Genomic DNA, 144179 nt, shown 5'->3' with positions numbered 1-144179 from the left:
CACCTGGATGGGGGTAAAGCATTTTCTCTGCAACTGCATTACTATTTATTCATATAGACAGGTACTTTAGAAGTATGCAACGGTGATATAGACAACAATGATAATTTCTCCAGAGATATTGTAAGGAAACATTGGATATTCTATCAATGTTTCTCCAAGTTAGCACGTTTTTAGAATTAATAATGATTATGCATTTGGTTCACTGAACCCTTGCTGTGAAAAGGACACTGACATTATTTTATTTCTTGTAGTATGTGGATGTACATGTATAAGATAAAATAAGGAACTGTGGTCACTAAAAAAATGGCATATAAAAATAGGTTCTACAGAGTTTTAACGCTTTCAAGCGGTATATCCTGTTACCAAAGTGATTAAAAATGTCATCATGAAAAAAGTAATAAATGCAAAAAAACCCTCACTGGCGGATGAGACTTGAGGGGTTAAAGAATACATATTTCTTATCAAGCATCATCTGTCATTTATCACCCTCCCATTTATAATGATTCAGATGCTTTCACAGCAGCTGTCAATGTGAATAATTCAACATGCCTTTTCATAATAAGCTCAATCAGAGGCCAGATGTATCTTTACTTTCAGAATATAAAACTAAGAGCCTTAATTGATCTGAGCCTGTGGTAGCCTTGAGTCAAAACATATCAGGAAGGTATTTATAACCACTGTAAGAACCTGGCCCATTGGTAACTATGGATGCTATATAATTACAATTATAAAGCATGAAACATTTAATCCAGCTTTTGATTCATTACATTTTAAAAGCAATAACTCTTAAATAAATTAAAACATACTGATTCTCTCCCAGGGTTTCTCAATATGTTTTTGTTGCAGCGCACACTTCAGTGATTTTGAATAAAAGTAATGCATCCATGTATTTGAGCTTTTCAATAAAGTCCAAAGGACAGGGAAGTGAGTACCGAGAATTCTCTGCAGCCAGCGACATGCCCTTAATCATCATGATAGTAGCAGAGATAGGGATGATACGTAAGTGTAGGAGACAGCCGTCTGACAATGATCACAGTTGTCCTCATGCGGAGGTAACCCGGAGCCTTTCTTGTGCTGGTGTCTGATTCCATTTCCCCTCTGAAAAGTAGACCAGTTACATCATCCGTATCGATTTTATAACAGCTGAAAGGAAACCTTCCACTCCAGAGCACAGAGCTCTTCAGAATTTGAAACCAAAACCATACAACCTCTTTAAAAAAAAAAACAAAGTGTCACTAACATTTTGATGTATGGTCCACATCAAGGAACAAGTACTTTATAAATACTATTCTCACAGTGCCTTGGTCATTGCAGGGCTGCACAATGTGCGTAATGCTACAGCTATGAAGTCTTTCTGAAACTGGCCATTGCTGAACATAATAGTGCTCTGCTCGGTTCTGACACAAGATCAGTCATGGGGGTCCAGGGAAGGAGCATGCGATCCCTGTCCCATTCTAATTGCAATCAATTAGGAATCTGCAGAAGCATGAAATATGAGCCCTGTTGTGGGACAGCCACTGTAGATATAGACATGGGGTTTGATTAAAATCAATACCAAACTCAGGACTATGAAGGTTGCAACCAGAGTTGACCTTGCGGAGGAAATATTACCCAGGGAGAATAATCAGAAAACAGTCAGAGAGGACCTGCACCTCTGAAGTATATTTTGACAGACTCATGGTTTTCCTTTTACAGTGTGATCCAGACCCTCTCCTCCAACCTTTTTGTTCATGATAGCAACATCTTACTGCTTAAAACATTCTACCAGTGAGGCATGCACCTTTTTTAAACTGGTTAATTCTCACACCATTTTTTGTTTACATACTATGAAGCAATTTATTGTTTACATTTTTCATTTATATTTCTGCCTTCTTCCATTTTTTAGTTAGTCCATAGTTAGAATACGGGCCATTATAACAGGCTGAAATATACTCGATATGCATATGAAGACTTCAGGCACAAAAGCCACTAAACGTCACTTCCATGAAAAATGAGATAAATATCATGTGAAAGATAATCAAATACTTTTGCTTGCAAAACCGCTAAATCCCACACTTAAGCTATTCCAAAACACGGTTTGTTGGCATAAACCGCTAAAGGGCGGTTGTGCTCTTTGGCAAAAAGCCGCCATGTTCACGGCGTCAATCAGAAGACCTGCCAGTTCCATGCCAAATTAACATTAAATAAGATGGAAAACTTTGATGAAATGGACGAACCTGTGGTGGTTTCACCGTCAGGCAAGCGGAAACGCTGTCAGCCAAGTAATTCTGCCCGTTCTAAGGAATTTCCAACCCTACAAGCTGGAGTGCAGAGCCAAAAGAACAAAAACTGTACCACTGTCCGGAAACCTAGGGACTGTACTGCATATATAGAGAATATGCAGCATACAGTCAGCTCCAGAATTATTGACACCCTTGATGAACATGAAGGAAAAAGGTGGCATATAATAAACAACACTGATTATAATCCATATTTTATTGTTCAATAAAAGAGACAAGGAGCTGAACTGTTTTTGTATTTTTACCAATGCACCATCTATAGAATGAGCCACAGCAAATGGGAACCGTTGCATTGTTTGTTTCCATGGTACTGTGTAATTTAAAACGGCAAAGTAGGCTACTTAATAATTGCCTACAAGCGAGTTTTAAAATGAACACAAATGAGAGAGCAGTGTGTGCATATATGCCTGCATTGTCAACAAACTACAGGGTAATACCTAACTTAACCCATCGTATTCTGCTGCAAATGATAAGATACTTTTTTTTAAGCCAGAACCTGATGTGATACTCTTACCTGTCAATGTTGTCTACTGGATGGAGCAAAGTAAGTTTTCAACATAATTTGGGCACATAAGGGTTAAAACGTCACAGTTTTGGACACTTTTGGGGGCCAGGGATCATAGACAGCCATCTGTAAAACTTTGGTATATTCATGGAATGCTTTCATCGTTTATAATGTTTCCAGTTTGATCCTTGGTGATTTTGCAACAGTTTCCGCTGCCTTGTCCAAACAGGTGGACTTAGAGATTGCTGCAAAAAAAAGCACAGATGGACATAGCGGGTTTTGTATATGCAATTTCAATTTAGAATGATTTAATTTAGCATTTTATTCAGATGGAATTTTCTGTTTAGATATTGTGGCTGCAGCATATTTAAAACTGAGTTGCCCAGCACTAGATAAGGACATCTCAAAAATTTCATAATAATCATAACAAATGGTGGTGGAAGAGTGTTATAATATTTCTTGTGACACCTGGTCTGCATCCCTGATATCCACTGTATTATTGCCAGGCTGACATTCTCAGCATAGAGATTAGTCACATTTTACCACAGATTCTAATGTAGCTGTCGGTTATGTAAACAAGTTTGCAGAATATTAACAGAATATTAAAAATGCTGAACCGCCAAATGCTGTGTGTGACAGGATGTCAACAACTCAAAGAATCTGTAGAGATACTGTTCAATCTGAACTTTTGAATGTCATTATTATCCATGTAGATTTTCCATTATATACAGAGACAGAACTGAAATAATGCTTTTGGAAATGCTTGGTAGTTGCTAAGTAAATAGATTACAATTTTCTTCCCAAAATTCACAGCTCATACCCTTCTGCATGTTATTAAAGCAGATGCAGATGTAGAGAAAAACAAGCAAAATTAAATAACTTGCCAAGTGGTTTTCTGTATCACAAAGTTCACTCATTTTAAATTGGGGTACATCACTATGGTAACATATGCTGCATAGTTAACCTGGGGCCTGCATTGCAAAGCAGGCCAAGAGGTTCTGGTATCAATAATTTGTTTGTTAATAATTTGTCTGCCAATATTTTGCATTGAAACTATTCACACCTGCTGCAATGCGAAACAATTTGAAACAGTTTGTGTTCCATTTCAAGGGTAGTTAAACAGTCCATCCATAACAGAATAGGCCACATTATCTCAGCAAACAATTTAAAAGCCTAGCCTATCAGGGATCACAAAATCTACACAATAAGAAACTTTTTTGGGGAACCATATACTTTTCATTGGCAAAGCATGTGCAGACAACTAAAACATCCTATTCAATTCCCTGCTCTTCTCTTTCCATTTTCTTTCCTCCATGGTGGCTGCCTCTGGTTAGCAGTAATCTACTGTGGGCCCCGTTTTGTCTTCATTCTTTTATCGCCTGTCAGGCACAGGGACAGAGGAACCAATCGCAACCCAGTTCTCGGCAGAGAAGGTTTTTGTACTGAAAAGTTTAGGGTCGATACAGGCAATGGTCGAACACCAGCAAACAGAATCAATGCAGATAGTCAAGTTTGTAGTCAAAGAGGCAGGCAGTGGATCATACATATGTAGGCAATCAGCATAAACAACAAAACACAGTCCAAAATCCGTAATCCAAGAAGTCAAGCGAGGTCCAATAACAGGTAATCCAAACAGGCATGAAAGGGCAGATACGCAAAGCGAAGTCAGGGTACACAAACCAGGTCAGAACAAGAAACAGGCAGGCAGAAAAATGCTGCAAAGTATGGTCGGGACACATGACAATCTGGCAAAGAACTGAACAAACAGGCAGGCTTAAATACACAGACAATTATCCACAACAAAAAACAGGTGTGAGTGATCAGAGATTGATAACGCGGTGAGTAACTGATTATGGAGACTGAACAGAGACGACACTCAAGAACAAAGGTCATACAAAAGGAAATGCTAGGAGACAGGGCCACGGTACGTGACAGTCGCCTACAGATGACAGTAACATACGCAGCTATCCCTGGTCTAAAATTACTTGGGCAAATACACAATCTATCAGGTAGAGCTGTACACCAGCTTGTTAATGCAAATATTTAATCAGCCAATCATGTGGCAGCAACTAAATGCATAAAAGCATTCAGATGTGGTCTAGAGGTTGAGCTGTTGCTCAGACCAAATGTTAGAATGGGGAAGAATTGTTATTTAGGTTCTGAGTTTGCAGAGAATGGTGTGAAAAACTAAAAACATCCAGCTGTTCTGCGGCCAAAAACACGCTATTAATGAGAGAGGTCAGAGGAGAAGGGCCAGACTGATCAAAGCTGGCAGGAAGGTGACAGTAACACAAATAACCACACATTACAACAGTAGCATACAGATGAGCATCTCTGAACTCAATGTGTCAAACCCCTAAGTGGATAGGCAACAACAAGTAGAAGTAAAAAAATATAGGTCTAATAAATACCTAATAAAGTGCTCACTGAGTGTGTATTGTTTGTGAGGTAACTGGCTATGGAGTTGACAATAACCCATGGGATCTTGTATGATAGCAAGGTGAGCATATTGCAGACATTTATAAACCATCCATCCCCATAGTGTATTTGTTCTGCTATGCTTTCCCCCTTTATAGAAATTGTCCTTCCAGTCATATGCATTTTATAAAAGAGTAGGCATCATTATATCGCGACGCAATAACCATCAGAACTGGTCCACCTGGATGTTGTGTAGCATGGCAGTGTGGTGACGTCTGTCAAGAAGACATTATGATTGGACCAATAAGTCATATTGCAAACAAAATCTAGCAAAAAATGAACCTGCGCTGAATAAAATTAAGGTCACATTTTTTAAAATGAAGAGGAGTTTGTATTTATTTTTCAAAGTGTGATTTTTTTCGTGTGACAGAATTGTGGTCAATGTGCAAAGGTGAGAAATCGCTGTAGTTCAATCCATGCCATGCTGCTATTAAAGACACTTTTGTAGACACTGCCACAATGTCCATTTTCACTTAGTAAGTTGATAATCACCTTTGTGATGTGAAGTTTCCCAAAGAAACCCTGGGTATGTTAAGCTTTCAGATTGGCAGGGCGGCAAGTGGCTTTGATGACAGGAATCAACACAAATGAAAGGAAAGAAGTGGAAAGGAGGTAATTGGAGCTTTATGCATTTAAATAAAACATTTAAATAGAAATTCTACCATTTGAAGAAGAAACAGAGTCATCTGGGGTGTTCTTTGTGTGGACCTCTCCTGCTAAAGCTCACTGTATCATTGAACGCTCTCATGGAGTAAAGCATAACAGCAAAACCTTGTGATGAATATGTGCAATCACTCACACCGACTTTGAGTTAAAATCTTCTTTTGGATCATTTATTAATTTCTAGTCTGAGTGTTGTACTTGTGATTTACCATGTGAATGCCTACTCTGATTCAGTGGCTATTACACTGTCCGTATAACGGAAACAGATAAACACATGGGATTACTCTCGGATGCCTCCTGTCCATAAGAAGAGAGAATATCTAGAAAGGTCAGAAAACTTGACTACAGAAGCAATTGGTCATGCCAAGCAGACCGCAGCTGGCTCTCGGCAACAGGGGAGGACTTTCAAAATGCAACTTTTTGTTTTTCATGTCTAAATTGGAGTAAAAAAGCATTCAGTAGAAGTGTGAAATGCTTTGCAGGAAAGTGCTGAGATGTGTGGCAGGAATGCGGGCTGCCGTGACAACACTGCCTTGCCCCTAGCAGTGCTGCACATAAACATTTCAGGATGAATTTTGTGCAAGTAAGACAAGAATCACCTCAAAGACATTAGCCACAAATAAAACAAGCATGTTAATCCCTTCAGGGCCAAAGTTGCACTTTTAGAAGCCTAGCTGTCAGTGTTGGTGGTAATCTATTTTTACTGCTTCGAATGTGAGCCTTTTGTTCTCATGTGGACCAGTCCAATTACACTGCAGTTCATCATGGGGAATTAAGAGAATTTATCACTGATCTTAGATCAATCCATTACACATAATGGCACATGGAATTACATAAAGACTACTTTAGTAAATGCTGTAGTTTGGATATCTATTATAAAATGTTAAAGTATTGTGACTTATACTCACCGAGCACTTTATTTACTTTATTACACCAACTTATTCATGCAATTTATTCAGCCAATTGTATGGCAGCAGTGCAATGCATACAATCTTGTAGATACAGGTCAGGAGCTTCAGTTAATATTCACATCAAAAAGTGACTTTGACCATGGAATGATTGTTGGTGGCAGACAGGGTGGTTTGAGTATCTCGGAAATGACTGATCTTCTGGGATTTTCTTGCACACTAGTCTCTATAGTTTACAAAGAATGGTGCAAAAAAAAAAAGATCCAGTGAGCAGCAGTTCTGCAGACAGGTTAATGCCTGGTTAATGAGAGACTGGCCAGACTGGTCAAAGCTGACAGGAAGGTGTCAGTAAAGCAAATAACCACATATTACAATAGTGGTATGCAGAACATAAATATATAATTAGTATATTGTTTGTACCCATTAACAAACTTGTGATGGTCAGTAACCATCTATGTCTTCTGAATTGACGGGGGATTGGAGGGATTTTGCACGTTTGTTACCTCATTTTAAACTCTAGTGAAACAGGAAGTGATGGAATGATACAATATAGTTCCTTTAGACTGAGATTAATTAAATTAAACCGAAACTAAATAGCAAATGTAATTTTGTTTGATTTTCTTTATAATAATTGTTAGGGGTGCCAATAATTTGGTTTATATATATATAAATATATATATATATTAAAAATACAATACAAATAACACTCTTTTTTCCAAGATGAATTAAATTGGCCTCATACAAGGCCCTGTAATGTTAATTATCACAAGCATAAATGGTACCATTTTGATGTTTGCAACAGAAATTTTGAGTTTAAAAACTACCTCACAACAACCTTTTTTTGGCATCATGCTGTGAGCAGATCAACGCTTGGCACAGGGTAATTGCCACGCTGATGAACTTAATCAGAGACCCAATCAATTTCACACATCCATATGTCAAACATCTCCCCAACATATTCATCAAGCTAATGCCAAGGCTCAGCAGGCAGCATGCTAAAAATTCATAATCACGTCCAAGCGTCATTCTTACATCATGCCGTAACAATTCCATCATATTATGTAGAGGAAAGTGCAGAGGAACTAGCAGTATACAGGTCCTTTCTTGTACATATTACTAGATTTAAAGCATTTTGACATATATTATTAGTGAGTCAGATTGTAATCCGATGGCTAGATAGCTCTACGAGCTCAATGCACGACCACGTTAAACTAACTAACTAAAATGGTAACATAAACTCACCATGTTCCAAACCCCAAGTTAGCACGCGATATTCTGAACAGTGCAATTTTCATGAGGAATAAATACAAAACTACTACCACATCAGCATTGCTTTTTATGTGTGTGTAAAGTCTAATTCCATTTGACCATACAGTGACATGGTGATGGTGCTCTACTGTGACATTGTGGTGGAGAAGCGGTTGCTAACGAAAGATTACGGGCAGGCTTATATGGCTCAGCCAAAAGTGTTCCTTGTAAAATTGTTCTCGCACCTACACACATTATTTTATATAGATGGTGTCAGTTTTTAATTAATGTTAAGATCAACCAGATAAATATTGAATAAAGATTTGCCTGTAAAACAGAGTGCAAAACTGTCGTAGTTGTGGTTCAGTTGCTGTTCGGGGTTTTTGAACATCGTGGGCAAACGCGGTCTTCTGAACACAGGGAAGTTGTGTAGTAATTTGTCCATACAATTATTGCTCCAATTCACATCAATCAAAGTGTTTTAGTGTCTGAGAGAGTCAATAAGCAACTATAATCATGAACCACATTCGGGAGTTCGGGTCTGGCACATGGGACACAAACATTCATACTCACCAATTTAATTTATTTATAGTTAAATTGTAAAAATAAACGGATGTGCTACAAAACTATGCAAAATGTGATACAAAACAATGTAGGCAAGAATTTCGTGAATCAGAGTGACCACAAGTGTACAAAATCTGAGGGTGATAAGCAGAACTAATAAAGCTCTATCAAGCAAAATGTAAGCAGTGTACCCTTAGTGTCTCCAATATATCCCGTTGTGCATTTCTGTATATCACATAGTCCACTACTAATCAACTGTATAACACATGAAACTCACTTCTGCAACAATTCCAAGTGGGAATTACATCAACATCAATTCATCAGCATTTGATCTTAAAATAGGGGTGCAAATACCTACCAAAAACCTGAAAATAAATCAAATGTGTTTTGTCCATTATGAAGCATATACAATTGCCCTTTATGGTGGGAATGTTTTGTTGCAAGGGGATTTCAACACTCAATTTTCATTGTGAATGGCATGAATTCTAACAAACCATGCTACTATAATCCCCCAATACAAACATACCTAGAATGAGCCATTGTCTATTATGCCCAATGCAGATATAACGATATCAAAAATACGACACAATGTAAGAAAACAAAAGTGTTACAAGCAGGAATATGTACCTCTTCATCCTGTTCATATCATAGACTTCATACTTCATTTTTCTCTGACTCATTCCTGAGACCCATTTTTCTCTCCATACAAATGAGTTGCCAACAGTAAAATATTTGAAGCCAGAGAAAACAACAATTACAACTAATGCCTGTATATTATGACTTAATGTTATGCTCCACGTTTAGAATTATGCATGCCATACACTTTTGGAAAGCTTCTACTGTCCTCTACTGGATAAAATGAGTTCCCAATCAAACCAGCGTAAAACTACAGTGCAAAAAATTGGGCACCCCTGGTTTAAATGTCTGTTACAAAGAATCTGTATGTGATCGAAAGCAAATCTGAACCCTAAAGGGTACCGAGTTAAATATGATTTCCGCAAATTCTAAAGCTATATCTGCTATTTCCACTGTCAGAAACATAATTAGAAAATGTACGATAAATGGAACAGTTGAAGTCAAGGCCAGGTCTGAATGGCCCGAGACCTGGTTAGAAATGTTCAGAAGAACCCACACATCACTGCAAAAGAGTAGCAAACACAGGTCTAGCTGTTCACAGTTTGACTTGGAAGCATGCGGGAAGAACAGATTTTTAATCACGGACTGGGGGGTTCTGCTATTGGGAAAATATCTCAACATGGAAATCCATATTCTCGGTTTTGTAATCACTCGCTTATATTGAGTTTTAGGTGTGCATTGTAATAGGAGCGAGCCAGAATGCAAGTCCGCATTGGTCACTCTTAGCTTTCACAGATTGGTTAGTGGTTCTTTTATGCAGATATGCTTTACTCACAAGCACACACAGTAAAATCAGTATACGTTGCATCCCTTCTCATAACATGTTGTGCTTTAAAAAAACAAAACATTTTCAACTCAAATGGGTGGCCTACTGAAATTTTAAATGGTTATCTTCAATTCAATATGGGTACAGAGGTGTAAAATGGTTATCTTCAACTCAGTATGGTTTGTATGGTAGCATTTAGTAAGTAAAGGGACTATTCCAGGGTTGAGGAATAGTACGCGACCATTTTATTTTGGGTATGTCATTTTCAAGTGTGTGTTAAGGAAAGGTGACAATACTTAAGGAAAAAGGTCGAATCTAGGTCAATGTTAGCTACAGTCAAAAAGCTGTTTACATCATGGTTTGAGAAAGCAGCATTTTTAATAAATTGTTTCTAACTAATGGTTTAAATCTGCTTTTACCAACAGGATACTTAAATGACAGGTTTGTTTGATTTTAATGAAGGAAACATTGGCTAGGCACTGGGAGTATCAGCCAAGACCCACCCCTTTCCAGCCACACAGTACAAGAAAGTCAGCCAGACATTTCAGTCACATGCTATAAATTAAAGGCAGGCTGGTCACTGGGCCTGTACAAAAATCTCAATGAGTAAATACAAGAACTGTAACAATACAATCAAGGAACATGCATCTCATTTGAAAAGTCCCTTGGTGATATCAAATGAAATACAACCATTTTGTGTAGATTATGTTAAACAGTCAATTTTATAAAATTGACTTACAGTGGACTTAAATATGTCTGGACATGGTAAATGTCCCCAGCTGGTTTCATTTACAATCATATCGATCCTCTTCTTTTTTTCCCCATCTTTCACACACACATTTATTTCCTTTTCATACTTCTCTTTACCCCTCGACATCCGGCATGTTTGAAGTAGTGTCAAGGGAGTAGAATACCATCTGGAAAAATGCACCTTCATATATATTGACTCCGTATATTGAATGCATTTCTTAATCTCTATAAGTTCAGCTAGCAACAGTTGTATTCAAGAGGGAGGTGCCCACTCCTCAACGTGACCTTCAACGGGTTTCAAATTTCAGTGACAGTGGATAGAATAATGTATTCTGTACTCAACATCAAAAAAGGAAAAACTAAAAATCTCTTAGCTAAAAAACTCTTTATTCTTAGCACTATTATTAATGTGCTATGTCCTGCCTATGCAGATATACTTTTTTTTCTCTGCTGTTTGTAGCTATGCCTTCAGTTTGCCCATGCCCGTGCCTTGCCCCATTTTGCTTAATCATATTGTTCTTCCAAATATGATAAATCTCTGTTAGACATTTTGTTTTCCAGTTACCTTCCTTGTATAAACAAGCCAGTTGGTATTGATGCTTTCAACTTGCATGGAAAAATATATAGATTTATTTAGGCCAGAAGTATGTCCAAAACATTTCATGTTAACATTTAGACAAATCTTTGTGCAATGATTTATTTATTGACTTTTTCCCTGAGGGTTGTATTTATGAGCACATTAGAAAACGACCATTTTCAAATTTGAATCAATAGAACAACCTTTTAAAGTGAATTGTCAAGTCTTCTGGAAAGAAAAATTGGAAAGAAAATGCACAGGCAGCAGGGAGAACCTATTCCCTTCAGAAAGCAGTCTGATCGTGGTATGTCCACCAGTATGAAAACAGCCTTTGTCCACCTGGAGGGGCTAAAACACTTGTGATAATGCTGCACAATGTTTTGCCGTTTCAAACAATTACAACTTTTTGGGAGTGTACTAAAGCAGGAAAAATGTTTCAGTTGATTGTAAAGGAATCTGCTTGCTGTTGTTGTACTTGGAGCTTGTAACCTTGGGGTCTTTGCTTCACAGCACGCCTTTATCAAAGCACTTCATTGGCCGTGTAGGTGAAGTTTTCATCTATCACCAGAGGGTTGTAAGGGCAATTTCCAGACATGTTTTCAAAAAACATTCCCAACACCATTCATAATCAATAATATAGCATGTTAATGTCAGATATTAAAATACATGACATCATTAGTGAGGTAAATGTGCTTAAATTCCAGCTGATGGAATGTTATCCCCATATTGACACTGTCAGGTTTGAACTTAGGTCAGCTTACATTTTTTTTTAAATGGTTATTATTGTTGTTATTATTAATATCATAATTTTTGTTATTGTTATTATTATTGCTGTTGTTTTGCCGTTGCTTACGAAACGTAAGCGAGCAATGCTTTCATTGCAGCAAAACTGGAGGGAAGGGAACCCGGCCTGTTCTCTGTTCAGTATCCAAATCACAAGTTTTGTTAGATTTCTGAGGCTGCAGAATGAGCCGTTTCAGGGGCTACAGGGACTGTGGAAGGCACATGCTAGCCTTTGGGGTGTTGTTCGGATTCCTTCTGGGTCCAGTTTTTTAAGTGCCTGCATGATTTGTATGTACTGCTGTGGCCCACACAACATAAAGTGCATTTGAAAATCCACACCATATGGCTATGTTAAGGCTTTCCTGCAAAACTCAAGAGTGCAACTAGACCACTCGAGCTGTTACGGGGCCTTCTGGCGTGTGAGCGCATTGTGTTGTCTTCACTTTACAGGTTCTTCAGTTCAGGGGCGCAGGTACAGGGATGCAAATGAAAGGAAAACAAACCTGAAACCCTTCTAAAATAACCAATGTCATAGCATACTGAGTGAGCAATAGGCAGCTTTTCCCATTGCCAAGATTGAAACTGATATTTTATACAGTTACATGCAATACAAATAGAAGATGGTATGCCATTTTAAAATCATTTAAAAATATTCATGTTGGCCTATCAAAGACTTTAAAAATCCCTTGTTTTTGGATTTTTTTAATATTATCATATATGCACTTTGTTTTTTTGTTTTTTATTTATTAGCTTTACAAAAACATTCTCAACTGCTTCTCAAATTCTTTCCTTTGTAATTTTGGAAATAAGCTGGGTGTTTTCTGAGGAGGGAATTTGTGTGTGTGTGTGAGTGTTGGGTGAGGAAGTCCCACTTAAAAAAAATTCCTGGTTGTGCCCTTGGGACCAATAGAATTCCTAGCATGAGCAACAAGACTTTTATTTTTTTCCTGGATGAGAAAGTATAGGTGGTAAACTCATAAGGATAGCCAGGAAAAATGTACATAAACTAATAGTTTCAGGATGGACACAGTCAGGATTTTACCAGCATCAGATAAATCCCCATTGGGACACATTTTAATGAAAAGAATGATACACCGTGCAGATATTATTGAAAAGGAGCGATTAAGCAGCAATTCCAGTTTTCCACCATCTGCTATAATTTATAAGTTATCATTGCTAACAACACGAGATGAGATTGGCCCCAATTCCAGCAAACCATGATGCCCTTTGTCCTTAGCTTTGAGCCAAGAATTTCAATCATTTACAGTCCCCACTATCTGGTGCCTCGAATATACCATAAAGAATTTATATAACTGTCAAACTAACTGTCGGAACTTATTATTGGAACAATAACAATAGACTGCTAAGCACCACAGCACAGTATAGCAGTCCTAAGTCCAAATCAACAATTATCTGTTGTAAATGAAGTGATTTAAGGTTATTATTTTTCAGGTAGGTGGGTTTTCTCCCTATCCAGAAGAAAGAATGATGAAGTTAGGGTTCCGTGAGTAGCAGGTTACCATTAAACACTTTGTAAATCACAACAAACTCTGAGTGCATGAGGCAGGGGTTTGTGCATCTTTATATTATTACAAGTTATTTGTATGTCAACATAAAAATATAGGCAGTGAGGTCCATAATATATTGGACATATGTTTTCATGATTTGGACCTGTACTCCATAATTCTAGATTTGTAATAAAGCAATGCACATGTGGTTAAAGCGCAGATCCTCAGCGTTTATTGCAGGGCACTATGTGCAGAATAGCTGCAGTGCTACACACGGCAGTGTACAGTAGGATGTTCACACCGCCCCTCCCCCACCCCCATTTCAGGGCAGCATCATTTTTGGGACAAAAATGGCTTCACACACCTTTTTTGTGTTAAGTATGTTCAACTGCCTCAGTGTGCACATCGTAGGCCAAGGAAGGCCTCTGCAGTAAATGACTGAACCACTGCCAGCTTAATGAAGAAAAAACCCCAAACACCTGTCTGACAGATCAGAAACACTCTTCAGGAGGTAAGCATGGATGTGTCAGTGTCTACTATCTTCAGAAGACTTAATAGAACTATAGAGGCTGCGCTGCAAAATGCAAACCACTAGTTAGCCACAAAGCAGGGTCGCCAGGTTATAGTTCACTAAGCAGTACCCAGAAGAGCCTGCAGTACTCTAGAAAAAGGTCTTGTGGACTGATGAGACCAAGATTAACTTTTGATTGATTATCATGGGGGAATGGTTGCAATGAATTAAGTGAGTGCTTGCATGCATGGCTGCTAAAGGCACTGGCTCATTTGCTTCATTGATGATGTTACTGCTGATGGCAGCAGCAGAATGAATACTGCAGTGTACGGAAGTCTCCTATCTGCTCAAGTTCAATCAAATGGCTGCAAACTCATTGTACCATCCTACAGCAAGACAATAATCCCAAACCTATTGCTGAAGAAACAAAGAACATTTTTCACCGGCCAGTTCAGTCACCTAATCCAGTCCAACTAATTTAAGGCAACTAAACTACAGGCCTGGCAGAGCATCATCAGTGATGTACTAACCATGACTACTTTCATTTACCATTTTTTAAATTCCCGATAATAAAGGCTAAGAATCAGCAGTTTAACCACGTGTGAAGTGTTTCATTACAAATTGTGGAGTAAAGAGCCAAATCTAAATATAATATGTATTTGTCCCAAACATTGTGGAGTTTACCGTATATAAATATATTCTGATATAGGAAATAGATCTAAATGATGTTTCATGCACTTTTATGAAAATGTTCCACCTTTCGCTACACTGCACTCATAAAGGACTCTGGTATACACAGCCTTTCTGGCCACACCATGCCCCCAGGTACGTATGATTCAAATTCATGTTTAAAATGATAAAGAAATGATTAAGCATGTAATACAAAACACATCACTGCACTGATCATGGCCTTATAAATACCCATGTCCTTCAGAAGTTATAGCTGAACATACTATAAGGCCGCAATAGTAGGGCAGAAAACCTGGTTTGGCAGCGATTAGCCCCCATTCAGCCTTCCATGTCCTTCACTCTGGGGTGTGACTGCCCCTGGATGGCCTCTCCAAGACCTCCAAACCTTAGATCATTCACGGCAGCATAACAGTAACCACTTTCACACTCATCTTTAAGTTTCAGCCATCGATACTAAACTGCCGTCAGACTATGCTGTTGCTGGCATCAAGCAGGAAATGAGCACAGTGTTTTTAATCTACTTACACCCATGCTTCATGTGTTACGTTTCAAGTACTTTTCCCCTGCTTTTGTAAAGCGGGGTCACTTACACCTGCTTGCACTTGGGTTGCACCAACGGAACTGAAGCTGATTCCAAAACACGGTTTGGTGCAACACTATAATCCCATACAGGGATTTTTGCCGGCTCAAATATAGCTCCGGTTTTGCGCCCATATATATATATACGTATTTAAACTATGTTTTGACAACTGGGCATTGCAGAAAATGCACCATAATTACAAATGACAACAGTGAGGCTTTAAAATTGATAAATGAAGTACCACACAACTGTTCAAAAACACAATTCTTTGTGGCAGTGAACTCAAGTATTTTGCATGAAGTACACATCTAGGGGTACATAAGGGAATTGTGATTGCCAAGAAAAACAAATTTGATATTAAAATATGAATTTGCCTCAGCAGGATGGCAAAGAATAGGCCGCCCTGTTGTTTAACAACAAATAAACTGATGTCCATTATAATTAACACAGAATAAAATGAAGCATTGTTATAAATACAAGTTTAGTATGTTGTGGTTGATTCTGGCGTGAGATAACATTTTAAAAATAATATGATTTTTTAAAGATATATTTTAAACCCTGTTTATAATTGGTCTTGGTATTGGTATTGCAAGACATTCTACAAAATGCATTTTCCTCAATATATGTTCTTTTGAAGGGCAAATAAATGAGTTTTTCTGTTGCTTTTCAGTGCTCTTTATTGTGATATGGAGGAATACTTGGAAAGGCTAGACTGCAAGGTAATGATGCCAGAACAATGTGATTCTGCCCAAGATAAAAATTAAATGTATTTCCCTACCCAACATATATTCTAGTTTGTTCTCGTACTTTGTCTTAAATATAAAAACAAACCATAAAAAATGACAGCAATGTTGCCAGTGAAGACGATTTTTTAAAAATGGTGGAAAAGTATAAATCCTGTCTTTTAACTATATACTGTAAATACTGTTATTTTATGGCTATGGCTAGCCATTAAATAATGAGTTGTTGCTATTATTCTACACAACTTTGCAAGTGTTCTGAAAAAAACATTATACCATATATTTTTGTAGTATCTAGCAAGAAATCTATTTTAAATATTTCCTAATGTCATCAGTTAGCTTTTACTCTTGTGACAAATTATATCATCTCACTCCTTCTCCATACAAAATCACTTTCTCTTTCTGCACAGGGTGCCTCACCTACTACATCTATAAACGGTGTTATATCTGTGTGCTGGTGTGTGCGACGGTGTGTGCGTGCGTCCGGGTGTGTATGTCCACAACAGACAGGATCAAAGAGATTCAAGTGCGCAGAACAAATAACAAACATAATTCCACTCTGGTGGAAATTGAACCGCTGTTCGTACGGTTTGCTTGTTTTGAACAGCGAAGCCTTCACGGGGGGACAGAAGCTCTCGAGATTCTCAGAGCACCAGCTTTCAATTTGTAGAGTTTGTGTAACTTAGGGCGGAGAACATCTGTCAACCTTCTCTTTCTGATCGGCTCAAATTGACATCTGTGTAGAGCTGTTTACCCAAAGGGTAAGTATGCTAAGGGAAATATTATGCTAGTTTCGTTTTACCTTTCTAATGTTTACATAAAAAACAGAGGAGGGAACGATTGAGGAACGGTCGGAGGACGTGCGAGGCTCATCCGCGCGGTGTCTGTTCAACCTTTCAAAAAGAAAAACGGAAAGCCCCCCCAATGAGCACTGTGACCAAGAGCTGTGGACACCAGCAGCAGAAGTATCGCCTGCGCTCTCCATCGCACAGAAAGATTCCCATGCCTTGTGTATCTGCTTGGCAGCGATGCGAGTGTACAAATTAGATAAAACCTTCGGAGGGCACAGAGAGGATGCCACAGTGGAATCTGGACTATCCCCATTTTCTCTTATTGACCAGGAGACTGACTTAGTATGTGTGATCCCTCGCCCTCCTAACCCTGGTTTGTCAGACCACAGTGTCCATATTAAGAAATATGAAAAGGAAGCAAATACTAAGATCACTGGACCAATCTTGTAAAGCAGCTAGTGACCAAAATGTAGTGTGGCATTTGTCATCGGTAGAAATCATGCTGGTGGGCTAAATTAAGAGAATTTTTTTTTTTTTTTTTACTCCAATTTCCAAGAAATTTCCATTACTAATGCATCTCCTTTAGCCTATCGAAGCTGCCCTTTTATTGCACTGTGTTGTACAGGCTCTGAGACAGTGGTTCTCCGCAGGAGAGAAGCAGCGCTGGGTGTTTTTTCCAAGTGTACTCCCTCACACTCCCACAAGCAGGAGACCAACAGGGGCTACTGTGGGACTTTGGAAACCAGCAGAGAGAGTGAAAGTGAGAGACAGAGAGAGAGAGAGACAAAGATGGAGAGAGTGAGAGAGACAGAGAGAAAAAAGACAAGAGGAAAAACCTCAATAGCTAAGAAAGAGGAGAGGGAGAAAAAAAAGGATTTCCGCTAAAACTAATCAATCAAAGATTGATAATGGCTTCCCCGCAGGAGCGTTGACATGGGGTCAGGTCGTCCCCTGACCCCCGGCTGCAGGGCAGAGCTTCCCAAAGACACAGAGATAATGGAATCCTAAGCTAATTGTCCAGCTTGTGTCAGTGCTTTCAATGCATTCCACTTTAAGTCTAATTCCTGTCTTATTCCTCCCCCTCTCCCCTGCCCCTCTCCCCTGCTCCTCTCCCCCTCTCCCCTGCTCCTCTTTGCCTGCTTTGTCGTGGCTGCTCCGTGGTGTCCTTCTCGGAGAGGCACGAATCGCACTTTCTGCCCCCGAGAGGTCCGTCAATGCTGCGCATCTCCCGCAATTTGTACCGGAATCGCTACCAAAGGCAGCGAGGAGAACTTGTCCCAAACAAACAGAATGACCACCCAAAAGGCGACGGGTGGGCTTTGTTGGGAATAAAAATGTGGAATAAAAAAAAAAACAACAATGGAAAAAAAAAACAATGAATGAATGAACTGAAACCGTAGCAAATGACACTCGTTAATTATCTCCCGGAGGCGAGGACAGCAACGCCGCAAAACTACAAAGGGAACACAGAGTCGCTCTGTGACATTAAGTGGCACAGAATCCACAGAGTCCTATAGAAAGCAGCATGAGCAGAAGACATAAAAGCAGTAAACACTGAGTACTCACTTAAATAAAGCGGTGACTCGCTGTTCTCTCTCCCGCCCGCTCTCGTCCTCCTCTGTGGGGGTATGTGCGCGTGTGTGTGTGTGTGGGGGGGAAAGCTCCGGCAGAGAAAGTTAGCGGTGCGATCTGTGACTGTATCTTGCTGCGGCTTGCGCTGCACTGACTGGGGGGGGGAACCGAAGCACTTTTAAACTCACACAAGTGCCCCATGTGACCAGCCGCGCCGTGCGAGAGCGCAGGAACCGGGCCTCGCTGCTCCCTCTAGCCACGGTCTGTGGAAGTGAACGCCGCAGGCACTCCAGGGCACACACAGGCACACCGCTATCAGGGACCAGTGGAAAAAAGCAGGGGTGATTCGCTGTGCTTTTTTTGTGAATGATTTGCACATATCAGCAGTCTTTCAGAATTCCGCCTCAGCTCTCGACCGTGAATTCTGCCATCCAAAGGATGTTTAATATCACTTCAGATTAATATAATATCAGATTGGCTTGTGTGTCGTCTCGTTTGGTTTCCGGTGCATTTTGTTACTTATGCATGCAAGACTTTGATATAGCTTATTGAATCTTTACATGCATATTGACTATTTAATATGCTAGGAACCAATAACTATAAATAGAAATCCAATATTGATAAATATAAATGGAATTAAAACTACTACTACATACATTATATGGACACTAAGGGAGGAATATTTGCAGTAATACCTCTTTTAAACTTCTTGCAAAGTAGGGCATTCTCTTTCTGAAGTGCCTGTTTGAGCTGTGAGACCATGCTAGGCAAGTCTGTCGTCAGGCTTCACAGAATTTGGTTATACTAATGTGGAATTATGTTAAAACAGCATGATGTCAGAGACTGCAATGCCCTGGAAGAAATGCAGAAGATGATGTGTCAGACCGCATTATCTGGTGTGGAGTGCTTGGAGTCCATGACGGTGTATTCTTGTTTGTTAAATAAATGAAAAAGAAAGGTATCCCTCCGGTGCAGTGTCACTGCGAGGTTTGGAGGCATGCTGATATCTCAAAGCTGCTCGTTGTGAAATGTTCATTTGCACAAGAATACTCATGCCAAGAACAATCTTACACCAGGCATCTTTAATAATGGACTTTTATTTTGAAACGCTTTTTGCATTTGTTTCGGGTGCAAGCATTATCCTCAGTCTTTTATTAATCCAGTTCAACAGAAATGCCCCCCCTCCCATTTTCTATACCTTCATCTTCAACTCCTTACGTTCCTGTGTTGTCACAGCAAAGACACTTGCACCGGGGCAGTGCCATCTCAGATCTTTCGGTTGCCTCTCTATTTGTACTTCCTTCCTCTAGTGACGGTGGTATGCAAAGGGGTTTTTCTTCGAAAACAAAGCAACAAGGCCAATGACTAAACGCACTCGGTGTACATTTACAAATCAATACTGAGATCTAGCAGGCTTGCATTAAACATGAGGCCTCTGAGGGTGCACTGACAGATCTCCTATCAGGCTCTCTCCCAAAGATGGGCTGTCTGCTTTTGAATTCAGCAATGCACACTCACAAGTGCATTCACAGAAAGTTTCCTTGTGTACTGTATGCTGAAATGATTATTGGCATTAAAAAGTTCATCATTATTTGGGTGAAAGCCATGGTAGTCATAACTTCACACTAAATCTGTCAATTACAGTATGTCCCTGATCAAGAAAACATATAAAATAGGTAGCAACATTAACTAAATTCTGCTAGAAGATCAATCCTGAAAAATACCATAACAATCATCCTCCTCCATCAGAATTGGGTTCCCTTTGTAATTATGTGAATGTATACTTACAAGTAGATTCAGAGAAATATAGTTCCCTTGTATTATTTTCAAGTACTTACTTAAAATCTGTAATAAAGTTGTTTATCATTATTTTGGTGAATGCCATGGAAAGCCTTAATTACACAGAAGTAAATCTCTATATTTCATATAAAATCTTTCCCATTACGTCTCTGATAAACAAAATCAGCAGCAAAATAATTAATTAAGCTCTTTTGGGAAAAATCCTGAAAATAAACGGATGACCATGGATCAAATGATTTCTTTCTCTCTGTTTTGTGTTTTTGCAGAATGCTCATTAAAGCGTACTATTTCCCTAATATTGTATTTATAAATAGAAAAATAAATGTATGTCTGACTTCATAAGTACGGTGTACTTGCCTTGACAGTGTGTGAGACAAACAAGTTTTTTCTGACATGGTATTTTACTGATACTACTGAAATGTATAGAGGTTTTTAATCAAATGATGCGAACAACATTCAGCAACCTCAGTCACTAGCAAAGTCAATTAGCTCAGTTGCCAAAAATACTATCAAAAGACTGCTACAACTAGCAGCAGATTTGGTGGACTTTTATGAGGCCTGGCAGATTTTGTGAGGGAAATGTGGTCACTTGCCTGCGCTCTTATTAGTTGTGTGACGTCAATATGCAAAGGGTATTTGCACATGTGGATTGAATTCAGGTGAAACCTCAAATACCACTCATAATTGCTGGCATTCCTACTTCTCCAAACTGATTCATTTCAACCGTTCCCTATGAGACACATCCCCACCACCACACCACCACACCCTTTCATGGACTCACTTTCCAACTGTGGTCATATCTCTAAACTGCCAGGATTTCTCAATGATCCAGTGAGTCTGATATACATTTTTTAATAAACATGAAGAGTCAATGTGGACTGAAAATAAAGGCCATGCATAGCAAGCAAATTCTCATTCAAATTACAGATATTCAATGTCTATTCATATACTTTAATTAGCCATGAAATATTTATACTACTATATATTACTAAAGGCTTTCATTTTCCTCCTTTCCTGGTTATAAGAGATTATAATTGCACTCAAAATCTAATATCGGTACTGTATTTATTTCTATATCCATATTTTGAATCATAATGTGGGCAATTCTTGAACAATCAACCTTTTCATAAAGGATGCATCTGTACAATCAGGCAGCGAAGTAAGCTATTTATACATTTGGCAGTTGAGAGATACAATTACATTTGCTGATGCCATTCCTCCCCATCCCAGAAAGCAATGTCTGGTTCTGTGAAAGGAAGCACATGCACACACAGACACACACACACACACACATACACACACACACACACACACACACACACACACACACACATACACACGCACACACACACACATTCATGCATAAAAACATACACACACAGCTTTAGGACTACATAGATTCAGAAAATTATTTTCATGAAAGCTGAATTTTGTACCTTGGAATTCTTCGTAGCACCAATAAAGCTCAGAGGCCTGTGTGAAGCCTATGATGAAATGAGTTATCCAGCAACAGAAATATCCTCTGTCAGTTACGCTCAGCACAGAGAGAGCACGGTTTAATAGAATTCCACATCCGCTCACCTCTGCTCTTTTCATTCATAAAGCAATTATAAAGCTATTACCTGCCTCTTTGTAAGTGAAGTTATCCTTTCAATTTACAATGTTGGGCATCAGCTTTAAGATTATGATTGCTTTTTAAAGTCGGATAATTCTATTCCTTCAACTACTTAATTTGCATAATAAAGACAACAAAATGTTCCATAATATTTTCCAACAGTTATGTATTGCCATTCATTTTGTAAGCATGATTAAGGAAGCAAGAAACAAAGTATTTTTGTTCAGAGAAGGTATTTAGATATTTTAGATGAGTATTTCCAAACTTATGAATAATACATTTGCCAATATTATTCTATTTAGTTACAGCAGTAATTGCATGAGCCATTAAAAACAATAATTATTTGGCACCCGATGCAAAAGAAACAAAATAATAATCATTTTAATAAGAATAAAGATAATTATTTATTTTGCTTTTAACATGCAAATAATAATTTTTATATAAGTATACTACATTATAACATTGCTAATTTCGAACATTTAAAAGCATATTAACATACAGTACATGGAAACAATACAGCATGATTGTGTATGAATTCTGTCTTGATAAATATATTTTTAACCCTTAACCCTTTTCAATACTCTTAAAGGAGCACTGAACGTGGGCTTGAATCTCCAGCATGTGTTACGCAGAAGGTAACGGGCACTCAAACTCTACCCTTGAACGTAGAGACTGGTTTATGGATGGCCACTCATCCAGGTGAATCCACACTCACAGGAAAATATGGTAATGTTAGCATACAAATATTAAGGAACCTAACTTGGTTAGCCTGAGCAATATGATGGACAGCTCTGACCTTGCCGAGTTAGGGGAAAAGCTTTTCAATGTGGACAAAGAAATACAACCTTACAGTTTTAAATAAAGCTGTTTTACTGTGTGGCAACACATAGCAGAGACATACAGTACTGTGCAAAAGTTTTAGGCAGGTGTGAAAAAATGCTGTAAAGTAAGAATGCTTTCAAAAATATAAATGTTAATAGTTTATTTGTATCAATTAACAAAATGCAAAGTGAGTGAACAGAAGAAAAATCTAAATCAAATCAATATTTGGTGTGACCACCCTTTGCCTTCAAACCAGTATCAATTCGTCTAGGTACACTTGCACAAAGGTGTGTGATTAACCAATTATACCAAACAGGAGCTAATGATGATCAATTTAATATGTAGGTTGAAACACAATCATTCACTGAAACAGAAACAGCTGTGTAGGAGGGTTAAAACTGGGTGAGGAACAGCCAAACTCTGCTTCCAAGGTGAGGTTGTGGAAGACAGTTTAATGTCAGAAGTCATACACCATGGCAAGACTGAGCACAGCAACAAGACACAAGGTAGTTATACTGCATCAGCAAGGTCTCTCCCATGCACAAATTTCAAGGCAGACAGGGGTTTCCAGATGTGCTGTCTTAGCTCTGTTGAAGAAGCACAAAGAAATGGGCAACATTGAGGACCGTAGACGCAGTGGTCGTCCAAGGAAACTTGATGAAAGACACATCATGCTTACTTCCCATCGCAATCAGAAGATGTCCAGCCGTGCCATCAGCTCAGAATTGGCAGAAACCAGTGGGATCCTGGTACACCCATATACTGTGTGGAAAAGTCTGGTCAGAAGTGGTCCTCATGGAAGAATTGCGGCCAAAAAGCTTCCGACATGGAAACAAGGCCAAGCGACTCAACTATGCACGAAAACACAGGAACTGGGGTGCAGAAAAATGGCACTGATGAGTCAAATATTTGGCTGTAGCAGAAGGCAGTTTGTTCACCGAAGGGCTGGGGAGCAGTACAACAATGAGTGTCTGCAGGCAACAGTGAAGCATGGTGGAGGTTCCTTGCAAGTTTTGGGCTGCATTTCTGCAAATGGAGTTGGGATTTGGTCAGAATTAATGGTCTCCTCAATGCTGAGAAGTACAGGCAGATACTTATCCATCATGCAGTACCATCAGGGAGGCATCTGATTGGCCCCAAATTTAATCTGCAGCAGGACAACGACCCTAAACATACAGCCAATGTCATTAGAAACTATCTTCAGCGTAAAGAAGAACAAGGAGTCCTGACAGTAATCGTATGGCCCCCACAGAGCCCTGATCTCAACATCATTGAGTCTGTCTGGGATTAGATGAAGAGATAGAAGCATTTGAGGGTGCCTAAATCCACAGAAGAACTGTGGCTAGTTCTCCACGATGTTTGGAACAACCTACCTACCGAGTACCTTCAAAAACTGTGCAAGTATGCCTTGAAGAATTGATGCTGTTTTGAAGGCAAAGGGTGGTCACACCAAATATTGATTTGATTTAGATTTTTCTTCTGTTCATTCATTTCTTCTGTTCATGCATTTTGTTAATCGGTAAAAATAAACTATTAACATTTCTATTTTTGAAAGCATTCTTATTTTACTTTTTTACTTATTTGAAGGGCACATGTGTACCATCGCGACTAAAGTATAAACACTTATGAAAGAAAGCATGGTTGGTATGTTTGGTAATCATACATTTACATGTTCTAATATCTATTGCACCAAATCTAAATCTACTCGGGACAAAATTATTGTATACATCTATATTGTATCCCCAACATGTTTTCCACCACTATAAACAAAATTGTGAACATATCTAAAAGCAGTGACATTCTGCAAGTGTTTTTCCATGATGAGGCACACGTGTACTTTTTGTATATTTTGGATGTTGTTGTGAACAAGTTCTCTACACCTCAAAACAAGGTTTCTTCATTCAAAATGGCTTTTGAACAGATAACAAAAGCAAATCAATTCTAATATGTTTCGTGGTTCTGGCTCAGGTGCGGCACAACCTTGGCTGAGAGCCATTTTGTTTGTCACAACATTATTTCACTCTGACAACGCAAGATCTTTTTACATGAATGAAGTAAAACTATGTCATTCATTATCCTAACCCGCTTATCCTGAACAGGGTCGCAGGGGGGCTGGAACCTATCCCAGCATACATTGGCCGAAAGGCAAGAATACACCCTGGACAGGTCGCCAGTCCATCACAGGGCACACACACCATTCACTCACACACTCATACCTACGGGCAATTTAGACTCTCCAATCAGCCTATCCTGCATGTCTTTGGACTGTGGGAGGAAACTGGAGGAACCAGAGGAAACCCACACTAACACGGGGAGAACGTGCAAACTCCACACAGAGAGGCCCCGGCCGACGGGGATTCGAACCCAGGACCTCCTTGCTGTGAGGCGGCAGTGCTACCCACTGCACCATCCATGCCGCCTAAATAAATCTTAAGACTACCATATAATTAGAAAACCAAAATCATAACTTATATTTCTGTGACTTTTCAGACAAATATTAAACAAATATTACTAACACTTCTATCACTTAGCTACCTAGAAATGATAGAAGTGCTAGCTAAAGGACAGAAGTGATATTACTATTTATTTGTCTGAAAAGTCACAGAAATATAAATTATGATTTTGGTATGCTTAGCTAGATATATAAACACTTAATAGTGACCTAGCTTGCTTACAGTATTCCTCTCAGGTTTATGTTAGCCACCGTTAGGCTACTAACATTAGCTAGCTTACTAAATGGAACGAATAACATTATAGTTAACTAGTTAGCCAACTAACATTATGGAACAGGATGGAAGCCAGACGACAACTGGGCCTTGGAACCGATGAGCGCACAGAAGAATTTCCAGAAGCAACCAGAGAACTGAGGGCCAAGGTCCGTGGTCACCCCCAGGGGCATGCCGTGCAGGTGGAAGACATGGAGGAACAGGAGCTCTGCTTCTATCAGTAATTCTATCCACAATGGTAAGAACCACAGACATACCCTGAGGTCAGACAGCTTCTGGTACAAACAGATGGTCAGAAGGCTGGACAACTCCTCAGGGCTTCTTCCACCATGTTGACAATGTCCAGTGGGTGGCGCCGACCAGGGTACCAGGAGGCAGGATGGTGGTTGGCTCTTCGTCTGCTTGGGGAGGTGAGTATAGCCGGGAAAGTGCGTCAGGCTTGGTGTTCTTGGAGCCGGGCCGGTAGGTCAGGTTAAAGTTGAACCTGTTAAAGAACAGGGACCAACGGGCTCGGCGGGGATTGAGACTTTTAGCCAACCTCAGGTACTCCAGGTTGCAGCGATCGGTCCACACAATGAACGGGACGGTATGGCTCCACTCTTCAAAGGCCAGTGTAACTGCGAGGGCCGCTGATGCTGTAGTTCCTCTCCGTGGGGGTGAGGTGGCGAGAGAAGAAGGTGCGATGGTGCGTCTTGTTATCCAGAGCTCTTTGGGAGAGTACCGCTCCAACACCAGTGTCGGAGGCGTCCACCTCTAGGGTGAACTGCTTCTCAAGATCAGGCGTGATCAGGACAGGAGCAGAGGAGAAGCGTTTCTTGAGCTCTTGGAAGGCTATTTTGGCTTCAGGGGTCCAGCGGAAGGTGATTATACTGGAAGTGAGGGTCATCAGAGGGGTGGCAACAGAGCCGTAGTTCCTGATGAAGCGTCTGTAGAAGTAGCAATTATCCTTGCAGCTTCTTGTGGTTGGTCGGAGAGGGACAACTGATGACAGCTTTGGTCTTCTCAGTTGATTCTCGAGCAGGCGCTACAGGACTTGATCGACGTGGCGGACATGTGCTTTGAGTGAGGTCGAGAAAATCAAGATGTCGTCCTTGTAGACAAAAAAAAACTTCGATATAATGTCTCTAAGCATGTCATTGATCAGGTTCTGGAAGACTGCTGGAGTGTTAGTGAGGCTGAAAGTTATGACCAGGTACTCATAGTGGGCGCTAGGGGCGTTGAAGACCATCTCCCACTCATTTCCATCACGTATGCATACCGGGTGATAGGCGTTGCATAGATCCAGCTTGGTGAAAAACATGCAATTCAGGAGGGAGGAGAAGGCAGAGGAGATCAGCGGGATAGGGAGCGACTTGTCCTTCTTCTCCACAAAGAAGAATTCCACCCCAGCAGGATGAATCAGACCAGCAGCAAGGGACTCACCAATGTCTCCATGGCTTGGGTCTCTGGGGTAGATAGCGAAAACAGACGTACCCTAGGGGGAGCCCGGTCGGGAAGGAAGACGATTGCAGCTCAAAAATGAGGGAGCGCCACCATTCAAATGATCTTGTCACATTATCGATGGCAGATAGTAGGCTACAAGTTTGAGATGCAAAAAACTCCTCTCTCCTGATGCCACGGTTGCCAGCACAGTTATAACAATAAGCGCAGGGCAATGCTAAGATTTGTGTACAAATCCAAAACATTTTCCCAGTAGATGTACCTAAGCATGTCAATGGGTGAATCGCACACATCACTGGGATAGCTCTTGACAGCTGTTTTTATCTCGAAGCTCAGATCATTTGTATCAATGTCCCCAATTTCCTTTGCAGGGAATGCAGTTGCACTTGCAGTCATGCAGTCTGTTGTCACTGATCACTGTTTGCATGTTCTTGGTGCTGAAGAGAAATCCAAACTATTTGTAAAAAATGTCCAGCTGCAAATATCTCTCGGGATGACTGACTAAAGCTGCATCAAGCAGGCGGAGAAAAACTTGTAGCTCTCTTCTGGTAGTATTGGTGGGCCATCATCGGAACTTTCCTGGGCAAACATTGCCCTTTTTTTCTACTCGCAAACACTATGGACTCATTCGTTGATTCAGTGCTATCTTCAGCTTCTGTGATCGCGGTTGCAGATCAATACTTTCATCGTTTTCGGCTTCGTCTTTCCATCCCTCTGCTCTTTATGTTCTGAAGCTGGGCTACTCACTGCTGCAGTAGAACTGCCCTAGAAGGTTAGCTTCTTAAGCAGTATCGTAACCTTTTGGGAATTTGTTTTTACATTGAAACAGTAGCGAACTCAAAGTATTTCCAACAGAAGTCTTTCATGGTAAACAGGCAGGTTAAACAGGCAAAGATCAGGATAATGCAAAAGACCACCTTTGTGATCATGCTCACACTTAACTGCTCCTCATAAGGTTGCTAGGGTGTAGAGCCAAGAAGTATGGCTATACAGATGACCTGGCTGTCAGGAGAATATAGTATATCATGTCTGCATATCTGAAGAAGTAGTGAATCAAGCGAAGTGTTGGTAGTTTGATGTTCAAACACCGGGAATAGTGTGAAGGCAAAGGCCTATGTTGCGCTGGTGCGCCGCTTAGCAGGTACAACATGGGGAGCTGCCACAAGGCACTCCACACCCAAGCCCTGCTGTGCTCCACCGCTGAGTACTGTGGCCCGGTCTGGTGTTGCAGTCCCCATACCAAAAAGCTGGACACAGCATGAAATGGCGCCCTGCAAACTTGCATCTCCGGCTGTTGAATTCACTGTAAATAGACTACACGATGGTAACAGAAAAAGACTGCAAAATGTAGCAGTTTTGTGTGTGGTCTCGGCTTGCACAAAAGCTCTGTATTTTTTCTGTGGAATTGATAAATCAGGCATTGGCTTCTTGATCTTCGTGAAATTAGGTTGCTGTGCGCATAGAAGTCATTTACATATTGTTGGCAGTTCTAGGCAGTAAAAAAACTTGGTTTTTCTAGTGTTAATGACCTAATAAAGTGGTCATTGTAGGGAGTGATTATCCCTCTGGTCAAGTAAGCCCCAGTGCAGCAATGGGGACGTCATCCTTTTGGATGCAAGTTAAACAGAGGAATGCATGTTTATTTAAGCTCATATGATTTGCTGACACCCACCCCATTGTTAAAAGTTTCCAAAGAAGTTCTGCTTTCATCCCTGCAACTGGCAATGCTGTTGTTATGGGGATTGTGTAGAACTGTTTTATCAGCATATGCACATCTTGTACTAGGATTTTGGCAACAGGAATTACATCCATTGCCACTGTTACTGACTTCAGTCACATCAATTCCAGATGTTTTGATCATGTCTGACAGCATATTAAACTGTTTATAAAGCGTCAAAGTTGAAATCCTTCCTGTGAAACCCCCCTCTTTGATTTCCTTTGATGCAAAAGTATTGGTTATTTTGCAGGTGTTTTTTTTATTTTATTTTGTGCAAGAATACGTGAGAGAAATTCAAATTGCTGTGTCATTTAATTAATTAATCAAGGGGAAGCAAAGCTCCACTGAGTGCAAATCTGTTTAAGCGCCACTATTTTATTCAACAGAACTGCTGCTCACTGAATGTTTTTTTGTTTTTCACACCATTCTCTGCAAACACTAGAGACCAGTGTGCATGAAAGCAGTTTCTGAGATACTCAAACCACTCTGTCTGCCAAGTTGACAATTATAATAGGCCAGAATGATTTTCACTGTTAATAAAAATTAAGAAAAACATCTCCCTATTATAAACAACACATTTGTGTTCAAACATACGGGAAAATTGTATAATTTCATTTCAATATATTTACTATCATGTCTCAATGTAAATAAAATCAAACAAAGTGATTATTATTATTATTATTATTATTATTATTATTATTATTATTATTATTATTATTATTATTGGCAATAAAATGTAACTTAACCCACTAAGTGTCTCCCCTCTTCTTGACACGAGTTTGAAAATGATATAATAAAATGACATATTACACGATATATACAGGCACATTTCTGGTCTCTTCTGAAAGGTGACCCTTTTAGGTTTGTTTTCCGAGAGTCTACATTTTAATACAGCAGCCCTAACATAGTGGAAGAGGAAGCCTTCATTCTCACTGAAAATTACTGTTGCCATCTTTATAAATGAGATATTTCACTTTTTGACTTGTAATAAATTTGCAAGAAAATTCTAAAAACATGTTGTCACTTTGTCATTATGGGCTGTTGAGTGTAAAAATGGCCAATTCTAGTGTATCAAAAACTGAAGGTGTCTGAAAACTTTCTGAACCACTGTACACTGTACACTATACACTTATAGCTGCAGCCAGGTTTTTGAACATGGGGGTGTCCAGTTGCTTTCAGTTGATTTGAAAGACGCAGTATATAGTATAAGTGAGACATCCTGAAATCGAAATGCATTGTTCTTGAAAAATATATACTTTTAAGCTCTTAACTTAATATTCACACACTCAACTGCCACATTGGGGACCTTATGAAGATTAGATATCCACAGCTGTAAAGCACGTTCAGTTTGTGGAGTGCTGTACGTCACAGGTTTCAAAATGTTAAATGTCTCAAAGACATGCCATTAAAATGTTGAATGAACCACTACATCATTACTCTCTCCACAAGCATATAGAATACTATTTTATAGAATTTAGCAAACATTTGTACTTGTTCAGGCAGTAAAATAAAGCTCAATATTAGCTTTAATGAAATATGTAATTACTTTGGTTAATTATTTTGGAGGTGACAGCTCTCCATTAGCGATGATTAAAAATCAGGCACGTGGCGCAGTGTCAGAAAATGGATGACTAATTAACAGCACTTTGAAAGGATCTGAATTATGGATGTGCTAGACAGCTCAGTGTATTACTGTTATTGTATTGAACTATTGCACAAGCCATGGGAGGTCAACCAATGAAAGCATTGCAGTCAAAGGACTGAGACCCATTTGGCTCTTTGATCCAAGGCCACATGGGGAAAGAATGGACTTGCACATTTTACCCAGACCAGCTAATGTACTTTAGATTCTCCACATGCCACTTTCTAGCCTTTCAAAACACTACACGTTGGAGATTAAAGATAAAATGTTGGCAATAATGAATACTAATTAGCTTGCTGTTTCCGGAATGATTGCATTATTTATTGAATGGTTCTTCATGTAACTTGGACATGTTTTCAACATCTAAAACATAACTGAACACAAAATGTATTCTCAAATTTAAATGATTACAGAAGACAGAAGATGCCAATACTGGAGAAAGACCAATAGTATAATAAAACAGCTCAAAGTACAGTAATAATATAAATGAATACATACATATATTAAAACATGCTTTGTATAGAAAAACAGTACCAGCCAAACCTTTTCTGCTTCTTGATTCATAACAGAGGAAATAAAACATCAATTCACATGTGGTCAAAGTGCAGATTCATAGCTTTTATTAAAGCATATTGTTATACATTTTGGTTTCACCTTTTAGTAATTGCAGCACTTTTTAATGTAGCCCCTCATTTCAATGTTTCATGTTCAATTTCAATGCTACTAGCCTATTTTCAGCACAGGGAGAGAGCTGTAGTCTTGACGAATACCTGTAGGCTAATTTTGAGACGTCAACATATCCTACGAAAATACTAAAACCGAAAATGTTTCTAAAAAATAAAAATGACTGGTGTTAGCTATCCTTTAAATTAGAAAACCCCTTTTTTTTTTTTTTTGGTTGTGTGTGCTTAGTGGTCAACTTAGTTTCAACTTTTAAAAAAATATATGGTTCAACAACCATCTGTCTCTTCTAAGTTGAAAGCTAAATGAATGAACTGAACATAAAAGTCAATTCCAACACTCTTCTTCTGTATTGTAATTTGAAAAATGAGACATATAATATTTGTTTATGCTTATCTTTTCTTGATCGCTATTTCCCTGGTTTAATAGCTTCCTATTAGAGCAGTGAAATAACCCAAAGTTGCTGTTTTCTCTTTTTTCCCCTTTTGTCCCAATTTGGGTGCCACTTGTACCGTATCCATAGCGATTACCCGTGTTATACACGCGGCCACGTCCCCCAGCAGCAGGAATGGATGTAACGATCCGGAGAGCGACACGCCTTCTCCCGGCCGCATCGTCTCCACCCACGACTGTGACTCCGAGGCGATGGGGGTTGTTGTAGGCGGCGAGCTTCCCCCTGCTGAGTCCTCCCCCCAATCAGCCCCTGGCAGGACCAGGAATCAAACCCTGGTCCTTGGTGTGCAACTGCAACTGCAACACTGCATTTTAGCCTGTTGTGCCACCCTCCAAAATTCATATTTCATCAAAATGCCGTGCCCACCCTGCCAGTGCTGGTCCCATCCCCCACCTCAGAAATCCCGATTTCACCACTGGCCACAGGGTAGTCTGCAACTCTGTATTAGTCATAGTACATATCAGCTCCACTGTACTCTTTAACTCTTTTAGGGTCACACTGACCACCAGCCAGTCTGAGCTCAACATGAAGGGGGGGAGGGGAGGGGGCGATATACTCCCCCATCACCCACCAATGAAACCATGTCACTGCCAAAATGCCTATACTAGTAAAACTTCTCATAAACATTGTAGTTTGTAATGGAGCTAACCCCCACATCATACGTGGACGACATCTTGTTCAGACCACAGAAGAGCAGCGGTCACCCTTCCTCCAGGTTTTCCAGTGTGAGATCCTTCAATGCAATCAGCCAGGTCGCCTTCCGATCCAGGCCACCAATACTTACGCGATAGTATGTCTTTCGAACGCCAAAATGATCAGCTGTTTCATTATGAGAAACTTGCTATACAGTTCCCTGAAATTTAACGGGAACGACAATTTGAATGACATGATTAAATGCAGCATTCTGAAATAACCATTTTTTGGCAAAGCAAATCTTCATGAAGAAAATAGCAAGACAAAAAGGACATCTCTATGCATAAAGCCAATAGTAAGATTTCATATGTATTCAATATTTAGTTGCAGATATTGATAGTAGAATGATCTGGTATGTTTACACAAAAATGTATGTACTTTATTTTGCTGTTCAGTGAGCAGCATTTTTCATCACTGTATCAGAAAACATTTCAGGCTTTTTGGTTCTTGTTGGTATGAAGGAATAAAACATTTTGGTGGTTACATATTGGCTTGTAGCCCTGTGTTCATGCTTCCATACATACTTCATTGTCCAGTGGGTCACTGTAGTTGCATATGAAACTGGGCTAGGGGGTGCTAGGTTGAACTAGGAGACAGCAGTGGCACTTAGGAAATCTGTATTTTTAACCCTTTCCCTGTGTAGCTTAGTAAGTCACGTCTGAGTCTAGCAGTCATGTGACGTGGGCTTCGTGGAACCAGGCGGCCTCTGTGAAGGGGTTAATTAAAGTTTCACAGGAAACATCGAATCTGGGAAAAGAGTCCACAGCAGACCCAATGGCATCTCTGACCAAGACAGCACTGCCTTCAGCTTGCTGCCAGTAACAACATTACTAGCCTCCACAAATGCCAGCCTCACCAGTAACAATGTCATTAACTTTAGTGGCAGTAACGGTGTCCTCCAAAACACATTTGTTCTTAGGGACTGAGTCCTTAGTGAGATTTCTGTGTCATTTAAGATATGTGGTTACGATTGTGTCACTAAGATCTCACAGTGGAATACATTCATTTTCAACAGGCTTTTGTTCAAACTGTTATTCAACTAGGGCCTCCTTGTACCTTGTTACATGATCTTGGTAAGCATCTGCATGACAGAAAGTTTTGTACAGAAAGTAGAGTCACTCCAGTTGTCTCTAAGAAGACACATAAACGAGTTGTGTACCAAGGAGCGGGGGTGAAAAAGGACACATCCCTCATTTTGATGAGGGCCAGTATATCTACAGCAGGGACTTACAGTGGGAAACGATATCAGTCACTGAAAGATTATCTAGGAGAGCTAGGCCAGAAGTTTTAATCATACGTAATAATTCTAGGGGATAATAACGTAATTAATACCTTGTGGTAAGGTGGCTCGGTTTGCAGGAAGTAGGCACATACCTGGACTACGTTGTGATTCAGTCCAGGCTTTTAAAATGTATGCTTTTTTCCACAGCAGGCGGCTGAGACCGGGAACACTTATGAGAGGAGAGAGAGAGTCGAGTCCCGAGAGAGTTGAGACACAAGAGAGCCGAAAAGCTAAGTGATTCTGGTTATTTTATTTTTTGCATTTGTTATTTTAATTATTATTTTTGCCCGGAACTCATGCGGGGGAAGGGCGAAGACTTTTGTTCGTTTGTTTGGTCGTGTGCTCTCCCTCCCTTTCTGTATCTCCCTGTGTCCGGCTCTTCTGTCCCCCAAGGGCTGTGTCATGGCCAGTGACATTCGGTGCCAAAACCTGGGACAGAAGAGACCTGCAAGGATGGAACCTTCTCCCCTAGAAGCAGCTTATGGTAAGCCATTTTAACATTTAATCATTTTTCTTGGGATCAAAATTTGTGAAACTTTTGTGAAATTTGATATCAAGTTTTGTCATTTTGATATCAGTTTTTATAATTTTGATATCCATCCATCCATTATCTTAACCCGCTTATCCTGAACAGGGTCGCAGGGGGGCTGGAGCCTATCCCAGCATACATTGGCCGAAAGGCAGGAATACACCCTGGACAGGTCGCCAGTCCATCACAGGGCACACACACCATTCACTCACACACTCATACCTACAGGCAATTTAGACTCTCCAATCAGCCTAACCTGCATGTCTTTGGACTGTGGGAGGAAACCGGAGTACCCGGAGGAAACCCACGCAAACACGGGGAGAACATGCAAACTCCGCACAGAGAGGACCCCAGGACCTCCTTGCTGTGAGGCGGCAGTGCTACCCACTGCACCATCCGTGCCATCATTTTCATCATTTTTATATCAGATTTCGGAACTTTGATATCAGCTTTTCGGAATTTTGATATCAAATTTCCCAAACTTGATTTAGCCAAAGGCTACTGGCAGATCGTCTCCAAGGAAAAATCATCTTTCTCCACTCCATTCAGTTTACACCAATGTATCACTCTCCCGTTGGGTTTGCATGAGGCCCTCGCTCCCTTCCAGTGTCTGATAAGGCTGCATGCTGTGTACACCGCTGCCTGTCTGGAGATGTATGCAGCACTTGTGAGCGGTCCTGAAGACGCCGCGAAGGGCAGGCTCACTGCAAGCCCAGGGAAGAGCGCAAGTGGAGCGGAGAGACATCTGGGATTCCTCTTGGGGGGACAGGTCAGGGACAGGTCAGTCTTCTAGTCGCTGGGGCAAGCAAACTACTGTCGGCAGTTTATCCCAGATTTTTCTAGTCTCACTAGTCCCTTGGCTGACCACACTCAAAAGGGAGCCTCAGGTCCAGTCCAGTGGACAGGTGGTGTTTATGAATATTAAAGTGTGCTTGTGTGGCGGTCCTCTCTTGATTAGCACTGACTTCTCAAAATCTTTTCTCCTACACGATGCCTTGGATAGGGGACTGGGGACGGTGTTGTCACAGGAGGTGGAGGGGGAGGAGAGGCCGGTCCTCTACACCAGTCTCAAGCTCAGCCCCAGGGAGAGTCCATAGAGTAGCATTGAGAAGGAATGTCTCGCCATGAAATGGACTGTACTGACTCTCTAACAGTAATGTTTACAAAAGTACTGTATGGTAAAACGTTATGTTTAACCATCTGTGTCTGACACCAAAAAGGTTTAAAACACATTTGGATTGCTAGACGCCTTGACAGGTTCATAAATGGTTACAGTGTTTAAGCATGTGATCAAATCAAAAGCGATTGGTTTCACAGTGTGGCAGAATAATATTAGTATTAGCCATTTAACACCTTTGTAAACCTATCCTTCATTTCAATTCATCATGCAACTCATAAGTCGAATGTACTATGTGAAGATACTTCTGGCAAATAACAGTACAAAAGGCATGTCACGCTACTTAAATGATGCAATCATTTTCAGGATTTTTAACTGAAGTAAGTGATTTCCATATCAATCTTAATGTATTTTTTTTATTGATTTAGTATACAGTATGCAAGACCAACCATAGAATACTGACATCCCAGCTAGCTGTAGCCCAGTTGAGAGGATATAATTGAATTTATACCCTCTCAACATTTGTTAAGTGATAGCCTATAGAGTATGGGAGTTTTGTGGAGTAACTTTTTTCATTGCAATAGAATAGCATGTTTTGAAACACATGTTTTGATTACAGTTATGTGTTACGTTTTCTTTCATTAGTAAGCTGTTGTATATGTGGGATAATGACTGAGGGATTGGGCGTGACACAGTTTGAATGGTAAATACACCTCCAGTAATTTCCATCAGCAACAGCCATTCAATTACTGTATACAACATCTGACCAACAAAAAGCATATTTGTAATAAAATATGTGTTTCAAAATATATTAGCTTTTTTATAGTCTTAGTAGTTGAAGAAATATTCTCTTTATATGTGTTTGTGGATTGTTTTAATTGTTTTATGCCCATTTTTTCGATAATCTCATTTTCCAAGTATCTTCACAAAGAAATATCTAGGAAGTCTGGGAAAAAAAAAATCTGGGAAGAAAGAATTCACATGTAAATTGTTATGAGGTTTTAAAATAATTATTGCAGAAACTGTAACAGGTTCACTTTGCCTCACCATGGCATTTTTCATTTTCATTTTTATTTGCCGAGCATTTAAATTACCCACATCTGTGCCTTTTAAAATATACCAAATGTCAGTGTCAGTGTCAGTGTCAGTGTCAGTGCTGAATATGCACAGTGCTGTCAGTCTGTTAAAACCTCCAGAGTTCAAATTGTTGTAGTAATAAAAACAAAAACATTGTTTAATTACAGAGCATATTCAACCTGCTGCCACAAAGTAAAACTTAACCTGTGCATCATTTCCTGCATACTTGCTGATGCCAACAATATTGAATAAATGCTGCTAAAATGCAGGATGCAAAGCTAAGCAAGCTGTTACTATTGTCTATGATCTAGAACATAACAAATTGCTAAAGTCTTAAAATGACCAATCAAACATAATCATTCATTCAATTCCATTAGTTTCAAGTATTTATTTTTCTCCAAGTACTGCATATAAGGTGCTGGAGTAGTCATTGGAACACTGCCCTGGGGATGTCCTGGCCTGATCTGAATGCAGACAGACCACCACGAGGGCTCAGGAGTCTGAAGCTGTGCTGGGGCTTGACATCAAAACACATCTATGAAAACTCATGCCTATGCATGTCTTGGGGACTGGCGAGACAATGATAATTGTCCTATAGACCCGTTCACTAAATTAATTTCACTTCATATCAAAGTACACAGCCTTCTAATAATCATAACACTTGTCACAGTCTGAGAGGTGACTGAGCTCACTGGAGTAACTGCTCACAGTCTGAGAGGCGACTGAGCTCACTGGAGTAACTGCTCCATTGTTTGTAACTGTTTCCATTGGTAAAAATGACAAATATTTCACAAGAATCTTTCCATGAGCAGATAATTCTGTCACAATAAAATAGTGCAAAATGCTGTGCATATCTTTGATACAGTCCTCTACCTTCTTTTAACTGCATGGAACAGTAATAGCTTTCAGTAATAGCTGCTTCATTGTGGACAAGAATGAAGAATTATGACATAGATAGTTAGTTCTCCTGATGGACAGTCATTCATTCTACATTCCTGGGATTGAAAAGCCATTTTTCCTAAATTTGCCAAAAGCATACAGATTGAGGCAAAATACCAATGTGGAGGAGACATAACCATATTTCTCTTTCCATAAAAGAAGAAGCTAGATAGCAGCTATGACATATTTTCTATGTCTTCCTTAGCAGACAGAAAACATCACCTTGGCAACCAGGATATGCAGTGTTCAGCAGTCATTGTGACCGCAATTACAAGTCATGATTTGAATGAAGACTTAATTTGTACTATAATCATCATGTCCACCCACTATCATATGCTAAAATTCACAAAAATAGTCCTACCATCGTCACTTGACAGGGCATTGCCATACATTCACTGTGTTGTATCTGCCATTCACACTAAGATGATATATCATTTATTTTCATTCGTAATGTTAATGCATTGCACTTAAGTCTTAACACAAAGACAACAATGATGAAAATACAAATCTCAGTGCAACTGTTTATTTATTTATTTATGTATTTATTTATTTATTTATTATGTATTTATTTTCCTGCGCCACTCAAAGAACCAATAATGTGCTGATCTAACTATCACTGTATGATTTGAGAATTACTTGGTCATTTTGTGTCCCTAACCCCCCTCTTAAAAAGATCCTGCCTTTGATAGCACGCTTGTATGTGAAATATTTAAATAAGACAACAAAAAAGCACAGTTACAGGACTGTGGATGTTCTTCTTTTTTTATTAATCACATGAAATACATATTTACATAGGAAATATGTTAAATATGCTATTTTCTTTCTAAAATAGAAGCAATTCCACATTTCACACACTCACAACAGGTGTGGCTATTCAAAGCTTTTATCAGGCTTTTGACCTCGTAGTTTTGCTTATGCTTGTTATGTTTCCCAGTGCAAGGCGAGGAACGGCCAACTTGACAGCAAGGGTGGTCCAGGCTGAAAAACTAATTATATCTGTAAAATCTAAAGTCCACTTTTTTATAGATAAACCTTGTTTTTATCCTGTAATTTCTTTCGAGCAGAAAAGAGCCTTTCAGAACCACCAAAACCATCTTTCCTCTCATGTAAGCACACAGACTGCTTTTACAAATATGCTGTTGACCAAATTCAGTTGCTTCTCATCGTATGACAAAAATCCTTCCTAAACCACACTTGCCATTTCTGTACTGAATGAGGAATACAAGGTCAATCCCAAAATTATGTGTTCCCGTCACCAGAAATGCAACTATGAAGTTTGTAGATTAACTGCAGGTTGGTCATTTTTCTTCATTTTTATTCTTATTCAAGTCTGAGTGTTTTGCCCCCCAGTTCTTTTTTCATTATGTCAAGATGAACCAAACTTCTCCACCAAAAAATTAAACATGACTGTAGGCCTACTAGTGTCATGATGTGCTTCAGTTAATTGAATCTTTTCTATGCTTATACACCTGTGGGGCATTTATTGGGCAGTGACTGAGAAGGTGTAATAGGAAGGGCAAGCTCATTCCACCAATGGGGAGTTAGGGCGGAGAGCCTCCATGGCCAGGACAATATTGATAACGTCCTGAGTTTGCCTGGCATGTTCTTAAGACATTAATGTACCAGTAACCTCTCATGCTGACGATTAAAGCACCATATTCTGTGACAAGCCAGTCCGTATTTTAGAGAGGAGCAGGTTGACTGTTCATTTAACATGATAATCTTGATTCGGTGACAGTCACACCCCTCTCACACAAAAGCGTGGCCCTGGGAATGTCCTGCCTTTGCTGTAGATGTGAAATGGTCAACCCAGGATATCCGTACCGGGACTGTGACCCTACTCACAACCAGGGAATTACCTGGGATGGCTTTGGTATGAAAGGGGGACCCATTAGTCAGACGTTGCTGAACATGCACAAAATATATTTTTTTCCCTTGAGTGTGCTGCTAATATTCATTTGTTGAGAAAGAGCATATTGTCAAAACACTTGAAAATGATTGCTTAGAAAGATGCTAGATTTAGGCAAGCGCATAATAATACCTATGGCCTGCAGTCTCTGTGTTTGACTGTGTACAATACTTTTATTTAAAAACACCCACACAATAATATGATATTTCACATCTGGGAATGCTCGATAGGTCTCTCTCCCTCAAAGGAACTGCATTTGGCTGGGGCAGGTTATGAGACATGGCTCAGGCAGTAAGAGCAGTCGTCTGGCAGTCGGAGGGTTTCCGGTTCGATCCCCCGCCCGGGCTGTGTCGAAGTGTCCCTGAGCATGACACCTAACCCTCAAATGCTCCTGACGAGCTGGTCGGTGCCTTGCATGGCAGCCAATCGCCGTTGGTGTGTGAGTGTGTGTATGAATGGGTGAATGAGAAGCAACCATTGTACAGCGCTTTGGATAAAGGCGCTATATAAAATGCCAGCCATTTACCATTTACCATGAGACGTTATCAAAGGAACTGCATCTAGCTGGGGCAGGTTATGAGACGTTATCAAAGGAACTGCATCTGGCTGGGGCAGGTGTTACGACCATGACAGGGCACAGGATAGGGAGATGGAGTATAGAATGAGGAGGGGGAACAAAACGAACACTGCAGACCGATGAGTACCTCTGGTCCTGTCTGCCTAAACAACTCTAAATAACCCTCTGCTAGTCTTCAAAGGTTGACCGGGTTCGAAGAGGCGTTTAGCCAACCCCCCAACGGAGATCGAGTCTCCTCCCAGGATGGGAACATAACAAAGAGTGTCCCATTGGAAGGATGCGGTCCAGCTGCAGACGCTCTATACGGCGAGCAGAGGGGCAAATCAAAGTCACAGTCAGGGTGGGCCAACAGGTCAAAAAGGGCTGTCGTAAGGGATGCAAGGGTGAAAATCCAATCAGCAAACAGTTCAAGATGGGCTACGCAGTCGAAAGCAAACGAGGCAATGGTCATACACGGTATCGGTAAACAAAGCAAAAGGGCTAGGCAAGAGTTGAAGTACAAACAAAAATATGGTTATACACAAGTCAAATCACAAATCCAAAGTCACAAACACAAAAGGGGTCGCAGAGCTAGTCTACCCTGATTGGTAGGATTGACGGCCGTTTTCAAATGAACAAACTGGAAATTGCCAATTTGTGGCAAACCGGAAGTAAAAGGAATACGGTCGTGCATCCAGCCAAGATGCACAACTACAAGCACAAAAGCATATATGACAGAGCTCGTAACACAGGTTATGAGACGTTATCAAAGGAATCGCATCTGGCTAGGGCAGGTTATGAGATGTTATTGCACTGCTGCCACAATTGGCTGATTCAATATTCACATGAATATGTAGGTGTAATAAAGTAAAAATGTTCCTAATAAAGTGCTCGGTGAATGTATATACAATTGTCAATTGTCTTCAGTGTATAGTAAAAACAAAGGAATTGACCTTGCTGTTCCAATACTTTTGGAGGGGACTGTATATATATATACTGTATATACAAAATAACCAAATAAACTACAGAAGTTTTATTCATAAAAGTAACTTCAACCTGAAATAAATAAATGTAAAAAATCTGAAAGCACTGCAAAACTTTTCAACAATGAAGCAGGCTGAACCAGTCACTGCATGACTGTCATTTTTGTTTGTTAGGACCTGGAGTGAGTTATAAAGAGAAAACCAGTCACTGCAATACACTTGTTTTCGTTTGCGGGAGTTTTAATGAGAGCAGTGAAGGAATCTGTGAACAAATCCTTTCGGGAACGAGGTCAAACTATTTCCCTGTAAAGAACCGTAACACCCAGCACTCGAGTAAGTGTGACTTTCAGCTTAATTTCAGAAATATCTTAACTGTCCCTCCATTCTGCCCAGGAAGCATAAAGTATAGCATGAGCAGTTCTTAGCTAGCAGAAGGCTGAGACACAGATACAGTGGAGGATAAGTGGACTCAGTTCGAATTATACACTCTGGCCTTATCATGGTTCACTGGCCTATCCAGCCTGTGGCAAGGAGACATTCTATTTATGAAAACTACCAAGAGAGGCAACAGCATTATTCGAGGATGGGTCATATTTAACCAAATTGTCAACCGAGACTTCTTGTCAACCAGCAAACAGTGAATATTGCCTCTGGTAGATCGATTTTTCTGCTGTAGCCATGACGTAGGAGAACAGCCTAAGGTTAAGTACTGAGACTGCTTACAGATGGTGGCTGACCTTTCCATCCTCTGCATAGATAGAATATAGCTGAAACAGGAACTTAACCCTGGGGAGAGCACTGCTAGCTGCCACATTGTAAAAGCCACTTTCTAGTGATTTCAGTAAATATGCAGAGCGGAATTATAGGGAGGCCAAAAATGGGAATTTTATAATGCAGCTTTCAGCTTTCAGCGTTGCCAACTTTGGTCAGCTGGCTGGAGTAAGATTGCGATTGTGAACCGTAGTTCTTCTGTAATTGTTCTTTCACACATGTCCTCGATATTCCAGCAGCCCACAGAAATATAAAAAGCCAATCGACAGTCTCCTCGTAATGTTTTTGAACCAATCTCAGTTGAAAAACAATTACTTTGCTCTGTGAGCTGATAGATAGGCTAATGTGTTTTACTCAGGGAGTATTGCATTGTAACAAGTATAGCCAAATGAGAGAAAAGGTGCTAGTTTCTGAACATGCAAAACAAACTCACGTTTTCCAGAATGTTTGGAGGGTGGTGGTGTTATTTTTATCCCATTTCCCAAACCCCAAGCGAAGGCAATGTGGAAGAGAGAGTATGTGTAAATGACCTCAATGTTCAAAAAGGATTTCATTTAAAAATACCGCAATTCATAGTGGATGTATAAGTTCATAATAAGTGTAGAAATGCATAAGTTAAGCATACGTGCATAATTTGTATTTGTTATATTTTATTTTGGTATTCATGTTCACAGGAAGTGCTTTTATTTTGACAATACAGTCTTATTTCAGAAAGGAAATGAAGGTAGTTAGCGAACGGAAATTGATAGAAAGAGACGATAACGAAAAGGGTAAATGGTGCATTAACACAACATCAACGAGATAAACAAGTAGGAACGGGGAGAGTAACGGGAGTTTAGCGCCAGTGGGAAAGGGCAACAAGGTTACTTTTTTTTAGGCCTTTTTCAGCTTTATTGGACAGTATATAGTATAGAGAGACAGGAAGAATGGGAGCGAGAGAGAGGGGAAGACATGCGACAATTGTCGGACTTTCGGATTCGAACCGCCGACGTCGCAGCTCGCAACGAGCATGTGGTCAGTGCTCTACAGGCCACGCCACCGAGACACCCAGCAACAAGGTTAAGTTAACTGGATTTATTTGATTGATGATTTGTGTAACGCAGTTTGATGATCCTTTATGTGGTGGATATTTCTGGTGCTAACAGGTTTAATGTATTGTTTTGGCTTCTTTTGTTGTCTAATTTCTGTTTTAGTTCTTAAGTTGGTCAATGAAGATAATTGGAGCTATAAAGATCTTTAGACCATCAGTTCAGGCTTGTTTTTGACTGGGACACTACAGTAAGAACTTGACCAGCCGCCGCCATGCTGCACAACGTGGTCTCAAGGCTTCAAGGTAAATACCCGCTGTGGACAGCAGGTGGCAGAATTGGTCTGGAAACTGAATGATACTGATAATGTCTCTGGATGCACTGAAAATGGCTGAAAAAGGTGCAGAGGCCTCATTTGAGAGCTTTAAGGAACATTCATGAACAGATAGACAGTCTAATCAAAGAAATTCAGGATAGGCTTGCTTCAAAACGCAAGTGATAATACAAGGCAAGATATTAAGGAAACAATCAAAGGTAAAGAAAAAATGTTGGCTGATCTACAGTGTAAAGTTCCTAGTGATACAGACAAACTGAGCCACTCTGAGCGTATCAGAATGCCAACAGAAAAAATGCTTGCTTAACCAAGAAAGAAGCAAGTAAAAAGGAAAAAATATTTACTGGCTTATACGAACAGTGGAAAATCCAAGAGAGAAACTAAAGTCAGAAATAACCGAAGAACGACTGTCTTCACAGACAGTTTAGAGAAAGGGAAAAATGATGTTATCAAACTTTACATTGTCAGGGAGCACCAAGAGCTGATTTAGGGTGAAAGGCTGATGCGTGTGAAGCAGTAACGAAATCATATCTGAAAGATTAACAGGGATTGCTGGAGATTTGGATGCAGAAAATGAAAAATGTCGTCTGCGTGAGCTGCTGGATCGTGACTATGCACTCTCAATTCATGGTTCTACTGCTGCCCAGTGAAATAGGACCCATCATTCCTTGCCTTCATATATCGCATCAAAACGGGCTGAAGCAGCAGCAGAGCTAGCAGCAAAAGAGGCTGAATACAAGATTGTGCAAGAGGAAAGTAAGCAAAGAGAAAGGATAAAAGCTCTAGAAGAACAGCACAAGAAAGAACTGGAAATTCACAGGTCTGAGCTGGAACGTCTTCAGGCTGAAAAGTGGAAGGAGCTCGAGCCAGATTGGAAATTGGTGATGTCCAGTGAGTTAAGAGTGAGCAGGTAGGCCCAAATTCTGTATCTCAGCCCACTGCACAGCCATGTTATCTGCGCCCCCTGGTGTTGCTCAATTAGCACAAGCTGTTCAGGACAGTATAACAATGAACAGACTTCCTATGCCGGAGCCAACAGTATCCAGTGGTGAGCCAATCCATTTCATTGAACGGAAAGCCAGTTTTACGCCACTGATAGACCAAAAGAGCATATCTGCCGCAGATAAACTGTACTACCTGAAAAGGTATGTTACTGGTCCACCTCGTAAAGTGTCTAGAAGGCACCTTTTTCAGAAATGATGAGGACGCCCACCAAGATGCCTGGAAAAAACTCGGTCAGCGATACGGACAGGCATTTGTTATTCAAAGAGCATTTAGAGAGAAGCTATCAAGCTGGCCAAAAGTTACAAAAAGATACAGTTTAAAGACGCTGAAGGACTAAGGAACTTTGCAGACTACCTCAATGCTTGTTTGCTAGCTATGCCTCATGTAAAGAGCCTGGCGATATTAAACGAAACGAAAGACTGATTCAGAAACTGGCAGACCAGAGCCCTGATGGAAGGAAAGGAATTTCCCAGTTTCAATGATTTTGCTGCATTTCTGATGTTGGAAGCAGCAGTCGCCTCCATCTATGCTCTTCGTTCTTCGGAGTTATGCAGTGACCAAAGGAATATAAAGGATATCAAGAGAAACAAAGCAAGTGTCTTCAGATGTACACTGTGACAAGCAAATACCAACCAGAGCAAATGTGGGATCTCCAGGCATGTTGTGACAAAACTCACATCAGCTCCACAAGTGCCCAAATCTCATGAAAGGATCACTAGAAGATAGAAGGACATTTGTTAAGGACAAGGTCACATGGGGAAGGATTGTCGACGCCGACTCACATCTGCATGAGAAGGCACCCAACCTGCCTACACGATGACAACTTCATCAAGGACGTGAAAAAGAGAAGGCATGTGAGTACGGAAAATGCAACACAAAATAACACCTCAGTAACAACTGTTATGCCACTTAACGTTGCCAGGGAAGGACACTCTGTTAGTACTTCAATTATAGTTCCAGTGTGGGTGTCATCCGCCGCAAACCCATACAAGGAAAAGCTTGTCTATGCTTTATTAAACACTCAAAGTGACACTGCCCTCGTTGATCAAGAGGTGAGTCGTGAACTGCAAATGGAGATCTGTCCAGTGAAACTAAAACTAACCACCATGATGGGTGAGAATGCAGTTGTACACAGTGAAAGGGTGTCTGGTCTCCGCGTTAGGGGTTACAGCTCTGCAACAGCATCTCACTGCTGTGTACACAAAGGACTGTATACCTGTAAACAGGGAACACATACCAACCTGCGAAACTGCTAAACGCTGGAGTCACTTATCACCAATTACAGATGAAGTCCCACCGCTCCTGAGTTGTGAAGTAGGTCTTTTGATAGGCTACAACTGTGCCAGAACACTAGCACCTAGGCAGGTGATACTAGGCAAAGATGTTGAGCCTCATGTTCATTCTGTTCAAACAGATTTAGGCTGGAGTATAGTTGGCAGTGTAGCCCCTTGCCTTGAAACAGATACGATGAACAGCCTTTGTCATCATGTTGCTGTAAAAGAGATCTCCCCAGTAACTCCCAAGGATGCAATTCGTGCATTAGAATGTGACTTCAAGGAAGTCAGTGGAAATGACAAAACAGTGTCTCATGAGGATCTAATTTTTCTTGACAAACTTAAGGAAGGAATAAAGAATAATGAACAAGGACATTACGTCAGGCCATTACCCTTAGGAAAGGAAGGAATAAAGAATAATGAACAACGACATTACGTCATGCCATTACCCTTTAAGGAAAGGGCCCACATGCCTGATAACAGACTCAACCACCTCAAGAGGAAATTCTCTTGAGATGAGAAATACAAGGGAGATTATGTTAAGTACATGAATGACATAATTAAACGTGGTGATGTAGAGGAAGTCCAGGACGATGGACTCCCTGGTGAGTATTGGTATATGCCACATCATGGTATTTATCACCCAAAGAAACCAGAAAAGTTGCGCGTCGTCTTTGACTGTTCAGCCAAGCATAAGGAACCAGCCTTAATGAACACCTTCTGTCTGGACCAGAACAATCTAACAGGTGTCCTTGTATGCTTTCGGCAGCATCAAATAGCTTTGATGTGCGACATAGAAAAAATGTTTCAAGTACAAGAGAAGGATCATGGGCTAAAACATCTAGCCAAAGAGAACAGCGTTACATATCCACTAGGTGCCCAATTCATCGCCAGAGACTTCTATGTAGATGATGGAGTCACCAGTGCAGAGACAGTAGAAAGAGCCATACAGCTGGCACAGGAGGCACGTAGTCTATGTGATAAAGGTGGTCTCCGGCTACACAAGTTCGTATCAAACAACAATGCTGTTTTAAACAGTATACCGGCATCAGAACATGCAAGAGACATCAAAGGACAAACAAAGGACCTTGCTTTCAGTGAGATGCAAACAGAGAGAGCACTAGGCATTCACTGGAGGATTGCTTCACATTGAACATCACAATGAAAGACCAACCTTCCTCACAGCGTGGAATATTATCCACTGTGGCGTCGATATACGACCCCCTGGGATTTGTCGCCCCCCTGTGGAAAAAAGATCCAGCAAGAAATGTGTTGTCAAGGTAGTGGATGGGATGACCCGCAGCCTGAACAGCTGAGACCAATGTGGGAGCGATGGAGAAAGGATCTTGCAAGCACCAGTGGTTATGGAAAGTTTTCTTATCTGAGACTTAAGAACGAGGATGCAGACATTCACTGTGCTTTCATCATGGGGAAGTCTTGCATGTCTCCCAAAAAGGTCATCACAATTCACAAGGTTAGAACTGACAGCAGCAGCAGTCTCAGTCATAGTGAGTAACCTGCTCAGAGAAGAACTAGTTTATGGCAATGTGGAAGAGTTCTTTTGGACGGACTCTTGTCTTAGGGTATATAAAGGGTATATAAATAAAGCAAGGCGCTTTCACACTTTCGGCACAAACAGGGCGCAGAAGATATGCAATAGCACAACAACCCAACAATGGCTTTATGTCTTCACCAATGAAAACCCGGCAGACTACGCGTAGATTAATTGCTGTCATCCACTTGGCTCACGGGTCCAAAGTTCCTGTGGGAAAAGGAAATTCGACCTCCAGCAATGGAGATTCTGGAACTTCCTATCGGAGACCCAGAGGTCAGAAAGGTTCTAACATTGCAAACAAAGACTGTTTGACAAGTGAATCTCTCAGACCGCCTGGTAAAGTTCTCATCCTGGGCACAGGCTGAGAGCGCCATAGCACGTCTCCGACGGCGACTCCTAAAGGACAAATCAAATGCACACTCCACTGTCAGTGAACGAAAAAGCGCAGAGCTAGTGATCATCAAAGATATCAGGAATAATAAATAAAGACAGTAAGCAAAGGAAATCTGCTACAAAGTAACAACAAGCTATATCATCTTGATGTCTTTTCAGACAAGGATGCTCTGCTCAAGGTGGGAGGGAGACTAGGTTGTTCAGCTCTTCCTAGTTCGGACAAGCACCCGACAGTCATCCCAAGAGAGCATCATATCACAAAACTGATAATTGCACACTGCCATGAAAGGGTTAAACATCAGGGCAAAGGCTTTACCATCAATGAAATCCGTTCAAATGGCTATTGGATCCCAGTTTTGGAGCCGTTGGTGGAAGGAGTACATAACATCATGATCAGACAAAGATGTGTTAGGGGAAAATGCGCTTTTTAACATTTCACAGGTGAGCATCGTCTGACGAAACAGATCCCAGTAAAAACAACGATAGCTATACTTGAGTTTAACTTTCGTAGTTATTTGCAAAGAAATGACAGAAAGTGAGAAAGCTTACCGGCTTTCTGATTTGAATCAGACACAGTAAGACTCTTATACACTCTTTTCCTGAAGGGGGGGCTTTACCAAAACACAAAGACATGAAGCTGGCCACGAACATTTATCAGTATTTTGTCTTCTGAATACCCCTTGTTGACCTTGCTGTAAGACCAGAATGTGCTAGCTGAGAGGCAGAGACATTAAGGTCAAAGGCTGTCTGTCTGCTGGAGAGACAGAGAAAGACTCATAGTAAGCACTTAATTCAGAAAGTGGTCTAATAGTAATAAGGATAAATCACTAAAAGGTTATTTGTAATCATGTGATTGTCTTTATGTTAACACACATTGTCAATTAAGAATCAATTAAGGAAATTACCCTTACAGATGGCACACACCTAAGAGAACCATTGAAGTAGGTGACATAGTGATGGACACTGATGAAACACAATCACGATCCGTGTGGAGACTTGGAAGAGTCACAGAGACTGTATCTGACAAGGATGGACTTGTTAGGAGAGTCAAGATATGTCGAGAGAAATCTGAAGAATGTCCAGTTCATAAGTTAGTTCTACTATTAGATACCTCTTAAGGGGAAGGTAAAAACAATAAGGATTCGCAAAAAGTCATTCATATGAGGAAATCATTTGTGTTTTAAGTTAACTCATACGTAAAACACTTAATCATTTGATGGGAGTCTAAATGACCTCAATGTTTAAAAATGAGTTAATTTAAAAATGCCGCAATTCATAGTGGATGTATAAGTTCATAATAAGTGTACAAATGCATAAGTTAAGCATACGTGCATAATTTATATCTGTTATATTTTATTTTGGTATTCATGTTCACAGGAAGTGCTTTTATTTTGACAACACAGTCTTATTTCAGAAAGGAAATGAAGGTAGATAGCGAACGGAAATTGATAGAAAGAGACGATAACGAAAAGGGTAAATGGTGCATTAACACAACATCAACGAGATAATAAACAAGTAATAAGTAGGAACGGGGAGAGTAACGGGAGTTTAGCACCAGTGGGAAAGGGCAACAAGGTTAAGTTAACTGGATTTATTTGATTGATGATTTGTGTAACGTAGTTTGATGATCCTTTATGTGATGGATATTTCTGGTGCTAACAGGTTTAATGTATTGTTTTGCCTTCTGTTTGTTGTCTAATTTCTGTTTTAGGTCTTACGTTCGTCAATGAAGATAATTGGAGCAATAAAGATCTTCAGACCATCAGTTCAGGCTTGTTTTTAATTTGACTGGGATGCTACAGTATGTGTAGATAAAACACTCATGTCAATACCATTTCGATGGGTATTGGGGGGTGGGACGAGATTGAGCTGTAAATTATGCTGATACAGTATGGAACACATTTGTTGGCTAAATGGCTTTGAGTCATCAAGGGTCCAAGGTATCAAATGAGCCTCAAACCACCATGCTGCCAGATATGCAGTAGATACCTAAAATAATTGTTTCTCCTTCCAACTTTTTTTTTCCATCGAGTTCAACAGGAAAATTTGTCAGGAGAAACAATTAATATCTCCTGCAAGTCTGGCAGCAGCACAGTGGTTTGAGGCTCATTTCATTTAATTTATTAGAAAAATAAATTAGGTTAGTATTCTGTTTCCATATGCACTTAAAATGTACCAATACGCCTATTTCAGATGGTGACCAAGACCAGAAGGAGTCTGGACGTTCTTCCATAACTGGAGATGCCAGTATCTCAACACCAAAAACCAGGGAATGTGTGCTTATAGTTCCCCACATCACTCCAAAGACACATTTCCCCTCCAGTGTTGATGAGTTTCAGGGCAATGTGAAGTAGTCGAAGTGCTAAAAGTTATTATTATAATTTTTTTATAATTTGTTTTTATTCAATATATTTTCAATACAGTAGGCAGGTAGAGGAAATTCTACCATGTAGCGTAAGTAGCTAGCATAACGTGGCTAACTAGGCTAGCTCGCTGATGAAACAATCTTGACATTCCACTGTGCATCTAATTCTGTTTATACAATAATATGCTTTGGGTGATGCAGAAAGCCACAGAAAATGCATAGTTAGCTAGTGTATTCACCAGGAGATGGGCGGGAGTTTCAACACAGGATTATTTCATCCACTTCGCCTCTAAAAATGCAGCACCCCTTGTTTTAGTTTTCCTCCAGTTCCACTCAAATCTCGATGGGCCTGAATTTTAAGACCAGACTCTGTGTGTACAAGTGGCTTAAGTTAGCTCCATTATTTTCAAACCGTGCAAAGCAATGTAGCAAACTTATCCCTTCCTAGCCCACCTCACCAGCTTTAATGTTTCATTAATGTTACACCAGCACTCATAAACAATTGCATGTTGAAAAATTCTGAAATCTGATACAAATGTGTTTTCATTCTATACAGTTTAACTAATGTTAGCATCCTAGTGGTATAGCATGTTCGCTAGTGAATCCTGTTATGGTTTTAAGCTTTTTCATTCTATGGAGTCAAAAGTAATATTAGGAAATTTTTTGGTCGTCCTCCCTACTTCAACAAACAAATCAAGCCGATGGCCATCGCTCAAATCTGTCACAGTGCCTACCTAGCTGACTAGTTCTTCCAATTTAGGCATTTTTAATCCTGGATAATTTATGCCTAAAGTTAGCTCTGTACCATAGCTTGTTTGATGCACATGGCTGTGTGTTTACAACGGATCACATCTTCCCCATCAACAGCCAGAGCACAACCCCTGTTACCAGCGCACTACCTTTACTTGAACGCACCCCTGGCCACACGATGACAAGATACTAATTAAGTAGTTATATCCTTAATCTACCATCAGAACAAGTTAACACAACAGTCTCTTGACATGCACCAGAGAGAAAATAAGAGGAGGAAAATAAGATAGATTTACTGATCTAAGGGGGAGGAACCAGGGAGGAACTGGCCTATCACGAAACAGAGTTAACTTGATGTTACGCATTCATCACTGATGTACAGCTACTGCAGCCAATGTGGAAAATAAATAAATAAAGCAGGCCAATTCTCCGATCATGGATAATGAATCCAATTACTCGTACAACAATAATATGACTTTTTTTCAGAGAATTTGTTATTCCCATAGCCAGGCTTTTATCTGTTATAAACACTGACTACTGTTACTTAATGAATGTGGCTATTCTTTATCTCTGTAGAAAAGATCCGTCCTGCAAAGAGCCTTCAAACTGTGGTCTGAGCAAGAGCTCTCTGAACAGGGCTGAGCATCGCTGAGTCTTCATTCCCTCCCTTCTGTAACTCCACAAGAGCTCTCTGAACAGGGCTGAGCATCACTGAGTCTTCATTCCCTCCCTTCTGTAACTCCACAAGAGCTCTCTGAACAGGGCTGAGCATCACTGAGTCTTCATTCCCTCCCTTCTGTAACTCCACAAGAGCTCTCTGAACAGGGCTGAGCATCACTGAGTCTTCATTCCCTCCCTTCTGTAACTCCACAAGAGCTCTCTGAACAGGGCTGAGCATCGCTGAGTCTTCATTCCCTCCCTTCTGTAACTCCACAAGAGCTCTCTGAACAGGGCTGAGCATCACTGAGTCTTCATTCCCTCCCTTCTGTAACTCCACAAGAGCTCTCTGAACAGGGCTGAGCATCGCTGAGTCTTCATTCCCTCCCTTCTGTAACTCCACAAGAGCTCTCTGAACAGGGCTGAACATTCCTAGTATTCATGAGAGTCATCACGGGGAGGGGAGTGCTAGATGACCCAACTAAGCCCCATCCCAAATGTTTGGACTCAATTCACACTCCAAACAGAAGACAATGACAAATGATTTATTGGAGAATTGCAACATCTTGAAATAATATAAACATTTTTTGCACTAAGGCTCTTTCAAAGTCCTTTATTACAGCAAATAAAACTGATGTGGTCAGTTTTTGTTTGCATCCTAATCAATCGTAATATACACTGCTAAAAAAAATTAATGGGACACTTAATCATCATAGTGTAATACCAAGGCAATTAAACTTCAGGGATATCAATCGGTCCATTTAGGAAGCACAAGTGATTGTGAATCAATTTAACTTGCTTTGGTGCAAATGAAAGTGACAACAGGTGCAATGGAGATGCAAAAGTAAGACAACCCCCAAAAAGGTAATGGTTTTGCATGTAGTGGCCACAGACAATTGCTCTCTCCTTATCCTTCCTGACTGATTCTTCTCTAGTTTTGTGTTCTGCTTATGTCCTTCTCACTACTGGTAGCATGAGGCGGTACCTGCAGCCCAATCAGGTTGCACAGGTAGTCCAGCTCCTCCAGGATGGCACATCCATACGTGCGGTCACAAGCAGGTTTGCTGTGTCTCCCAGCACAGTCTCAAGAGCATGGAGGAGATACCAGGAGACTGGCCATTTCACAAGGAGAGCTAGAAAGGGCCGTAGAAGGGCATCAACCCAGCAGCAGGACTGGTATCTGTTCCATTGTGTGAGAAGGAACAGGAGGAGCACTGCCAGAGCCCTACAAAATGACCTCCAGCAGGCTACTGGTGTGCATGTTTCTGACCAAACTGCCGGAAACAGACTCCATGAGGGTGGCATGAGGGCCCAACGTCCTCTAGTGGGACCTGTGCTCAGAGCCCAGCACCATGCAGCTCGATTGGCATTCGCGAGAGACCGCCAGAATCGGCAGGTCCACCACTGGGGCCTGTTCTCTTCACAGATGAGAGCAGGTTCACACTGAGCACATGTGACAGGCGTGAAAGAGTCTGGAGACCCGTGGTGAACGTTATGCTGCCTGTAACATCATCCAGCATGACTCGTTTGGAGGTGGGTCAGTGATGGTCTGGGGAGGCATATCCTTGGAGGGCTGCACCTCCATGTCATAGCCAACGGTACCCTGACTGCTATTAGGTACCGGAATGAAATCCTCAGACTGATTGTCAGACCTTCGCTGGTGCAGTGGGCCCTGGGTTCCTCTGGTGCAGGACAATGCCCGGCCTGTGGCCAGAGTGTGTCGGCAGTTCCTGGATGAGGAAGGCATTGATGCCATTGACTGACCCTCACGTTCCCCAGACCTAAATCCAATTGAGCACCTATGGGATGTTATGTATCGGTGCATCCGACGCCGCCAAGTACTGCCACAGACTGTCCAGGGGCTCACTGATGCCCTGATCCAGGTCTGGGAGGAGATCCCCCAGGACGCCATCTGCCAACTCATCAGGATGCCCAGACGTTGTCGGGAGTGTGTACAGGCATGCAGGGGCCTTACACACTACTGAGTCACATTATGAGTTGCCGGGCTACAATTTACACAAGTTGGATCAGGCTGTGATTTTAATTTTTACTTCGATTTTCGGTGTGATTTTGAATCCAGCCCTCAATGGGTTGATGAATTTGGTTGCCTTTGACCGTTGTTACGTCATTTTGTTCTCAACAAATTATACAATGTACACCAGTAAAGATTTTCAACTTGAATAAATCGTTCATCAAGATCTGATGTGTCCCTTAAATGCTCACTTAATTTTTTGAGCTGTGTATTTATATCTGCTGTCTGGAGAAGAAAATATCATTTGTCATTTCTTTAAAAGCTAACCAGAAGATCTACTAACAAAATAGGAATGTTTATATTCCATGTACACATAAACCCACCCAGAATATAAACATTTTGGAAAAATTCACCGTAATATTGTAAATTTGTCCCAGTCAGAATATCACTGGAATTGTAACTGGATGTAACTGGACAATTACACGAGTAATACAAGAATACAATTTTGACTTTATGTGATTATTACATCTTACTTCTGAGCTGATGTATAGCAAGGCTGTTCATTTTTCTTAATTAGGTGTTATTAATGTTTCAAGGTATTAACTTTTAAAGCACATTTTGCCAGACATGAAGCCATGCATACCAGAATAAAATTCCCATGTTCATATTGTGCTTATTGTGCTATATTGCAAACAATGCATAATGCATTTTCTGCTTTTTGCAGAAAACTATCATAAAAAGTGGTTGGTTATTTTTATCTGATCAAAATAAGATTCATCTGTATAATAAGGGGCGGCACCAAATTAACTACCAAATTAAGAACCTATTAATTAACCTTGTTTTTTATTTGTAACCTCTTCTTATGTAATTGTTTGCAAGATGGTGCAATAAGCACAATATTAACATGGTAATTGTATTCTTCATGCAGTTGTAATTAACCCCTCTAAAGATGAAAAGCATCTCATCAAGAAAGATTAACAGCTTGTTAAAATTATTCGATGGCAATTGTGGATGGAACAAAAAACAGCACACACAGGGGTACTCCAGGACCACTGCTGTAAATAAACCACCATGACAAAAATATGGATGTATTATGAGTTCCACAATTTCCAAAAAGGGACACCACTGCCTCCATCTGTTTGTACGGTACATGGCTCCGAATTATTGCAGCAATATGTGAAAAATGGTGTTTGTACCAGAGTACAACGACACAGTTGCTGTTATGCATGCCTTAATATGTGTGCAAATTATGTATATTTGTGGCAGGATATAAAGTCTCATTTATATCCTTAAATGCTCTGTATCCATCTAAACCTCATGACCTGGCTGAATAAATGTGCACTTTGCAAAGGAAATGTAACTTCACTGCTCCCAAGTGCCTGCAAGGGTGAACTGCAGGGTCTTATTCAAAGGAAACCCTTAAACAACCCACAGACTTTGATAGCCATTTTACAATGTCACAAAATGGAATGACATCATTATCGCTTTAATCATAAATTATGTATTCTTCATTTCTAAAAAGCAGCGCCGTTCCACTTAGCGGTGCCCAAACTGCCAGAGTGCGTCTCATTACAAGAGTGAAGTAGATCTTAAACATTGTCCGTAAAATCTTTCACAGACATTCACCGTGTTTCCTATTCTAAGTGTCCATTACTGGTGAAGTATAAAAATGTGGAAAAATAAGGACCTTTCAATTCAGATTTGACAGTCACTCCAAAGGTAGGCCAGTAAGTATTAACAGAGGCATGTAGATAATGTCAGAGCCACATTTGCCTTCAAAACATGAAAATCACCAGCCTTGTCACTTCGCCGTTTGACACCAATATATATTTTAAAAAATTTTGTCTGGCAAACACACTATTCAAATAAATCCTGAAAATGTAATAAAAATCTGTTTGGTAGTTTATAATTAGTTAAAATTTTATCATTTTTGCAGGCTTTACAAACTTTTTTTACAGCGTTGTACAGTTTCTCACCCAATTAGGACTACTAGATCCTACTTTTAAACAGACTAGTACCTTTTCTAAAAAGCGGGTTTTCAGCAGCAAGACAATGACCCAAAACACACTACCAACACAACAAAAGACTACATTCGGGAGAAATAGTGGACGGTTTTAGACTGGCAGGAAGGGGAAACCCCCCAAAACAAACAAAAACTGAAAGAGGCTGCAGTAAAGGCCTGGAAAAGCATCACAAATGAAGAATGCAACAGTTTGGTGATGTCAATGGTGATGCAGTTATTGCAAGCAAGGGATATGCTACCAAAGTGTGGGAGCCAAGTTCCATTTATATATGTTTAGTCCAATAAATAAGCACAGTCTGTATTTTCTTTAACATGGACGTTTGAATTGTGATGTAGATTACCCTCTTTTTAAGAGGCTCTTGTATTTGCTTAGGGTGAGCCTGTGGATTTGTTTTTAGTTGAGGCTCAAGCAAGAACCGAGCCACATGGTTTTCTTACCATAGTACAGTTATTTCTCATTAGGATAACCTAGCTTTGAATGCTGCTGTAAGAAGATACTACAAACTGTGGAATAAATACTTGTTTTATCCTTTTTGCATTGGAGTCCTGTGGATGTTTTTCCTCCTCAAGTTAATGTACACAAGTTAAGCCAAGGCCATTATTGAGCTTCAACCACCGACACTAAGTGTAATTTACTTTTACACATTTGCTCACCTAAATATTGGGTGGTCTGATACCAAAGGTGCTATATTCTAGGTGGTTTAACACATCTAGGTGTAAATACCGGGAAATAAAAGATGAAATTCTGAACTCTTGGCTCGTGTTCATCTTTTGATCTCCAACCCAAATGTATTCAGTGTATTGCAAAAAGAAAGGAATTGGCCTTGCTGTTCAAATACTTTTGGAGGGGATTATATGTTGTGTGACTGACAGTGCTATGTTAGCCTTATGGCGTCAGCACATCTAGCATGGCTAATCAGTTACAAAAAGTAACTAAAATGTTATCCTCAAGAAGACTGGTTACATTTGAAAATATTTTAGTATAGAATTTTAGTATAGAACAAATTGCAGGTGAGCACCATGTGGGTTCCAGAATCCTCCTCTTGTCTGGCACACTTGAATTTCATTGAGAACATCAAAAATTAAAAGAAAAAACCTTTTTTCCACAAAAAAACTAATCTCATGGACCAGCTACTCTATATTCCAAAAGGAAGGCTATAACCAGTCCCTGATTTGTTTCTGATTATGCTGACACCTGGAAGCCTCATTTCCAAAGACCCAGATTCTGGGAGGTGCTCCCATAATTTTTTTTGTCAAACCGAAGTGTACCAAACCATTTCAGCTCCACAAAAAAAAACAGGTACAGGCTTGATTAGGCAGGGTTAACAGCGAATGTGCTGACAAAGCATCAATCAGACCACAAGAAGGAAGATGTCTAATGTTTCTGTGTTTGTTCTTTCTGTTTTAGTTTTATTATTGTTTGTTCTTGTTATTTATTCACTTTCATTCATATCTGGTTATTGTTTCCCATGACAGTTATGCATTCGTGATCCCCTGTGATGTCTGTGTCTGAATGTTTCTGAGCCCGCGTCACTCCCCTGTCTGCGTGCTTCACTATTCGGGTGGTTTTGGTAGTTTCCGGGTTTTCAACATTTCTTCCAGCCCCGCATTCCTTACTTCTGGTTTCTCTCGATAGTTAAATTCTTACTAACTCCTACTAATTTAGATATTGTACGGTACTAATCCAATTAATACACTTACTGTCTGTCTAACTAACTATCTAACAGTCACTTTTATTGGGTAGTTTAGAATTATTCACGTAACTAATTCACTAACGTAATCACCTAGCTTTCCACGCTGTTCTATAACTCTACCTCCCTATCCCTGATTACTTGCTTAGTTTCAGCTAAGTGTTCTCACCTGTCTCTTACTATCACTACGTCTTCACTCTCTACTCCCTAATCCGGAGCCGTATGTTTTACATGTGTGTTTACGTGCATCCAGTCCGCGTTTCTGTCTCCCCCTGTTATTGTATCATTACCCTCTTATGTTTCCCACCTGTTGTCTATTTGTTTAGCCCATTTATCCCGAGCCCCGCCTAGATTGTCCCCTTCCCTCATGTATTCAAACCTCAGTCTCCGCTCAAAACTTTGTCAGAACGGTGATCATTTTCATTGCCGGGATTCAAGTACGCCTAATTATTGAGATCACCCCTTTGATTTGTTTTCCGAGTTTGCCTTGCCCTCCTGTTTAGGTTACCCATCTGTTTCTTTGGTTTTTGATTATTTGCTTGGTTTTTTTGACTGATTTTTGCTTCTGCCCTTTTGTACCTTCGTTTTTCTGACTCCCTGGATTTTGACCTTTGCTTGTTTTATTTGACTATTCTTTTGCTTTCTGTTTTGGGCCTTGTCTGTTGATCTCTTGGCTCTGAACTTGGACTGAATAAACAACATTTTTGGATTATCCCTTGGTCTGCTTTTGGGTCCTCAGTGCCATACATAACAAGATGTACATATTATCAGGGTTTACAGCTAAACATCTGAAGCATTGCATTCCTGGTCCAAATCGTCCAGTACTGTTACTCTTGCAATACTGGTGACAGCTGTTGCTACCAACAGCTCTGCTGGTTTTATATTTAACCTAGGAAACGGGCAACTTGTAATGCTCAAACAAGGAAAGAATTGTTTAACAGTCTCTCATTCATTGGCAAAGCAGAAATGAAAACGGTTTCCCACACGGGGGGTAAGGCAGGCATGCAAGCAAACTCTTACCTGCACAACTCATTTAATTATTTTTTATACTCTGTGCAATACAGAACACAGACCTGCACACAAAATGAATTAAAACTGACAGCTGTACATGTGCATAACTGTTTTCAGACAGAACAACTGCATGATTGCTTTAACTCATGGCCGAGTCCAATGCATGAGGCCTGTATTTTGTACAGGGCACCACGACGAATGGCCTTTGAGGCGGCCATATATTTGAGATGGTCCACATTTAACCCTCTGCTTGTCCGTCCTGCATATTCTGCAAAACATCCCGAGGAATAACACAATGACATAAAATTTGAAATAGCCTATACAGTATATATATATAATATTATTATTTTTACATTTATACAAGCAATTCTATAACTCTTTGTATTTGAATGAATCTTTATGGGAATTGTGGGGAGGGACTACATTCAGCTGTAAATTTTGCTGATACAGTATGGAACACATTTGTTAGCTAAATGAAGTCATTTAGCTAACAAATGTGTTCCATACTGTATCAGCAAAATTCAAATTCAAAGCATCAAACCAGCCTCAAACAACCATGCTGCTATGAAGTGTCCCCGAGTAAGACACATAACCCCCAAATGCTCCTGACAAGCTGATTGGTACCTTGCATGGCTATCAATTACCGTTAGTGTGTGAGTGTGTGTATGAATGGGTGAATGAGAAGCATAAATTGTACATCGCTTTGGATGAAGGTGCTATATGAATGCCAACCATTTACCATTTACCTGTAAAACATTCAGAGGAACCGTCCCTTCCTCACCACTCACTCCACTCAGCTCCTCATTCAGGCAATGGTCCTGTCCCGCCTGGACTACTGCAATTCTCTGCTGGCTGGCCTTCCAGCATCCGCCGTCAGACCCCTACAACTGATCCAGAAAGCCACAGCTCGTCTGGTATTCAATGTCCCCAGGTATTCTCACATTAGGCAGTTAAGGGATCAGCCCCTGCATATATTCACTTGTCACTTGTCAGAACCTATACACCAGCCAGACCTCTCCATTCTCACTACTTTGGGATGCCTTGCACCTCCCCCTCGCCACAACTGCACTTCTCGGTCACAACTGCTGTATGTTCTGGCCCCACGGTGGTGGAATGACCTTCCTGTGAATGCCAGAATAGCAGAGACTCTGACCACTTTCAAGTGTAGACTGAAGACTCATCTCTTCAGGCTGCAGCTTTCCCTCCCTACCATAGATTCTAATGGCACTTATTTATAGTTATATATATAGTAATGTTGTACTCAGGGTGTTCTAGCTGCCAACTATGGTATGCTAGGTGAGTTGATGTATTCTTCAAGGGTTCAAATTGTATCTCCAGTTGTGCTAAAAACAAATATCAGTACAACATCAGTAACCTGATGAACCACTGTTATTAGTAGTAGTGATATTTCTGCATGGCAAATACTTTACTTGTAGATGTAGTAGTGTAATAGAAAAACAACAGACCCAACGGTCATGACATGCACACTGCTTGTTCTGAGTAATTGACTCATTCATTGAAAGGGGCGTGTTCAAAATAATAGCAGTGTGGAGTTTAATTAGAGAATTCATTCATTCTGTGAAAAAACAGGTGTCATTAATTCTGCTTTATTTAGGAAGAAGGGAAGCAAATGTTTCACACATTGTTATAAAATATATTTACTTCTGCATTGCTAAGTAAAATGGGCCATTCCAAACATTGTTCAGAGGAACAAGGTAATTTGATTAAAAACCTGATTGGAGAAGGGAAAATCTATAAAGAAGTGCAGCAAATTATAGGATACTCAGCTAAAATGATCTCAAATGCTTTAAAATGGCAACAAAAACCTGAAACAAGTGGAAGAAAACAAGCAACTACTGTTAAAACGGATCGAAGAATAGTCAGAATGGCAAAGATTCGGCCATTCATCAGCTCCAGAAAGATCAAAGATGATCTACAATTACCTGTAAGTGCTGTTACAGTCAGAAGATGTTTGATCAAAGCTAAGCTATCAGCAAGAAGCCCCCGTGAAGCACCATTGTTGAAAAAACAGCATGTGCAGAATCGGTTAAAATCTGCTCAGGAACACATCGATTGGCCCAAAGAGAAATTCTCTGGACTGATGAGAGTAAAATTGTTCTTTTTGGGTCTAGTGTTCGTCGACAGTATGTCAGACGACCCCCGGGGATTGAATTTAAGCCACAGTACACTGTGAAGACAGTGAAGCATGGTGGCGCAAAAATCATGGTATGGGGATGTTTTTCATACTACGGTGTTGGGTTTGTATACCAGGGATCATGGATCAGTTCGAATACATCAAAATACTTGGAAGAGATTATGTTGCCGTATGCCGAAGAGGAAATACCCCTGAAATGGGTGTTTAAATATCTATTGTATATCAATGTAATGTAATATACAATAGATACTTCAAAGGTTGTTTCTCTCTCATAATTCTTCAACAGCTCAACAGGAAAACTAGCCAGGAGAAATGTCCCTTGTAGTATCTACAGCATATCTGGCAGCAGCACAATGGTTTGAGGCTCATCAGATGTCTTGGACCCTCGATGACAAAGCCATTTAGCCAACAAATGTGTTCTGTACCGTTTTGCCGTAATTTACAGCTGAATCTAGTCCCACCCCCCAGTACCCATAGAGATCCATTAAAATGCTGAGATTTTGTATCACTTGTACAACTATATATGATACCCAGACTCTGGTGATTTTGATAGGTCACAGACTTCAGGAAGCCATGGTATGCAAACAATATGCAACCAAATACAATACATGACTACTTTATTTTTGTTGTCATTCAACAAATTTGAATTTCAATGTTTCCATGTACAAGTCCAACGTTTTCCACCCTAATAAACACATAGCCTAAGGAACAAGTAGAAGTGTGCACTGCGTAGTGCACAAGCAACACAAATACATGATCCAAGTAATCTGTCATCATAGTGCAGCCCCTCCATCAGATAAGCTTGTTCATTTTTTCCGCATGTAGCTCCAGGCATAGGTCAATTGTATATAATGAAAAACAATGTCATAGTAACTGGTGGGTGTTATATTAAAGTAACAGAATGAAGTAACTATTATAAGTCAATACATTAAAAGCAGTAAGACATCATACTTCAAAAACATGTCAATACATTTTGAAATGTTCAACTGCAAATTGAAGCAAACGCCCCCCCCCCCCCCCCCCAAGTAAATGAATCGTTTAGATTAATCGACAAATCGATCAAATAATCGACATATTAATCAATTTAACTATGTATGAATTGTTCGATTACAAAGAGAGAAAATAAACATTGATAGTAAAAAGTGGAAACGGTGTGTCCAAACTTTTGACTGGTACCACTTCGGTCTAGCTCCAATAACGTTTGTTTCGTGCAAGTAGCCTGCTGAGTTCTGTTTACAAAGTGTCACATTACTTGTGTGTCTGTAGGTGCAATGGATTGATAACTGCAGTTATTGCTATGCTTATTTCTGTGCCAAAAAACAAAAGAAAAAACCCCCCCCAAAAAAACAAGCACACTGAGTTCGGAGGAAAACAAATGTTTATCTTCTGAATTAAGACAATTCAAATAATCAAAGACATTGATCGATCATTTAAACACAAAAAAAAAACTGTTGGTCACACGCTCAGCACTACTGAGCCAGCCCATCCATTTGGCCATACAGGCGACTGCCTAGGCCCTGGCATGCTGAAGGGGCCCCCGTGTGTCCTTTTTCATTTTGGGGTCCATGCTCAAGATCTCGTCTAGGGCCCCACAGCCTCAAGGGTGACTGTAGATTTGGTTTTGTCTTCATTTATTTCAAATTCTGCATACAATATGTACATATGAATGGGGAAATATCAAATATGTCTAACAATACTTCTAATGATATGAAAACATAATGCTCAGCACATTTCCACAGACACATTGCAGAACAAGGATGTTGTCACTCCAGCGCTTCTTCTGCTTTTATTCCTGTATCCAATCCATCTACCGCTGCCTTCTCTTTATCCAAACAGTAGCAGCAAGACAATACACACTGTATTAACTATTATTAAGGGCACTGCAAAACAAAAAGAGAGAAACATTATATAGGGTAACCTATAAACTACATAAACATAGGCCAATAACTCTAAATAATGGCGATGTAATTTACATTTATAAGATAATTAGCCAAATAATGTAAGTGTGTAAAACTGTAGCAGTCTCTCAGGCCAGAGGATCCTAGTAACAGGAGTATATTGTTCCTTTAAGAAGCCAAGCTCAATTGCTATGTTGTTTCCGCAGCACCATTCCACAACATTGCCTACCTCTCATAACTGTCCTTACAGAGCGAATAAGATTCAAAAGTTGAGATTTAATTCCTGGTTCATCACCAAACCCTCCGATGCCCTGGTCCGCACCCCAGCCAACTGAAAAAAGAAAGCTTATGATTGGCATTTTTACTTGACATACAATTATAGTAATACAAGTACACTTAACAGTTAACTTAGCTACAGAACATTTAGCTAGCTAGCCAATGTTCGAGCTAAGGTTATGCTATTTATTCTTATTTCTTAAAGAAAGTAGCATTTTGGTTTCTCCAGCTTTAAAAAAAAAAGATATTTCAAGTGCGTGCGTCCGACTGGACTAAACAATTAGCAAGTTGTTTTAAGTTGTTCACAGTTAAAAATAAAAAGTTGCTCCCCACCAACAATAAACATCAAATAGTGATATTCATGATAACCAGTCAACTATCTAATTAACTGTCGTGCCTTCCGACTTCAGCAGGCTCCATGGGTGGACTTGTAGTGTAGTCTAGCGTCGCGCGAAGAAAACAGGTAATAGCGAATACAAGTTCTGAGAAGCTAACCTCACGTTAACGCGATCGATCTTAACATGGCCTAAAGAACCACCAGTACCACAGCTAGTCTAGCTGCTTAGCTAAGTTTTTAAATAATGTCTTCTACTAGCTTTTATTTACAATTTCCTCAACTCTCAGCCAACGTCACCACTGCATCCTGTCATTGCCCAGAAGTGCCTTCTATTATTAAATAATACACATAAAATAAATCCTAGCTAGATGCACTGACTAACATTACATACACACCTTTACTCAGGAACCTCTCTTCGTGCAAAACTGCAACTGCATTTACACATAAAATTGCAGCCTGGATAAGAGAATATAAAGTAAACGCCATGCTGGCACCGTCTTTTTCAGGAGTGGTGTCGTCAGCTATCTGCGATGGCACGTCAAGAAGGACAAACTGTGCGATTAAAATTTGAAATGCGTTTTTTGAAAAGTCCATGAAATGGTCACTGCAAAGACAGCATGTTAAAATAGTTGTATGTATAAATGTTTTATGTTTAAGCATATTCTATTATGTTCCTTGCTAAATAAATTAGTCAAGAATGAAAGGTACGATAGGTAAGTTTTTGTGTTAAAACATTGTAAATCCCTTCCTATCATTGAAAAAGGCTCACTGACTCACCCTCTGGCTGTGTTTATAGTTCTTAAATTCGGGTTTCAAAGTGTACATTTATCGGGCCATCACTCTATATGAAAACAATTCAAGAGTTAATTGGTTGAAAACTACACAAACAATCAGAACGCCATTGGCTGTGGGGGCTTGTTCAGATTGTTTGTGTAGCTGCTCAAATTGCGCTCCAGACAAGGGATCACTGAAACTGTATAATATGGCTTATTATAGAAACGAAGTCTGCATATCTAGTTATAAAACATGTGGTTTCAGGTTGTTTGTTGTTGCATTTCCTCTCTTGACCATTAGGAGTCCGAAATTACCTATTGTACCTTTAAACAAACCCTTTTGTTTAATTGTCAACAAATTATCTTCAGGCTCATCATCCTGCTGTGGTAGTCTTCTATGTATGGTAGACTCTACACCTGCATCCAGGAGTGTTTTTGATCTGCTTAGAGCATACTCTCCAGTCATCCACTACAGTGTTCTTCCTTGGTCTACTGAGCCTTTTGACATAATTGAGTTCACCAGTTATTTTAATTTTTTATTTATTTTAATTTGAATTTTTACTAAACTGTTGACTCGGGTATGCCCAGGGTTTTTGTTCCCGTTGATTGATTTTCATTTCTGAGCCTTATGATGGCCTGTTTAATTTGCATTGCCATCTTAATCATGTTGTCACACCACAACAACAAGCTCGAAAAACTATTGCAAAGTCTAGAATTAAGACTAGATATCGACAGCTCTCCTCACAATGTAAATGAATACACCTGCCTGTCAAGTACTTAGTACTTATAGTACCTTAAAATGGGAGTGGGACCGTGTACACTAGGTGCTGTCATTTCTAAGCAATAGCAATAATAGCAATAATTCTATATCGATGAAAATACAGATATAATATATAAAGCTGACAGTCTGCGCTTCATCCTCATTGTCACTGTATCCTTTCAAACTCAAAGTGCATTACATTACATTACATTATTGGCATTTGGCAGACGCTCTTATCCAGAGCGACGTACAACAAAGTGCGTACCCATAACCAGGGATAAGTTCCCTGAAAGACCCTAGAGGGAAGTACAATTTCAACTGCTACCTGTACAACAAAGATAAGGACGAGGGCCTTTTTTTTTTTTTTTTTGAGAACAAAGAAACAAACAAACAGAGCAAAAGTGACCAAAGTTAACTATTCAAACACTGCTTACCTAGCCAACTAAAAATACCGATACACAAAGCAAGTCATAGAGACAACAATTAAGGTTCACAGGGAGGTAGGGAGGGATGGGGAGAGGTGCTGCTTGAAGAGGTGTGTCTTCAGCTTGCGCTTGAAGGTGGGGAGAGATTCTACAGTTCTGACCTCAACGGGGAGTTCGTTCCACCACCGTGGAGCCAGAACAGACAGTAGTCGTGAGCGTGATGTGGAGGTTCGGAGAGGAGGATGTGCCAAGCGGCCTGTGGAGGCTGAACGAAGAGGTCTGGCAGGGGTGTAGGGTCTGATGATTTTTTGTAGATAAGCTGGGGAAGACCCTTTAACTGCTTGGAAGGCTAGCACCAATGTTTTGAATTTGATGCGAGCCATGACAGGCAGCCAGTGGAGGGAAGTAAGCAGGGGGGTGACGTGTGAGTATTTGGGAAGGTTGAAGACCAGACGAGCTGCTGCATTCTGGATGAGAGTGCTAGAGAGTGCTAGAGTACAGAAGCAAAATGACGAAAATATATGTCACTGTCCAATTAATTATGGTGGTCACTCTACACGTACATGCATACTTACACCTATCTACTTACACCTATCCACAGGTATGTTCTTGATGCCTTTCAATGAATCTGATTTGCTTAATATTTCATAGATTGGACATGCAGCCCTCTCCACCATGTTATAGACATATTGCCAAAATGTCCCAAGCCTAGTGACCTACCTCAACCCCCATATGCACAACACCCACCTACTTACTCCTGGTCCATAAGGATTCCCTCAACATATTTATTTTCAAAATCAGCTCTTAGTTTCTCTGTAGATATCAAGCACACACACATGCACACAAATTCATACAGACACATGTAAGCACACACACACACACACACACACACACACACATTTGGGGAGGGGACAAAACAGATAAATCGCTTTGCATCACAGTCTGTGGGCCACTTCTATAATCCATCAATATGATCAGAATAAGACTATCAGAGGACACAAAAACACAGACCACAGGCAGCAAGCAATACTCATACTGAAATTCGTCTGTATTGGAATGAAAATATTAGTGACATCAAGTGGCGATTTGAAATGCTGCACTTAGGAACCTAAATGGCTAGGGTAGGAACTTTATTTGGGGAAGCCTTAGTTTGACGTACACTCAGACAAGAAGGTGCACTGTTATAGGAATTTAATTTATTAGAGAACAATGTGGTGTCATGTTCATGTTCTGGAAACAATCTATCCCCTTCCATTGTACTTTGCCCCAAAACGGCATAATCTGTAATTTAATACATATCTTTTGATTCATGTTAATTTGTAACGTGATGTTATTTAATATTTATGTAAAACTTGCATTTCGCAAGTATTTGTTTGCTATATTAATATTTTACCTGACTAGCTGACTAATGTACTTACCTTAATACTTGCTACACCACTTTTTTAACTCAGCACTTTAATGCAAGAAATTAAACATTGCAAAACAACATCAATATGTAAAGTAAATGTAAAGTACAATATAAAACAAATAACATTATAGCTAATAATACAAAAATACAACAAAATGCAAATAGGCAGAAAAGTGTAATGGTAGACTTCCCTGTCAAATCATAACAAGCCTTGACTTCTTTGTGGCAAAATCATCAATAACAGCATCAAATGACATTTTCTGACACATCATGGTTGATGCTGAGTCCACTGGTAAACCTCATGCATGTCTTAATCATGCACACACAGGCAGAGAAAATTGTTCAGCCTGAGATCAAAGGCTACTGTACTGACAGCTAGCTAAATATTACAGTGCATGCAGCAAAGGCAGTCGTTAGATTAAAAAAAAAAAAAAAATGATGGCATAAAATGCTAAGCTTTTTAGGCTACACGAACCGTGCACAGGATAGCTAGTTGCTAGCTAGCTAACTGGAAGAACAAGCTCAAGGTACATTACAGTCATGTCATCAAATGGGGCATAACCATATTGTGATGATTTTCCATAACAAACCAATGTAAGCAGTAGACCTATTATGGAGTTAAACTGTCTGGCTCCTACCAGATGCAAATTCTACCGGTAAAGACAGACTAAGGCTTTGTGAGCTGGGAGACCTGCTACTGGAGTTGTAGGTGGCAAAGCAAAATGGAAACTTTCCCGGCTTAACTTACCTTGACACAGCCAGAGGCATAGGCCCAATCGTTGAAAAACTGCAATTCATCTGCAAGAGAAGTGGGTGTCTAGGTTCTAAATACAAACAAGTAATGCTGTCAGTTTTCCACCTTTCTCTTTCTCTTGGATTTTGTTATGAGAGAGGCTAAAGCTAGAAACAACCCCAATTTCAGCATGAGTTTCTTTTCTGCCACACTGAAGAAAGGCAGGCTAGTAACATGCGGACCTCAGTCTCAGTTGAATGTGAATGTGTCACCCACGCATGTCACACAGAGCACTTGACAGAAGGTCCAGGGCCCCCTACATATAATAAACCACATTCCCCTAAAAGGTGCCAAACCTTAGATGAACGTAAGAAATTCCTCAGGGAGAATTTCATTTGTAGTTGTTTTCTTTTATACCACCCCTGGACAAGACTTCCTAACAATAGGGTTTGCGCTCACAAACGCCTGATGTCACTCCATGGTAATCTGGAGGAGCCTGAACTGATGGATCACTTAATGGAATTTATGCAAAAAACCATGAACAACAATCAAGCTGAACTGGCACCTCCACTGGAAGATGGCAGGGAGTGCTGATATCTCCCTTCATTTGGCGTGTACCACCCACAGAAACCAGGTTAGGTTCATGTAGGGTTTGATTCCAGCACGCAGTTTGATGGTGTCTCTTTGAATTATGTGTTACTCTCAGGCCTGGATCTAAATAATAGTCTCCTGGGAGTTTCAGAAAAGAATAGTGGCAGTGAACATAGACATTTACTGCTTTGTGGTCGAAGAGAAAAGCCGAGATTGTCAGGATACCATAAAAATCTCAGTAAAGATGTAACAGGCTACCGAATGAGAGTTCGCGGTTTCAGGAATAGTCCTTCCCCTGCAGTGGCCATTTTCAGCATTTGCAGTGAGCTGCAAGAGAAGGGTAGAAACAATATGGGAGCGACATGCAAGGCTTCTTGGAGCAAGATCTCTAAGTGGATGACACTCTTTAAGTTATTTCCTACCAAGGCGGAGGCTATAGATGTCCTGAATAGAGTGCAGGAAATTCTGTCACTTTCCAATCTCAGCTTTCACAGAATTGCCTTAAAAGGCCAAAGTCATGGAGTCCTTTTCTGAAGACGATAGGGCCAAGGACCTCAAAGACCTGGATCTCGCAAGGTAGCCAAGGAGTAAGTTGGGACATTGTGTCAGACATATTTAGATTCCACATACCAGAGAGCCAAAAGCCCTTCACAAACCGAGGCATTCTTTCAGCAGTGAAATCTATTTGACCCTTTAGGGTTCCTGGCTCTGGTAACCATCCAAGGAAGACTGCTACTGAGAGACCTGTCCACCCAGGATTCAGAGTGGGTCACCTTACTTCACGTGTCTCAGAGCTTTGCCAGTCTGCCAGATCAACAAAGTTGAGACGGCTGGCACTTTTGCAAGAAAGGCCTCTCTGAAGCACAACTAACAAAAGCAGAGCAGATCATATTCTCCAGTGCACAAAGGGATGTGTATTCGGAAGAGTTTAAGTGCATTGAGGCAGAATGTGACATTCCCACAAATAGCCCTCTTAGGGAGCTTCAACTCGTGGTAGATAGCAATGGTCTACTGAGAGTGAGAGGCCATATCACTCAGTCTCAGCTTGGAAGGAATTAGACAAATCCTCTCATCATCCCATGCCGACAAAACATCGCAGCCTTGCTCATTCGTCACCATCATGAGTCCGTCATGCGTCAGGGAAGACACCTCACTGAGGGAGCCATCCCAGCAAGTGGTTTGTGGACTGTGGGAGTGAAGAGGCATAAGTAGTGTTCTACACCGATGTGTGATCTGCCAGAAGCTGCGATGAAGGATAGAGCATCAACACATCTGACCTACGGGCGGAACGCTTAAGAATGGACCCGCCATTCTCCTGAGTGGGGCTTGATGTTTTTGGACTGTGCAAAAACTGCAAGAGATGGACAGCATTATTCACCTGTATGTGTACACAAGCTTTACACATTGAGGTTATTGAATTCATGACATCATTAAGCTTCATAAATGCTCTTAGGAGGTATTTTTCGATCAGAGGCCTGGCAAAGCAGTTGCAATCCTACTGTGGCACTGACTTTGCCAGTGCCTGTAAAGAGCTTAAGAGGGATCCACACTCCTCACACTCCTCACACATGGGTGGCTTGATTGGTGGCGCGGTGCCTCTTGGTTGGAATGCTCCTTCAACTTGGTAAATCACAACTTACCCACAATGTGTTGCGTACAGTCATGGCTGAAGTCTGTAAAGATGTGTATAACAGGACACATCTGAGCAACAAGAAACACCTGTTTTTGACCTCAAACTCAATTGTCTTCAGTGTATAGCAAAAACAAAAGAATTGACCTTGCTGCTCCAAAGGGCACTGCATCGTCCCAACTCGCATGATGAAAAATCTGACTTAACCAACATGATTTTAACATAAACTTCATTACAAATAGGCTACTGATTACACAAATGTATGCTATCAATGGCAACCGATGTAAAGTGCAATTATGAAAAAAAAACCAAAAAAAAAACAAAGAAAGAAACCCATTGCCGTGAATGTTTTGGTACATCCCATAAAACAGGCCAACCAGTGATTGACATCATCTTTGTTGTTGTATTTGGTACACAAATGTGACCTTGCACTCGTAACTACAATATTTTAAAAAAAGTAATAAAAAGCTGCATGCTGATCATTTGCACATATGAAGGTCGCTACTGCCCTCTGATGAAATGCACAAGCATAGCACTTAGTGGGGTGCAGAAATTTGGCCACCCCTGGTTTTAATTTGTGTTACAATGAAACTGTACATGATCTACAGCAAACCTGAACTGTAAATGGTATATGAGACCGTTCTGCAAAGTTTAAAGCAAGATTGCCTTTTATTTTCATTTTGTACCGTTTATAAATCATTGTTTTTAAAAGGAAAAGGGCCCTGTGCAAATGTTTAGATTATGAATTGTTACTCTTTAAAAAGATGATTACTAAGGCCAAGCCCCAGGTGATTTACTTGTTATGACTTAAATGAGTCAGGTCAGTATAATTATAGTCAGTATAATTCTAGGGCTGAACTTTTTATTCTGAAGTAACTCCATACCTTCTAAAGTATCCAACTGCAGTGGCTGTTCTGTCTGGTGTTAACAACCACTGGTTCCTCAGTTATGGTTAGAATGATTTCAGAATGAAGATGGTTCATTCACCAGGTTTATTAGAAAATGGAAGATAAAGGGAGCAGTTGAAGTAAAGGCAAGGTCTGAAAGACCAAGAAGGTCCATCAATCCAAAACACACTGTTCCAAAAGAACTGTAATGTAACATAAGTATAAAACAATAGCGTATCCACATTCATACATCACGCTTTAGGATAAAATACTTCCGCAGAGTTTGCACTCGTTTTTCTACGCATGAAAGGAACATTCGGGAGTTCTTAAATGTTCCGTCTCGGAGCTGGAAGGAGAAGTTAACAGGTTGGAATGTCCTTAAAGATGGCAGACCTCCATCAATCTCCATGTCAGGAGCGTAAGAGATAAGCGGTTACAATGAGCCCACGGTCTCATGTCTCTCGGACAAATGGTTCAAAAGTTATGAACTTTCAAAATTTTATAGCAGCACCACTAGGTGAAACTGATGCAATCTTCCTGCAATTGTTTGAGAGATAAGCATTTCCCCTAGACAAAAAAAACAAACAAATAATAAAACATAATTAAACGATAATAAAACAATAAAGAGATGGTGTAGCAGGACGTGAGAGATGCAGAAGATACTGGAAAACTTAGTAGTGTGTCAGAATTAAAGCAGTTCAGCAAAGAAGAGTGGGCTAGAATTCCTCTACAGTGATGTGAAACACTGACTGAAGTTATAGGAAGCATTTGGTTGCACTTATTGCTATAAAGTTATAATAAATTCAAGGGGCAAGTATGTTTTCATGGGTGATTTGGGCGTTAGATAACTTTTTTCATGAAATGAAATGGGCATTTAAATATATTTGTGTTCACTCGTGCCCTTTGTCCAAGATTACATTTCGTCTAAAGCCCTAAAACCATGTGCGACAACTACGCAATAAAGGAGGATACCAGGAAGAGGGTGAATATGTTTTCATGGTACTGTAGATATAAAACTTGCAGGGCTTACTGAACAGGCCCTCACTAAGGGGTTAGAGCACAGAACTACAATCATTTACCAATAATTTGATATGGGGAAAATGATTATATTTAACAGCAACATGGCATTTCAACAAAGTTATTTTACAGTAATATGGAAGTAGTGCAATGAAGACTCATACAACTGTACTTTGTATACATTTTTGGTACTTCAGCATTGTGAAGGTTTACTTGCCGGTGTGCGTTTTAATACAATACCAAGGGCTTAGCCTTGAGAAGGCAAGCTAAAAAGCAAGATGCAGAAAAACCAGCCCTTTTGTTGAATGCACTGTAGTCAAAGCGTACAGTTCTTCAGACAATAACAGCCAGACATCCAAGGTCATGAGAATAAAAACCTTTATTAGTGTATTCATGAAGTCTGCATATGCAACACACCTGAAAAGCTTATAGTCTGTAATTCGACTGTTCTACCAATACATCCCTCTACTGGTAAAACAAGCGCACCAACTGTTAAATGCTTTGCCAAAATTAAAAATAATTATATACACACATATGTATGTCTGGTCCACGTTCAGTTGTGTTCGGTTTCCTTTCCTCACTGTCTTCAATAGCAAGCAGGATACTCTCGCTGTGTCTATGTGGCCACCGAATCAAAACATTAACACTGGCCATGTCGTTTTGTTCTCCAAATCTAAACTCACTAGTTGCACTTACAAAGTACAATCACTAGTGCAATAAGATCATCAACTCAACAAAATGGAAGAGGGAAGGTGGGGGAAACAGACGTTTTAAAAAATCCTGCCACTGCTATTAAATGCGAAGAATGACAGGGCGAGATCACAGTTGTTAGTATGTTGTACATATATAGAGACGCGCGCACAAACATCACATCCTCCCGCAGAGGAGCCTGGCTCTAGTCCTTCCCAATTCCAGCTGATGGAACACTGCCGAGTTTCCATAACATTTGACATTTTGTTGTATTTTTTATTTTTATTCTTTTTTTTCTTTTTTTCTGTTCCCCGGTAAGCACCCACGGGCTTTGGGGGAAAATTATTCGTAAGAGCATGGAGTGAAAGGGTTTCAAAAAGCCACGCCGCAACAAAATGAAGAAGCACTGTACTGCACTTCATGAGCAACATGACCAGAAGTTACACAGAGTTTAAAAAAACAAAAAAACAAAAAAAAAAACACTATTCTATGTAGATTGAGGTTGGAATAAAAGGCATTTTAAGTTCTAGTGGCCATAAATTTTATTGCACCCGTACATTTTTTCCATTAGGAAATGTAAATAATTACTTCAGGAATTTATTTTTTCGTATCAGGGGCAGTGTGCTGACCAAGGCAATGGATTTTACTGGAAACGGACTTAAAAGTGAGAACCCACAACCCTACCACAAACCTAACCCTAACCCACAGTAACCACATGTACTGGGAATGAGTCACGCTTTCATAGATTGTGAGGCTCTTCTTAAAAACAGGACAGTCTAAAAAATATTCAATTTCAATAAAAAGTGAGCAAGCTACAGAGATTTTAAATATATTTATATATAAAAATACATGAGAATACAAAAAGTAGATAAAGAAAAACAAAAACAAAAAAGATCTCGCCAGTGTAGGATGATATTTGCCATTACCCTCAGTTATCCTTCAAGCTATTAAGAGTGAATCATTAAAGGTTCTAAAAGCGGTCTTCACCATATTCTGCATGTCTGGCCCTGGTCTGACTGAAATGTGACTGGACCCCCAAAGACCTGTAACAGGTGTGATGTTCACCTAACATGCCCAATAGATGACAGGATAAGAGAGCACTGGAAAAAAGGGACAATGCCACACACTGACCAAAGGCCCAAATCATGGTCACGGTCAAGTCATGGTTGTTTCTGTACTTTATTTTGTCGTTAACATTCCTATCTGTTCATCAATAAGTGTGTCTTATAACAGCACACGTCTGGAATAAAAAGGCAACATTCTAAGAGTGGGGGGGAAACGGGGTAGAATTTAACATTTGTATAAAAAGATGGGCCTGAATTTTGCATTCCTTTCAGAGAAATATTAAGATATCGAAAAATCATGGCTGCTATCGTTTAAACTTAGCTTCAAAGCAAAAGGCTTCTGTTACTGAATTAATTTTGTGGGACAGAAATATTTTGCAACAAAGTAACCCCTTGGTCCAGCTGATAAATAATACAACAGGTGTGCAGCTCTTGCACAATTCTGCACAGAAAATTGTTATACTTCCGTCAACAGAAAATAGTCAAAACTATAATACTGTGTCAAATATCAAACGTCCTCCGCTATGGCTCCCACCCTCCCCCTCCCCAAGTCTGCAACAATGAGTCCCTGGACTTCTCAATCAGGATACATTTCATTTGGACTACTAATAAGATTCATATTCAGGGTTTTTGGGAAAATAATTAAACAAGGTGCATGAAGCTGATGGGGTCAGCAAGTGCCATGTTCTATTCTGAACAGTGAAAAAGTCTGTGTGAGTTTTGGGGTTTTGGTTGGGGTGGAGGTGGGGGGGGGGGCAGGGTCACAAATACTATGAAAGACTGGTTATATCAAGTGTTTTTTTTGTTTTTTTTTCCTTTAGTTGTTTCTTCTTTTTTTCTATTTCGTCTGTTCATGGTCACACGGGGTCGGGGTGGGGCGCGGTTTGCTGTCCCAGCTGCGTTTATGACATGCTAGAACAGCGCACAGAGGGAGAGCCCATCTGGGTCAGAACTTTATCCAGCCACTGCAGGGGCCCGTTCAAGTGCAGCTCGATCCAGCAAGGAGTGCTCGTCACAGTCTGTCGTCTGCCAAACAAGAAGAATAAAAACAGCATTAACAAAAATAACCTGCCATTCACAGAACATGCAGTGGTTGAGGTTGGCCAACTGTATTCATTTTAGCACAAATGTACACATTTTCATCCTCCACTGTCTGCTTCAAGAAGACTGAATGGGTCTATGACACTATATGACACCACAGTGTCTCTTATGGTAGACTCCTGTAGTACAGGTCATTTCAAGGGACAACCTCATTACCTTGTAAGGGGGCAAGAGTAGGCAGGGTACTACCACTCCAGACCACTGTCCCCATTAATAATATAACCATATTATATCAATCTTGGCTCTCACCTGTACTCAGCTCCCCAACCTTTGACGAAACTCATTCGAATAGTACACATCCGAGTGAGCTGGTAAACGGCCTCAAAGCCCTGGTTCACTGACTGAGCCAGCAGCGCGGCAAACTCCTGGTTGTTGAAGATCTTCAGATTACACCCTGAGAAGGGGGAGGTCAGAGAGGAAATGCATCTACGTTAATGTCCATGTCAACTTTCAGTATTGTCACTGGTCATCAGTGAATGTCATGATGGGCATGCTTTTGGTCCCATTCATATGCTGTAACATAAATTTAATAAGGACTCAAGACGGTATTACTTTACGATGATACACTGGCAGCCTGTGTCTCCCCAATACCCTGCTTGTCTACTTGTGTGTGCTTTTCTAAAACCTCCTTGGGCCGATTCTGGGCATGGGCCTTTTTTATTTTTGCACCGTCTCTGAAAAGCCTGTGTACAAGACACTGAACTCATATGGTCTACGGTCCAATAGAAGGAGAGCAAGAGGAGATGAGTATGGATTGGCCACTACAGTGGTGAGCTAGGTTTCAGAGAGTAGCCTTGGTGGCTAGCCAGTGTTTGGTTACATTAATTAGCGGTCAAGTTATAAGCCAACTAAATTCAGTTTTGTGCATCAGCTGGCAGGTGGTAATAGAGGAGTCCCATGGCAAAGCATTACTGCTGATATTTTTTACGAGTTATTGCCTCTCCTGGGCAGAGCGCTCACGCCTAAATCCAAAAGACTCAAGATGTCTGATGAAGAGAAGAGCGACAGTGGGAGTATGCGTGCTGCTTCCAGGCAGGCTGGAGCGGACAGTGGCTAGCCTTGGTTAGCTTTAGGCTAGCCACTAACAAGAACTAAATACTAACATGAGGAATGTCAGTTGAATACTAACATGAGGAATGTCAGTTGAATACTAACATGAGGAATGTCAGTTGAATACTAACATGAGGAATGTCAGTTGAATACTAACATGAGGAATGTCAGTTGAATACGAACATGAGGAATGTCAGTTAAATACGAACATGAGGAATGTCAGTTGAATACTAACATGAGGAATGTCAGTTGAATACTAACATGAGGAATGTCAGTTGAATACTAACATGAGGAATGTCAGTTGAATACTAACATGAGGAATGTCAGTTGAATACGAACATGAGGAATGTCAGTTAAATACTAAAATGAGGAATGTCAGTTAAATACTAAAATGAGGAATGTCAGTTAAACAGTCATTGTGGCTAAATGGCTTGTGTGGAAAGTGACCAATAAAGCAGATGTTTTACTAATCATATTAGACCTCGGTTTTATTAGCTCTTCATGGCACTTGCTATCTAGCAACGGAGCTTGCCAGAAAGCTACCAAGAGCTAGCCAAAACGTGAGCCACAATGATCTTGGTGGAGTAGGCAGGGAGTAGACACTTTGTGTGTGTAAATGGGAGTGAGTGAAAGAAAGAAAAGCATAGTTTGCCTTTTATCCCAATGGCTTGCTGGGAACAAATGTCTGATGCATCATTTCAGTCAGGCAAAAACTGTACCAGGCACTCGGTCTTCACTGCTATCAACCTATTTCCAGGACTACGGCACAGCAGTCCTTTGCAACGACTCAAATAGAAGAACAGTTGAAGATTATTTCCTGACCTTTCATTTTAAATTAAATGTCACAAGTGACTATGCCAGAGACTGGTGGTTTGGTATGGGGCCTTCTGTTGAGCTAAAGCAGCATCAGGTAGCATCTTGTACCAAAGGGACCTTCCAGATCCTTTTCTTTCCTTAGGCATTCTGATCAACTCATTTGATCCTGATCAAAATCTAAAATTGTGAAGTCAGACAGTGATTTATTTCTGATGGAATGCCCCTTTACCCAAAGCACATTTTAGTTTTCACTGCTTTTTAGTCATTGGCCAGCGTGCTTGCTTCTAACCACCACAAACTGGGGAAAGAGTGGAAATGGCAGCTTTGAACACACCTTCCCCATGGCACAAAATAACTTCAGTTGGTAAGAGTGGAACCCTTATTGAATAATATATACATTGTGCAGCTGCAGAGATGGCAGATCAGTGTAAGCATCAGTATTTATTTTACAATAGGACGAGGTCATGCCATTTCAGCCACCAAAATATATTCAAAATAACTCAACTAGATGAGGGATGACAAGTTACCTGAGCAATCTGTACAATTGCTTTGGAATATTACATTACATGTCATTTGGCTGACGCTTTTACCCAAAGCGACTTACGCTACAGGCTGCCCCAGTCATGTACCTTAACCACTACACTACAGGCTGTCCCAGTCATGTACCTTAACCACTACGCTACAGGCTGCCCCAGTCATGTACCTTAACCACTACGCTACAGGCTGCCCCAGTCATGTACCTTAACCACTACGCTACAGGCTGCCCCAGTCATGTACCTTAACCACTACACTACAGGCTGCCCCAGTCATGTACCTTAACCACTACACTACAGGCTGCCCCAGTCATGTACCTTAACCACTACGCTACAGGCTGCCCCAGTCATGTACCTTAACCACTACACTACAGGCTGCCCCAGTCATGTACCTTAACCACTACACTACAGGCTGCCCCAGTCATGTACCTTAACCACTACGCTACAGGCTGCCCCAGTCATGTACCTTAACCACTACGCTACAGGCTGCCCCAGTCATGTACCTTAACCACTACACTACAGGCTGCCCCAGTCATGTACCTTAACCACTACACTACAGGCTGCCCCAGTCATGTACCTTAACCACTACGCTACAGGCTGCCCCAGTCATGTACCTTAACCACTACGCTACAGGCTGCCCCAGTCATGTACCTTAACCACTACACTACAGGCTGCCCCAGTCATGTACCTTAACCACTACGCTACAGGCTGCCCCAGTCATGTACCTTAACCACTACGCTACAGGCTGCCCCAGTCATGTACCTTAACCACTACACTACAGGCTGCCCCAGTCATGTACCTTAACCACTACACTACAGGCCGCCCCAGTCATGTACCTTAACCACTACACTACAGGCCGCCCCTGGCTTCTCAACAAAAGCTCAAGTTAAAATACAAAGCTGGTTATCTGGTTAGACTAATGAATGTATGGTAGCAGCTGTGTCATTCAATGTAATAAAAGCAGGTATTGTGGGGTGTACTGAGAAAGACCATAAACGCATGGGTCTACACGCTTCCGGACAGTTCTCCTCTTACCTGGAGGGATCTTGCAGACAGTGGCAGGGTGCCACCCATACCTCTGATTACAGTTTGGACTCTGAACAAAGATGGCGCTGTCACTCAGACATTCAGCAAACACCTCCCCGCCGATGTAGTACAGCCTCACGCCTCTTCCTGTTGTGACAAATACAGTACATCACTTCCTGTTGTGACAAATACAGTACATCACTTCCTGTTGTGACAAACACAGTACATCACTTCCTGTACGAGCAGTACACCACAGAACTGTGTTAGAACTACCGAGCCGTCTGCGATGCGCACACAACGTTACGACTACAGGCAGAAACATGGCCAAACAGACGACGGAGCAGCTGTTATGTATAAATATATAACAACTGATTAGAATATCTTTTTTAAATCAGTTGTTATATTTTGTTTATCTGTTGATAATAGGTGGAGAGTGAGATGTCAATCCGACTTAATAAATGTGATGAGTACACTCTTCTCCGTTTTGTGTTGATCCTTTGAGAGAAGGCAGTTCACTCTGAATGGCAGGAGCACTGTGATAAATGTAAACATGTTTAATGGGCTGCCTATAGCCGTGGTCAGTTTTTATCATCTCAAAATGGCCGAAGTCAACAGGTAAAGCATGGCAGGAACAGGAGTTAGATTTTCACCAGGGGTGATGGTGGGCTTGCTTCAGCAAACAGCCACTGCAATATACCACAGCCCAGAGAGAGTTATTACTTCAGTTGCCAAATATAATATAGATTCACACAACCGATTAAAAAGGTGTTTTTATTAATATTCTTGTAGTGACATTAATTTACAAGAACATAGTTCTCAGCTGCTTGCCAGGCGCCAGGCAGTTGCAACATGAGTGAACTTTTGTTCTGTCAGTTAGTGAGCAAACAAGAGTTTATGCGTTATTGATGTTTATTTGTACGTTCCCATTTTGCAAACACTGCCAACATCAGTGGAATCATGTTGAGGGACGTGGACTAGTTTATTTGGAGAAGGTGCATTGTGTGGCTCTCGGTGCCCTGTCTCTCGTGCTGCCCTGCCTCTTGCAGATTACGGACACATCTCTCTCTCTCTCTTTGGTTTCTGGTCCACAGAGAAGCCGGGTCTGTGTCCCTGCTTGCTTGTAAATCCTGGGCAACCCTGTTGCAAGCTGATAGCTGGCGCAACATGCATCAGTTTTTCATTTTGACTTGCGGCTAAGCTGTCCTTCAAGAGCGATACTTGAAATTGAAACCGTAAACAAAATAGTTTAACTTGTATATAACAACTAACCATCACCGAAACTCCAATTACTAGCACACAACTGGCATTGTAGACTAATAAGAACATAATTCTAATGCAAGACACAGACTGAGACGTGTAGCGAGTTCCATGAAATTGATACACGACATTCAACACCCAATTGAAGAGTGTACACGCATGCAGCTACGTTAATATTCCTCTCAATATTCCTTTTGGAATAACAGAGCCAGCCTTAGCTGCAGCATGCACTTTCCTGGGCAGCCCTGAAGAACTGCCATCATATTTGTGATACTGGCTTTGAAGAGACACCATTTTATTTCTCTTCCTGCAAATGACAGACCAGGACCCAGTGCATTCTGGGAAACCTGGACAGCGGGCCTGAGGCAGTCGGGGGGGCGGGGCTGAGGCAGTTGGGGAGAAAGGAGGCCTACCTATGTGCCTCCGGGTCATCTCCACGGTGGCGTTCCGGTTGACATTGGAGAGCAGGCCCAGGCAAAAGCGCTCTGAGTTTGAGGGGTCTGTGAATCCGTCCACAGTGAGTGAGGGCTGGGAGGCGTGGAAAGTCTCCCCCACGCGCTGGTTCAGCTCGTAGTACGCTATCGAGCACCAGAAGGCAGGCTCTGAGTAAGTCACTGGCTGAAGATCTACAAGGGGAAGGGGAATGGAGGGAGGAATTGTGACATATATTTCAGTAAATTGCAGAATTTACAATGTTTAAGACCTCGCCATCGTCACTTTGACAACGTTGACGGAAACATTTGTATCGTGGCCCGGTTATCAACAGCTTCCCTGCTGAAGACAGGACAGCAGATTCAAACGCATGCATCAAAGCCTCCAGTTCACAGTGACAGACAGGAGCAGCTAAGCACATCGGTTCACTGTCGAAGTTCCAAACAGAAAACATACTGACAAGTGCTATCAGCACGGAAGAGTTTACCGTCTTTGGTGTTCTACAGTGGTGTTGCGTTTCATTTCATTTGGTTTGCCTCTGTGGTCGGAACCTCGTAAAAATGATTACGAGGCTCCTATAGTAAGGGCAGTCATGTTACATTCAGGCTTGAAACAGGCAGCAAAGTCATTTGAAGCAAGATAGGTTTAGGGTTTGCTCTTCACACAACCACCACCAGGTGGCAAAGGTGAGGAAATAAGGTACATCGCCCACCGCAGCTCTTATCCTCATTAGCACTGGCATCTCGGATATAACTTTTGAAGATTTAAATCAATCGTATAGTGGGACTTTTGGTGTTTATGGATGGTGCAACAAAAAGTTTTGCCGCTGTAGACCGTAATTGAATGTTTACATTTTTATCGTTCTACAGACCAAGCCAACTGCTAAAAAGCGAATTGTATAGGTTAGCCTAGTGCTATTGACTTATGCCTGCTACATCATACTAACCCCATATGGGGACCAGTAAAGGCCAAGAACTCACTAGGACTTACTTCTTTTAAGTTTTATCACCACTGCCGTGAAGTAAAGAGGATAAACTGTATTTTCTGTGAGAAACGTATTTTTTAGTTCACGTGCACACACAGAAGTCTACATTCAAAAGCTCCATTTTGCCCTCCCTACATGAACAAAATTTTGTATCACACTGTTGTTTGTTTTATGTTACAATGTCACATTAAAAGTTATTGTGGCTGATGCATTTATAACAGGTGGGGGCATGTTGGAACATTTTTATACAGTCTATGGTTGGAACTCAGCGTTCCAACGTGCCCCAGCTGTGCTAGTTGTACTCCAGCTTGGTCACAGTTTCTGCTTGCTCGTGACATGTGTCACATCTATACAGTCTTAAAGCCCAAGACCGTGATTTAAATTACAAGTCTATGGCAGTCACTTATCAGTCAATTCTAAAATGCTTTGGTGAAAAAACATTATTTTCATGGGGTTAACACAGTTTTCTTAATAACTCTTGATGAAGTCTTCAAATCGTCCTGCCACTCACACATAAGACACGCGTTGCTATAGTTCATCAGTGAAAGTGAACCCATCATTCTTCCAAATGCAACTATGCAAAAATCCCATGTTTCAAACATGTTCGTTTGTGTTCCCTAAATCAAAGAATACTCATGAATAAAATCATAAATTGGTATCCAATTCTTTGTACACCATAAAGTGCAAGTGGTCAACCTCACAGGATTTGGGAATGCAATGGAAATATTTATTTGTTCATGATTATGCACTGTAGCCTACGTGGCATTTATATATGAAATGAGAGGACAAATAAAGTTTATTGTATGAATCACTAAATCAGAGGCACTCATAAAGATAACATTAAAAGGTCTTGTTGTTAACAAAAAACGCATTCCCTTCTAAATGCTCTTCTTACAAAGATGGCATGTTTGTTGACAATAGCTGAGCTCATTTCTGCTGTCCATATGATTTCACCAGGTGGTTTATATAAATTACATACGTTATCCTCCTAAAATACCCTTAAACCTGGGTTTTCGCTTAAGACTTAAGTGTTGTCTATTTTCTACCAGGGTTGTCCGCATTCTGAGAAAGAGACAGAAATTGCACCCCTTACAAAGAAATCCATCTTTAATACTTTTTTATCTGAGTTATATATATAAAAAATAAATTAAAAAAACACAAACATGATTCTGTTTGTTTCAATCTGGCGTGTATTTTGGTACTGTTGCTTACTTCCAGAAACTTAAGACTTTTCAGCTCTATAATGATAATGCAAGCTCATCATGATCAAAAAGGGCACTGCTGCCCCCTACTGTCAGAACCTACAGGTACGTCAGACCGCTGCGGATTAGTGCGCTAAAATATGCCACCTGGTGGAGGTTGTGCGAACAAGTAATTACTGGGGGGTAAAAAAAAATTAAAAAACCCTAAAAAACTCCTGCTGCCCAGCAGATCTCCTGAGGCAGAAGCGCCAAATGAAAGAAGAAAGCACTCTGACATGTTCTCTATGTGCATGTGCATAATGAGCAGGTAAGGCCTTACCCATGCTGTGATTGACAGGTGAGAGTGTACTAGGTGACAGTTCTGCGGGAGAACCTGGAGAGGTAGGAGAGAAGACACTTTTACAATTCAGAACAAAACTCTGCACAGTAAGCAAGGCGCCACTCTGAAATGGTTAAACGAAAGGTTGCACGAAAATACAGCCAAATAATTTCCAGTAAAGCTTTGGAGTCCTTGGCTTGAATGTGAGACAGGGAACCAGGACTTTTGGATTCTCCCCTCACCCCAGCCTCCAGCCCAATTCCTTTCATTAAAGATATTCAGGAAAGATTTACCGAATGTAAAAAAAAATAACAAATACATAACATGAAAAAACAAAGTACCTGTGTCCATACTTTGATTCATCTGTTGGTCACTGGTCTCTCCATCCTCACTGATGTATCCAGGGGGTGGGGTCTCTAAGGGAGACAGCACAGAGGTGATAACGACGAAGTACACACAACGGTCGACGCTGAATCAATCAGCCATTGCTCAAACATCACTACTACCCAGATTCCTCCATGAAAAAGGAATAAATTGTGGTACTGTAACCGCAGTTAGTGTGGTAGTCTGATCTCCCAAAGTTACATTACATTACATTATTGGCATTTGGCAGACGCTCTTATCCAGAGCGACGTACAACAAAGTGCATACCCATAACCAGGGATAAGTGCGCTGAAAGACCCTAGAGGGAAGTACAATTTCAAGTTGCATGGGAGATACTTTGGGCATTCCATATTATGGGGTAAAAATGGGAGAACAAATTATATAGAATTTAAAAACTATTATCCCAACTACCTCAAATGACCTTAAACAGCAATTAAAACCTAAAAATACTCCACCCTATATGATAACTGGGGGACAAATTCCCTTTAAGCCGAGCTTTAGAGTGCTGACACATACTAAAACGTTAATGGTTCATCCAAACAATGATAACCCTGTGGTCAATGCTAGCTTCTATACTGACATAGTGACCTTCGGATCACTTCATACGGGGCTATAGTCCGATCTTTATTTGTCACAGAGGGTAAGCTGTATAGTAAGATCAGGCGTGGGGGATCCAACCTGGTATGTAGTTGTTTGGGGGCTCGATCCCAGCGGGGAAGTTGGTGTTCTCGGGTATGGAGTGAGTGTAGTCATCCAGCGGGGGGAGCTCGGTCAGGATTTCCGTGTGCCTCGGCACGAGCACGGGAGGCAGCACTGGGGGGCAGATTTTCAGAGCGAGATTTCACACAACTGGCAAGGATGTCCATTACCAAAAGCTCAGAATATTGATACCGATATTAACAATGACGTTATTCACACTGACATCAGCTGATATGAACACCGATGGAAAAGCACAGCAACATTTAAGCACCAAATATTCAAATTCAAACTTGGCAAACAACATTTTCAAGTAGGAAGCCTGCATCAGGTAGAATGCAGACCTCAGCCAAGGTGCAGTGATCTCTCCTTTCATAAACAGCTCACAGCAAATGTCAGAGAGGCTGGGACTGAAAGGTTACGGGGTCACCAAAATCAATAGGTTTCTTCAGGAACATGAATGTGCACAGAAACAGAACATGTCATGGCCATCCAGCCATCATATGTCAATCAGAAATCAAAGTTTGGCCTGATTTGGCTCTAGAAGAAATGTCACACGGTCACCAAAATTAGCTGGTTTCTTCCTCTTGGGAATATGACTGTGCAGAGCAAATTTCATGGTATTCGAGCCATTACTCTTCTCTCTCACAGACAGATGGACAGACATTACATAATATTCAGTTTCTGAACATTTTTTACCACAATGCCAAAACCACTGGAAACTAAATGCTACAGCAACTTTAATCTTTGTTATAGGTCTTGTTTCTTACCAATATCCCCCAGCACACAATCTTATATCAATATAATGATGATGATGTTATCAGTTCCAGAATTACAATTTAGGACTGGACTCAGTTTCCCTGTATTTTGTCCCAATTATTATTTTTTCATTTAATGAGCTGCAGCAGCAACTACAATGTTTACACAATCAAACGACAATCTGTCCAAACTGATTTTGGGGCTAAAATGCAAGTCGAAAACAGCTGAGGCAAGAAATTAACATTTGGTGAAATTCAAATAACAAAACTGTGGGCAATGTGAAAAAATGTTATGCCTGTGTACAAGCAGTACCTGGCATAACAGGTTGCTGTTGTGGTTGTGACTAGTGGAGAGTGCGAGCAGTACCTGACGTCTCCACCCATTGGTAATGGTACGGGTTGCTGTTGTGGTTGTGACTAGTGGAGAGTGCGAGCAGTACCTGGCGTCTCCACCCGTTGGTAATGGTAGGGGTTGCTGTTGTGGTTGTGACTAGTGGAGAGTGCGAGCAGTACCTGGCGTCTCCACCCGTTGGTAATGGTACGGGTTGCTGTTGTGGTTGTGACTAGTGGAGAGTGCGAGCAGTACCTGGCGTCTCCACCCGTTGGTAATGGTAGGGGTTGCTGTTGTGGTTGTGACTAGTGGAGAGTGCGAGCAGTACCTGGCGTCTCCACCCGTTGGTAATGGTAGGGGTTGACGCAGACCTCGTCCTTCTTCAGGTTGAAGGCGTACTCGCAGGGCTCGATGGCACGCAGCTCGTGGTGGCTGTGGAGGTCGGGCCATCGCCACAGGCGGCAGTAAATGACGTGGGGGAGACCCTTACGGTGAGAGACCTGCAGCCGCCCATCCAGGGACCTGTGCAGAGAGAAGGCCAGGAGACGAGGAGAGGAGAGAGGAGAGAGGAGAGAGGAGAGAGGAGAGAGGAGAGAGGAGAGAGGAGAGAGGAGAGAGGAGAGGAGACGAGGGGGGAGGAGAGGAGGAGAGGAGGAGAGGAGGAGAGAGGAGAGGAGAGGAGAGGGGAGAGGAGAGGAGGAGACGAGGAGAGAGGAGAGGAGGAGACGAGGAGACGAGGAGACGAGGAGAGGAGGAGAGGAGGAGAGGAGGAGAGAAGAGAGGGGAGACGAGGAGGGGAGAGGAGACACAAAACGGGCAGGAAGGAGGGGGAAAAAGCCAAGGGGGCAGAGAGGGCGCATGTGACGGAGCGGAGCGGGGGCGGGTCAGACGAAAAGGGAGAAGAGGGAGAGGTTGGAAGAGAGAGATTGAGTGAGAGAGGCCTCAACAATAAGACCAGCTCAGTGCATTTATAACATGTATACATCTTTCAATGCCCCTGCTCAAAAACGTACGTATCCATTTCATGCATACTTTGGCCGAACATTCAACCACTTATACAAACATTTAATAATTAAATTCTTAAAACTTGCATATGAACTTGTAGATAATGCTGGCATTGTTGGACACTACCCCCCGAAAGGAAAATCAAGAATTAAGCATACATACAGTACTTCAGAGGGAATGGGTATGTCATGAAATGCAACTAGCCATGAGAAAAGTATATATTATTCAATGCTCTTCAATTTTAGTCACAACAGTAACCAGCTGAGTGGCAGTTCCTCTGACACACCAAAAATAAACTGTGACTATTGTAACAGTGAAGACACTATTTGACAGTTTACTGTGAAATTATGAAAATAAATTACATAGGATTGTGATAATATGGTAACAGTTTTGGACCATTCCTGACAGGTTAGTCAGTAAGTACAATGCACTGTCTACTTCATTACTATATAGTAGTTTTGATAAAATTACTTCAAAATAAAACTGAATTGCTAAAGACCTGATAAATTATATCCTTGAAATTCCTGTAAAAACAGATGACTTGAATTGCTTGACTGTGCTTGGTCCTTAAAAACATCTCCAAATTATTACCATAATTTGTAAGCCATTATTACCATTATTATTAAGCTAACTGCAGCACCGTAAAGCGTAGTCAGAAAAAACTATAATCTGAAGAAACTTAACAGTAATTCTGAATGTTAATTGTTAATTCATGCACACACACACAATTACTTTAAAAACTAAGAAAAACATGGTTAAATTAAGTAGTATTAAAACACATCCTGGGAAAAATCCATGGGTCCAATAGAATACCTTCCCCACTGAGGCTGTGTGTAGCAGTACTGGACAGTTGAAGATATTCACCTGGTTTGGTCAGGATAGCTGTAAAGGCCTGAGGTATCCCATTGTTCTATCGTATTTGGTGTACTCAGTCCCCAAATTTCAGAGCAATTGCTGTGCACAGAAAACCAAAACAACAAAAAACAAAACAAAAAGAAAAATATGATATAAACATGGGGCATGAATCATTCAAAAATACCAAGATGAGTTCAGAACATGGAGAAAACGCAAACTAGGCCTCTTTTATTGGAGAAGGCTGCAAAGTCCATGATTGGGTTTTTTCCCCCCCTTCATATGGGATGTACAGACCCACCATCTCAAATAAGAGAGGCCTTTCAAATGGATAAAGAAAGAAAGAACACGTAATGATGCACAATGGAAAAACATAGCTCTGTAGGTCTCTACAGAGGAGCCTTCACCACATATAACTCAGTTTCAGTGTATTCAATAACTGTCAACCAACTCGGAAATGGCTAGGCTACATAGCGGTTTCAGTACGGCTGCTTGTTAAAGATCATCTCATAAATATAGCAGTGAATTTGGAAAAGTATTTACAAATGAATCCACAACAGGCTGTTTAATTTCATGTGCGGGCACACAGTTGTCAAAATAAGACCATGGAATGGAAAAAGAAACTTGCACTTTGATGGCACCATGACAAAACATGCATCATCTAAGTATGATATGATGTAAGTATTCATATCTTGTGATGAAGTCCTGCCTCTAGTCCTGCCCCAAGTCCTAGCTGAAACACTTGTTAGGTTATTGGCACTGCCTCTGAAATGGGACTGAATCTTCAATTAAAAATAACAATAAAAGTTGAAATAGAACTGCAAATGTGGGTTACCATTGAAGTATAGTAGTATACCATATAATAAAGAGTAAATTACCTGATAACAGTATTATACTGTGTATAATACGGGCACGCACGCACGCACACACGCACGCACACACACACACACACACACACACACACATACGCTGCCCACTTTATTAGGCACACCTGAATTCCAGCTTCTTATTGGGAATAATTAATCAACCAATTATGTGGCAGAAACTAAAAACTATAAGCATGCTGACAATCAAGAGGTTCAGTTGGGGTAGAACGGGGTAGAAATGTGATCAAAGTGACTGTGGAATGACTGTTGGTGCCAGACAGCGTAGTTTGAGGGTATTTTCTCCTGGGATTTTCATGCTTAACAGTCTTACAGAGAATGGTGCAGGGAGAGAGGAGGGGGAAAAAACCCCCCCCAAAAAAACTTCATTTTATTATTTATTTATTTATTTTATCTAGTGAGCGGCAGTTTTGTGGGCTAGAACTGCTTGATGAGAGGTCAGAGGAGAAGGGCCAGACTGTCAAAGCTGACAGTAGCACACATAATCACATTACAACCGTGGTATGCAGAAGAGCATCTCTGAACACACAACAAGTTGAATCTTGAAGTTGATCATTACACCAAGGGAAACTGAGCCAACACAAAACAAATTTTAATAATAAAAAAAAATGTTATAGGCATACTAGGATGTAGGATTTCTTGCTTCCTCCTGCGTTTGCAATCAAAACATGTCTCAAAACTCCTCTCAACCCTGCTTACACCCGCAAGATGACGAAGTTCACCCACCAATAAAACAGCCATTTTGTTCTGGCCTATGTCAGTAGGCTTGCGTCTCTCAAAAATACAATAACGGCTGCATTCATGCCATTTCGGCCGTGAAAACCGACGCATACGATAGCAAAAACCATACACAGCAAAGTTAGGGGGTAGCTGCAGCTAAACCTTAGTGGTAATGGAGCGGACCTACGCTAGCCACAGCTAGCACAACACCAGAGGCTTTCAGTCTGCTCTAGCCTGCCATGGCACAGTTCTGTAACATGAGCAAGCATAATCGCAAACGCATCGCTCGAAAGCATTGCCGCTTTCATTTTTCCGGAACATTCCGGGAGTCCTTTGCATTTCAGCATGAGGGAGCCCAGGAGGGGGATCCATCCCCCAATAATAAGCGGCTGTAATGTGCAGTGGGACCCCGCTAACATGGCCAGCCAGCTAAGGTACAAAACTGAATTCAGTTCGTCAATAACAGCAGCCACCCAATATTGCTGAATGCAGGCCAGCCACTTAACGGTTAGTGACCAAGGGCATCTTTAGCAAACGCACCGCTGTAGGAGCCAATCCAGCCACATCTATACGCACCTCTGTAGGAGCCAATCCAGCCACATCTATATGCACCTCTGTAGGAGCCAATCCAACATCTATACGCACCGCTGTAGGAGCCAATCCAGCCACATCTATACGCACCTCTGTAGGAGCCAATCCAACATCTATACGCACCTCTGTAGGAGCCAATCCAGCCACATCTATACGCACCTCTGTAGGAGCCAATCCAGCCACATCTATACGCACCTCTGTAGGAGCCAATCCAGCCACATCTATATGCACCTCTGTAGGAGCCAATCCAACATCTATACGCACCGCTGTAGGAGCCAATCCAGCCACATCTATACGCACCGCTGTAGGAGCCAATCCAACATCTATACGCACCGCTGTAGGAGCCAATCCAGCCACATCTATACGCACCGCTGTAGGAGCCAATCCAACAACATCTATACGCACCGCTGTAGGAGCCAATCCAGCCACATCTATACGCACCTCTGTAGGAGCCAATCCAACATCTATACGCACCGCTGTAGGAGCCAATCCAGCCACATCTATACGCACCGCTGTAGGAGCCAATCCAACAACATCTATACGCACCGCTGTAGGAGCCAATCCAGCCACATCTATACGCACCGCTGTAGGAGCCAATCCAGCCACATCCACCCCTCCCCCTTCTATTGGCCACATGCTTTTCAGACACATTACACAAAGAAAAGTGTCACACCCAGAAATTACTCCAACACCTTTTAAATTGACAAATACAGATAGACAAGCAATGTATTTGGCAGAAGTGAACATAGACCAGTTGCCAATGTAATGACAGGGCGTGTTTTTTTTTTATTTGTTTTTTTTATATGCCCTTTTAATAATCAGGCTTGACTGCAGCCAGCCCTGTTGAATATAAACCTCACTCATATTGAACCTTACCATCAGTGAAGTAGCCACCACAAAGTTTCTACAAGCACACTATGCCATGATCAAAGGAAATTCCAGAAGAGATAAGGGGGGGGAAAAAAGTGCTTGTGGCTGGAAAGGGTTACAAAGCCATTTCTTGACCGAACCACAGAAAATAACAGAATCATTACCTGGAAATGGAGAACAGTCGTGAATCTTCCAAGGAGGGTACGGCCTCCCCAAAATATCTCAGAGGGTGCAGCCCTCAGGTGTAAAGCAAACGGAACATTTCACAGTATGAACATCATACCAATAGTCAAACATGGGGGTGTTAGTGTGACGGTGTGGCATTCAAAAACAACAATGCAAGTCCACCTCTGAATGGCCTAAAAGAAACAAAATCAAACACACAGCTGACACTAGTCAAGGTCAGCACTGCCCCAAAATCAAGTGTCTTCTCTGAGCAAACGGCCCAAAAGTCACCATTGTTGTAACTTAGTTCTTGTAACTCACAGGGTTTTGAACTGTTGCCGTTAACACCATTGCCATTCTGTTGTCTCACCAAACAGTACAGAGAAATAATTCCTGAGCAAGCAAACGCTGAGGTAGGTACGGACTACCATACAGATACCAGCTTCATTCCCAACAAACAATTCTGGCCATGCTATGCTCGACTTCATAATGACTGCCTACCAGCCAAACTCGACCATATCAAGTGTTATCATTAAAGATCAGGTCTGAGTGCTGAATATTTACTTAAACCAATACGGAATCACCCAAGACTGGTGCTAATCCGGATTACCAAACTCCTTCGAAAGTAACAGCAGTTTTTCCGGAGCATGACAGGAACAGTGCAGGAAACGCACGCATATCAAGCTCGCACTTTCAGATTACACAAGGCCACACGCTGAATCCATAATGCCAGCCGCTTTGTTCATGTCCCGACTTCACCCTAGTTCAAATAAGGCCTTGCACAAATCTATTCAAGTAAACTACAGGATAAGTCACTGAAATGTGGAATCCTTTGTGCAGATGTTATTATTTGAAGTACACGCACCTTAATTAACCCCACACATGGTATAAGCCTCACCATTGTGCCACCAGAACAAATGGGCGTACGCACGAGGCATACACTCACTCACAAGTAGGCCTATTTTTCAGCCTCAGAAAGACCATAGTCCATTTGTGCCCGGCATATTTTTTATGTTACAAAAGACAAATAGGAGGGAGACTAATTGGCAAACATGCAGGTTAGGGACTACAGATGAAAATGAGCTCATTAGAGAACTCTGGTACGTTTACATTGATATGGAAACTGTTGATTAATAAGCACTGTCCCGAATAAAAAATATATTTCTTAAATAAATAAAATAAATTCAGTTTGTGAGGCGATCCAGACCACGCCCATACAATCTTGACCTTGAAATGTGTGTTGTTATAGCTATTGACATTACTCTACATACAGTACTGTACAGAAGCACCCCAGACTTATATACACACACACACACACACACATATATGTTTATTTTTTGTGTGTGTTAGTATAAAAGAACACATTTGATATTTCAAAATATTCATTTTCCAAAAGATGTAATTTTACAGGAGACATTTTTGTATTTAATTAATAAAAGTAACATATTACTCTAAGCAATTGACTAGTTTTTACATAAAAACTTGATCAAGGCTGTCTGAGATCAGAAGCAAGGAGCCAACCAAAGTCTGCAGAAGAACTGTGGCAAGTTCTCCAACATGCTTGGAACAACCAACGCTGTCCTGCAGTTCTATATCTCAGAGAAGTGATGCAGCTTTAACGCCAAAGGGTGGTCACAAAAAATATTGATTCGATTCAGTTTTTAACTATTCTGCCAAATTACTCAAATGTAATGTAAAATGTATAATACGTGTATTTAGGACCTTTCATTGAATGATTTTTGAAAGAATCTTTCGGTTATACAGGCGTCTAAGACTTTTGAACAGTACTGTAGATATTTGAAATATGTGTTATTATGGTTATTGACATTACTCTGGGTAGACATTCGAAATACGTGTTGTTATGGTTATTGACATTACTCTGGGTAGACATTCGAAATACGTGTTGTTATGGTTATTGACATTACTCTGCATAGATATTTAGCGGATGCGTTACTGTAGTTATTGACATTACACTGGGTAGATATGGTGGATGTGTTGTGGCTACATCCCTCTGATCATGCATTTCAACCATTTCCAGCTGCTTGTGTGGTCACTGCTTTACGGTAAAAGATGTTGGACAGTGTGTTGTGTGAGTGCCACCGGCTGAAGAGCTGGTTTCTGGTGAAAGAACACATGCTGCAGTCTGCCAGTGAGCCCTAACAGCACACCGCAGACCCCTGCAGTCTGCCAGTGAACCCAAACAGCACACCGCAGACCCCTGCAGTCTGCCAGTGAACCCTAACAGCACACCGCAGACCCCTGCAGTCTGCCAGTGAACCCAAACAGCACACTGCAGACCCCTGCAGTCTGCCAGTGAACCCTAACAGCACACTGCAGACCCCTGCAGTCTGCCAGTGAACCCTAACAGCACACCGCAGACCCCTGCAGTCTGCCAGTGAACCCTAACAGCACACTGCAGACCCCTGCAGTCTGCCAGTGAACCCTAACAGCACACCGCAGACCCCTGCAGTCTGCCAGTGAACCCTAACAGCACACCGCAGACCCCTGCAGTCTGCCAGTGAACCCAAACAGCACACTGCAGACCCCTGCAGTCTGCCAGTGAACCCTAACAGCACACTGCAGACCCCTCGCTATAGCTAGGGAGGGTTTGCTTGTGCAGGGAAGTCCCCAGTGTATTATAAAAAGAGGTAAGCAACCCTCATCCAACCCCACGAGACACTGCACCAGGCTGGCTGTGTGGCTGGACTGCACAGAGAATAACGCTCTTCCATCAGGCCCGCATTCGCCCACCCAATCAGACGAAGAATGACCCAGTATGGAACAGGAGCTCTGAACGTGACGAGACCTTGCGGGCAGGCTGAAGCCCGAGAGAGTGAAACCACACAGCCTCTGCCGTGAAGGCAGGGTCCTCTCTGACATTATCACCAGGGCAGGCACGCTTTCCAAGACGCTCTTCACGGTGCTGTGCGTCAGCACAAGAAGTGCACCCGCATGCCCTCCGCTAACCCCACACACGATTACACTACATCCCCCTGGAGGAGGACTGGTCACCCGCATGCCCTCCGCTAACCCCACACACGATTACACTACATCCCCCTGGAGGAGGACTGGTCACCCGCATGCCCTCCGCTAACCCCACACACGATTACACTACATCCCCCTGGAGGAGGACTGGTCACCCGCATGCCCTCCGCTAACCCCACACACGATTACACTACATCCCCCTGGAGGAGGACTGGTCACCCGCATGCCCTCCGCTAACCCCACACACGATTACACTACATCCCCCTGGAGGAGGACTGGTCACCCGCATGCCCTCCGCTAACCCCACACACGATTACACTACATCCCCCTGGAGGAGGACTGGTCACCCGCATGCCCTCCGCTAACCCCACACACGATTACACTTCATCCCCCCGGAGGAGGCCTGGTCACCCGCATGCCCTCCGCTAACCCCACACACGATTACACTTCATCCCCCAGAGGAGGCCTGGCTGGAGCTCTCACACCCTGAGGCTGGCAGGCCGTCGGCCATGTTGCACACCATTGACCCATTTTCAGGGAATCAAGCCTTCCTCTGCTCCTTTGATCCTATTGCAGTTAGGCATGGTATAGTTCCATCTGCTTTCACCTCATTAACAAGCGGCACCACGGCATCCGTAGTTCACGGTCATATCTTGTTGAAGGGCAGGACCATATCGCGAAGCACACTGCCCTTCATCACCGACCAGGCGCACTGGCCAGTGCTTCCCAAGACCCTCAAAAGATGATACAGGACCTACTGAGCCCCAAAATTCTCAACCAACCATCCAATGAAGCGCCTTAATTATGTTACATTTTATACAGTATGCAGTTTGGGTGCCCCTGCATGCACTGACTGATTTTCCAAGTGAAAAGGATTCAAAAAAGCTCTGCAGGGAACAAACATGACTAAGTACAAGGACAGCTAAATTGTCGTTTCCTCTGTACAAATGAAATTTCTATTTCAAACCAAACAAAACTAAGGCAAAATTCATACATTTCCATGCGGCATTTTTAAACGGATATTGAATCAATCTTAAGTGCAAAAGTTTGCACACCTTGTCAGTCAGTACTTGCCTCCTTTGGCAGAGCACAGCTTCCAAATCATTTATTGTAGCCAGCTAACATTTTTCTCCACCACTCTTCCATCCCGCCCTCCTAGTGCAGAAATATTCTTAGGTCTTCTTACAGACACTGCATGTTTGAGATTTCCCCACAGATTCTCAATAATATTCAGGCCATCAAAAGCCTTACGTTGATTGTTGATATTGAAATGTTTTGGATCCCAGTCTTCTTCTCAGCTTGTGTCAAGAGAGATTGCTCTCATTTTTTTCCCACCAGGACTTCAGTAGTTCTCCTTAACTTCCATTTCTTAACCATATTTGACAGTGGACATTCCTAGCTAGTTATCACTGTTAGAAATAGTTACCTGCTTTAAAAAAAAAATCTATTTTCTTTATTTTGAAGACCCCAGTCAGCTGCCTTAAGCAGCCCATGGTTGTCCAGAATAAGTACAATACCCCAAGACAGTAGAAGGACTAACAAGTCAATCAAGGTTTGAAATGTAAGGAAAGTACTAATGGAAGAAATGTAAGGTTCCAAAATGTTTAGTTTTTTTTTTCCAGTAGTAACTGCTGATTAAAAAACATTGCGGTAATATGTCATGTTTATGCAGGTACTCTGCAAAGGTTGTTTTTAAACTTTAACTTTATTTAACAAAACATTCAATTTGACCAGAGGTGCATAAACAGTTGCATTCCAATGCATACACCATCCTAAATCCCCGACAGATGGATATTCCAGAAGTTATTGAGAATAAGCTTTCCGATAAAATAAAAAATACATACATAAACCACCATTCAGAAACTGGTTTGACATTACTCCAAAGCCTCTTAGATAGAAACCTGACTGTTTTCAGCTGTGACCCAATATCAGCTTTGTTTGTGCCGCTTATCAGAGAGCAAGACCTTCTCGGATCAATTTGGGACAACGTTCCTGCATCAGAGGCCTTTGGAACTGGACTTCTTACATTAAGCAAAAAAGGAGCATAGAAAATTCAGCCTGCAATGTTTATGGGCATGCATGACATTGGCAATAAAATAATAATTTACACCAAAATTTGTAACATGAAAGCACCCCCATACCCGCCCCCCCCCCCTAATAACTACTCATAATTGACCAATTAGACTGTGACCAAATGCAATTGTTGAAGATGTTTTTGGACTGCCCAACCCAACACTGCAACAGTGTAAATTTAAACAATATAGTAAAGAGTTTTCCAAAATGACAGCACAGAAGGCCAAGTGACAGAACAGAACTGCTATCAAATGCCTGAACGGACAAAACCTCTACCTCTAATAAGCTCAGGCCCTTCCTTGAAAAACATTAGGACTCCAGTTCAATTCTCTTATCATTTCAATGCCTTTTAACAGGCATGCAGTAAGCACACACTTCCAGACTCTAGAAGAGCAATACCTCAGATATGGAAGTAACAGAACCATACATTTTCATTTTCAAAGCACATTTCACCATTCTGAGATACGAGGGGACTCTGGAAAACTCTGGAGTTTGACTATATCTTGCCAAAGCAATCGCACTCAACAGCTCCCAGAGGGCATGGTCTTCCTCCTCAAGGTGAACTGGTCGATAAGGAGCAGAGCACATGAGAGCGCAGACCTCTACAATCTCCCCTGCCCAGACACGCTCGGCCAATGGAAAACGAGGGAGAGTACGAGTTGAGAGGAACTTATTGTCCAAGATTAAAATGCTTTGCAGCAAGAAAGCTGGACCATCAGAACTGGCCAGTCTGAGCAGGTGCCAATCCAGGTGAGCAATTAGAAACAACCACACAGCTGGACATGTACAAATGTACCTTTAAGACAGTACAAATGGCCTTAATCTTATGTGACGTCTTGTATAAACTGTAAGCATTCCCTTGGAAAAGCCCCGGCAGTTGGCACGGCTTGGCAGTCAGACTACACTCATTGTTGTGATAGTGTGTATACTTGCTTTCCAACCAGAAATCTCTTATACAACTTGAAGTTTCATACAACTATATGTTCGCTAGTCTCAACAAGCATGTTCTTAATCGCAGCAATTTATCTTTTTTAGTGCGTGCAATGTACTAACACAGGAACATAAAAACTGAAGTCTATTCCAGATGATCATTCACATTGTACCTACAATCAACTACAATGAAAAAAATGAAATAAAAAAAATGATATTAGCAATAATACAAACGATTTACAGCCAAGACATGACACCTAATCATAACTAGTGCTTGTTAAGGGCTTAATGGAAGTAGTACACTGCACACTACTGCAGGCAGCTCCAGTAATGTCACAACTAGGACCCATAATAAACACAAAACGACTCCTGGACCAAACGCTCAACCATCAGATAGTCTCAAGCATTGCTTACTCCCCTTCACTTAGTACCTTCATTACACAGACATTTTCATTAATTCTAAGTGTGCCTTAATTCACTGATTTTAAATTATTTCCGTCACCATACCGAGCCATCCAACACATCATTTCACCAATGCCAATGTCATTAAAATTGGACGTATAGTATGCATTTTAATATTCATTGCATGTATCTCAAAATCAAGGTTCATTATAGTGGTATATGTATATAGTGCACATAGTTTGTATTACTAAATTCACCAGAATTCCCTCATGCCACTGGTTTTCCTTCCACACAACACCTGGTTCTGTTATTACCGTTTAGACCATCTCCATTTGGCTTACACACAACACCTGGTTCTGCTATTACCGTTTAGACCATCTCCATTTGCCTTACACACAACACCTGGTTCTGTTATTACCGTTTAGACCACCTCCATTTGGCTTACACACAACACCTGGTTCTGTTATTACCGTTTAGACCATCTCCATTTGCCTTACACACAACACCTGGTTCTGTTATTACCGTTTAGACCACCTCCATTTGGCTTACACACAACACCTGGTTCTGCTATTACCGTTTAGACCATCTCCATTTGGCTTACACACAACACCTGGTTCTGTTATTACCGTTTAGACCAACTCCATTTAGCTTACACACACCTGGTTCTGTCATTACCGTTTAGACCATCTCCATTTGCCTTACACACAACACCTGGTTCTGTTATTATCGTTTAGACCATCTCCATTTGGCTTACACACAACACCTGGTTCTGTTATTACCGTTTAGACCATCTCCATTTGCCTTACACACAACACCTGGTTCTGTTATTATCGTTTAGACCATCTCCATTTGGCTTAGAGACAACACCTGGTTCTGTTATTACCGTTTAGACCAACTCCATTTGGCTTACACACAACACCTGGAACTCACAACACTTCCACTCATTTATTGCCGTGTGCTGTTAATCAAAGCCATAATACAATCTGGTCTGCATTTACCCAAGTAATAAATATGTAAAAATGTTTTCAGAGCTAGTTACTTCATCCATCTCCCTACCAATTATTGTGAATAAAATCAAACAAAGTGAAATTGGCAATACAATTCTACTTAATTCAGTTAATCTCAGTCTAAACGAACTACAGTACCCTCCAAAAGTATTGGAACAGCAACGTCAATTCCTTTGTTTTGTTTTTTTTTGCATTACACTGAAGACAATTGAGTTTGACGTCAATATAAGTATGTGAGATCACAGATCCAAATTTCAGCTTTTATTTTCTTGTATTATTGCATTATTATTTGTTTTTATCAAGATTTGTTAAACAACTTAGAACATGACCTTTCGTATAAGACGACCCAATTTTTAGGTGAGCAAAAATATTGGAACATGTGACATAAAAGATGAAATTCTGAACTTGTGTTCATCTTTTTATTTCAACCCCAAATGTATTCAGTGCATTGCAAAAACAAAGGAATTGGCCTTGCTGCTCCAATACGTTTGAAGGGGACTGTATATTGAGTCATTCCATCACTTCTAGTTTCACTGCCAGTCGACAAAGGGCACTATTTAAGATCAATGGCGCAATGAATGCAACAAAGTACCAGGAAATCTTTACAGAAAATCTGATTGCCTCTGCTAGGAAGCTGAGACTTGGTCGTAGGTAGATTGTCCAATGACTCCAAAAATACCCAAATCCACAGAGAAATGTATAAGTAAAAACGACAACCATGTTCTGCAATGGCTCGCAGTGTCCAGACTTAAATCCCATGAAACCCTGCAGTCTGAACTGACTAGTATCTCAAGAAACTCACACTAACCCTAACCCCAACCACAACCCTAAAACCTAAACGTAACCCCCAACTGAACCCTAATCCCCCAAACTGCAAACACCCAAGGATTAAACTCCAAAAGGAATTTTTTCTATAAAATGAGAACATAAAGCTTTTCAATACAATTGCAGAAATTTCTCATCAGAAACGTAAAGCACGTTTTGGAGTGTAGTATAAAATGCTGGCGTCAGAAACTCTGAAGTGGTCCATTTGACTTTCACACCACTGAGGATCCTGAAGGAGTAACGGAAGCCCACATCCCTCATCCCACATCCCTCGTCCCTGCACCTGAGGTCACACATCCCTCATCCCTGCACCTGAGGTCACACATCCCTCATCCCTCATCCCTGCACCTGAGGTCACACATCCCTCATCCCACATCCCTCATCCCTGCACCTGAGGTCACATCCCTCATCCCTCATCCCTGCACCTGACGTCACACATCCCTCATCCCTCAACCCTCATCCCTGCACCTGAGGTCACACATCCCTCATCTCTCATCCCTGCACCTGAGGTCACACATCCCTCATCCCACATCCCTCATCCCTTCACCTGAGGTCACACATCCCTCATCCCTGCACCTGAGGTCACACATCCCTCATCCCTGCACCTGAGGTCACACATCCCTCATCCCTCATCCCTGCACCTGAGGTCACACATCCCTCATCCCTGCACCTGAGGTCACACATCCCTCATCCCTGCACCTGACGTCACACATCCCTCATCCCTGCACCTGACGTCACACATCCCTCATCCCTGCACCTGAGGTCACACATCCCTCATCCCTGCACCTGAGGTCACACATCCCTCATCCCTGCACCTGAGATCCCACATCCCTCCCTGCACCTGAGGTCACACATCCCTCATCCCTGCACCTGAGGTCACACATCCCTCATCCCTGCACCTGAGGTCACACATCCCTCATCCCTGCACCTGAGGTCACATCCCTCATCCCTCATCCCTGCACCTGACGTCACACATCCCTCATCCCTGCACCTGAGGTCACACATCCCTCATCCCTGCACCTGAGATCCCACATCCCTCCCTGCACCTGAGGTCACACATCCCTCATCCCTGCAACTGAGGTCACACATCCCTCATCCCTGCAACTGAGGTCACACATCCCTCATCCCTGCACCTGAGGTCACACATCCCTCATCCCTGCACCTGAGGTCACACATCCAGATGCTGCTTTCTGGAACAAAGGCCCGTGGTCTCGATGAGGAAAAACATAAAAAATAAAGCAGTGCTCTGCCAAATGGAAAGAATAGCAATTTAAAAATATATTTTTATGTCCAAATTGTATTGCACATCCCTTTACTGGTTGCACGTGCCCGAATTATTGGAATGAATGACCCAAAGGGAATATTGTTTTTAAGGCATTTAAGATGAAATCTATCCACTTGCAGTAGGATATCTGTAGGTCTTGCCTGGAAATGTATAAGACCTTCATCAGCTCTGAAGACAGGGCCAGGATGAAGGGCAAGCAGACCGAAAGTTGATTAAACAGTGCCGACCAAACAAGGGAGCTTTTTCCTGCCTCTTTATTAAGATACAGCTCACAGAGCACCAGAAACCAGATTACACGTGTGAATGCTCTGCTCCAGATTGACTGGGATTACTGGGATTAAAAAGCACAACGGACCTGAAACCTGATTACGTGTGAATACTGTGCTCCAGACTGACTGGGATTACTTCGGCGTTGCTGTGCACAGCGCTGACTACCTAATCCCTGTTGCTCATAGCTAGAGTATTACTGAAATTGAGAAAACATTTTTAAAACTAAATTGAATTAAGCATTGTGATCTGATTAAGGGCGACATTCACCAAACAGCAACTATTGCCTTGTCAGTTTTCAGTCGAGAACTACCTTAAAAGAAAATTGGTAAATGGGACATACTTCATGGGGGATGAAAAAGAATGCTTAAAGTAATTTGTGGAGAAGAATAGTACGAGATAAATGTGTCTAACATTCAGTCAAACATTTATTAATTAAGAAAGTTATATTTTTAAATGAAAATGGAAATCTTGTACGATCATTGGGAAGGGGGAGTACATTGTTTTGTTATTTAAATATCTTGGTATAAATATCTACATATCTTGGTATAAATTTAAATATACTGGTCTTCATGATGACGTTCATCTTAAATGTTCCATGGCCTGTAAAACTTTCATATAAAAATAAAAATAAATAAATAAATAAATAAATACCACCCGCCATATTTAAAAATGCATGGGATCTAATCCTACAATTTCAAAAATGCATTTCCGTAACAGCTTCCCAAAAAAAATAAAATCTTGTTGTGTACAATGCTTTCAAGAAAATGTATGAGAAAGTATAAGCAAGAGTCAGCTTCACTTTCAATCACATTTCCCTGAGACCTCCTGTCTGTAGTCTAACTGCACCTCTTCCTAAAATATCTGCAGCAGGATGGGGGGAAAAAAAGCATAATTTCTTTTCTGATGATACATTGGCAAAATACCGCATTTCATTTCTGTTTAACTTTGACCCTAAGGCTAGAAACAATTTAAAAAATTGGTTGCAATCCAGTCAGAGATAAGCGTAAGCAAACAATAGAAATCAGAGAGTTACGTTTAGGAGCAGACAACAGTGCAATATGTAAATAGTGATGCAGGGTAGGCATGCAGGCAGAGCAGGTTGGTCAGAATGGATGTATGCGCTTCACACATTACATATACTTTGATTACATTCAAGATAAACATGCCAGAAATTGCACATCCAATTTTTCTGCAACCATGGAAACACAGACGGTGTAGATTTTGACATCTCAAAACAGAATTAAAACTGGAATCAATCACTTGGCATCACTGTGCCATCATAACCAAATACATAAGGAAACCGTATTGTGCATGTTGAGTGAGCACAAATGGATTCATTTCTCCTGGAACAGGCTGAGGAAACTGTGCCGACACATTGGTCACGTTTCATAAAAATGTGCTTGCAAAAATGCTAATTAAGTTTCAGTTTTTCATTTTTCAACATCAATATCAAATGGACAATCATAACCATTCAACTGTTGCAATGGCCTCCATCAATGTGAAGGGGCAAGAGAATTGCATACATGTTCCTTGCTGTGTGGAAAGTCAGTACAAACCACACCACCTTGCACAGCCGGGACAAACCACACCACCGTGCACAGCCAGTACAAACCACACCACCGTTCACAGTCGGTACAAACCACACCACTGTGCACAGCCGGTACAAACCACACCACCGTGCACAGTCGGTACAAACCACACGACCTTGCACAGCCGGGACAAACCACACCACCGTGCACAGCCAGTACAAACCAAACCACCGTTCACAGTCGGTACAAACCACACCACCGTGCACAGCCGGTACAAACCACACCACCGTTCACAGTCGGTACAAACCACACCACCGTGCACAGCCGGTACAAACCACACCACCGTGCACAGCCAGTACAAACCACACCACCGTGCACAGCCGGGACAAACCACACCACCGTGCACAGCCAGGACAAACCAGGCCACCAGGCACAGCCAGTACAAACCACACCACCGTGCACAGCCAGTACAAACCAAACCACCGTTCACAGTCGGTACAAACCACACCACCGTGCACAGCCGGTACAAACCACACCACCGTGCACCGCCGGAACAAACCACACCACCGTGCACAGCCAGTACAAACCACACCACTGTGCACCGCTGGAACAAACCACACCACCGTGCACAGCTGGAAGAAACCACACCACCGTGCACAGCCAGTACAAACCACACCACCGTGCACAGCCAGTACAAACCACACCACCGTGCACAGCCGGGACAAACCACACCACTGTGCACAGCCAGTACAAACCACACCACCGTGCACAGCCGGGACAAACCACACCACCGTGCACAGCCAGTACAAACCACACCACCGTGCACAGCCGGGACAAACCAGGCCACCAGGCACAGCCACAGCTGATTGTGTGTTCCTGCTGCCATCATCCAGGCTGGTACTGCACATCAGACAGCTGAACACCATGAAGCCTGGGAGACAGGCGAGGAGAGACGGCATCTCCAACGTAACGCTCTCTTATCAGCCAGAAAGTGAATTAAATGAAAATACGCACTCCACTTCTACCATTTCACTTCACATTAATTACTGCAAGAAAAAAAAAAAAAAAAAAAAGAACCTCATGCTATTGTTTATAAACAAAGGCAGAAAAAAAACATTCAAAGTGAAAGATGATGGAGGGAAAGACTGGATATCTCTTGGAACAAGTTGGCAAACCTCATATGATATGGCTTGGCTTACAACTGCTATCAAACTGTCCACCCACAAAAGGAAAAAAGTAGCTTACCCAATAAATTTTACTTTAACAGGGAAACCGCACAAGGCACGCATTTTCTCATCAGTTTAAACTCATACCAGCCTTTCAAAAATACGGGAGAAAACACTCCACATAAGAAGATGTTTCACCATAACATTAATCAAAGCAGTTTGCTCCTGATTGACTCCAGCATGGATTATGCATGTGCCATGAGTATATTTAGAACAAAAGTACTTACAGAGATGAAGGGGTCGATTCAATCTAACGCCAAGCTTTTAGGCCGCGCAAAAACCTCAACAATCAATTCTGAGAAACACAGATAGTTTTACTATTTTTGGTGACATGCGTCACCTTTTAAACAGATATTCCAGGAATGAATAAAATAATCTGCCTTCAGTTTATGTGATCTTTTTATTTATTGTTGTATTAAAAGCTTTGAGACACTCACTTTCTCTGTTAATGGATTTTTTTTATTCGTATAGATAAAACCCATCTACAAAATGAAGGGATTATGACTCAAGTTTATAAATGAGTGAGCGCAACTGTACCAATTCTTAAATCCGACATTATCATTGTCAGGCAGGGTCCTTTAATGTCTCCCAGGACACAAATTCGCTAGTAAATCATAATTTGGGGGATTGTGATATTGGGGATTGTGGATCCTTTCCTCCGCATGCGCTCTTTCCAAGATATTTTCATGAATCATTAACTCTGCTACAGACGCAATAAAGTCCACTCATTTGTCAAATTTAGCAATGTGCTTTTTTGAGCAATTTGCTGCAGTAGAGTATCAATGAGAAGTAAACTTTCCCTTTCCCCCGCCCTAAATGTGTGCATGTTTCACCCTCTGATCAGGACCGGGCACACAGAAGGGGCTCAGAGCGTGGGCTCAGAGCGTGGGCGAGCCGGGCCGGGCCGTGGCCCTCCGCAGCCTACCTGGGGATGGTGACACACTTGGTGTTGCAGTTCTGGGTGGTGATGGCCTTCTCCAGCTCGTCCAGCTGGCCCGTCTTCTTCAGCTTTTTCACCAGGCTCTTCACCGCCTTCTCGCACCACTTCTCCTCCTGGCCGTTCTGCTCCCCGCCGCCAGCCCCGCCCGCCCCGCCCGCGGACTTCTTCCAGCCCAGCAGACGCTTCACCACGGGCGGGGTGAAGGGCAGGATGGAGGACATGCTGGGGCTTCCCCGGGAGGCAGACGCCACACACCGACCACGCAGGAGGCAGAACACACAAGGGGCCCTCTCTCAGACCGGGGCTCGGCTGACTGGGGTTTGTTTCCGAGTCTGCGCTCGACAGGAGGGATGGAGGGGGAGAAACAGAGAAGGAGGGTGGGGGGGTGTAGAGGTACCTAAGCAGAGACAAAAGAAATCAACAGGTCTATGGTGGCAGTTCACACAAAACCCAGGCCAATCAGAGAACATGCTAAGCCCTCATTGGTTACTATATACCAGTGGTCAGCAACTCTGGTCCTAGAGAGCCTATAAGAAGGCTATTTAATGATCTGAGACAATAACCACATACAGTGTACACAAATTAGATTTACCAATATGTTTCTGATCTTATAAAATAATCAGTCAACAAATAGGCCTATGTTGTTGTACTCAATCTCCACCGAACAGAACATGTAATAAAACATTAACATTTCTTGACATGCAATATTAAATACAGATCCTTCCTTCCCTCAATTTAATAGGCTACAGTAAAACTGCAATAATGATTTTGAACGCAAAGGAATTCGCCTTTTCATATATTTTTCATTTTTAAGATTAGTGCTGACAACACAGCAGTCGTTTACTTAGTTTTGGGGGTAAAAACATGGGCTAAATCACCGATGTATGAGTAATGTTTATTAGGCAATTAAGTGATGCCATTTCCGCCCTAATACACATATTTCACAAATATAAATACCATACGAAACCTGAAACCTGATTATCAGCAGTGGGCTACTGGAATCTTTATGGTGCTGCCTCATCTTTGCAGATATTGATATAGTGTTCCTTATTTAACATCAAATTCAAGGACTTTCAACGCCAAGTTTCCACAAATGCAAAGACTAAACATGACATTTTTGCCACATGAATTTCAGTTCCAACAATATATCAAAAAAATGATCAAAAATAATAGCATGTTTTATGTGGTGGCAGTCAGCAATGAACAATCAGCGCTTAGCCACCGTTAGTCCAGCAAGCCAAACTTTGCACTGTGTACTTATTAACTGCGTAATGCAATGATCAGGAGGAAGGGGACTGGCTCAAAAGGGATAGTTTTTCCAATTAAATTTGAAAGTATTGAGAGGACTTCTCCAGAAAGTAAAAACATTTGGACAGTCCCACATCATTGTAACATAATCAACAGTTTATACATCGTTTTGTCAGTCCCAAAATTAGGTAATTTTAGGTAATTTTGTGTAAAATCTAATCAGAGGTGTGGGAGGTGATGACTGCAATTCAGCTCAAACTGTTACTCTACAGTGGATATTGGCTCTTTAAAAAAAGGGTGGGGGGTGTGGCACCCAAAAAGTCACTTGAGTGGAAATTGCAGTTTGTGTTTATTTTGGAGCATCATATCTTTGGCATTAAAGCAGGGGAAAACCCCTGAAAACATGTACTGATACAGTTTTCTGTCGACTTTCAGATTATGGACTCCGATTTTCATAACACTGCTCAGAAAAAAGTTATTCAAAAATGCTAAATCGTGCTGCTTGGCAATTCTGCAAATTCTTTCAATACTTGGTGGATTACTACATCAGCATCGCTTGTTGTATGACTTCCAAAATTCTAATTCTAAGACTAGTAGACTACTAGTATTTTGGTTAAGGACAGCTATAAGGAAAATTAAGTCAAATAGATAATTTATTCAAAAGCTATACAATGCAAAAGTTGGGTCCGGACAGAAAAATGACCAAAACATGTTGCGTATTCAACAGTAAGGAAGGTGGAAAGTTTGCCAAGCTAAACTTTGTCGTTCAAAAAGTATAACAGTCCTACTTATTTACAAAAAATGTAGTTGTTACTGGTAAGTCTTGGCATGTTTTGATAATTTCAAATAAAACATACATCAGTGGCATTTGGTGTATGGTATCCAAACTGGAAATACTAGTAAATATCTTGGTTAAGAACAGTCAAACAAAAAGTTAAAACAATCATTTAGTCAAAGATTATACAATGCCAGAGTTGGGTCTGGCCAGAAAATTACCAAAAAGTGTTCAACCAAGTAGATGGTAAAGTAGAAAGTTTCCAATCAAAATTAAACTATATTCTTCAAAAGGAATTGGGCATGGGGCAGCGTGTTTTGATCAGTTCAAACAGGACCTCACTTGACAGGAATATTTAAATATGAACATAAAAAATGAGGCTAAATGATCTCTTTGGCATAATCAATGATCAAAACATTTTTTGGAAAAATACCACCGTTTCACCCCGTGTAGGGGCATGTATATTCACTACAATGGCATTTTGTTCAATGGCAAACATGTAACATGTTACATGGCAAACATGTAACCTATTAAAAATATATATATTTTTTTTTATATGTTACGTTTGCCATTGAACAAAATGCTTCTTTAAAAAATAAAATAACATATAGGACATTAGGAACAGTAATGAATATACAAGCCCTCAATAATGTTTGGGACAGAGAGACATCATTTATTTGCCTCTGTACTCCACAATTTGAGATATATAATCATTTAAAAAATCGCATGGTTAAAGTGCACATTGTCAGATTTTTTAATAAACTGCATTTTTACACAATTTGGTTTTACCAAGTAGAAATGACAGCAGTGTTTACAGTCTCCACAATTTCAGGGCACCATAATGTTTGGGACACAGAAATATTATGTAAATGAAAGTAGTCATGTTTGTATTTTGTTCCATATCCTTTGTATGTAATGACTGCTTTAAGTATGAGATTCATGGACATCGCCAGTTGCTGGGATGCTCTGCTAGGCCTGTATTGCAGCCAGTTTTCTTCAGCATATGAAAGGCACGCCTAATTGGGTTCAGATCGGGTGATTGACTTGGCCACTCATTTTTTCATTTTGAAAAACTCCTTATTTGCTTTAGCAGTTTTGGATCATTGTCCCCAGAGTTTGGGGGCATTCACTTGAACTTGAGCGAATAGGATTGTGACTATGCACTTCAGAATTAATTTTGTCATGACCATCAGCAGTTATACCGTCAATGAAGATACGTGAGCCAGTACCTCCAGCAGCCATCTCTCTCTCTCTCTCTATGTATGTATGTATGTATGTATGTATGTATGTATGTATGTATGTATGTATGTATGTATGTATGTATGTATGTATGTATGTATGTATGTATGTATGTATGTATGTATGTATGTATGTATGTATGTATGTATGTATGGAAAACTGTACCAGGCCATCCTGTTTTTACAGCTAACCAACAGTTTACATCTTGCAGTGTAGCCTCTGTGTTTCTGCCCATGAACAGTGTGGACAGTGGTCATTGACAAATCCACACCTGACTCCTGAAGAGTGTTTCTGCTCTATCGGAGAGACGTTTTGGGATTTGTCTTTATTATGGAGAGAACTATTCTGTCATTAGCGGTGGAGGTCTTCCTTGGCCTGTCAGTCCCTTTGCGATTAGTAAGCTCATCAGCGCTCTCTTTCTTCTTAATTCTGTTCCAAACAGTCGATTTTGGTAAGCCTAAGGTTTGGCCAATGGCTCTAGCCATTTTATTCTCATATTGGCTTTGTTCACTTTCATTAGCCCAACTTTGGTCCTTATGTTGCCAATACAGCAATAAAAGTAGGCAATTAAACATACCTGAGCAATTACAAGCCCCTGTGAGGCCATGTGTCCCAGATATTATGGTGCCCTGAAATGGGCGGGGACTATGTATAAACACCGCCCACTTCTACATAGTGAAACCAAAATGTATAAAAATACCCTTTTGTGAAATCTGAGAATGTGCAGTTTAACCACACGGTTATTATGTGATACCACATCTAAAATTGTCTTTGTCCCAAACATGGAGGTGCCGGAGGACATAGGTTAAACTCCTGGTGCTTTTCCACCTCAACAATGAACTTGCACATCTATATTCCATCTTTCTGAAGACCTTCACACAACGCGCATGCTTTGTGTTGTGACTGGTGAAGCCATGATGATGATGATACAATCCCTTTATTTGGGCTATACATTTAAGTGGATACATGAAAACATGCACTAAATATTTTAATTTACGGGCAAATCCACAGTAATGTCAACCTAAGCATGAAAAAATCACTTTCGTCCTAATGAAATCCCAAACAGTCCCAAGCAGTCGACTGACCATTTTGAAATCTGATAAAATGTAGGCCAGGAACAGGTTAATTCTTAAATTGATTTATTAGTCCCATTACCATTGAAATCAATGCTATTTGGCAGCCATTTTGAAAACCATTTCAGATGGTTCTCTCAATGTCAAAACTGATATTCAAATGCGTTATGATCAAATTTAATTTGGGTAGATCGTCAAACAATGTGCATTTCAGACGCGTCACATTCATAACGCTGTTATCTCCTCATAAAAATCAAGAGTGAGAAAAAAACATTTTCTAAATTGCTATTTTTATGCTGAGCCAAGTTTCCTGCATTACATGGATATCACACTTTCAGCATTAAGACTTATTAGAAATTGTATAGTCTCCCCAAAATACCTGTCTTTTTGCCTCACATCCATAATGCAAGTTATTTGTCAAATTTTTTTCTAGCTTAATATTTTTTTGGCCCTTCCCCCTTAGCCAAGACGGTGCTATGATAATATGCATTAAGATTTTTTATCATGTAAGAAGAGTAATTTTTCTGATTTTGTCTGTCATTTTGCAAATTAATTTGCAAGTTTCATTTCATTTTGAATATGCAGCACTTTCTAGTCATTTTCTGGCCAGGCGCAACATTGGCATTGTATAACCTTTGAATTCATGATCCATTTCAAAGAATTTTGCTTGTGGCTGTTCTTATCCTGTTTTCTAAAGAATTTTCAGAGAAGAATTGTGAAAATTTGGTTTGTCCCTGCTTTAAAGCCAAAGATATGGTGCTCCCAATTCGGCAATCGCCAAACCCCAATTTCCACTACAAGAGACTTTTTGTGTACCACCAAAACCATTTCTAAGAGGCAATATCTCTAGAGTGACTAACCCAATGAGGCGAATGCCTTGAATGTTCACCAATGCATATATAAAGAAGATTTACACAAAGTCTGAGCAAAATTAGAGTGGTCAGCCCCCCACACATTTCCACAGAATAACCCAATACTGCATTGCACTGCTTTTCTGACAACAGCTGATGCCTCCAGAAACATTTACAGAATTTACAATTGTGAGCATATCAAACCATTTGTAAAACTATAATTTGGCATACCTCCTGTTGAACATTGCAAAATGTCTTCCTTGACCCAAAGGTATATTTATGTGAACCTGTCTTTTCAACGCTTGCTACAAAGTTTGAAGTTCCAGAACGGACTGGTTCTATGTACGGAGTGAGCCTTTTGCTCATACGAGTACCAGCACTTACTTTTATTCAACTTCAAGCACTATTTCACTGTTGTGGAGAGACTAGCTTTTTGACATTTTTAGATCAAGACAATAACAATGATCTCTTTTTCCATACAGTTAAAATAGCCTTGGGAATTTGCGTGTTTTTAACGCATTCATCATTTTTTTTATTAATTGTTTGCATTAACGCTTTAACATCAACCTGTAAACTAATGTTTATCACGGGATGGCAGTGGTTTTCGAGGTTTAGACTGACCCTCATATGTTGCCAGGGAAAATAGGTATTTCTTGCTAATAACCTTTACTTTTATATGCAAAACATCTAACAAAAATAACAGTTCCAAATTGTTCCACAAGTTTAAAGATTGACAACTATGGCAGCCTATCAACAGGATAAGCCTTATAAGATATATATTTAGATAAAATATTGATTCTGTATCGCAGAAAAAAAGTATTGATTCCCCCCCCACCTCTACTGAATATAGTATGATAGTCTACAAAAACAGACTATCATATTTACAGTATTCTTTACAGGCCAATGCAAGCTGCATATGTTGCAAATGTAGAGTTATACAAGATAAGACCGTGCATAATACAGGAAACACATGTTTCTCCTGTGAGCATCACACATCTATTCTTTTAGTGCAGACATCATTTAGTGCATGCTTCCCACAATGCCTCATTGTATAGTCCCTCCTTCCCCTTGAGTTCAGTTGCACACCACTCGGCTAACTGTTTTGCAGTCTTTGGCAATGATTTTAAGATGTAGGCTAGCGTCGTCTATTCTTAGGTCTTCAGTTCCCAGAATGGCTAAATAAAATGTTGATCAAACAGTGTGTGTTTCCCATCAGTCTACTGAAACCTGATACGTGCCAGAAAGGAGATTGACAGCTGTCGGGTGCATATTAACTTTTTGTGTGAAAATCAGCTCGTCACCAGGTTGGCTAGAGGAAATCTGAAAATCTGGGTGGTGCTTTTAGAAACACAAGAGTCATATTTGTTCATAAAAACTAATATTAACTTTTTTTTCATGAAAACAAATATGAACAAAGGAAAAATTCTTAATGCATACACAGCTTACCATTTAACAAATAAGGACAGTACGTTAACATTTGTTCACATTGTCAGGGGTCTCTGAAGGGAAGGTGGAGCAGCCTGTCAAGCGGTTTGAAGTAGAAATAACAACACTGCTTGATTATAACCTAAATCCACAACAACAAAAATACAAAACCTTTTCATGTGATTATCTGTTGTTATCAACCGTGGGAAAACAACAAATGCGCAATTAACAGATCTTAAATTCCATAAACAAAGCTATCGGAAAAGCCCACCCTCACCCTCTGAAACTTTCAATAAAAGGCGCACAATGGGAGGTGCTCACGTGCAACACGTTTGCATTAAAGTCATAAGTCAGTGTCACGCAAAAACAATGCATTATTCAAATAGTGCCCGGCCAAGAGAACTGAGGAATTATGTAGTCTACAGAATAAAGACATCAACTGGGACACGCGATTCCTCAAACAAAAGAAAATATTTAGCGCATGAAACCTTACCATTTCTGCACACAGTAAACCTACGCATCTGCTCAATATTTCATGCCCGAAATTATCACCACACCAGAAAACAGTTAAACAAATCGTATACCGGGCGGTATCTCGTCACGTACGAGGTCGTCTAGTTTTATACAAGTTTAGCGTAGCTAAAAGAAACAATTTAGCGAATTGTTCAGAAAATGTTTGCAGCCCCTAATTGCCCATTGTCATGCACCGTTAGCTACCCATATCGTAGCCTACAACGAGTCGGCCACACCAGCCTATTGGTATTTGACACACAAAGGTTTCCCTCTCCGGAAAGTCTCTTGAGTAATGTTTCTTTATCAGGACAAAAAAGATCTCGGTTAACCTATCGACAGAACCGTTCCCATTCCAATCATTTGGTGACTGGTGTAGTTGCAGCGTTTTCCTCTATTGGGTATAGAGCCCAGTAAAAATGATTTAATTGTCCGTTCTTAACGTTATCTAGTGAGTTAGGCCTATTCATTTCCTCATCTTTACTGTCAGCAACAATTGCCGTTACGTAACCGTTACCGTCATTTAAGTATTCCTACAGACATACTAACCCAACAAAGCAGAGCATATAGCCTAGCTTCTTTCCAGAGCAATTTAAAATGTTACAAACGTAGTCTAAATAACCATGGCAATTAGCAAACATAAATGCATGCGTGGATGTTATTATTAAATCAAGCCCCGAATCATGTGTAATATGTCGTTGGCAAAGAATATTGCCATGTATACAAAACAGGCCAGGCCGTTCCTGAACAGCATTATAGCTAGCCTACACACGCACACAAATACCCGACTGAAAAAATACACGCTACGCCAGTTAAAATAAAGGAATATCCAATACTCACCTCGAGTGACCAGGAAAAGTACGCGGAGAAACACGCTATGGTACTGTGTGGTTGAGTTTATCAAATTCCTTTTGTTTCATCAGATTCTGCCGATGTAGTGCAGTCTTATTGCTGATACTCCTGAAGCTACAATGAAACAATAAACCCAGGACAAAAATACATAGCCACCCCCATGATTCAACAACACAGCACCGAACAAGAGTAGGCCCCGGCAAGAACTAGCAATATGATCGACGAGATGTAAGCAACCTTGCTTTTCTTTTCTTTTTTACTCAATATTTAGCAAAGATGATAGATAAAACCCGAAAATATAGTAAAATGCATCAATCCCGCCCTTCTTCTCCCCTCAAGCATATGTTCCCCTTACACAGCAAAACACCGCGCGAAAACCATAAAGGACCGTAAGCTCACTAGAAAGAAATGGCCTGGTTGCTTTCTGCAAGATTTATGAATTAATTTCAAAGAGATTATTTTTTTTCTTTCGCCGAGTCGCCCAGATACACTCTCAGACGAATGGCCTCGCACACATCAACCAACCTAGCCTCGGACGCGACACTTTCCTGTGGTTAGTCCCGCCTTCTTACTTCTGATTGGATATAGACGGTAATTCACTCCGACTAGCAAACCGATAGCCCGGTATTGAGTTGGCAATATTTAATGTCAATCGTGCCGTTTCGTGCGCAAGCCATCTTTTTGTCATACACGCGGACTGGAGGTCTGATTTGTCAATAGTCTCAGGAGGCTTAACGATCCGACAAATACATTACTTATCAACCAGCTCTTATTAGGTTGCGATCATATCGGTGTGGGGTAGATCTCCTTTTTTAATGGAATTATTTATCTATATTTACCGCACACTGAAGTTTATGCAGCTCGCCCAAGCAATGAGGAAAACAGAGTACCGAAATGCTTTCGTCACTTTACACGTGACTGGCGAAATTCGAATTCGAACTGAATGTTCCATAGCCTACACCTGATAATTACCCTGGTTAAAAATAAAATAAATATCGTGTCTATTTGCCACGATATTGGTTGTATACATTTCACACAGGCCATAAAATATCACTAAATGCTAAAACTTGCATTAAAAAAAAAAATGCCACAGCTCTCATTTTAGCTTGGTTATTTGACTACATCTCCCAGATAGCCTAGTGCCTCAGCATATAAACTGGATTTGTTTTTTACGCTATCCACTGATCTGTACTATATCTCGATCGAAAAATAGCAGTCTATGAATCAGTAAATCTATGAGGCGTTTGTTTAGCATTGATACAAAAAAAAAACATGTCGTCCAGCAGTCAGTAGCCTGCCTCCAAAGCACCCAAATCAAGAAGGGTCTGATGCAGACCTCCACAACCAAGAACTTCCCCACTAATGCCCCCTTACGTCAGGGCCCTTACCGAGTGGCATATATTTCCCATGTTTTTATATTGCTTAATTTGGTCGGTCCCTTCCAGAGTCTGAGGAAGATCCACTAAATCGAGTTCATCCTGAATACTTTCTGAGAATCCGAAATAAAACAAGTCAGAGGGCTTTGGTGTTGAAGCCAGAGGATCTCAGAAACTGCTGATCTCCTGGGATTTTCACACACACTAGTCTCTAGAGTTTGCAAAGAATGGTGCAAAAAAAAGCCCCAGTGTGCAGCAGTTCTGCAGACAGAAGCACCTTGTTAATGAGAGATGTCAGAGGAGAATGGCCAGACTGGTCGAAGCTGACAGGAAGGTGATAGTAACGCACATAACCACACATTACAACAATGGTGTGCAGAAGAGCATCTCTGAACACACAATGCATCATAACTGTAAGTGGATAGGCTACAGCAGTAGAAGTCTAAAAAATAAGTCTACTAAATACCTAATAAAGTGCTATACAGTACTGTGCAAAAGTTTTAGGCAGGTGTGAAAAAATGTTGTACAATAAGAATGCTTTCAAAAATAGAAATGTTCATAGTTTATTTTTTATCAATTAACAAAATGCAAAGTGAGTGAACAGAAGAAAAATCTAAATCAAATCAATATTTGGTGTGACCAACCTTTGCCTTCAAACCAGCATCAATTCTTCTAGGTACACTTGCACAAAGTTGGGATTTTGTAGGTATATAGTCAGGTGTGTGATTAACCAATTATACAAAACAGGAGTTAATGATCATCAATTTAATATGTAGGTGGAAGCACAATCATTAACTGAAACAGAAACAGCTGTGTCGGAGGGTTAAAACTGAGCAAGGAACAGCCAAACTCTGCTTCCAAGGTGAGGTTGTGGAAGACAGTTTAATGTCAGAAGTCATACACCACAGCAAGACTGAGCACAGCAACAAGACACAAGGTAGTCATACTGCATCAGCAAGGTCTCTCCCATGCACAAATTTCAAGGCAGACAGGGGTTTCCAGATGTGCTGTCTTAGCTCTGTTGAAGCACAAAGAAATGGGCAACATTGAGGACCATAGATGCAGTGGTCGTCCCAGGAAACTTGATGAAAGACACACCATGCTTACTTCCCATAGCAATCAGAAGATGTCCAGCAGTGCCATCAGCTCAGAATTGGCAGAAACCAGTGGGATCCAGGTACACCCATATACTGTGTGGAAAAGTCTGGTCAGAAGTGGTCCTCATGGAAGAATTGCGGCCAAAAAGCTTCCGATATGGAAACAAGGCCAAGCGACTCAACTATGCACGTAAACACAGGAACTGGGGTGCAGAAAAATGGCACTGATGAGTCAAATATTTGGCTGTAGCAGAAGGCAGTTTGTTCACCGAAGGGCTGGGGAGCAGTACAACAATGAGTGTCTGCAGGCAACAGTGAAGCATGGTGGAGGTTCCTTGCAAGTTTTGGGCTGCATTTCTGCAAATGGAGTTGGGCATTTGGTCAGAACTAATGGTCTCCTCAATGCTGAGAAGTACAGGCAGATACTTATCCATCATGCAATACCATCAGGGAGGCATTTGATTGGGCCCAAATTTATTCTGCAGCAGGACAACAACCCCAAACATACAGTCAATGTCATTAAGAACTATCTTCAGCGTAAAGAAGAACAAGGAGTCCTGGAAGTGATGGTATGGCCCCCACAGAGCCCTGATCTCCACTCATCGAGTCTGCCTGGGATTACATGAAGAGACTATTAACATTTCTATTTTTGAAAGCATTCTTATTTTACAGCATTTTTTCACACCTGCCTAAAACTTTTGCACAGTACTGTATAGTATAACATACAAATGTCAAGGAATTAAATACATTTTTGTAATTGTACAGAAGACCTTCCTTATTAAATAGCTGACTCACCAATAATATGATGTCATTAAACCAATACTCATAGAATACAGATTGTTGTACAAAATATTATAATTATTCCAAATATAGGATTCTGAATCTTTCTAGCAGGTCTATTGCAGCCTTCGGATTATGAGCGCCTTCTAACATTCATAGAACAGATGCAGTGTATCTCCTCTTCCGGTTTCATAGAACTTCAATTGCAGAACTGGTGCAATCGACAGGAAAATGCTCCTTCTTTAGAGTGAATTATGTGCACATCTAGGCTACATCCATCTAACACTTTAGGACTGAAGTAAAATAGGCTCTACTTAAAAGGAGAAAGTGAACAAAACATCCCTTTCATTCACTTTTCTCTAACTGTACCTAATGTTAATACATTCATGCAGCTTCATTGACAATTCCTTTCTACCACAAAATTCTACCCAGCGCTTACTGCAACATGCAGATACGCTTGAGTATAATTCAAAGACAGACTGAGCCATCTCCATGGTACTGGCTATGAGTTAGCAGTTAGCTGGTACAGACTGCAATTTAAAGTCCATAATAGTATTGGGAACTAGTCCAGTGTTATAGAAACGTGGATGTTGTTAATGTTAGCTCATCAGTACAAACACTAACTTAACGTTGAGTTAAAAAAAAATGTTTCTTAAACATACAAGTTAGCTAGCCGACGTTAGCTGTTTATAATCGCTTCTAGGGGTGTAACGTTACAAGCGATGTTATAAAGTTTGTTAACTTCATGTAGAGGGAGGGACTGAATGTGAAACGAGATGCCAGTAGACCTACTAACGACGTTACCTTAGTGTTGCGTTGGAAATTACACAGCTGACATTAGCTACAAGCTTGAATTCTCCCTATGTTCAGTGAATGAGCAGAGCGTATATTTCTGGGAAGCATTTTGTCTCTCACTTTGTGCTACACCGTTTCGTAATATTAGCAACAAGAGAACTCCTGTAAGCTTGCTGTTGTTTAATGTTCGCTAGTTGACATTGCACTAAGGTGGTCGGTCATTGTAATTAACATAGTTAACGTTATTGTTTTAGTTTTGAGTTGTGAATTCCTATTTCAGCAATAAACGTCAGTTGGTAAGTTAGAAAGTTTGTATTTCTTTGGGCTGGGCGGCCCGTCATAGCAAGCTCCTGCCACTGACGAAAAGGTTGGAGTGCTGAGTGCCACAGATACCTTTAAGAATACAGTGTGTAGGTCTAATAAAGTAAAAATGTTCCTAATAAAGTGCTCGGTGAGTGTATGTGGTCCGAGAGTGATAAAAGTATGGACATTGTTGGTGAAAACAAGTAAACATGGTAAAAAATGAAACAAAAAGTTTTGCTGTGTACCATCACTCTGTCTTCCTCCTACCTGGAACAGTGCATGTGTGTGTGTGTGTTTGAGCTTTCAACATAGCACCAAGAACCTGTGCTCCCATTATATTACATTATTGGAATTTGGCAGACGTTCTTATCCAGAGCGACGTACAGTTGAATAGACTAAGCAGGAGACAATAAGGGCCTTGCTCAAGGGCCCAACAGCTGTGCGGATTTAATTGTGGCTACACCGGGATTAGAACCACCGACCTTGCGTGTCCCAGTCATTTACCTTAACCACTATGCTTCAGACTCCCGCATTCATTACCCTCTGTATTGTGTGAAACTTCACAATGTCTTGCGAGAACCTGCATAGTGTCATTTCAAAACATTCAATATTTTCTCACACAGACAAATAAATAGCTTTGCATGTGTGGCTTGTTACCACAATCGATCAGTATGGCGAAAGGAATGTCTGCTCAGAGGGCATTTAGAAGAGAGAGAAGCTAGTGTAGAAGGAGTGGCTTCCACTGTGGAATTTTCAGAATATGAGGATCATTGCTTTGTCAATTCAGAGTCTGAATTGGCTGCATCAGCAGCCAGGACCAGTGCATCAGCACCTAGCCCCAGGACCAGTGCATCAGCACCTAGCCCCAGGACCAGTGCATCAGCACCTAGCCCCAGGACCAGTGCATCAGCACCTAGCCCCAGGACCAGCGCATCAGCACCTAGCCCCAGGACCAGCGCATCAGCACCTAGCCCCAGGACCAGTGCATCAGCACCTAGCCCCAGGACCAGTGCATCAGCACCTAGCCCCAGGACCAGCGCATCAGCACCTAGCCCCAGGACCAGTGCATGAGCAGCCAGGACCAGCGCATCAGCACCTAGCCCCAGGACCAGCGCATCAGCACCTAGCCCCAGGACCAGCGCATCAGCACCTAGCCCCAGGACCAGTGCATCAGCACCTAGCCCCAGGACCAGTGCATCAGCACCTAGCCCCAGGACCAGTGCATCAGCAGCCGGGACCAGGCATCAGCAGCCAGGACCAGTGCATCGGAAGCCAGCCCATCAGGCTCTCTGTGGCTAAAACATCTTGTGGCCAGGAGCATCAGTGAGAGAAAGAGAGCAACAAGAAGAAGCACTGCAGTGCCTGTGGACCCAGGACTGACAGAAAAACACAGTACACATGTGTCAAGTGCAGGAAACACATCTGCAACACACACCCAGTACAACATGTCCCTCATGTTGTGTGTAGACGGGCTGTAATGGGGTAGGGTCAGTGGACCAGTAGTACCCATGAAGGGTTTCAATAAGTCACCCACAGGCCGAGGGGAAACCACTAGTAAGGGGAGAGAAAAGAAAAGAGAGCACTTCCCAGCAAAACATAAAAGCAGGCAAACAGTCCAACTGACTCAAAACAGTTCTCTCTGCGAGAGCATAAGCATTCCGGACAAACACAGCCTCATGCCTCCAAACCAACCAGAGCGCCAAAGGAGGCAAAGGAGAAATCAGAACAGGCGGGCGGCGGTACCAATAGGGGGCAACACGCCGAACTCGGAGACACGGAGGGAAGAAATAAAGCCAAACCTCCAAGAACCTCCAATACCAGGAGGAGTTTAGCGGAGAGATGAGACGGCAGCCCTGAGACAGGACGGCGGGTCTCAGAGTGAGAGTACAGGCAAGGGAAGGAAAATAAGGCTGGGCTAGGACAGCAAGCAACGCCTCGCTCAGGAATAAATGCCTGGTGAGTAAACCAGACGGCTGCACGCGAGAGATCATCATTATGACCGGGGCGCCATCTGGTGGACCATAGGGGCAACACCCAGAAAATACCAAGCAGGCAGTAACCTATGACACCAGCATTAATTTGTGTCCAATGGGCCTTGTTTATCATTTCCATAAAATATTGTATGTAAGATGTGCTTACCAATTCGTTCAGTTCAAAGTAATAAATATCAGACGTGATGAGAACCTTATTTATTTTATATTTGTTCAAGAAAAACATGATTTATTCGACCCATGTCTTGATTATAATTGATTGATTTTCAAAAATCAGATTTTATCACAAAATACAAAAACCACTTTCATTGATAAATATGGTCTAGCAGAGGTAAAGGGCAAATATTAACCATATATGCTGTCTATATTGCTTGTGATTGAGATAAATTCAACATTTATAAATTGTTATGGCTGTATGGTTTTAAAAGCTGATGTTGTGGGTCCATCAGACCCATGAACATTGGGTGAATAACAAAAGCAAAAAACCCCATGATTTAGAGTAAATCTTGGGGAAGTGCCACTATTAAGCTTGATGGAACTATTCCTATTTTTATACAGCATTTTAATTGACTTACAAAAACAATAATCAAAGCCAATTTTATGAAGACCCTGCAACATCAATTAATGTTCTAAGGAATCAAAGGCTTTAAAATAATGAAACTGTCATCTTGAATTAGGCCTGAATCATGTCCAGAATTAATATATGTTAATATGTGTATTTTGCATAAATCCTGATTGAGTTAGTCTATTATGGTATCCAGTACACATTTTAATCTTTTACAGTAGCAAGCAGAGGAATCAGGGTGATTAAGCTTTGACATAGTATAGTGGGAAGTGATGTTTTTTCAATACTCTCATCGATTACTTTCTTTACAAAAGAACATAATATTTGACAGTTAAGCCATCAGTTCCAGGGGATTTATTATTTTTAAGTGATTTATAGCATCAATGATTTCTTCTAATCTAATGGGATCATCACAAAGATTCCGATCTGCAACATTTAACTGAGTAGTAATCAATACAAAACAAACCAGAAGCAGATTGGTAGCAAAAATTATATGGAAGGTATGGAAGTAGAGGTACACAATAAAACTCAGCAGAAAAACTTGGTATTATTTTTGGATCATCAATAATAGTCCCAACAAACTCAATTGTTGAATACAGTTACTTTTGGACTGTTGCCTTTCCATCAAGAAATCAAAAAGCAGAGTTCTGCACACCTTCTTCAATCCATCTTCTACGTAATCTAACAATGGCCCCGTTAGCTTTCTTCTAATCTGTGTTGTTGATCAATAATTGGTAAATGTACTGTAGGTATGTGGGCAGAAACACCTGCAGTCCAAGAATGCAAATGACACTACAATACTGCAAAATGCTTTTTGGACCATATCAAACAAAGCTGTCTTGTCAAAACTGACATTTGCAATCTCTTAAAAACTTTTCTGCATACCTGATAGATACAATTGGCTATTACATGCGCAAATCATATCATCGTAGAGGAAAACAAAACAAAACTATAACAATAGCGACCTCATAGCAATGTAGCATCAGACCATGTCTACAGAGATGGCAAAGCACATAAGTGCATATTCTGTCGGCTGCTGTTCATGTAACAGAATTGGCCAATACAATAACTATATATTATAGGTTATTATTAGCCAACCATTTTCTAGCTCAGTTTCAATTAGCTCAGCTGTTATAGGAAACAAATGCACTGTAGCATCACATGATGTCCTGGATTTACCTGGAAAGGTGTATCCCGATCGAATATAACTACCAACGACAATGTTAATGAGATAACGGATTGGTATGCTGCCATATTCTTTCCCAATCAGAATATTGCATAGTTACATTTGCTGAAAGCCTCAAAAGCCAGGAAAATAAGCTCTAACCCTAACATCAGCCTACTCTCCAGCAAGGTATCAAAGGTGAAATTGGCTTTTTGAGTGGAATTATAGATACCAGCAGAGGGCGCTCTTATTTCTGGTGCTGGGGTTGAGAATGGGAAGCTGGCCCTTTGGTTTGCTTGTTAAAATATTATGTGACGTAATAGCGTTTTAGCACACTATTTCATACAGCTATGGTTTTCGGACATAGGCTGCTAATGCTACTTTGACACACTACATCAGGGGTGTCAAACTGAATTCCCAGGGGGCCGCAGTGTCTGTGGGTTTTTGTGATTTCCTTTCAATCAGCTGCCAATTAAGGCCAATTAAGGCCTTGAGAACAAGGCGTGTGGATACCAATTTAACCAATCAACGACTTGAATGAACCCAGAACACCCCAAAAACCAGTAGACACTATGGCCCTCCAGGACTGGAGTTTGACACCTGTGCACTACATAGTAAACTAGTGTGCAGTTTTGGATCCAGCCTGTGACTGTGATGCTCCACACTGGTTGCCATTTCAACACACACAGGTACTTATAATATTAACAACCAGTTATTTAGCTGATGCTTTCATTCAAAGCTGGCTAAGCAGGGGACAATGGAGCAATGTGAGGTAAAGGGCCTTCCTTAGGCTGCCCTACTTGTCTTCAGTGGTTACCATTATTGGGTCCCTACACAGCCCCTACACCTTAGTGTATTTTGCCATATGTCTGAGAAATGACAAATGCTTCTACTCTACTTCTATCCCCAACAAACACCAATAGAGAAATGTGGATAATTAATGCTCAACAATTCCTCAATTATATTTAAGAATACTTGTATGCTTTGTGTTGAAAATAGGTTTCCTGCGGATTACTGTGCATCTGGCATCACGCTCATGACTACTGTCTGTTCTGGCTCCACGGTGGTGGAACGAACTCCCCGTTCAGGTCAGAACTATAGAATCTCTCCCCACCTTCAAGCGCAAGCTGAAGACACACCTCTTCAAGCAGCACCTCTCCCCATCCCTCCCTACCTCCCTGTGAACCTTAATTGTTGTCTCTGTGACTTGCTTTGTGTATCGGTATTTTTAGTTGGCTAGGTAAGCAGTGTTTGGATAGTTAACTTTGGTCACTTTTGCTCTTTGTTTGTTTGTTCTAAATAAATAAATAAATAAATAAATAAAAAATAAAAAAAATGGCCCTTGTCCTTATCTTTGTTGTACAGGTAGCAGTTGAAATTGTACTTCCCTCTAGGGTCTTTCAGCGAACAATGCCAAATGCCAATAATGTAATGTAATGTAATGGTAGGCCTTTTACTGAGCACTGCTCTGAGACGTTTGGACACCGAAACGTTCGACAAGGAAAACAGCGCTTCCGACATCGGCTCGGCCTGGCTTGAATGTGACGTCACCCATCGCAAATCAATTAATCAAGTAAGTGCTTCTTTAATTGTGTCAGGTGATGACCTTATAAAATGCGTTGCTTCGGCATTCGGTCTGTTTGACACAACTTTGTCGGCGGTCATGGACTTCTTAATAATATTATGTGTGATAGCCTTAAGCAACTCAGGAAGTTTATCAGGTGGGGCACCGTTCAGCAATATCTTTTTCCCCCAAAATGGAATTCTGCAGTTTTAGGAAATCACTGTTTAGCCCAAATATAATCGCTACAAAGTCCTCTAATGCACAAGTGGTCATAATTGCAAATGACTTGTACACAGCCATGACGATTATCAGTTAGGCTAAAGGTAGTTTGCAGGTTGTAGTTATTTTGTCGACCCCATCTAGTTTTGTTGCAGTGTAACATTAGAGGGTGATAATGCGCTCTGTAGCACTGGGACCGAACAAAGTGCAGCGTGTAGGTCATTTCGTAAGAGATTGGTAGCTTAATCGAGGACTATATACGAACTGATTTGTTTGCAAAATGCAATTCTAAAATGTCTGTTAACATTGAAAGTATCCCTAGCCTATGTGAAAAGGCTTGCTAATTGGAATTATATTGCGTGTTAACGGTCACGCTTCCAGTTTAAAACCCAACCTACCAAGTGGGCTAAACCTGTGCAACGGTTTCAATGGCCCGTTTGTTTTGTTTTTTTCATAATCGATTTCCTCCTGGAGAGAAAAAAAAAACAAAAAACATGGCTATCAAATCTGTCGACAGATATTTATGGGGTTGACGGTGCGGATGCGCCCGCGCCTCTGAGATGCACCATTGGCTTTCACCCATGTAAGGACGGGAGTGAGTGTATCGTCTATCGAAATCTCTGTGACGGAGAAGAGGATTGTAAGGATGGATCTGACGAGGATGACTGCTCAGTGGGATGCGAAACAGGCGAGTTTCTCAAACGGAACCATTGGAAATCGAGTTGGTTTTACTCCCTGCCTTGGTTTGCATGATTTATTCACTATAAGCCCCAACAATATATTAGAGATGGGGCAAACTAAGACGGTAGCTATTATCGGATTGACAATTCGCATTCGAATGAGTCCATAACTGATGGAACACTGCTGTAGTGAAAATTATGCCAAGTATATGTGAATATTATCGCTCTTAACATGCGTTTAGTTTCCTGCAAAAACTGATCGAAAATTGCTATCAGTATTGCTTCAAATTCTTCCACCCTGAAGTGCAGGTGGTAGCTGCTGATGTGAAAAATGATTGCCAATGATCCAATTAATCCATTGTGAGGTAAAAACAGATTCGTTCTTCAGGCCGTGTTAGGGAGATTAAAGGAATTTTGAAAAGGTTTTATTAAGGACAAAAACTACTAACTCTACTAGCAACTATTCTTAACTACTGCATCGCCATCTTACCTGCGCTTAAAGATTAATGGTAGCTTCATGTATCCATAATTTTGAATAAAGTAAATTGAAATTTTGTGCGCAAAGTTATATTTCTCCTCTTACCTAATTGAGAACTGGCTTTACCTAATGGTATTGAGTACTTTGACTTAATCCTACTGCTAATCAAGGAAAATGATAAAAACGAATAGGTCAGTCAGTTTAAGGGCGTGTTTTCTGTCAATTTTCAGCTCTGTAGCTGTCACTCGTGATTTCTGGCTTTCTGCTGTGGGTGGCGTAAAATGACAAGTTAAAATACAAAACTCATTGTTAAGGTCCGGTACTGATTGACGAACAAAATTTAGCATTTGAATTTCACCTCGTGTGTCAAGGTGAGCAAATGATTACGTCATGAATAGCAACATTCTGAATTCAGTTCATCCAAATACACCTTTGCATTTAATATCTACAATGTATATATAATATTGGTAAAATGCTTTAAATTTGAGCACAGTGTATGCATTTCTCGCCCTAGTATTTGCCCCGATAGTATTTCTACAGTTAATATTTCGTTAAACAGTGGTCTAACTAAGATCCATCCCCTGCCATAACATTACACGCAAACTTGCAGCGCACATGTACCAGCTATTCAGAACCACAGACAGACAACGGGAATAAGCGCTAGCCAGTCCCCCTAACAGATGGCAGTAATGTTACTAACACAGGAGACAATATCGCAAAATGACATTACTCTTTCTGACTAACATTGGCTTAACGGTAAAAAGAAAAAATGCTGGTCACTCTTTTAACAGGACATCCAGTGCAAGTTTCCAAAGTCCGAATTCTGTCATTTTAAATTAAGAATGGATAACCCCCTTAAGTCACTCTTGTCCCATTCTGCCTCTAAAGCAGTTCTTGATAAGTTTTTGGTTTTGAGAACGAGCGTTTGGAGAATCGGGGTAGTGCACATTGCAAAAGGCAGTTGCTAGTTACAACGGTCCACCTTTTTACAACATTGTCAGTCAGTTGCTCTACTGCCAAACCAAAAAATAGGGAAAACTCATTGGTTTGTAACCATCAAAAATCAAAGATTTATTATCATGAGCAGTCCAAAAATTTAACTCGGCAGTCTTGTCACCGACGCACTAACTTCTGCACGTGCCCCTCCCCGCCCTGGGCCCCTGTACACCGCCAGTCCCCTCGCCCCTGTGGTGAAACATTTTTACAAATTCATAAGCTTTGACCCTTTTCTGATTTGAAGATGAAGTCCTCATTATGGTATGCTTAACACAAGGATTTAAAAGATGTCTGTTCTACAAATGTATCCCCTGAGCAGAGCAGTTTCCGTGTGCTCATGGGAAGAAGTGCATTGACAAGACGGAGGTGTGTGACGGAGTCGCACAGTGTCAGGACCGCTCGGACGAGATGGACTGCTGGGAGCCCTCCCAAAGCTGCGCGCTGCGCTGCGACAACAGAACGCGCTGCGTCCCAGATTCCTTCCGCTGCGATGGTGAAAACGACTGCCTGGATGGCACCGATGAGGCAGGTTGTGGTGAGTTCCCACACCACTGCAACGTAAACCCATGCACAGACATTTCATTCTGCTATATAAAGGCCCCAAAGCAGCGTTTTGGGTCTTCATGCGTTGAGCCTTAGTTTACCTTGCTGGGGTCCGATGTTTTAAATTAAAAAAGACTTAACTGAAAGAAGAGGCTTGGGCCATTCAGAAATTTGACGGAACAAATTTGTCAGCATGTACATAGTGTACATAAGATGCATTAATCTGCTTGTATAGTTTTATACTGAATATCTAAAGTCAAGGACCAACTCAGAATTACTTTTTGTGCACAAACTTGATCTCAATGTGTGTACAAGATGTGCAAAAGATGTCTACAAACGTATATCGTTTTTTTACAGACATGAATGATGAATGCACTTTATTTCAAAAAGTCCTGTTGGCGCAGTCAGCCAGTACAATTATGAGTTTAGCTATAGCAAGTCCAACTAAAACGTTATAAACTTCAACGTTAGTCGGAAAGCAGTCATAGGTTCATAACCAGGTGGGGTATTCGGTTCCATAAATATGTCTGTTAAAAAGTTGTTTTAACAATCGGGGATCGCGGTCCTGTGGTTTCATCACATCAGTTTTTATTATCTTATAAATATGAACGCAACGATAGTTTTGGGACATCGACGACTGAACGGCCTGGATGTGGTTAGGGTTAGGGATGGGGTTCAGGCGTTAAGGCGTTTTTCCTGACCAGCGGAGGAGGTCTGCATCAGGGGGGAGTTTCGCTGCAGCAGCGGTAGGTGCGTGTCTGAGAGTCTGCGGTGCGACGGGTACCCCGACTGCCCAGATCGCTCGGACGAGAGCGGCTGTGCGGAAGCCTCAGAATGCCCCACCGAGCACCGCTGCCCGCACAGCCAGGAGTGCCTCCTGGAGGAGTGGTACTGCGACGGGGACAACGACTGCGAGGACACCTCTGACGAGAAGGTGAGCAACATTCCACATTTGGCCTTGTAGCATTATGCCAATAATTCCCTTATCCATAAACCGCCATTTTGACACCATAGGTAAACGGATCCCTACAGTGCACCCATTTCCCTCATTTGTACCATATCAGTCAAACAATAATGCTGTCCAACAATGTAATGTACACTGGCAAGTCTAGTCCATGCGTGTACTTTCATAGTTTATTGTAATATTTTTAAGGTATTCATTCGTGTTCCTGGGAGAGCATTCTGACCTCCGACTTTTAGTAGTGTTCAACTACAGCACAAAGAGTTAAACATGTTTAATGATTTATGTAACCCCATCTATAAAATCCCACTTTTATACTTTCATTCTTTATTCATTGAGAGCGATGTGTTCTACCAAACTGCCCAAGAGTGCTTTTCTGCAGTGTGGGGTTGGCTTATAGGATTCATAAAATTGACATAAATCACACTGAAGGTGGTTTTCTGGAGGATGCAGTTGAAATTGTACTTCCCTCTAGGGTCTTTCAGCGCACTTATCCCTGGTTATGGGTATGCACTTTGTTGTATGTCGCTCTGGATAAGAGAGTCTGCCAAATGCCATTAATGTAATAATATAATGTAATGGATGATTTGAAAACATTCCTCAAGTGCACCACATCGGTTTCAGAACTGTAAAGTGGCCCAAAGAACATGCGGAGAGTTCCAGTGGTCTTGTGCGTCGAAGAAGGAGTGTGTCCCAATTTCCTGGAGGTGTGACGGAGTGAAAGACTGCAAGGATGCCAGCGATGAGAGGGAATGTGAGTCTTAAATAAATACATGAATAATAAAAATAATAATAATCAAGCTCCAGTTAGCTTTTATATCCAGCTTCTACATTCCTTCTCTTCTATTCCATTACTGTAGAAAGTTCCTGTTTATGACCGGGTTCAAGTGTAAACTAAACCTCAATGTTTCCATTTAAATCAATCCAATGCTGTTGTGGCATGCAGCTTGATGGTGGCACTTTTGTAAGCTTACAACTGGTCTTATCTTGAGCTCAAGTGGCGTTTGCATACAATGTAAAATGCCCAGTTGTAAGTAGATTTATTAAAAACATATGAACACTCATGGAGAGGCATGCAGTGTCATTTTAATCCATTCCATTTTCATCTCCTGGTGCTCTCCTGGTCTTGCCCCTTAAGGTTCATAATGTGCATTATATTGGCAAGTTTCAGCTTCACATCAGAGAAGAACCAAGTAATCTTGTGCTGCTTTGCAGCTCAACCACTGTGGACAGATGGCCTATGCACAATGAAGAACTGGCTTCAGGAAATGCCAAACCTTTAAACAATACTAAACATTAAATATTTTATCCACAAGATTAGCTGAACTATGGCCAATATCAATAACATTACGCTGATGATCTTGTGTTGAATCTGAAGCGGATTCCTTAATGAGGTTATTCATTACTTAATTAGCGGTCACATTTATGCCAGCTAACATTTTAGCTACGTTGGTAAGCACACAAATGACTGCACATGAATGACTAATCACCAATTGTGTTTACAGCTAGTTGTCATTTGGCCAGGGTAATAGTTGAAAACAAAAAAAACTTGCATACACACTGGCCCCTAAAGGACTTGAATTGCCCACCCTTTCAGGTGTCCAGTGTGATTAATCATGCAGTCCTTTGCAGTGATTCCTGGTTGAGAAAAATGTACATGAGTTGAGGATTGATCTGGCGATTTCAAACTTGAAAAAATTAGTCCCAAGTTAACGCTCCCGACCACAGCCACCGGCCTTCCCTGTGCCCGCTCACAGCTGCTCTTCTCTGCATAGGTGAGGGTGTGGACTGCCCCTCTCATCAGTTCCAGTGCGGGACTGGAGAATGCCTGGACCGTGACGTGGTGTGTGACGGGACACCCACCTGTCCTGACGGCTCAGATGAGGGGGGGCTGTGTGCCCCCGGCAGTTGCTCCGGCCCCGATGGATCTCGTTGCACCCAAGACTGCTACAGCACACCCCAAGGCATGGTGGGTAGTGCAGGGATATTGCAAATGACCTATTTTGAGTCTTAAAGGATCTGATCACTAGCCCATTTTTGCCATTTTTGTTCCCTTAGAAATGTGCCTGCTTGGTGGGATTTAGGCTCCAACAGGATGGCGTGTCCTGTGTTGACATTAATGAATGCGACGAAATCATTCCGCAAGTTTGCAGCCACACCTGTCACAACACTCAGGGGTCCTACAAGTGCAGCTGTCACCCAGGTTACCTGCTTGAACCTGATGCCCACAGTTGCAAGATCACAGGTATTGAAAGGAGAAATTAGTTGTACAGGAAGTCTAGTTACTGTCCTGTCCTTGAGGCCTTTATGAAGCATGTTCGGAATTGACTGCTGTCCTGTGTTGTCTGTTCACGTTCCTGTCCTTGATTTCTCTTCCTCCCCAATTACATGTCTGCCCTCCACACCCTTATATGTGCTTCCTCCTTGTCATTCATTCAATCGTCTCGCTTGTCCCTTGTTATCCGTTTCCCAGCTCCCTCAGCTGTTTAGTTTTATTTGTGAGTGTATTTGTTTCCCTCAGTTCATTGCTAGTTCATCTTACTTACCGGTTCTATTCCTGTCCCCAGTTCTAGCCTTTGCTTCCCTGTCCACCTGTCTGTTTTCTGTTCAGTTGTTTGGATTTCTTGTTTTACAACCTGCCTGGTTCATCTGTATTTGGATTCTTGGATTACATCTCTGTACTGTTGCCTATACTGGACTGCTTACCTGTTATAGGACTGAAGCCATTTTAACTTAATAGTGCGACCTGATTCACATTAGATATTTGTAATTATTTTATGACTAGTCAAAACGATAATTTTAAATCCCCTATTACATTTAGACAATTTTAGTAGAAACATTAATTCAAGATATCTGCAAGCACATTTTGACTATCTGAAACATGATTGCCAAGTTTCAATTATGGCATGTTGTAACTTGAATTTGAGATGTCCACTTTAGTTTTGACTACTTAACTCCTGTTCAAGATATGTACAATTGAATTTTGACTTGTATCTTGATTTCAGATATCAAAAAGATTAGTTGCATGTTGTTAATGAGGAATTGCCGATATCTTTAATTGAAATTATGACTTGTCAGAACCATCTTAAATTTGAGTTACGAAGTGTCATTTTATTTGGAGGTCTGGAATTCATGTGTTAGATGGTCAAATCTGAATTGTAGATATATATATTTTTTTTTTCATCCGTTTCTAATTTCCCCCATTTTTCTCCCAATTTGGTTGCATATTGTACCCGGTTTATTTGAATAACCCATGTTGAGGAAACGCTGCTATGACCGTGTCCCCCGGCGGCCGGAAGGAGATTGATACGTTGATATGCCTTTAGGCGCATAGTCTCAAGCTCTCTGTGATGGTCCTCCCCTGCCAAGTCCTGGTGCTCTGCCGCTCCCGCGTGGGCTGGCCTGCTCTGCTTTGGCAGGACTGGGGTACGCGCCCCGGTCCTTAACCACGTGCCACTTGCACATGTCTTTAATGGGACCTTCCTCACAACTCTATGGCCATGTACACCGATAAGCCGCAACATTAAAACTGCCTTATTATAAACTTCTATATAAACTTGTCTATAAACACTTAATATTTCATTATTTGATGTGTACTTGTATAAGCAGATGAGTTAATTGACATTTCTTTGTTGAATTCCTTCACTTAATGCAGGGGTGTCAAGTACCAGTCCTGGGGGGGTGTCAAGTACCAGTCCTGGGAGGCTGCAGTGTCTGCAGATCTTTGTGGTTTCCTTTCAATCAGCAGCCAATTTAGGCCTTGAGAAAAGATTATTTCGCCAAAAATGACTGAAACAATCAGACATGCTGAAATAACGAAAACCAGCAAACACTACAGCCCCCCAGAATTTGAGTTTTGCCCCCCCCCCTGACTTAATGGCGGTACAACTGTGGATGTTTCATAAGGCTGTTGATCTGGTAAACTCTAGTATGCAAAGCACCCAGTGAATATCTCCGCCCATACAGGAGAGCCACTCCTGCTGACTGCAGTGCAGCACGATCTCAAGCTTTTCAACCTCCGACGTGCCAGCTTGGACGTCCTCTCCACTTTCAGCAAAAAAGTAGTCCTCTCCTTGGACTACGACTGGAGAGAATGGACAGTCTTCTGGGTCAGCCGTGATGCTGACAGCATCAGGTGGATTTCACTTAACCAGAAGCGCAAGGGAACCATGATCAAAGGTCAGTAATGTCAATGGTCAAAGCAAGAGGTTGGAAGAGAAGGGTTAATGTTGCTTGTGCAGTTAAACTGACTGATAAAATTTGATCGAATACATTTAAATTGTCAGAGCTACTTGATCTCGCAATAGTGCTCAATTGAAAATATGAACTCTGTAAGGGCATAACTCCGGCCCTGTTTGACCTGGAGTGGTCCATCCATGCAGCCCCTCAGTGAACAACTTTGCTGCTTTAACTGAAGGGTATGACTTTCTGTTGATTTTCTGTCCCTTTGAATTAAATGCTTAGTTTACCTCTTCCTAGAAGTTTTGAGCAATTTGCCGGATTCCTGCTGTGATGTGTTCAGTAGTTGCTGCTCTTCGCATTTTGTTTGAATCTCAAAAATATGGCCGCTGATGTGCATGTGGCTTTCTGTAAAAGCTAATAATTCCCAAACGGTTTTACAGTTAATGAATTTGTGCTTTACCATCCTGAGGGTGACCAAAAGAATGGCCCGGCTCACCCAATGGGTGGCGCTGTAGAGCAACATTATTTTCATTCCACAGCCTGCCTGGTTTGTAGTGTCCAGCAGAATGGTCTCTACCTCCTGTAGGCATAAAGTTGGACTGCATTGCTGTGGACTGGGTGGGAAGGAATCTGTACTGGACTGATGGTGTTGGGGGCCAGATCCTTGCCACTGGACTCAACACCACTGCCACAGATACGCGGGGTTACACTGTAGTTCTGGATGAGGATTTGGAGCAGCCACACTCTCTGGTACTACTGCCACCAAGAGGGTAAGCAAGTATCCCAAGCACAGCCTATTTCAGTTATGATTGTATTGAGGGGAACAAATTATGCTCTGTTTGGACATATGAAAACTGCAGTATGGACTGTCATTTCAAATTATTTGAAGCAACTAAACTGAATTATTGGTATGATGGTATATATTCAACTATTTTGGGACAAGGTCGAAATATATGAAAATCCATGGAGTTCTGTTTGTGGATCACATTCTACTTTGCCTCCAACCAGTTGGTGTCCTCAGATTTTCACAAAACAACATTGGATATTGGTAGTGATTACAAGATGGCTGGTACATCTTAAGCATTCATATATTTGCCAGTTTGATCCTGCCCTGGGTGTGGCGATTGCTCCTGACAAGCTAATTGGCGCCTTGCATGGCAGCCATTCGTGGTGTGTGGTGTCTGGCGTGTTAAATGCAGACCATTACTACATGGCAGGCTGATGTTCTGGTCTGAAATTGGGAGTGAGCCACAGATTGAGCGAGCAGGGATGGACGGTTCAGACAGGAAAGTGGTGGTCAGCCAGGGCCTTAGCTGGCCGGCCAGTCTGTCTGCGGATGCCCTGGCCGACAGGATCTACTGGACGGATGAGAAGCTCAAGTGTATTGGATCAGCTACATTTGACGGAGGCGACATCAAGGTATGCAGGAGAGGCTGGGTAGGAGATTCCAAAGTCGGTATGAAACTGAATGAACTTTCTGACTGAAATATTTTAAGTTGAGATATGAAAGCCCCATTGTCAGGGGTCATGGCAATCTTAACCAGGCTAAGATACAACCCCTGGCAAAAATTATGGAATCAGCACATTTGGAGGATGTTCATCCAGCTTTTTTACTTCATAGCAAATGAAGATCTGATCCAAATATTATGGAATCACTCAATGTTGAGGATAAATTTATGGAATCACTTTGTAATTTGTATTTCTAAAACAAATACCAGCACAAGTCTGAATATGCAAATTAGTCTGCAGTTAAAAGGGAGTGCAGACCTTAACGAGCAGTTGGACTTGGCTAATTGAAGGCTCCAAGAAGATGGCTGTCAGTTGAAACAATGGAAAGGATTTTGAAGCTCCTTCAAGAAGGAAATCCAACACGGAGTGTGGCAAAAGATGTTTGTTGTTCCCAGTCAGTTGTCTAAAATTTGGTGCAAGTATAAACAAAATGGGAAGATTATAAAATGAAAACATTCAGGTAGACCACGGAAGACGTCAAAGCATCAGGATAGAAAACACGACACACATGGGGTTGCATGTCAGTTAAAGGACCAGGGGAGATGGCAATCATTACCTCAACAGTCAATGCACAGGTGTACATAGAAATTTTGGACACCTCTCATTCCATCAATAGAAAATAGGTTTGGTCATTTTTCAGGATGACGATGCATCTTGCCACAGAGCAAAGACTGTTTAAGCTTTTCTTCAGGAAAGGCATATCAACTCAATGACATGGCCAGCAAACAGGACATTTTTTTAAAAAAGGTCCATGACAGGTCTCCATCCTGCAAAGCTGATCCGTCAACCGCTATTCGAGAAAGTTGGAACCAGTTAGAGAATATTGTTCATTAGTGCTGTCCATGCCTGGAAGAATTCAGCCTGTCATAGAAGCCTGAGGAGGAGCAACAAAGTACTAAATGTGATTTTTATTTTCTTTATTTTTTTTTAATCAACATTGAGTGATTCCATAATTTTGTCCTCTACTTGATCTGGAAAAAAATATCCTATTAGTTAAAATAAATGCATTTAATTTATTTGAGCCATGTTTCACCAAGCCAGAATGTTCAGCTGCTAAACAAAAATTGTCAGATCTGTAATTTATTCGCTATGAAGTTAAAAAATCTGGATGAACGTCCTCAAAGTATGCCGATTCCATAATTTCTGCCTGGGGTTGTATAGGAAGGGGCTCTTAATGCCAACCATTTTGGTTGTGCATGTCTCAGTTCCCTGAGACCGGTCTTATTCTGGAGAGCATGCTATAGTTCCCTGGGTAAAATTCCCATTTAGAATTTCTATTGTACCTTGCTGCTGCAGCTGCCATTGTTTTTAGACCTAACATCTAGTTTGTCGCTTGCTTCCTAATCCACGGCTAGTGCTGGCACTGATGACTGTGTATGGATCCTTTCATGCAAAATGCTGGAATAATTATAGGAGTGGGGGTTTAAGCGTAGACATTTTCTTTACATGCCTTAATGTCACTGCCACAATATAATACAATTTACTGGAGATGAGTAAAGGGGTACACTGCATCTGTTATACCTCCTTACTAAATGAAGGCAGGTTTTCAGACTTTATACTGTATTAGTTCAGATACTATTGAGTGACAGGGTTGAGCCTGACAAACTGCCAAGTGTTGGTAGTTTTGAGTGAAACATGAAGGCAACAAATTGACTAAAATCATCATATTGATACCTGCAAAATACCTTTGTCTAAATCATTGATGTGGGTAGTTTGGTAATGTTGGCTGGTAAAAGGTTTTTCTGACGGTCACCCCCAGATCATACAGCTGATGGAGATGTCCAGCCCCTTTTCGGTCATAGTTTTCAATGATGAGATTTACTGGTCTGACACAAAGAGAAGAACAGTACAGAGGGCTCGCAAGAATACTGGCAAGGACAGGGAAGTTCTGCTCAAACAACTTGGGCAGCCTTTTGGGCTTAAGGTAAGGCCATTTGGCTTTTGGTCAGACTGTGCAGATATAATTTTAGTATTGGAAACTGTAATAGTCTCAGCTTCGCAAAATACGTATTTTTGCTTGGCTACTGTATTAAGCAGAAGATTGCATGAGCAAAGAACTACTGGGTGCAAAGGAAGGGAATTTTCCTGGTAATTTTTAGTTATTCAATGACGGACCGCTCTAACTTCGCTGAGTTGGCGGACGAGAGTTTCAATTTTGACGAAGGAATACAACCTTACAGTTTTGAACCGGAATTTAGAGCAAGAATTTGTGTGAGCGAGAGACAGACAGCGGAGGACGAAGCTACGGATACTACCAATTAATCCCTCTTGCTGCAGAAGAAATCGGTAAGTACTGCAGGATGTAGCTAGGGTTCAAAGTTATTGGCCGTGATGCTAACTGTTTGGTTGTCAGCGTTCCTCCGCTGTCTGTCCCTCTCGCAATTCTTCCACTGTAAATTCCACTTCAAAACGTATGGTTGTATTTCGTCAAAATCAAAAAGCTTGTCCTCTGTCAGAGCTATCCACTATATCGCTCGGGCTTGCCAAGTTGGGTTCCATGATATTTGTTTGCTAACGTTATCGTATTTCCGTTGGAGCGTCGTGATCGCCTGGATGGGTTGCCATCCATAAACCAGTCTGTGTTCAAGGCTGGAGTTTGAGCGCCAGGTTACCTAAAGACGCCACTGGACGCGTTTGCCCTTAGACGTTCTGCCCCATATTTATGAAACTGCTACACTGGTGGTGATTTTAAAAAATGCCTACATGCAAAATGTAAGTGTTTAATGCAAATAAGCTCAACTGAAACAAGCTTGCCAGTGCCCCTTTAATAATATAAATTCCCAAAATGACCCCAAAAGTCCTCAAAGGGAATTTCGCCCTGAACTTTATAATCATGGCATTTTCACTTAAATTACAGGAGGCTGTGGTACATTCATATTCATTTGCACATCCTTAATATGAAGATGTGGTCAATGGAAGTCCCTCTTGACAGGTGTCCAAGTTATTGGAATTATTACCTGGCCAGAGTGAAACCAGGACTCTGACTCTGACCCCTGCCGTCTGGCCAGGTCATCCACGAGCTGCTACAGCCGAACACGACTGACCCGTGCGCCGAGCTGAAGTGCTCTCACCTGTGCCTGCTGGCCCCAGGTCTGCAGGGCGTGTGCCGCTGTCCGGCCGGGCTCCTGCTGGCTGAGGACGGGATCAGCTGCACTAGCCCTGAGGAGGACTCCTTCCTGCTATTGCTATCCTCCACTGCAGTCACCCAGGTAAATCCTCTCAGTGCAGTTAGCCGGCAAAAGACCATTTCAATTTCCTTGGTCTAGTATTTTGACCGCTTAATTTTCGAGTGGCTATGTTGAAATTGCTTCACTGAATCAATGACTATGAAGCTCAGCACAGACCAGTTCAGCTCTCATTGGCTGCTTAATGATCGTGCCGATAAATCAGCTACACATTTGTGTGATATGCTTTCACTACGGTTTCGGTAATGCAGTGTTAAAAAGGGCAATGTAAAAGCTAGGCTATTTCCATTAGCACATCTGTAGAGTTTTCTTGAAGCTAATCTACAGAACAGCAGTTAAGCTAACTACTTGTGTGTTTGGTTCCCTGTGATGAATAGCAGGTGTTGTATGTGGTCAGCAGTAGACGTGTGAAATTCAGTGGTGGCGTCTGGGTGCTTAGAGTTGCCGATCTTTATTTAAAAACAACAATGCAGAACAACAGGTGCTTGTGCTGGGAACCAGCCTCACCTTAGAAAAAAAATCGTATTTATTAATGAAGACTGTAATGTTCATGCAAAGACCGATGTTTACAAATGCAGATGCAAACATACGTAACCTACAGACACACATTTACATAGCCTACACATATGCAGCACAACAATAACAAGCAAGTAACATGCTTTTGAACATGTGTTTTGAAGACCGAAAGAGATGCTGAGTAATTTGCTAGGTGCAGGCTAGATAAGAATTCCAGAGCTTGACGCCTCTAAGCTAGCTATTTGGAAGAGAAAATAGCCGACCTATATTTGTATGGCACAAGGTGTAAATGGGAAGGTGTAAATGATTGAGTTGTCTGGATGAATCCTTATGAAACAGAATTTGTACTAAGCCAAACAATCTGGGAGGCCAGCATTCTGATATTTAATTTTGTACAATAAAATGCATGTTTGCAAAATATTGATTATGTGAATTGTCAAAAGGTTGCATCTCAAGAACAAGGGAGCAGTTGGTTGAGTCCAGAGAATAAGCTATTCCTTTTTTGAAGTAGGCCTAAGTTAGAAGTAGGCAATATAAAGCCAATGTGGGTGATATTAATGATTACTAAATGTGCTGTAACTGTAATAATTTAATAAATGATTTATGTAATAATAATAAACCTTTGAGTTTAGAGCTTCTTTTTCATTTGTTTGCAACTTGGTCATTTGTGTGTGCGAAATGGTCCCCTCCAAAATATTGGAACGGCAAGGCTAATTCCTTTGTTTTTGCAATACACTGAATACATTTAGGGTTGAGAGAACACGAAACAAGAATTTCAGCTTTTATTTCCTGGTATTTACACCTAGATCTGTTAAACTACTTAGAACATGGCATCTTTGGCATCAGACCACCCACTTTGTATGTGAGAAAAAGTATTGGAACAGTACTTAAACAAATTAAAGTAAATGACACTTAATATTTGGTAGCATATCCCTTGCTTGCAATAACTGCATCAAGCCGACGACCCATTGACATCACCAAACTGTTGCATTCTTCTTTTATGAGGCTTTTACTACAGCCTCGTTCAGTTGTTTGTTGTAGGAGGTTTTCCCTTAAATCTGTTCTTCACAAGGTGAAATGCATGCTCAATCGGGTTAAGGTCTGGTGATTGACAGTCTAAAACCTTCCACTTTTTCCTCTCTAATGAAGTCCTTTGTTGTGTTGGCAGTTTGTTTTGGGTCATTGTCTTGCTGCCACTGTTTGGACGCATTTTTCCATAAGTTGTTTTCGTATATTTCAGAATGAATCCTGCTGTTCCATCAATAAAGATTAGTGAGCCCACTCCAGAAGCAGCTATGCAAGCCCAAGCCATGACATTTCCTCCACCGTGCTTCACAGATGAGCTTGTATGTTTTGGATCATGAGCAGATCCCTTTCTCCACACTTTGGCCTTTCCATCACTTTTGTATAGGTTAATCTCGCTCTCCTCAGTCCATAAAACTTTGTTCCAGAACTTTTGTGGCTCATCTCTGTACTTTCCATCTTGTGGTGTAGCCTGTATATTGCTGCTCCCGAACAGTTGATTGAACCCCTTCACCCCTGCCCTGTGGAGACTGTTTGATGCCACTGACTGATGTTTTGTAGTTTTTCTTCACAGCTCTCACAATGTTTGTCATCAACTGCTGTTTTCCTTGGTTGACCTGTTCGATTGCTCAGTATGCTATCGGTTTCACTTTTTTTGAGGACATTCCAAGTTTGAAATCTGATTGATTTCCCCTCTTTTTCTAAGCTTCAAAATGGCTTGCTTTTCTCCCAAAGACAGCTCTCTGGTCTTCATGTTTTATTTTTCTAACGCAAATGCAGTCTTCACAGGCAAAACCCAAGACTAAAACCAAGAGTAGACATTCAGAACTATTTATTGTTTAACAAATCAATCAAACCGAACACATCGGGGCGACATGGCTCAGGCAGTAAGAGCAGTCGTCTGGCAGTCGGAGGGTTGCCGGTTCGATCCCCCGCCCAGGCTGTGTCGAAATGGGTGAATGGAGAAGCATCAATTGTACAGCGCTTTGGATAAAGGCACTATATAAATGCCTGCCATTTACCATTTACATCTGGGCAGCAAGAAACACCTGTCACTCGCATGTTCCAATACTTTTGCTCACCTAAACATTTGGTGGTCTGATAGAAAAGGTGATGCTTTAAGTTGTTTAACAAATCTAGATAAAGAAAATAAAAGCTGAAATTTGGATCTGTCATCTCATGAACTTTTGACCTCAAAATAATGTCTTCAGTCTATAGCAAAAACAAAGGAATTTACCTTGTGTAAATGTTCCAATACTTTGTCCTATCAGCCAATTTTCTTGCAGGACACTGAAGGTGGTCTCACAAAATATGTATTTGATTGATTTTAACAATTTACTGCTCTTACAGTACATTTATATGTATTGTACATTTTAGATATTTATAACCTTGTAATTTTTTCCCCCCAAAGTATCTTACCTGTAAATATGTTTTTTTGTAGGTGCCCAAGACTTTTGCACAGTAGCTACTGTTTGGGACCATATGTAATGTCGTTGTCTATGTGCAGAAAGCATTGAAACGTATTAAGGCACATGCGCTTTATATGCCTATATTGAATGCATTGGAACTGATTTAGGCACATGCGCTTTATGTCTGTATTAAATGCATTGTAGGTCTACCTGCGGAGCATCAGTGCTGGGGTAACCGTGAAGGGATGGCCGGAGCACCGGACCCTGCCGCTGGGCGCTGTGAACGAGCCCACTGCGCTGGACCTGGCCCTGCAGGGCCAGACGCTGTACCTGGCCGACTCGGCCCAGGGCTCGGTGCGGCTCTACGGGCTGGAGGAGAGGCTGCAGCCCCAGGCCCCGGCGCTGCAGCTGCAGGGGGAGGCCGTGTCCGCCCTGGCTGTGGACTGGATCACCCTCAACTTGTACTGGAGCGGTACGAAGCGGCCCGGCATCCAGGTCCGCTCCGCCGGCGGGAAGCACGCCGCCACGCTTCTCCACAAAGAGGTGGCGGGTCCGGGATCCATCGCCGTGCACCCCCCCACCGGCAGGCTGTGCTTTGCAGCCAGTGCCCCGGCCAGGGTGGACTGCGCCTTCATGGACGGCCGCAACCGCTCCTTGCTCCGGAAGAGTGCTGGGGGGCCCACCTCGCTGGCCTTCACCGATGACGGCACCCACCTCTACTGGGCAGATATCGGTGAGGAAAGACACTTTGACCTTGCTCTGCATCAACACTACGCTCCTCACTCCTGGTCCTGAAGAGCCGCAGGGTGTGCTGGGGTCCTCACTCCTGGCCCTGGAGAGCCACAGGGTGTGCTGGGGTCCTCACTCCTGGCCCTGGAGAGACACAGGGTGTGCTGGGGGTCCCCACTCCTGGCCCTGGAGAGCCACAGGGTGTGCTGGGGTCCTCACTCCTGGCCCTGGAGAGACACAGGGTGTGCTGGCACTTCTTACTCCGCACTTAATTGGTCAGTTAAAGCTGTTAATTTGCGCCTCCTGGTTTCTTGGGTCTAAATTGGTTGCTGCTCTTAAAGGGTGACATTGGCTCAGGCGGTAAGAGCAGTCATCTTGCGGTCAGAGGGTTGCCTGTATGTGTCGAAGACACCTAACCCCGAAATGCTCCTGATGAGCTGGTTGGTACCCTGCATGGCAGCCAATCGCCGTTGATGTGTGTATGAATGGGTGAATGAGAATTATTCTCATAAAGGCACATTGGATAAAGGCGATGTATAAATGCCAGCCATGTACCATTGAAACAAAAACCCCCTGGGGCTCTGTGGGAGGGAGGAACACTGCGGGACGCACGGTTTACTGTGTGCGGTCGCAGAATTTCAGATTTGTGTTCATGTACTGTAGAGGAGTATGCAAAATTACAAAATTGACTGAATTAAATCTCGTCTTGCATTGGTTGACTTTTCAGATGCTGGAGTCATCGCTTCAAGCCGAGTTGACGGTTCTGGATACAAGGAGCATCAAACCGGGGATGGCTTGCTTCGGTCCTTTGCTTATGGCGACAGCAAGCTCTTCTGGGCCACACTCAATGGTTCTCTGAAAATAAGTTAGCATTTAATCTTCAATTCTGATTTTGTGAACTGTTTGCTTCATTTTAGAACAAGGTGTAGAGTGTAGCTGTCCTAAGATGCTATATTATATATCTAATGTTCTGTTCCTTTTGACAAGAGCACTGCATCTTATTAGTTACACTGAGCTGAGACTATCTGCAGGCTTGCACTGCCAGTCGGGCACAAACCCAATCACTCTATAGGATAAATTTGGTTCCATTTTAAACAGATGATTTAGCGGGTTTAAATCGGAGTGATTCCAGCTCCTCAGGATTATATTTTTGTGTTTAGTAAAATGTGGATTTATTTGTGCGATTCCAAGTTCTGGGATAGTGAATAGAGTAATGGTATGAATTCATAATTTTCCTCCTCAGCTTTCCATGGGTTGTGAATTCAGGTCTGCTCTCTGTAGGCACAGTCAGAGTTTGGGTTGGAGATGGACTGAAGTCCAAAACGATGTGGTTTGAGGCGAAGACTGATGTGGTCGCTTTGAAGGCTTACAGCAAGACCAGTCAGAAAGGTAGACCTGTTCCAAACCTCTAAATTGTGGTAATCCCAAAACATTTAGCTCTTTGTATTGTAAACATTAATCTCAATGTTTGGTAGTTTAATCAGCTATTGTTTCAGTAATCCAGAGACTTTATTTGTCCCTTCCTGAAAGATTGAATGTACTCGTTTTGCAGCTGCATTGCTTTGGTGGATTGCTTTTTCTTGTCGGCTTTGTGTGGCATTAACATGGAGGATTCTAAATTGTCTCTTTCCCCTCCCCCAACTTGCCACCATCAATCCATGTTGACATCAGGCACCAATGACTGCGCTGTGAAGAACGGGGGATGCAGTGACCTGTGCCTGGCGTTCCCCGGCGGTCGGACCTGCCGGTGTGCTCGGGACCATCGCGCAGTCAACGTCTCTCACTGCCAGCCCTGCGCCCCTCAGACCAAACCTTGCCAGGACGGGCAAACGTGCATCCCCCTCGGAAAGTTCTGTGACGGTCAGCCCGACTGCTCGGACAAGTCTGACGAGGATTGTAAGTCTCCTGTGTTGTAAATTTACTTCTGTGGTGGACAGAAAAAAAAAAAAAAGAAATTAATCTCCATCTGTGCACTGTCGATGCTGGTTGAGGCTGGATACGAAAATCACGATTTCCACATTTTTCAAAAGCCAAATTCAGATTTGTATCTGAACAATAGATGTCATTTGTGTAGGTTTAAGTTTATTAAGCACTCCTCAATGGACTGTTGGTTTTAATTGGCGTGGAAAGAAACCAAACTTATTTCCAGTGGTTTCATACAGGTTTCAGTGGCACAGTGAAGGCCCCTGCCGGTCCCCAGGGTGGTCCGCGCCCCACTGACTCCGTGTCCGGATCTCCGGGTGCCGCTACCTCCTCCGCAGAGGACAAGCGTGTCCTGGTCCAGAATCTGGACACGCAGCCTTGCGATGACCAGCTGTGCCACCAGCACGGCGCGTGCGTGAGACAGAACGGCGCCAGCGTCTGCCGGTGCCGGGTGGGGTACAGCGGAGAGTTCTGCCAGGACACCGTCACCGCCTCGCTCCGCACCCCGCTCATGTACGGCGCCGTCTCGCTCCTGGCCGCCATCGTTGTGGTGGGGGTCATACTCGCCGTGAAGAGGAGCCTGGCACGGAGGTACCTGCAGCTGTTCCTGTTATCCACTCCAATGATATGCCGCAGATGTGGCCAGTATGGGCCAGGCCTGCAGGCAGTTGACGTAGGTTTGAGAACGTTCAATGTCAAAACAGACTTACCACCACACAGGTACCATGGGGCAACGAATGCTTAAAACAAAGCATAGTTTAAATCATTCAAATGTCAAGAAGAAATGTTCACCTTTTGACATTTTTCATATTTAATACTAAATGATTTACCTTCCTGCTCTCAATGCTCAATGCTCAAAACTGGGTACACCATTTTGATTAAGATGGCCCACATGTGTTTTGGTCCTTGCATTGCTAAAGGTAGCACGATAGCACAATTTCTCAGTTCTTGCTCCTGCTGATCAACTGTTGACTCCCATCAACAGGAGGGCGAGGGCTGTAGCCAAGGATACCAGCTTGATGGACATGGAGAAACGGACGGAGGCAGCATCCACCCAGAAGGGACAGAAAGAAGCCTGTGACCCTGTAGAGGTATACTTAAGAATCGTTAGGCATCCATTGAGTTAATATGAAGACCTTTCCCCTGTCAGTCAATCAATTGACAGTAATGTTGCTTAAAATAATTTAATTGCATACATTTCTCTTCACAGGAATTTGTTGCCCCTGTCAACTGAATTTCTGCATCACCTAAAGTGCATGCTTGGTATTAAATAAAAAATATTTTTGGATAACTCGTTTTTCTGTAAAGTAATGGCTTGAGCACCAAGGCTTCCAGTTTGAGCTGGATCTTTTTGAGGGTGGCCTGTAGCGTAGTGGTTAAGGTACATGACTGGGGCAGCCTGTAGCGTAGTGGTTAAGGTACATGACTGGGACGGCCTATAGTGTAGTGGTTTAGGTAGATGACTGGGACACGCAAGGTCGGTGGTTCTAATCCCGGTGTAGCCACAATAAGATCCGCACAGCCATTGGGCCCTTGAGCAAGGCCCTTAACCCTGCATTGCTCCAAGGGAGGATTGTCTCCTGCTTAGTCTAATCAACTGTATGTCGCTCTGGATAAGAGTGTCTGCCAAATGCCAATAATGTAATGTAATGTAATGACTGGGGTGGCCTGTAGTGTAGTGGCTAAGGTACATGACTGGGGCAGCCTGTAGTGTAGTGGTTAAGGTACATGACTGGGGCAGCCTGTAGCGTAGTGGTTAAGGTACATGACTGGGGCAGCCTGTAGTGTAGTGGTTAAGGTACATGACTGGGGCAGCCTGTAGTGTAGTGGCTAAGGTACATGACTGGGGCAGCCTGTAGTGTAGTGGTTAAGGTACATGACTGGGGCAGCCTGTAGCGTAGTGGTTAAGGTACATGACTGGGGCAGCCTGTAGTGTAGTGGTTAAGGTACATGACTGGGGCAGCCTGTAGCGTAGTGGTTAAGGTACATGACTGGGGCAGCCTGTAGTGTAGTGGTTAAGGTACATGACTGGGACAGCCTGTAGTGTAGTGGTTAAGGTACATGACTGGGGCAGCCTGTAGCGTAGTGGTTAAGGTACATGACTGGGACAGCCTGTAGCGTAGTGGTTAGGGTACATGACTGGGGCAGCCTGTAGTGTAGTGCTTAAGGTAAATGACTAGGACCCACAAGGTAGGTGGTTCGATCCCCGGTGTAGCCACAATAAGAGCCACACAGGCCCTTGAGCAAGGCCCTTAACCCTGCATTGCTCCAGGGGAGGATTGTCTCTTGCTTAGTCTAATCAACTCTACGTCACTCTGGATAAGTCTGCCAAATGCCATTAATGCAATGTAATCTTGGATGAGCCATAAGAAATTTGACACTTATACAGTCATTAGTGTGTATGGACATGGCAATGTAATCTAGACCTTGCATAGCCAATTCATTACACACCCACTGTACATAACTGGTGTACATGCATACATTGAACCGCAATATAGGCTACATCTAGCAAGATGGAAAGATCCCTAGCTAGCTTGACTTTGGTTAAAGTAATTCACGTGTAGTTGGAAAGATTATGCACAATGTAAACAGGAAATCGGTAAATCAGGCGATCTCAAAGAACAGGAAGTGGGATGTCTTTCAGACTCAATCGTTCAAGAACAGTTTGGGATTCTAAAGCCAAGCCAAAGGGCCTTTTAGGTGAAGAAGCATTACATCTAAAAGTCCAACTACCTCCATCCTAATGGACATACTGTGGTCACAATGTATCACTGAAATATAATTTGCCTTTAGTGCAGTCGGATCAACACATTTTAGCCAGAAATGGACTGTTGGGCACATTGTGAATCCCATGATTCCCCCTGTACCTGCATAGCTGCACCTGCAGATGAAACTCTGAATCAGTGACAACTGAGACCACGGTCAAGAATGGCAGGCTGTTAAGACTGCTATGATTTACTTAATTATGGTGTAAGAAGTCATTCCATAGGATCGTTTTTGTTCTTCCAGTCACATGTATCATGAAATGCTCATTTCATTTTGCTGTCCATGTGAAATTACAGCACTCATTTTGAGCATGTTATAAACATGCCTTCACATGCTTTAGAGACTATTCTGTTGTGTAATTGTACTAAATATGTGTGGTTCAGTGTAGAGGAGAAAATTCCAGTGAAGAGGATTAGAAATTTAGCACTGGAATTACGAGACTATTCAGAATCTCACCACGCTGTATAACATTTATTCACATGAAATATTAACAGAATAAACCATGGAAGAGTTGCTTCATCTTTCAGCAACACCAAGTTGTTCAATTTAACCCTAGCAGTAAAAACAAAATTACAATTGTCCTATACAAATATTCTTTTGTACAAAATATTTAAATTAGCTAAAGCTAATTAAATTGTCATCAGGTTGCAATGGCAAAATCTCACATGCCATTAAGCCATGTGAACTATACAATAGGCATGGTTTCATGGAAGTTCAGACAATAGAAGCTCAAAAACACTGGCAAATTCTTGACAATTCTTTTGAGAAATTATTTTGAGATTGCATGTCATTACACATTTAATATCAATATATACTTGACATTCCTGAGTTTTTTGAGAATGGAAAAAAATAATTAATGTGTGTACAGATGACCTGGAGTCAATATAGATCCTGTTAAAAATAACAAACACAGGGTAAAGGCTATGAAGAAGCTAGAAGAATTCTGCCTGAACACTGAAATCATCATGGTGGATTAGGCAGGGTCCAGTGAACCCTCTTACTGCCCCAGACAGCAGTGCATCCCCATCACCAGAAGATGTGGTTCAGTCAGCTCTTGGTTCAATCAACAATGTTCTAATACCATTGCTTAAACCTGCCAGCTGACAAGTGGCCACTGTAAAATCTGCATGTTTGCAGAACCACCTTGATCTTCAGTTCTGGATCAAATATGTAGGGCCTGATTTATACTTGTCGTCCGACCCTTGCCGTATGATGAAAACGACGCATTTTCAACTGAAAAAAAAAAAGTAGTACGACGCTTTCTCAGTGTCGCGCACCTATAGAATTCTGTTGTCACAGCAGTCATACTGTTGCATAACACTTTCATTTTCATCATACGACACACACTTGTACGACAGGCACAGGCTTAACTCTCTCTGTGAAAGTATATATTAAATATTGAAATATTAAATATAAATATTGCAGAGTTCAGGAACATTCCTCACTGAAACCCAGGAGCCGAAGGAATTCAAAGCGTGGATTGGTGAAAGTGAAATGTGGAAGGACACATGGCAACTGTAATATAATAAAGGAAAATTCACCCAAAGATGGCGTTTCTACCTTCGCTACCCTTAAATACACTAGTAACACTTTCCAATAAGGTTACATGAATTGGCATCAACTAACGGTAATACTCAACTACCCAGAAGTTAATCTATACAGCATTGTTAATGAAGAAAAAGTGAAGGCATTTGTTAATGGTCAAGCAATTATACATGTATCCTATGGTTTGCTAATGTATAAATATACATGTAACTAATGCATTAGTATTTAATGTAATTGTAAATTCAACTTTCTGTATTCATGTATACAAATGTCATGCTTAATATATTTGTACATCATTAATTCATGTTTACTATATTAATGTCAATTCATGTAACAACTGGAAAGTGTGAGTGTGTGAGTGAATGAGAAGCATCAATTGTACAGCGCTTTGGATAAAGGCGCTATATAAATGCCAACCATTAACAAAGTGTAGCTAAGATTTTCAGAAACTACAAACGACGACGTAGACAGAAAGGACAATGCTCCTGTTATGCCAACCTTAACACACAGGCACACACTCTGCTGCATGTCCTTATATTTAGGATTTCAGAATCAGAGTCATCAGTAAAGCTACAGGTACTTGTCTGCTAAAACAGGTTAGTGTATCAACAGGATGTTCCTATCATTCCAACTTATCTTGAAAGATAGTATTCATAGCTATTTCAATGGTTTTCTTGTCCTAACACCTTGCAAGTTCATTGCAATATAGCAGACAATGTTTACAACATGTTGGTGAAATGCTCCAAAGAATGGACATTATATTACAATGCTACATCAGAAGACCCTTTTGTAGAACACAACTGAATTTTATGAAAACATTTGATTTATCATTTCTGAATACCAATCAAGCTATATTTGATATGTTTGCTTGGGTAGTAATCTAAGTAGCATACTGACAGAGCCAACTGTGGTGAAATTTTCCTTCAACACAATTAAAAGCAACAATTCAAATGGTTTCTTGTGAAGAAAGTAATTGTACGCAATATGCAACAAAGGAAATTAATTAGAGCGGCCTGAAGTTCTGGGACAAAGTCGACTGTCACAAACAAAGCTGGAGATATGGGGACAGGGACAGGCAGGGGAAGGTGGGGGTCCTCTGCCCGGGTCTCTGTGGGGTCCTCTGTCTGGGTCACTGTGGGGTCCTCTGCCCGGGTCTCTGTGGGGTCCTCTGTCTGGGTCACTGTGGGGTCCTCTGCCCGGGTCACTGTGGGGTCCTCTGTCTGGGTCACTGTGGGGTCCTCTGCCCGGGTCTCTGTGGGGTCCTCTGCCCGGGTCTCTGTGGGGTCCTCTGCCCGGGTCTCTGTGGGGTCCTCTGCCCGGGTCACTGTGGGGTCCTCTGTCTGGGTCACTGTGGGGTCCTCTGTCTGGGTCACTGTGGGGTCCTCTGCCCGGGTCACTGTGGGGTCCTCTGCCCGGGTCACTGTGGGGTCCTCTGCCCGGGTCACTGTGGGGTCCTCTGCCCGGGTCACTGTGGGGTCCTCTGTCTGGGCCACTGTGGGGTCCTCTGTCTGGGTCACTGTGGGGTCCTCTGCCCGGGTCACTGTGGGGTCCTCTGTCTGGGTCACTGTGGGGTCCTCTGTCTGGGTCACTGTGGGGTCCTCTGTCTGGGTCACTGTGGGGTCCTCTGTCTGGGTCACTGTGGGGTCCTCTGTCTGGGTCACTGTGGGGTCCTCTGTCTGGGTCACTGTGGGGTCCTCTGCCCGGGTCACTGTGGGGCGGGGAGGGGGTGCTCTGTCTGGGTCACTGTGGGGTCCTCTGTCTGGGTCACTGTGGGGTCCTCTGTCTGGGTCACTGTGGGGTCCTCTGTCTGGGTCACTGTGGGGTCCTCTGTCTGGGTCACTGTGGGGTCCTCTGTCTGGGTCACTGTGGGGTCCTCTGTCTGGGTCACTGTGGGGTCCTCTGTCTGGGTCACTGTGGGGTCCTCTGTCTGGGTCACTGTGGGGTCCTCTGTCTGGGTCACTGTGGGGTCCTCTGCCCGGGTCACTGTGGGGCGGGGAGGGGGTGCTCTGTCTGGGTCACTGTGGGGTCCTCTGTCTGGGTCTCTGTGGGGTCCTCTGTCTGGGTCACTGTGGGGTCCTCTGTCTGGGTCACTGTGGGGTCCTCTGTCTGGGTCACTGTGGGGTCCTCTGCCCGGGTCACTGTGGGGCGGGGAGGGGGTGCTCTGTCTGGGTCACTGTGGGGTCCTCTGTCTAGGTCACTATGGGGCTGGGGGGGGGGGGGGGGTGCTCAGTCTGGGTCACTGTGGGGTCCTCTGCCCGGGTCACTATGGGGCTGGGGGGGGGGGGGGGGGTGCTCTGCCCGGGTCACTATGGGGCGGGGGGGGGGGTGCTCTGTCTGGGTCACTGTGGGGCAGGGGGGGGGGGTGCTCTGTCTGGGTCACTGTGGGGCGGGGGGGGGGGTGCTCTGTCTGGGTCACTGTGGGGCAGGGGGGGGGGGTGCTCTGCTCGGGTCAC

The 144179-nt window shown here is 41.7% G+C and overlaps 4 protein-coding genes across 9 annotated transcripts in view; 1 reads left to right on the top strand and 3 right to left on the bottom strand.

The window, feature by feature from the left end:
• The window catches only part of LOC133140968 (ciliary neurotrophic factor receptor subunit alpha-like), a 229986-nt gene extending 211300 nt beyond the window's left edge, over nt 1-18686 (bottom strand). The window contains exon 1 of the mRNA XM_061261302.1: nt 18544-18686. The gene's annotated coding sequence lies outside the window, so the exon portion shown is untranslated. The remainder of the gene's footprint in view (nt 1-18543) is intronic.
• A 42189-nt stretch (nt 18687-60875) lies between these two features.
• Nucleotides 60876-62561, bottom strand: ier3ip1 (immediate early response 3 interacting protein 1). Its single transcript, XM_061261417.1, has 3 exons — nt 62422-62561; nt 61643-61744; nt 60876-61395 (listed from the first exon to the last, which is right to left on the bottom strand). The coding sequence occupies exons 1-3, from the start codon at nt 62510-62512 to the stop codon at nt 61340-61342; spliced, it is 249 nt and encodes an 82-aa protein (XP_061117401.1). The 5' UTR covers nt 62513-62561; the 3' UTR covers nt 60876-61339.
• An 8050-nt stretch (nt 62562-70611) lies between these two features.
• Nucleotides 70612-109970, bottom strand: smad2 (SMAD family member 2). Of its 5 annotated transcripts, none has more exons than XM_061259363.1 (12): nt 109952-109970; nt 109415-109540; nt 101439-101850; nt 84764-84853; nt 83223-83416; nt 81788-81922; nt 81067-81141; nt 80726-80779; nt 78201-78413; nt 76540-76677; nt 73355-73499; nt 70612-73030 (listed from the first exon to the last, which is right to left on the bottom strand). In XM_061259363.1, the coding sequence occupies exons 3-12, from the start codon at nt 101672-101674 to the stop codon at nt 72907-72909; spliced, it is 1404 nt and encodes a 467-aa protein (XP_061115347.1). In that variant the 5' UTR covers nt 101675-101850; nt 109415-109540; nt 109952-109970; the 3' UTR covers nt 70612-72906. The 5 variants fall into 5 exon arrangements, with proteins under 5 accessions (XP_061115347.1, XP_061115346.1, XP_061115345.1 ...); XM_061259362.1 differs by having other exon boundaries at nt 109826-109963; XM_061259361.1 differs by lacking the exon at nt 109952-109970 and having other exon boundaries at nt 109415-109945.
• Nucleotides 109971-119131: 9161 nt separating this feature from the next.
• LOC133140889 (low-density lipoprotein receptor-related protein 8-like) lies at nt 119132-138706 on the top strand. Of its 2 annotated transcripts, none has more exons than XM_061261170.1 (19): nt 119132-119219; nt 119799-119969; nt 121755-121970; nt 122683-122912; nt 123564-123693; nt 124715-124908; nt 124998-125184; nt 126906-127118; nt 127708-127891; nt 128339-128540; nt 130390-130554; nt 131639-131839; nt 134968-135496; nt 136220-136342; nt 136774-136881; nt 137164-137388; nt 137655-138006; nt 138401-138506; nt 138626-138706. In XM_061261170.1, the coding sequence occupies exons 1-19, from the start codon at nt 119162-119164 to the stop codon at nt 138647-138649; spliced, it is 3618 nt and encodes a 1205-aa protein (XP_061117154.1). In that variant the 5' UTR covers nt 119132-119161; the 3' UTR covers nt 138650-138706. The 2 variants fall into 2 exon arrangements, with proteins under 2 accessions (XP_061117154.1, XP_061117153.1); XM_061261169.1 differs by having other exon boundaries at nt 136220-136357.
• The last annotated feature ends 5473 nt before the right edge of the window (nt 138707-144179 follow it).

The sequence above is a fragment of the Conger conger genome, chromosome 11, assembly GCF_963514075.1.
Source record: "Conger conger chromosome 11, fConCon1.1, whole genome shotgun sequence".
NCBI lineage: Eukaryota > Metazoa > Chordata > Actinopteri > Anguilliformes > Congridae > Conger > Conger conger.
This window is presented reverse-complemented; position numbering and strand designations above follow the sequence as displayed.

What these genes read in the sequence shown, in the direction of transcription:
- ier3ip1 (XM_061261417.1), bottom strand. Translation starts at nt 62,512, where the DNA reads ATGGCGTTTACTTTATATTCTCTTATCCAGGCTGCAATTTTATGTGTA. An exon ending in AGAGAGGTTCCTGAGTAAAG is followed by an intron (nt 61,745 to 62,421) that starts GTGTGTATGTAA and finishes TTCTTTTTTCAG; the next exon opens with TTGGCTGGGGTGCGGACCAG. An exon ending in TGTAAGGACAGTTATGAGAG is followed by an intron (nt 61,396 to 61,642) that starts GTAGGCAATGTT and finishes TTTGTTTTGCAG; the next exon opens with TGCCCTTAATAATAGTTAAT.
- smad2 (XM_061259363.1), bottom strand. Translation starts at nt 101,674, where the DNA reads ATGTCCTCCATCCTGCCCTTCACCCCGCCCGTGGTGAAGCGTCTGCTG. An exon ending in AGCTATCCTGACCAAACCAG is followed by an intron (nt 83,417 to 84,763) that starts GTGAATATCTTC and finishes CTCTCTGCACAG; the next exon opens with GTCCCTGGATGGGCGGCTGC. An exon ending in ACCTGTCAATCACAGCATGG is followed by an intron (nt 78,414 to 80,725) that starts GTAAGGCCTTAC and finishes TTCCCCTTGTAG; the next exon opens with ATCTTCAGCCAGTGACTTAC.
- LOC133140889 (XM_061261169.1), top strand. Translation starts at nt 119,162, where the DNA reads ATGGACTTCTTAATAATATTATGTGTGATAGCCTTAAGCAACTCAGGA. An exon ending in CACCGATGAGGCAGGTTGTG is followed by an intron (nt 121,971 to 122,682) that starts GTGAGTTCCCAC and finishes TTTCCTGACCAG; the next exon opens with CGGAGGAGGTCTGCATCAGG. An exon ending in TTGACGGAGGCGACATCAAG is followed by an intron (nt 128,541 to 130,389) that starts GTATGCAGGAGA and finishes GGTCACCCCCAG; the next exon opens with ATCATACAGCTGATGGAGAT.